General features: G+C 43.5%; 3 protein-coding genes across 5 annotated transcripts; all 3 read right to left on the bottom strand.

The window, feature by feature from the left end:
* Positions 1–8,505: 8,505 nt before the first annotated feature.
* Positions 8,506–42,748, bottom strand: tor3a (torsin family 3, member A). Its single transcript, XM_038794655.1, has 6 exons — positions 42,478–42,748; positions 32,662–32,784; positions 31,081–31,346; positions 28,059–28,234; positions 9,712–9,836; positions 8,506–8,989 (listed from the first exon to the last, which is right to left on the bottom strand). Exons 1-6 carry the CDS (start codon positions 42,644–42,646, stop codon positions 8,742–8,744), a joined length of 1,107 nt encoding a protein of 368 aa, XP_038650583.1. The 5' UTR covers positions 42,647–42,748; the 3' UTR covers positions 8,506–8,741.
* A 14,036-nt stretch (positions 42,749–56,784) lies between these two features.
* edem3 (ER degradation enhancer, mannosidase alpha-like 3) lies at positions 56,785–142,345 on the bottom strand. Of its 3 annotated transcripts, XM_038794651.1 has the most exons (21): positions 142,033–142,345; positions 120,110–120,155; positions 112,854–112,954; positions 108,762–108,801; positions 108,559–108,671; positions 108,212–108,365; positions 106,508–106,642; positions 100,572–100,677; positions 92,935–93,032; positions 90,113–90,238; positions 84,638–84,721; positions 81,475–81,558; positions 81,162–81,286; positions 79,123–79,285; positions 75,388–75,542; positions 74,560–74,716; positions 73,731–73,922; positions 68,077–68,242; positions 66,304–66,489; positions 64,279–64,293; positions 56,785–62,064 (listed from the first exon to the last, which is right to left on the bottom strand). In XM_038794651.1, exons 1-21 carry the CDS (start codon positions 142,164–142,166, stop codon positions 61,562–61,564), a joined length of 2,883 nt encoding a protein of 960 aa, XP_038650579.1. In that variant the 5' UTR covers positions 142,167–142,345; the 3' UTR covers positions 56,785–61,561. The 3 variants fall into 3 exon arrangements, with proteins under 3 accessions (XP_038650579.1, XP_038650580.1, XP_038650581.1); XM_038794652.1 differs by lacking the exon at positions 64,279–64,293; XM_038794653.1 differs by lacking the exon at positions 64,279–64,293 and having other exon boundaries at positions 61,943–62,072.
* Positions 103,614–104,506, bottom strand: LOC119964732 (DNA replication complex GINS protein SLD5-like). Its single transcript, XM_038794654.1, has one exon. The coding sequence runs from the start codon at positions 104,426–104,428 to the stop codon at positions 103,751–103,753; it is 678 nt and encodes a 225-aa protein (XP_038650582.1). The 5' UTR covers positions 104,429–104,506; the 3' UTR covers positions 103,614–103,750.
* Positions 142,346–144,179: the final 1,834 nt, after the last annotated feature.

The following is a 144,179-nucleotide window of genomic DNA, read 5'->3' as shown; positions in this document are numbered from 1 at the left end:
CCTGGGAGAGTTCATTTATTAAACTTCAAATGCTGTATAAACTTAGCATGAATGTTGTCCAGTGAGGGCAGCACTGCGGCACAGTGATTAGCACTGCTGCCTCACAGCGCCGAGGTCCCAGGTTCGATCCCGGCTCTGGGTCACTGTCTGTGTGGAGTTTGCACTTTCTCCCTGTGTTTGCGTGGGTTTTGCCCCCACAACCCCAATGATGTGCCGGCTAGGTGGATTGGTCATGCTAAATTGGCCCTTAATTGGGAAAAAATGAATTGGGTACACTCAGTTTTTTTTAATGAATGTGGTCCAGTGATAGAAAGATGTGTTTGTTCACCTTTTGGCTTTGTAAGCTGCTGTTACCAAGATATTGAGCCTTCAGGATTCTACTTAAGGCGCAAGATACACTTAAGCAGCCTTTACGAATATTAATGCAATGTATGTGCAATATTTCTCCATGAAGGGGCGGCACAATGGTTAGCACTGCTGTCTCACGGCGCCAAGGTCCCACGTTTGATCCCTGCCCTGGGTTACTGTCCGTGTGGAGTTTGCACAGTCTCCTCGTGTTTGCGTGGGTCTCACCCCCACAACCCAAAGATGTGCAGGTTAGGTGGCTTGGCCATGCTAAATTGCCCCTTAATTGGGGGGAAAAAAATTGGATACACTAAATATATATTTTAAAATATATTTTTCCATGATTTGGAAGAGCCAACCAATGTAAATAATATAGAAAATTTATGGTTTGAACAGTATCTCCATAGAGGTTTAATGATTTATTTTTTGTATGACAGGGTAGTGGTTCTGAAAAACAGTTAATTTCTGTAGCTATCGTATTTAGGAAATGATTAGGTTTGCAACACTCTGAAACGAGTCTGTCACTGGGCAGTATATAAATATATATCTATGTATATCGAAATATATATATATATATTTAAATAGAAAATAAGCAGGCACCGGCCATTCGGCCCTTCAAGCCTGCCCTGCCATTTTTATGATCATGGCTGACCTATAGATATCTGTTTAATACATGCGTTTGCACGTGTGCATTTCTTGAACTATATACGCTGTTGTGTAGATGCGCACATAAAGTCTAGTTACACTATCCTGTCATTTCATTAAGTCATGTTTTTCTGTCATAATTAAACCAATCTTTTGGGAGTTGAAAAGTTGTTGATTTGAGCCCCACCTCAGCACATAGTCTAAACTTGTGCTGTAGTGTTGTCATGCTGGAGGTGTCGACGTCTGGATAAGACATTAAACCAAGATCACATTTACCTGTTTAGGTGAATGGCTAAAATTCCACGGTATTATTTTGGTGTCCTACATATCCATCAAACATATTGTTTTGTCATGTATTGGAGGACTAGATTGGGTTCTTTGGGGTTTGTCTATTTTCCTTTGTAAGCCACTAAATGCTGCACCTTGTTAAACCCATTCTTTTTTTATTTTTATTAAATGTAAATTTAGAGTGCCCAAATCTTTTTTACCCAATTAAGAGGCAATTTAGTGTGGCCAGTCCACCTACCCTGCACTTCTTTGGGTTGTGGGGGTGAAACCCACACAGACACGGGGGGAATGTGAAAACTCCACACGGACAATGACCTGGGGCCGAGATCGCACCAGGGTCCTCGGCGCAGTGAGGCAGCAGTGCTAACCACTGAGCCACTGTGCTATCCCTTTGTTAAAGCGATTATTAACTTACAGCTCTACGTTTATCTTAGGACCTCTGCAAGAAGTGGAACTTCTCTCTCCAGACCTAGTATTTAGTCATGTGACATTACATCATACTTCAGCACAGATCACAAACACAGATAAGCTGCTCATTTATCTCATTTTCTGGGTGTGGGATCTTGCTACATTGCCTACACAATAGTGACTATATTAAAGGGCAGCACGGTAGCATTGTGGTTAGCACAATTGCTTCACAGCTCCAGGGTCCCAGGTTCGATTCCCGGCTTGGGTCATTGTCTGTGCGGAGTCTGCACGTTCTCCCCGTGTGTGCATGGGTTTCCTCCGGGTGCTCCGGTTTCCTCCCACAGTCCAAAGATGTGCAGGTTAGGTGGATTGGCCATGCTAAATTACCCTTAGTGTCCAAAATTGCCCTGAGTGTTGGGTGGGGTACTGGGTTATGGGGATAGGGTGGAGGTGTGGGCTTGGGTCGGGTGCTGTTTCCAAGAGCCGGTGCAGACTCGATGGACCGAATGGCCTCCTGCACTGAAAATTCTATGAAATGTTGGTTATGAAGCATTTTAGAATAGATTACGAATATGGGAAAGACTATAAATGTGCCTTATGCTACAAAACACTAGTGGGCTGTGTGGTGAATGTATAAGCATTAGTAATTCACCAGTATACTGTGTTGCATTGTGCCATGCCATTAACCCTGTGGGCTCCATCAATGGGCCACTGTGTGGCTTCACCCACAGGGGGAGATGTGGAACATGTACGGGCTCCACCCATGGCTCCGCCCCTTATAGGAAGTATAAGAGCAGCTGACCTGCGGGACTGTACCGGCCGCAGGCGGGCATAGTTGTAAGCTGATTAAAACCACTGTTTACTTCGACTCGAGTCTCCGAGTGAATCGATGGTCACATCAGGCTGTAAATTCTGATTGCCACCCCGCTTCTATTTACTTACAGTATGCCATTCTCACCTGATCTTCCAACTTGGGCTGGGTGAGAAAGGTGCAGTGTAGTGAGTTCCCAAAGCCTTGTGTGTTGTGGGGACCCCACCCCCACAAGCCCTGCCTGTGATGGCAAACCCCAAATCACTGCTTAATTGCTGTAGTGCTCTTTAACTTATGACAACAACAAACCTGTACTGTAATTGATAAAGTGAAACCCAAGCCTGCCTGTTGTCAGCATGATGGTCGTGATGATAAATATTATGATCTGTGTGTCCTGATGCAAGCAAACATGAACTGGCTGATGAGCAATGTGATGGAGAAATCAGCCAATGACATGACTGCAGCACAGGCCAGGACACAAGCCAGAAAAAGTCCAGTGTCGAACAGGTACTCAAATGAAGTGGAGTGTCCAGTCCAAGTCTAATATCAGTGGCTTTGCTGGCAACTGCCTGGCAGGATTCTGTTCTTTGTCCTGAAGAGACTTTCTGGACAAAAGGCCAGTACTAAGAGTGATGGGAGGTTGAACCATCCAAAAGGCAGTAAATTCAACATGCAAAAACAATTGAAGATGCTGATGGTTTCGCACCAACGTTGCGAACAAATCGGTAAAGGTGTGCTAGGTACAGATTTCAAGAGACAGCCCAACATAAATCAGAAAACTATACCTGTCCATGACTCCAACAGAGCTGCAGAAGAACTGGCCTCCATAAGCAGAGCAAAAGCATTGACAAATTCAGTAAGGTTTCAAAAATATATTTTTACTATGTCATCATGCAAAGAATTGCCGTTTTCTTCCAGGAGAGGTACGAACTCCCCGTCGGGGAATTGAACCGCGGTCTCCCGCGTGACAGGCGGGGATACTAACCACTATACTAACGAGGAAGTTCCTCGTTAGTATAGTGATCATGCAAAGAGACTGTGCATTTAAACCCAAATTATTCCCAAGAATTCAAATCTTGTGAAACAAACTTTCACGTTGAAATGTCCGAATGGACTGAGCCGCCTATTCTTGGCGGGTCCACACCAGTTAAACACCATTTGGTGTGTGCTGATGTAATGGAGTACCCAGCAGAAACAAAATCATGGGAATCCCTATCCAACTGCAAACTTGAGGAATGCCAAATGGAATTGCAGATCAAATCCCAAGAGGATGAATTGTTTGTTGGGGAAGAAACAGGGACGGAAACGATAATGGAATTTCCTGTCAACTGCCTGATAGTAGAATCTGGCTTTGACTCTAAGCGGCAGAATTCTCGGACAAGCCCTAAAAAGTGAAAATTTCCCTTGCTTTTCAAACAGTGGACTTTCTGGGTGAAAGCCAGCAGGCTAAATCCCCCATTTAACTGCGAGGAACAAAGAACAAAGAAAAGTACAGCACAGGAACAGGCCCTTCAGGCCTCCAAGCCAGTGCCGACCATGCTGCCCGTCTAAACTAAAATCTTCTACACTTCGGGTTCCATATTGCTCTATTCCCATCCTATTCATATATTTGTCAAGACACCCCTAAAACGTCATTATCGTCCCTGCTTCCACCACCTCCTCCTGCAGCGAGTTCCAGGCATCCACTACCATCTGTGTAAAAAAAAACTTGCACATTTCCTCTAAACCTTGCCCTTCGCACCTTAAACCTATGCCCCTAGTAATTGACCGCTCGACCCTGGGGAAAAGTCTCTGACTATCCATTCTGTCTATGCCCCTCATAATTTTGTAGACCTCTATCAGGTCGCCCCTCAACCTCCTTCGTTCTTGTGAGAATAAACCAAGTTTATTCAACCTCTCCTCATAGTTAATATCCTCCATACCAGGCAACATCCTGGTAAATCAGTGCAAACCACTGCGCCACCATGCTGCCCCATGTTGGGGCAGAATTAAGTGATGCCAATGGTTTTTTTGCTTTGACAACAAAGGATTGTAATTGCGCAATCGTTAAGGTCAGTGATTCTTTAAAAAATTCATGAAGGGCACTTGGGAATAGAAACGTGCAAGTGAAGAGCCAGGGAAACAGTGTATCAGCCAGGTATCAGCCATGATATTCAAGTAATGGTTGATAACTGCAAAACCTGCCAAAAGTTTCAACGTAAACAGAGTAAAGAACCAATGCAAATGGACAAAATTAATACAACTCCATGGCAGAAGGTGGGAATGGATGTTTTATCTGTTGGGAAAGGTGTACCTGCTAGTAATTGATACTTTGATAATTTTCCAGAAATCATACAGCTAGCACGTTCTTCTGCTAGGTGCGTTATCAAGCATATGAAGATATTTTTGCATGCCATGGAATATTTCAAATTGTCATGAGTGACAATGGTCCATGTTTTAGTAGTCATGAATGGACAGAGTTTGCTTGTAATTACAAATTAAAACGTATCACTTCTCGTTCTATGTATCCTCAATCTAACGGAAAGGCTGAAAAAGATGTTCACATTGTGAAGCATCTGCGCAGGAAAACTTTGGATAGCCGAGATGATACGGTAGCACAGTGGTTAGCATGATTGCTTCACAGCGCCATAGTCCCAGGATCGATTCCCGGCTTGGGTCGCTGTCTGTGCGGAGTCTGCACGTTCTCCCCGTGTCTGCATGGGATTCCTCCGGGTGCTCCGGTTTCCTCCCACAGTCCAAAGATGTACAGGTTAGGTGGATTGGCCATATTAAATTGCCTTTAGTGTCCAAAAAGGTTAGGTGGGGTTACTGGGTTATGGGGATAGAGTGGAGGTGTGGGTGCTCTTTCCAAGGGCCGGTGCAGACTCGATGGGCCGAATGGGCCTCTTCCTGCACTGTAAATTCTATGTTCTATATTATCTCACGCTACTGAGTTATTGAGCAGCACCATTAATCAATGGGCTTTCACCAGCTCAGTTTCTGAAACGGAAACTTGGGGACAAGCTTACCTGTATTCTGAAGGAACCAGTTAATCGAAGACAAGAGAGGAAACGAGGCAGAAGAGGTATTATGACAAATCTACAAGAAGGCTCCAGCCATTGCAAAAAGATGACACAGTCAGGCTGGAAGATCCTGATGGGAACAGATGGGTGAAGTATGCTGAGATACTGCAACAGGCAAGTCCTCATTCGTGTCTAATCATCACTGATGATGGAACAGTCTTACGGAGAAACAGGAGAGCTTTGCTGAAGGTTCAGCAACTTTTTGTTATGGAATCACGAGGACATTGTAAGCAATCCAAAGACAGTTGAAAGAGAAACATCTCGGCATACAGAGCCAGAACAAAGTAACAATGTACAAATTCAAGAAGAACAAGAAACATCTGTAACAACAAATGAAAATGAAACACAGTCACAGTTCAAACAATTCTCAAAAGGTCAATAAGACGAAGACGAAAACCTAAGAGACTGAATTTGTGATGTACTGTAAATAGTTGAATGTTCTAAAGAATTACACATAACCTATTGCGTTGTAAAACAAAGTTATGTATGTAAATAGTTACATTTCCAAAGGAAAGGGGATGTGATGATATGCATAAGAAATCATGTATATAGTGAGGTAAGTGACCTCCAACCAGCAGGTGGCAGTGTAAATCTACCACATGACTCTGTACCCCAGAGTCTGGAGATAGTCACGTTAGCAGATAGTCATACTTGCAGTGGCTCTCGGATAATTTATCATAATTAGTAGTTTGTAATATATTTCTCATTAGTAATCCGAACCATGCTTTTATTTTATAATAAAACACTAACTAGTCAAGAACTCAACGTTCTATTGTGCATCATTCCGACTGGCCAAGCACCAGAATGTAATAGTAAGGTTTCGATTGACGATGGTTGGTGATGGAGAAGACATCGTTGGAGGAGTTAAATAGAAAGTGAGAAGGTGAGCTGGATTTGGTCTAAGAGGGGAGTATGGAGTGAGGCTCTTCACAGATTGAGCTTCACATCCTCATGTGCAATGTTGAGCCTGATCCAGTTCAAGATGGTTCACAGGGTGCGCCTGGCGAGGGCACGTATAAGTGGGTGGAGGATAGGTGTGAGCAGTGCTCTAGGAGGCCGGCAAATCTCATATTTTGGTCTTGCCCCAAGCTTATTAGTTTTCTGATATAATGTCAGGGATTTTAGGTGTTTAGTTGGAGCCGTGCCAGTTGGTGCCCATTTTTGGAGTATTGGACTCGTCTATGCTGCAGACGGGGTCGAGGGCAGATGTCCTCTCCTTCACATTGCTACTAGTCTGGAAACAAAATCTGCTTGGGTGGTGGTCTCTGGTGCTGCCTAAGGCATCCGCTTGGCTGGGGAACCTGATGGAATTTTTGCACCTGGAGAAGGCCAAGTATACCATGAGCATGTCAATGGAAGGGTTTTACTCTAGGTGGCAGCCCTTCACCTGCTTTTTCAGGGACCTGGCTACCGTCCCTTGTTGGGGTGGGTGGGTGGGGTTGTCTTTTTGTTTTGATCAAGGTTTTGTTTTCTTAATGGGGGGAGGAAGGGAGAGGGGGTTTGGGCAATTGGGTGGGTGCACTTCGGGTATAATACAGTTTTGGGATTTGCTACATTGTAGTTTTTGTTATAATGGAAATCTTGTTTGAATAAAGTATTTGTTTGAAAATACTGCAGAGGCTGACCAAGAAAGAATGAACCTGGTTACAGTCATGGAGGATATCAGTAATTTTAAGATGCAGAATATGTAACATGTATTTATCTTAAAATTCATATATTTTTGTATGATTTTAATTTTAGAAATTTCTATATGTACCATCCAACAAAGCCTTTTTATAAATAAATTTAGAGTGCCCAATTATTCTTTTTTCCAATTAAGGGGCAATTTAGCATGGCCAATCCACCTACCCTGCAAATCTTTGGGTTGTGGGGATGAAACCCACGCAAACACGGGGAGAATGTGCAAACTCCACACAGACAGTGACCCAGGGCCGGGATTCGAACTCAGCGCTGCAGGCCCAGTGCTAACAATTGCGCCACGTGCCGTCCCGTTCCCCCATACAACAAAGCTAAACATGTTACAATGCAAAAGCATTTCTAATTTTTTGAATGCGGACACATGCCTGGAACACCAACAATATAGTGCAGCACGGTAGCATTGTGGATAGCACAATCGCTTCACAGCTCCAGGGTCCCAGGTTCGATTCCGCCTTGGGTCACTGTCTGTGCGGAGTCTGCACATCCTCCCCGTGTGTGCGTGGGTTTCCTCCGGGTGCTCCGGTTTCCTCCCACAGTCCAAAGATGTGCAGGTTAGGTGGATTGGCCATGATAAATTACCCTTCGTGTCCAAAATTGCCGTTAGTGTTGGGTGGGGTTACTGAGTTATGTGGATAGGGTGGAGGTGTTGACCTTGGGTAGGGGGTAGGGTGCTCTTTCCAAGAGCCGGTGCAGACCCGATGGGCCAAATGGCCTCCTTCTGCACTGTAAATTCTATATTATAATATCCCAGGAATATTGCAGAACTTGCGTGACAAAATATTTTCCACTCCAGCACAACTAAAAGATATAGTTGCAAACTATTAGGGTTTCCCTCCCCCCCCCCCCCCGTTTCACTGCAACATCTTCCCAATGCTGCTTCCATTCACTGCCAGGTCACATATTTGTGGCCACTCTTAATTCTTATTTCAGGATTCCAGTGGGTCTGGTAGATAACTCTAGAAAAGGAGAGTTATGCTAGGATCATTTTGAAGTTCACCTTCATTTGGAGGATCTGAGTGATCTGGGTCTGGCTGATGGGAAAGCATGTGGACTCATGCTTAGAAGCTTCTAAATCAAGGAAAAGTTCCATTAACAATAAAGGTGTGAATGGAATTCTGCTTCACCTGGATTTTACTCACTAAACAAATCCAGGCTTGCACACTAGTCAATCCACAGCATAAACATAACCGATTAACACTGAAAAAATTGGAAAGAACAGAATGTAACATTAATACACGTATACAATGGTCAAGACTGTCAGAATGTTTTACTTGAGACTTGGGTAACCAGATTACATTTCTCCTTGTCCTTGAATTAAGTGAAAGGGCATCTTTATTTCTGTTCATTAAGCCAGGTTTCTATTCTGGCCCTCGAGAGGAATAAGGCCATGGTTCTTCTGCTGAGTGCCAGGCATATTATTTTTGGGGCGTCATGCTATTCTTTCACCCTATTCTTGTGGGTTGTTTCTTGAACTCCTTCAAGCTTCAGGGCAGAAAAAAGTTAACCCGTTGTGAGACTGATTTGCAGCCCTTTGCGGCGAAGAGCTTTTCCTCCTTTGGCACGTACAGCAATCCCTTAGCTACTTCATCCAGGATGTCTAAATCATACTTAATTCCTCTGGAGCGGAGAGCATCACGTACACACAACTTAACATGTTTGTACTCCAGAGGTAAGAAAGGGATGTAGAAGTCAATGAGGTTCTCAGTCACAAGGCCACTACGGGAAAATCCCCCTAGAAACAGTATACAGGAAAGGTTATGAATACTTGCTTTTTTACAATTGTTTCTTACTTTAGTACCTTTTTAAACCTTCAATAGAACTGGTGGTGTCCCAGAATCACTCCACTGTTTTGGGTGGTGGATTGGAGTGGTGTCAGAACACTGGACACATACATCAGGGGCTGGTTTAGCTCACTCAGCTAAATCGCTGGCTTTTAAAGCAGGCCAGCAGCACGGTTCGATTCCCTTACCAGCCTCCCCGGACAGGCGCCGTAATGTGGCTTTTCACAGTAACTTCATTGAAGTTTACTCGTGACAATAAGCAATTTTCATTTCATTTCATTTCAAAAGTAACATTCAAGACTTTACAGTTCTGATTCAGACCTTCCATACAGACCAGAAAAGTTGATGTTGTTACAGTATATGGTCTTGACAAGAAATAAGTGACGGTGCTATTGTTGTTTGCCATTTGGTAATGTTATTAAATTGACTCTAGATTCAGGAAGTAAACCATTTTGATTTTCAGTTCACTGCTCAACTTACACTCACATCCCTCCCTTAAAGAGCTTCCTTGCCTAGTTATTTATTCTCATTCCAATTGTCCGATTCCCTTATCATCCTCCAATATCGTTCCATTGTCCTCCTAGCTCCAGTAATGCCACCATATCTAGTTCTCCAGAATTTCTCGACTTGCTCTTCCATCCTATGCTCTCTCATTTACTGCTATAGAGTTTACCTCTTGAGTTTGCAACTTCTCTTTGAATCTGGTGTTCCAAATCATCCATAGTGATGTCCTCTCTATTTTGTCCGGCCCGCCAAAATTCCAGTGTCACACTGTTTATGGAATTTCCTCCTACGTTACTAGAAAGCAGAGAATGTTTGAACATTATTTGTATGTGATAACATTGGAGAGAACAAAGCTGGTGGAAGGATTTTACATTGTTTGTACATGAAATTAGTATAGGGATACCAGTTAGGTAGCTCAGTTATTAAATCTAACTGTAAATATCACAGTTAATGTTTCTCAACACAAAGATTTTATAGCTGGCTTTAAACCAAATACAGAGTACCTGAGGCAAAATACTGCAAAGAATAGTAGTAAGCCTGAGGATTGTGAGAGTTTTCAAAACTAGCCAAGGGTAACCAAAAAGTTGATGATAAGAGGAGAAAATAGAATGAGAAAATTTACCAGGAATATAAAAGCAGATTTTGAGTTTTACAACTGTTTGAAAAGGAGGAGAATAGTTAACGTGAGCATTGGTCACTTAGAGATAGTAATAATTATGGGGAATGAGGAAATGGCAGTGAATTTGAACACCTTGTTCCCTTGGCCGCAGAAAAATACTTTTCACTGTACTTCGGTACGTGACAATAAATCAATCAGTCAATCAATCATAGTAGAATACACAAATTACATAACAGAAAAATAATGTAAGTAATCAAGGAGCTAATGAGAAAAACTTGGGGCGGCATGTGGCACAGTGGGTAGCACTGGGACTGCGGCGCTGAGGACCCGGGTTCGAATCCTGGCCCTGGGTCACTGTCCGTGTGGAGTTTGCATATTCTCCCCATGTCTGCGTGGGTTTCACCCCCACAACACAAAGATATGCAGGTTAGGTGGATTGGCCCCGCTAAATTGCCCCTTAATTGGAAGAAGAAAATAATTGGGTACTCTAAATTTCTTAAAAAAGAGAGAATGAAAAACTTAAATAATTAATATCAGCAGAGAAAACATGAGAAAACTAATGGACTAAAACCCACTAAATTATCAGAAGCTCATAGAATCATAGAATCATAGAATCATAGAATTTACAGTGCAGAAGGAGGCCATTCGGCCCATCGAGTCTGCACCAGCCCTTGGAAAGAGAAAGCTGATGGACTGCATCCAAGGACTCACAAAGAGATAGGTATAGAGATAGTGGATGTAGCTGTAAAGATAGTGGACGTACTGTTGCAATTGTCCAAAATTCCCTCGATTCTAGAATGGTCCCAGCAGATTGGAAGTTAGCAAATATAACACCACAATGCCAGACAAGAGGGAGAGAAAAAACAGGCAACTACAGACCCGATAGCCTGACATCAACCATCAGGAAAATGCTAGAAACTATGAAGTAATTCTGAACAAAGGACTGAGAAAATCATAGTATGACAGTCAACATGGTTTTACGAAAAGGAAATTGTGTTTGACAAATTTACTCGGTTTTTTGAGGATGTAACTGGTGGTGTAGATAAAAGGGAGCCATTAGGTTTGATTTCCAAAATACATTTAATAAGGTGCCACATGAAAGGTTAACATGCAAGATAAGGGCACATTGAGTTGAGGGTAATATATTAGCATTAATAAAGGATTGGTTAATGGATAGGATCAAATAATGGGTACAAACAATGCATTTGCAAGTTGGCTGACGGTAACTAATGGGATGTCGCAAAGATCACTGCTGGTGCCTTAGCAATTCATAATCTTTATTAATGATTATGAAGAGACCAAGAGTAATGCATTCAGATTTGTTGTTGATACTGAGCTAGATAGCAATGTAAACATCCAGGAATACACACATGCGCTGCAGATATATAGGTTAAGTGAGTTGAAACACTTTCAGCTGGGGTTTAATATGGGGAAGTGTGAAGTCATTTACTTCTGTAGTAAAGATAGAAAAGCAGAATATGTTTAAAAGATGTGAAATTTATAAATGTTGTGTTCAGAAGCTGTAAGATACGAAGTTTACGTGCAGGTACAACAGGAAATTATGAAGACAAAATGCATTTGGCCTTTATTGCAAGGGGATCAGTGTACAAGAATAAGGAAGCTTTGCTGTTATTTCATGAGGCTTTGGTGAGATCGCACCTTGAGTGCTGTGCAAAGGGTTGATCTTCATACCTAAGGAAGCATTTACTCACATTCGAGATGATACAGCAAAAATTCACCAGATTGGTATCTGGGGCGAGGAGGTTGCCCTGTGATGATTGGCTGAATACATTGGGCATTTACTAGCATTTAGAAAAATGAGAGGTGATGGGCTGGATTCTCTATTTGGGAAACTATTGCACCAGTTTTACAATCTCGTAAAGCGAGATGCAATTCCGTATTCCTTGCCATGAAATATATGCATGGTGTGGAATAAGAGCGATTCCCAGGCAATCCCATTATCAAGCCTCTATCTTGAGAAGGTGGCCGATAGCGAGGAGGTCCCGTGGCTGCTTCCCCCACCCGGCTGCACCGCAAATCAGCCCTGAACCTCCCACCCTCTGATAGCCTGGGCCCCTCTCCCACCCCCAGAGAGAGGCAAGTGCAATGAAATCACACACTTGAGTGATTGCAATACACTTACATATATTTCATGTAGTCAATGTTTACCAACGCTGGGGTTTCACCACTTTAGGCACCTGAACCGTGAAGGGTGATGAATGAATCAAAGCTGCAGATGGCTTGTAGAAGTTGTCAATCACAGACCACTACTAGAAAGCTATGAATGGCCTGCAGTAAATAGACCTGTGGAAACCAGATGCAGGCCACAGCTGCTCTCCTTCAAGGAATGAACACATGGAGCTGCAAGATAAGTGTTACTGTTGTAGCACCTCGCACTGCCCATAGGGCAGAGCCCTTGGGCGGCACGGTAGCATAGTGGTTAGCACTATTGCTTCACAGCTCCAGGGTCCCAGGTACAATTCCCGGCTTGGGTCACTGTCTGTGCGGAGACTGCACGTTCTCCCCGTGTGTGCGTGAGTTTCCTCCGGGTGCTCCAGTTTCCTCCCACAGTCCAAAGATGTGCAGGTGAGGTGGATTGGCCATGCTAAATTGCCCTTAGTGTCCAAAATTGCCCTTCGTGTTGGGTGTGGTTACTGGGTTATGAGGTTATGGAGATAGGGTGGAGGTGTGGGCTTGGGTAGGGTGCTCTTTCCAAGAGCCGGTTCAGACTTGATGGGCCAAATGGCCTCCTTCTGCACTGTAACGTCTATGATTCTATGATATCTGGACTGCTCTCTAGCTTCCAGACAGGGGTCTATTTCCTGGGGGGGTGATATGTGTGGGGCATCTCTTTAGGCAGGGGGGGGGCCCTTGTTTGGGGTCCCCTTATTACAGGAGTCCCCTGTGCGGGTTCCCCCAATCACAAATATTTCTGTGGGGGGTGGGTGATGTCTGGTAGAGGAGGCGTGGGAAGACAGTGCATTGTTTGGGGGGCTCTTGGATGGTCTCTCCCAGCATAGCCCTAGTGTGGAGGACCTCTGAGTGGGCCAATGGTTGCCTGATATCTTTGAAATGTGCAAGAATAAGTTTGGTAGGGTTGACAGTGAGGTGTTGTTTACCTTGGCTGGGGAATCTAGAACACAACAGCACAGTCTCAGAATAAGGAGTTGATTATTTACGACTGAGAAATTTTCTCATTAAGAGGATGGTGAATTTTCTATATCAGAGGGCTGTGGATGCTCCATTCTTGAGTAGATTCAAATCTGAGGTAGACAAATCTTTGATCTGCAGGGTACTCAATGGATATGAGATTGGGTGAGAAAGTGGAATTGGGACCAAAGATCTGTCATAATCATTGACTGGTGGGACATGCTCAATGGTATAATCTTATTTAATTCCAAATTAATTTGAGTTCAAGGATCATCACATTCTTCAAGAAAGGAGGCCATTTGAACATTCATCTGAGCCCTAATTTAGATCCTTGTCTTTTAATCATTCCATAATGTCAATTATTATTCATAAGCAATTAAATTTCACTTTTGACTAATTGTTAATGATGGTCCTTGGCGCTAATGTCCAAAAACACACGTTAAAGGATTACTGATTGAGAATTAACTTTCCTAATAATTTGTAGTCAATCTGGATTGTACTCATGACAGTCAGTTTGTCTATGTGACCTCAGATTGAGGCTATGCAATGTAATAAAGACACTGCGCTCAGAGTCCAGCTTGGATCAACAAGATAAAAACTTCAAAAGTCTCCACCTGTGTATGACTATTGCATTGTTGGAACTCTATACAGACTTACATTTCAATGCAAAACCATCATTTCAGGTCATGAATTCAAAAGGTTTATGTCAATGTTTGGATTTTATACTGAGGTCCAATACTTGGGCAATAACTGGGTTTGAGTTTGCCAGGAGCTGTATTTGTCCAAAGGTAGGGAAATTTATTTTCAGCTGATGAGACGAAAAATTCAATCATCTGGCCAGCTGCCCTTGGGACACCAATACAATTAATTGCGCAATTCTGAGATTTGAAAGTTCGAGACGGTAATTTTCCCCCCATCTGCCATCATTAAATGGCACAATAATGGAGTGCAGCATGCAAGAAATAATTGTGAGGAAAATAAATGTCTTGTATCATTGTCCCTTGTGGTTGCTGGATAAACTAAGACTTGGAGAAATTGTCATGAGTAAATGCGGACAGCTGATTCTCCCATGCAGGCCCCAGAACCCTGCTTCCAGCAGACTGCAGAACGAGAGCTGAATTTTGACTCCATGTCATCGGGAACTCTTTGAGAGTTCTTATGGCACATGGTTACCAACCTTGTTGGAGGACATTTCTGGAGGGTTGATGACATGATGGTCTGATCATTTCCCCTGAATTCCCAACCCACAGACTCCAAGGCTCTCTCTGCCTCTGCCAAGCCCCAGTTTCCCTCGTTAATGCTTTCAAAGTAGTTTCCAAACTACTGACAGCATCAAAACAGCCCTGGTCAAAGAAATCAATGAATTCCAATGAGACTATGATTATGGTACACTACTTTCCTCCGTATCCCTGGACAATAGATAAGGCCGAAGACGCTGTCCTCTGTTTTGTATGCTCTGTGGGGCACTGATCTCCAATAATTCCATACAGCTGTTGCAGAGGGTTGAGTCCATCACCTTCAAAAGCTTCTTCCATATTCTCTCAATAACCCCTGGTGGATTCTAAGGCTTCCTTCTCCTCATTCTCATTTATATAGAACAAAGAACATTACAGCACAGATTCCTTATTTAGACTTTCTGCTTATTGCCCAAACAATCTGTATCCCTCCATTCCCCGCCCATTCATGTGTCTATCAAGATGCATCTTAAACTTTGCTATTGTGCCTGCCTCCACCACCTCCACTGGCTATGTGTCCCAGCCACCCACCACCCTCCGCGGAAAAACTTCCCCTGCACATCTCCCCTAAACTTTCCCCTTCTTACCTTGAACCTGTGCCCCCTTGGAATTAATAATAATAATAATCGTTTATTGTCACAAGTAGGCTTCAATGAAGTTACTGTGAAAAGCCCCTAGTCTTGAGTCTTCCATCCTGGGAAAAAGTTTCTGACTATTCACTCTGTCTATACCTCTCATAATTTTGTAGACCTCCATCAGGTCTTCCCTCAGCCTCCGTCTTTCCAACGAAAACAATCCACGTTTATTCAACCTCTCCTCATAGCTAACACCAGGCAACATCCTGGTAAACCTTCTTGCACTCTCTCCAAAGCATCCACATCCTTCTGGTAGTGTGGCGACCAAAACTGCATGCAATATTCCAAATGTGGCTTAACTAAAGTTTCATACAACTGTAACATGACCTGCTAACGCTTGTACTCAATACTCCGGCCGATGAAGGCAAGCATGTCATATGCCAACTCTCCAATCTATCTATATTCTGCTGTATTCTCTGTCAGTCCCCTCCACTATCTGCACCTCCACTGATCTTAGTGTCTCTGCAAACTTGTTAATCAGGTAATCTACATTTTCCCCCATTACATTTATTTACTTATAATATATATTACAAACTACAGTGGTCCAGGCACTGATTCCTGTCGAACTCTTGTTACAGATCTCCATTCTAGAAAAACTCCCTTCCACTGCTACTCTTCTGACTTTTTGCCACACCAGTTCTTTATCCATCTAGCCAGCACACCCCAAATCTGATGCAACTTTATCTTTTGTACCAGTCTGCCATGAGAGACCTTTTCAAACACTTTGCTAAAGTCCATGTAAACCACATCCACAGCCTGTCCCTCATCAATTAATTTTGTCATGTCCTCTCAAAACTCTCAAGTTGGTAAGACTGACCTTCCCCGCACAAAACCATGTTGCCTATCACTAACAAGTCTACTCGCTTCCAAATTTTTGTGAATAAATCCTGTCCCTCCATATTTTCTCCAACTGCTTCCCCACCACTGACATCAGGCGCACAGGCCTATAATTACCTGAATTATCCCTGCTTTCCTTTTTTTTTTCAATTAAGGGACAATTTAGCATGGCCAATCCACCGAACCTGCACATCTTTGTGTTGTGGGGGTGAAACACATGCAGACACGGAGAATGTGCAAACTCCACACGAGCAGTGACCCAGAGCCAGGATTCGAACCTGGGTCCTCAGCGCCATAGTCCCAGTGCTAACCATTATGCAATGTGCCACCCTTCTGCTTTCTTTTTTTAAATAAATTTAGAGTACCCAATTTTTTTCCAATTAAGGGGCAATTGGCTTTGGGATTTTCTTTGACCCTGTTTGCCAATGACATTTCCTGGTCCCTTTTAGCCCTTCTAACTCCCAGTTTGAGTTTGTTCCTACTTTCCCTATATTCTTCAAAAGCTTTGTCTGTTTTAGTTACCTAGACCTTATGGAGGGACAGGATTTATTCACAAAAATTTGGAAGCGAGTTTGACTAGTCTCTCAATTTCCCCTGTCATCCAAGGTTCCCTCATCCTGCCATTTCAGGCCTTCATTTTCACAGAGACATGCCCGTCTTGCACTCTAATAAACTGGTCTTCAAAAGACTCCCACATATCAAATTTACCCTCAAACAGCTGCTCCCAAACCACATTCTCCAGCTCTTGCCAAATTCTGTGTAGTTGGCTTTTCCCTCAATTTAGCACCCTCACTCAAGAACCACTCTTGTCCATAATCATGAGATTCACAAACTTACGGAATTATGATCACGATCCCCAAAATGTTCCTGTACTGAGACTTTGGCCGGGTTCATTCCCTAATACCAGGTCCAGTAAGATCCCCTCCATGGGTGGACTATCAACATATTGTTTCAAAACACCTTCCTTGACACACCTTCTCATCTGCTAAAAACCTCACATCCAGCCTCCCACCCCAGTCCACTCGCAATTCACCCAGTGTGGGGCGTGGTCTGAAACCAGAATCGGCAAGTACCCAGAGTTGACTACCCTCAACAGACTCAAATACAGCTTCTTCCCTGCTGTTGCCAAACTCCTAAACAACCCTCTTATGGACTGGCCTGATTTACCTGCTTTACTATGGAGTTACATTGTGTACCTTGAGTTGCCCTATTATGTATTTTCTTTTCTTTTCATATACTTCATGATCTGTTCATGCTCGCAGAAAAATACTTTTCTCTGTACCTTGGTACACCTGACAAGAAACAAATCCAAATAATTTGCCACATTAATCCAGGCTCTAAATGGTCTTACCCATTATACTACTTGCATTGAAGCAACCGCATTCCAGACCTCCAGACCCACTGAGTTCAGCGATCTTCCCTGCCTGCTCTCCCTCTGACTATTTTTGTCTTAGTCTCAAACTCTTCCCCAGACTCTACACTTACTGGCCTGCGGCTCCGGTTTCCACCTCCCTGCTATACTAGTTTAAACTCTCTCTTCAGTAGTAAATGGGGTGAATTTCCACCAGGATTCATCTGACTGCCCACTGAAACTTTAGCAGAACAGAGGAGACATCCCAGGAAAAGAGAGAAAAATATTTTTTACTGTTTTTTTCTGCAGTTTGGCCCTTGGCTGTAAGAATCTCCAAAGAAATCCATCCTACAGTGTGCTAACATTGTGTATGCTGCCATCTGAGTGCTATGACATAGTGCGATGTGGTGCACTTGGACAGCACAAACATAGCAAGGGAATGTTGGGACCATCTGAAACATCAAGGATCAGAGGGACCTTGGTGTGCATGTACATGGTCTCAAGTTGAGGGGCAGGTTGATACAATGGTTAAGAAGGCAAATGGTGTACTTGCCTTTATTAGCCGAAGCATAGATTTTAAGAGCAGGGAGGTTATGCAGGAACGGGATAAAACGTTGGTTAGGCCACAACTGGAGTATTGTGTGCAGTTCTGGAATCCACATTGTATGAAGGATGTGATAGCACTGGAAATGGTACAGAGGAGATTTACCAGGATGTTGGCTGGCTGAAGAGTTTTAGATATGAAGAGAGATCGGATAGACTGGGGTTGCTTTCCTTGGAGCAATGGAGCATGAGGGGGTGGGGGGCATGATTGAGATGTATAAAATTATGAGGAGCAGAGATAGAATAGATTGGTAGTAACCTTTCTCCGAGGTGAAGAGATCAATGACCTGAGGGCATAGATTTAAGGTAAGGGGCAGGAGGTTTAGAGGAGATGTGAGGGGGAACCTTTTTTACCCAGAGGGTGGTGGGAGTCTGGATCTTGCTGCCTGAAAGGGTGGCGGAGGCAGAGACCCATAACATTTAAGAAGTATTTAGATAGGGTGATGCAGTAGTTAGCATTGCTGCCTCACCAGCACTGAGGATTCGGGCTCGATCCAGGACCCGGGTAACTGTCCATGTGGAGTTTGCACATTCTCCCCGTGTCTGCGTGGGTCTCACCCCCACAACCCAAAGATATGCAGGGTAGGTAAATTGGCCACGTTAAATTGCCCCTTAATTGGAAAAATTCTTTTGAAAAGTATTTAGATGTGCACTTGCGATGCCAAGGCATACAAGGTTATGGGCCAGGTGCTAGAAAATGGGATTAAAATACCTTGGATGTTTTGACTGGCGCAAACGTGATGGACTGAAGGGTCTTTTCTGTGCTGTTGACCTCTACGACATCCAATATTATCTCTCCACCACAACTCTTATCTCCATGATGGTCATTGTACTATTTAATTACTCTGCAACACTGTCAGCGATAGACCAAGTCAAACCCATGCACATGTTAACTGCTTACATGTTATCCTATATCCTCATCTCCCGTGCTCTCATTGGCTTCCTTGTGTCCAGTGAAATCTTTCTATAATGCTGGCCCTTTTTACTTCCATTAACTTTTCATTCTTCACCAATATTATGTACTGGCAGGACGCCTCCACTTGTTTAACTCAACTGTACTTTGTGTTGCCATCCAGCATAACGTGCTGGAATGTGGCGACGAGAGGCTTTTCACAGTAATTTCATTTGAAGCCTACTTGTGACAATAAGCGATTTTCATTTCATTTCAACACACCCTCTGGACCCTTTACTGATTGTGACCAAGCAATCATCCACCATGTCTCTGAACTCTTCTTGAACCGAGCTGCTTTGTTACCAGCCTCAGAAGCTTCTCAAAATCTACCCTTTTTACTATGTTTTCAGACACCTCCACTAATTCTCTCACTTTCAATCTCGTGCTCATTTTATTCCTTCGATTCTCCCTCCTCTCCACTGCCCCAAGCTCCCAAAATTGTCACACCAGTAAAATGTTTGTGAGATGTTTTGTTACAAGAAAGGTGGCAAGTTTTATTTGTGAATGCAAACCAGCTGGTGGCATCATTGTTCAGCGTGCTTCTGCCTTCAGTTCAATTCTATACATGCGCACTTTCCAGTGGAAATCATTGGACAGCAGTTAGGAGCGAGTAACCCTGTCTATATTTTTGTGAGGCAATTATAGCATCTCTTCATATTGCACCAAGTGAGGAGTATTTTTTTTTCTTGCACATGAATAGGTTGGGAAGAGTAGGTGAGAAGGAAGATAAATTGATGAGAAACGGCAGAAGGTCTTTTTTTTTAAAAAGCGATAAAGAAGAGTGTGGAATTTCCCCAGGCTGAAAAATCCTATTGCACTGAGAGCTCACGAAAGGGAATGTGGTGTTAAGGCAGGTTATCTAGAGTTGCATGCAATCAGCTGCAATAACATTGATCTGGATAGTTCCACATCTACAATTTTTTAAATGGGGTTGTGACATTGCAACTACAGTATTTGATCTTTGCGCAACATTTAGCAATAGTAAATTTGATTTGAGCTGGCAATTTTCAGAAGTAGGGCTATGAGCTGTACAGAGACAGTGGTGTTGGACCTTTGTACTATTTTTGGGTTCATTTGGTTTGATTTTATTTACTGTAATCACTATGAAATAGCGAATTGGCTGAAGTCACTGAATAACACTGCAACTCCTAGACAAAGCTTCCCTTCCCCCATGTCTAACAGACTATTGCAATCATCCATTTATGGCACATCCATCCACCAGCCAAGTGGCTGAATGCCAGAGCGAACCTCCATCTACCTTGGAGCTATCCCATTAAACACTTTCCATAATTATGTATGTAATTGCACAATATAGGTTGAACAAAAACACTTTTCTCTTCCAAAACCTCAAATGTAAGGAAAGTTGACAGTCAAAATATGCAAACTTGTCCAGTAAAGCACAGCTATTAACTGACTTTGTGGTCCTGCAGAATTAATATTGTTCCTCTGAGTGGAATTTTGAGGTCATCTTCATGTGGATACATTAACAACTATCCATTCCTGACTTCCGGTTGTGACCATGGGACTTCCGGTTGTGGAGTGAATGGTCACGTACATGGCTGCTCCTGCTTAAAGTCACAGAAAACAGCTCTTTTTACCCAAAACTGGGTGGAATTTTGATGAAAAGGCGTAGATGTATGTTAGAGTAGTAGTTTCCCCTGGGAGTGGTATGTCTTCTGATTACCAGACCCGGCAGAAAACAGAGAGATTTGGCTGAAACATTGGAACAGTCTTGTGCTGCAGCACAGCCTGTTCCAACGTGCAGGCGGGGGAAGGGCCGATGCAAGCTAGAAAGTCCCAGATACAGGAACTGATGGCTTTTATCAAGGAGGAATTCCATAAACAGAGGAAAGAGATGTGTGAGGATAATGCAAAGGCCATCAAAGAAGCTGTGGTACCCCTGAAGGGTTCCTTGGAACAGGTGGAGAGGTGTTTGGAGTGCAGGGAGATTCGGGAGATCGAAGGAGTGATCTCGGACCACAGTGATCATGTGGTGGCTCTGGAGGTGGAGGTAGGGCTCCGAGGGGACCTGTGTAAAATGTTGAGGGCAAAGGTGGAGGAGCAGGAGAATACCTCGAGAAGGTAGAACCTGCAGATAGTGGGCTTGCCTGAAGGAGTGAAAGGTGAGTGCCATGAGGTACACCTCGAAGATGCTGGCGGGGCTGGTGGCAGAAGGGGTGCTAGATAAGGTGCCTAAAGTGGACCAAGTAGCCTAGAGCTGGGGAGCCACCGCGGGCGGTGATCGTGAGACTCCACAAATCTGTGGCAAAAGAGAAAATTCTAAGGTGGGCCAGGGAGAAGTGTAGCTGCGACTGGGAGGGAAATAACGTCTGGATTTATCAGGACATCGAAGTGGAGTTGGTAAAGTAACGGGCAGGTTTCAAGAACGCCAAGGTGGTGCTGTACTGACAGCAGATCAGATTTGGGTTGCTCTACCCGGTGAAATTATGGGTGACGTTCGGAGGCCGGGAGTGTTATTTCGAGAACCCAGAAGTGGCCAAAGACTTAATTAAGGAGCATAAACTGTGGGAGAACTGAGTAGACAATGCTTGGGAAACAGGGTGCTCGCACTTTGTAATGGTCAGGAGCATGTTTGAAGTGGGTGTAGGGTATGGGGGATTTTCGCCTTTTTCGGGGGGGGGGGGGTGGGGGATGGTTTGCTGTTCAATGTTGAGATTAATAATAATAATTGCTTATTGTCACAGGTAGGCTTCAATTAAGTTACTGTGAAAAGCCCCTAGTCGCCACATTTCACCCCTGTTCGGGGAGGCTGGCATGGGAATTGAACCCGCGCTAGTGCCTTGTTCTGCATTACAAGTCAGCTGTTTAACCTAAGTGCTAAACCAGCCCCTTTGTAAGGAGTTGTAGGGGTGAAAAGTTTGTGGGGATGGATGTTCCCATCCCCCCTCCTGTTTTATGGGACTGTTTGTGTTTAACATCTGTTTGTTGGCTTTTGGAGAAGGCTACCTGGCGTTCAGAAGTCCTTGTTTGGGTGGGGGAGGGCAAAGCCAGCAGGAGGCCTTCTTCTTTGAGCTGAGGAGTGGGGGCAGGGGCAGCCGCGCTAGCAGGTTATGCTGGTGAACGGATGTGAGGTGGTGGGGGAGAAGGCCTGGAGGGTGGGGGGGGGGGGGGGGGGGGGGAGACGGGGGGGAGGTTTCTACAATGTGGGAGGAGGTGAGCGATGACATGGTCAAGACGGAGAAAGGGGCCATTTGGGATGGCTAGGTATAGGGTGGAATTAAGGGGGCAGGAGTTAAGTAGGGAAGATGACGGACGGTAGAGGGGATTGGAGGCGCAAGCCTCCGGTAAGGTTGGTAACGTGGAACGTCCGGGGACTGAACGGGCCGGTTAAAAGGTCACAGGTGTTCACGCACCTCAAGATCTTGAAAGCGGAGGTTGTCTTTTTGCAGGAGACACACCTCCGTGTGAAGGACAAGGTTAGGTTAAGGAAGGGGTGGGTTGGGCAGGTTTTTCACTCAGGGTCTGATTTGAAATCGAGGAGTGTGGTGATTTTAATGAGCAAAAAAATTAGATTTGTGAATGCAATAAACAGGGGCTGTTTAGAACAGGGCTAAATCACTGGCTTTGAAAGCAGGCCAGCAGCATGGTTCGATTCCCTGGTTTTGCAACGGGGCTGGTTTAGCACACTGGGCTAAATTGCTGGCTTTTAAAGCAGACCAAGGCAGGCCAGCAGCAGGTTCAATTCCCATACCAGCCTCCCTGAACAGGTGCTGGAATGTGGCGACTAGGGGCTTTTCACAGTAACTTCATTGAAGCCTACTTGTGACAATAAGCGATTTTCATTTCATTTTCAAAGGAGGTGAGGGATCCGGTGGGAGATATGTGATTGTGAGTGGGCTATTGGAAGGGGCACCGGTAGTGTTGGTCAATGTGTATGCCCCAAATTGGGATGATGTGGGTTTATGACGGAGTTGCTGGCAGCAATCCCAGATTTGGCCACGCACCAGTTGATCATGGGAGGAGATTTTAACTGTGTTCTGGGCCGAGGGTGGATAGGTTGAGCCCCAGGTCGATGGGTAGGGTGTGAATGGTGAGGGAGCTGGGGGGGTTTATGGAGAGGATGGGTATGGTGGATCTATGGCGTTTTCCGAACCCAGGGGGGAGGGAGTATTCCTTCTTTTCACACGTCCATAAAGTGTATTCGAGGATTGACCAATTTGTAGTGAGTTGAGAGATTTTGGTTGAGATGGAGGGGGCAGAGTATGTGGGGATAGTTATCTCGGACCATTGTAGCCATCTGAGATGGCCACCTGCAAAGGACCATGGGAATTATGGCCAACCCAGGACTCGGGCAGATACAGAGCTTCTGTGTATTTGAAACGTAGGTAGCTAGACCTGATCGAAACCCCCACTCGTTTGCATTTTAATGACCCGTTCCCCAGGACAATAGAACTCCAATCAAGAAACCGGTACAGCCACAGACTGATCGGCGCCACTCCCTTTACTCAGCAAGCCCAATTGCCAACGTCAATGACCGCTTGGGACCCACCCAGCTACCAAGGCACCAGCCCCTTTATTGGCCGAAATCGAGATTGAAGCCCTGTCGAACTATTGAGTCCAAGGTTAAGGACTACCCCAAAGAGCGCGAAATCCCAGAGGAATAAAAGGGGACACAGCCATGTGTTCTGCCTCTTTTGGACCTGGCCTGTGCCAGCTAACTGTAGCAGGAACAGCCAGCCAAGTTCAAGACCAACGATCGCTACCTGACAGAGACAGAGCCACTTCTTTGAACCAGCCACGTGAAATCAAGATAAAGGCCTTATCCATTAGCACAGTGCCGGTCGCCCTGATGTTAAGTATAGGTTATTGTAGCTGATAGGTTAGTTTAACTCGTAGTAGATATTGTGTTTGCATGTCAAAGTAATCCTTGTGTGTGTAAATAAACCATCTTTTGAACTGACTAACTGGTTGTGTGGTCATTTGACCGATATAAGGGAAATGGTTCACCGAGATAAATAGAAATACCCACAGTATTGGCAACGTTGTTGGGACATAGCATCATATCATAAAGAGTAACACCATACACCGCACTGGCTGGAGGTTCGGTTCAGTACGGGACGAGAGCAGAGGCCGTGGTGGAGGTTTGACTCGGGGTTGTTGGTGGATGGCGGTTTTAGCGATAAAGTGCGGTCGGCGATTAGGGATTATGTGGAGTTGAATAAGAATGGGGACGTGTCGCCGGGCATTTTCTGAGAAGCACTGAAGGCAGTGGTCTGGTGAGAAATTATTTTGTTTACGGGTCTTGCGGATAAGGAAAGGAGTTGGGATAAATGGGTGTTTCTCTGCTTGGCAATCAGTAGCTAGTGGTGTCCCTCAGGGATCCGTGTTGGGCCCACAATTGTTCACAATTTACATAGATGATTTGGAGTTGGGGACCAAGGGCAATGTGTCCAAGTTTGCAGATGACACTAAGATGAGTGGTAAAGTGAAAAGTGCAGAGGATACTGGAAGTCTGCAGAGGGATTTGGATAGGTTAAGTGAATGGGCCAGGGTCTGGCAGATGGAATACAATGTTGACAAATGTGAGGTTATCCATTTTGGTAGGAATAACAGCAAACGGGATTATTATTTAAACGATAAAATATTAAAGCATGCCGCTGTTCAGAGAGACTTGGGTGTGCTAGTGCATGAGTCACAGAAGGTTGGTTTACAAGTGCAACAGGTGATTAAGAAGGCAAATGGAATTTTGTCCTTCATTGCTAGAGGGATGGAGTTTAAGACTAGGAAGGTTATGTTGCAATTGTATAAGGTGTTAGTGCGGCCACACCTGGAGCATTGTGTTCAGTTTTGGTCTCCTTACTTGAGAAAGGACGTACTGGCGCTGGAGGGTGTGCAGAGGAGATTCACTAGGTTAATCCCAGAGCTGAAGGGGTTGGATTATGAGGAGAGGTTGAGTAGACTGGGACTGTACTCGTTGGAATTTAGAAGGATGAGGGGGGATCTTATAGAAACATTTAAAATTATGAAAGGAATAGATAGGATAGATGCGGGCAGGTTGTTTCCATTGGCGGGTGACAGCAGAACTAGGGGACATAGCCTCAAAATAAGGGGAAGTAGATTTAGGACTGAGTTTAGGAGGAACTTCTTCACCCAAAGGGTTGTGAATCTATGGAATTCCTTGCCCAGTGAAGCAGTTGAGGCTCCTTCATTACATGTTTTTAAGGTAAAGATAGATAGTTTTTTGAAGAATAAAGGGATTAAGGGTTATGGTGTTCGGGCCGGAAAGTGGAGCTGAGTCCACAAAAGATCAGCCATGATCTAATTGAATGGCGGAGCAGGCTCGAGGGGCCAGATGGCCTACTCCTGCTCCTAGTTCTTATGTTGTTATCTAATGAGCGAGATAGTGGTGGACAGGGAATATTCGAGGGTGCCCACCGTGGAGGGATTGGCGAGGAAGAAAAAGTTGCTGGGGCAGTTTGACAGGCTGACAACAGGGAGGGCGATAGGGCAACTGCGTAGGGCAAGAGGGGTGCAATACGAGTATGGGGAGAAGGTGAGCTGCATGCTGACCCATATCACTATTGAACACAGATGTGAAAGTATTGGCTATGTTGTTGGCGGGGAGGATGGAGGATTGTGTCCCGGGGGTGGTTGCAGACGATCAGGTTTTGTGAAGGGCAGGCAGCTCGCGAGTAATATAAGACGGCTGTTGAATGTGGTGATGAATCCGTCGGGGGCTCTGGTACTGGAGGTGGTGGTGTCCATGAATGCGGAGAAGGCATTTGATCGGTTGGAGTGCCGGTTCATATTCAAAGTTTTGGCAAGATTTGGGTTTGAGCTGAGATTTGTGGCATGGGTGCGGTTGTTGTATGTGGCGCCAAGAGCGAGGGTGAGGACAAATGATATGAGTTCACGGAGCTTTGACTTACACAGAGGTACGAGGCAAGGGTGCCTGCTGTCACCGCTGCTGTTTGCACTGGCCATCGAGCCATTGGCCATGGCTCTCAGGGGGGTGGCAGGGGATAATGAGGGGACAGAGGGTGCATTGGGTGTCGCTCTATGTCGATGACCTCTTGATGTATGTTTCGGATCCGTTGGAGAGTATGGGAAGGATTACAGGCCTGTTGAGGAGGTTTGGAGGGTTCTCCGGGTACAAGCTGAATGTAGGGAAAAGCGAGGTATTCCCGGTGAATGATCTGGCACAGCGGGCTAATTTAGGGGGGATGCCATTTACGGTAGCGAGGGATAGGTTTAGGTATTTGGTGATTCAGGTGGCGAGGGAATGGATGGGGCTCCATAAGTGGAACTTAACAAAGCTGGTGGAGGAGGCCAGGGAGGATCTTTGGAGGTAGGATGCACTGCACTTAGCAGGGAGGGTTCAAGTGGTGAAAATGAATATTCTGCCGAGGTTCTTGTTTATTTTTCAGGCTCTTCCAAAAGGCCTCTTTTCGGAAAGTGGAGACAATCATCTCTGACTTTGTATGGGCGGGGAAGGTGCTGAGGGTGGGGAGGACCCTGCTACAGAGGCAGCAGGGGGGTGTTGGCGTTGCCAAACTTGCTTCATTAGTATTGGGTGGTGAATGTGGACAAGGTGCGCTGGTGGTGGGAAGGAGAAGGGGTAGAGTGGGTTAGGATGGAGGAGGAATCTTGTAAGGGGTCTAGTTTGAGGGCTATGGTGACGGCAGCATTGCCAATGGCTCCGAGTAGGTATTCAGGGAGACCTGTGGTGCAGTCCACGGTGAAGATATGGAATCGGCTCAGAAGGCATTTTAGGATGGAAGGGATGTCGGTGCTAATGCCGCTGTGCGAAAATCATGGGTTTGAGCTGGGGGTGATGGATAGTGTATACAGGAGGTGGAGGGAAGTGGGGCTGGTCAAGGTGAGGGATTTGTATTTGGAGGAAATGTTCGCCAGTCTGGAGCAGCTAAGGGAGAGGGTAGAGCTGCCGAGGGGTAGTGTGTTCAGGTATCTACAGGTTAGGGACTTTGTACGAAGGGTCTGGAAGGGGATTCCTAGATTGCCAGGATACACTCTGCTGGAGTGACTGCTGCTTCCGGATGTGGAAGGGGAGGGAAGAATTGGGGATATATATAAGTGGCTGGGGTAGCAGGGAGGTGAGCAGGTGGTGAAGATCAAGGAGAAATGGGAAGCGGAGTTGGGAACCAAGATCAATTGGGGAGTATGGAGTGAGGCACTGCGACGGGTAAACGGGACCTCATGCAAGGATGAGCCTGATACAGTTCAAGGTGGTGCACACGGTGCATATGACTAGGGCGAGAATGAGTGGGTTTTTTCAGGGGATAGTAGATGAATGTGAGAGGTATGGGCGGGGGCCAGCAAATCACGCGTGCGCATGTTTTGTGGTTGCAAAAAATTGGGATGATTCTGGGCAGGCGTGTTCGTGGTCTTAGCCAGGATAGCGGAGGAGGAAGTGGACCAAGACCCTTTGGTGGCGATATTTGGGGTTTCGGAGAAGCCGGAGCTCATGGAGAGGAGGAAGGCCGATGTCGTGGCGTTTGCTTCTCTGATTGCACGGCGGTGAATTTTGCTGGAGTGGCGGTCGGCATCGCTACCGGGGGTAGCAGCATGGTTGGGTGACCTGTACGACTTCCTGTGGTTAGAGAAGATAAAGTGTGAGTTAAGGGGCTCTGCAGGGGGGTTTGAGAAAAGGTGGGGGATGTTTGTGACCGTGTTTGAGCAGCTGTTTGTCGCAGGGGGGTGGGTAATGGGGAGAGGGGGGTGAAAATGGGGAAAAATCTGTACAGACTGTATAGTTGATTGTTAGGAAGTATGTTTCCCGGGGAGTTTACTTGCTGTAACCTACTTTGATACATATTTGTCATTATATACTATTTTTTTAAAAACAACTATCCATTTCTATCTTGATTTTCCTGTGGACCCAAGTCCTTCATGCTACCAGACACATTTCAAGAAAGAAGCCCAACATATATGACTTTGAATCTGAAAGAGACTCCCATGGGCCCATTTGTATTACAACAGGGCGAGTCCTGATTTTAGTAAAGGTGCTCTTACTGCCAAATGAGGCAACAATCAATCTCCAAAGTGTTTCAAAGACTTCTGCACCAGTGGCAGCTGTGACTGGTCGTACTGGGACCCGCCATTTTTTTTCAGGGTGTTGACTGATTAAGCCACCAGCTTTATCTTTGGATTACCTTAAGAAAATAAACATAGACTTTCTAAAGTCCACCCCATCCACATGGTCATAGTGGTCAATGTAAGGCTTGATGGCATCAATGAGGCCTGGATGCAGCTTTTCTGCCTCATAAAATATGAACAAGGATTGTTTGCATTGTTGTACAGCTGTCAGGATGAACTGCTGGAGTTGACCCTGAAAGAGAAAATGAATGACAGTGGGGTTTCCAGCTTTTCATATTCCAGGTTTTTAATCTCTACTTCCACCCCCCTCCCCCGGCCCACACGCACACAATCCCCTCCCTGTCCTCTTTCTCCGTATCACAGTCTGTTCACACATTTTGCTCTGGGAGAAACAGGATGAATTATTCAATTTATCACAACTGCCATCGGTAGCATTTACATATAGCATGTCAGATTAGTGGAGATAGTGTTCAATACAGTATATTGTTCTGAATCACAGACTGTGATTTGAATTCTCGCCCTTCATCTCAGGAACTGGTTGCCTTCGCCAGCTAATTATCAGTTAAATTAAACTTCCCTCGCATTGAATAATACTTTTGAAAATATTGCTAGCATTATTCCATTTCAATTAATTTTAAATTACCTTAAAGCTGGAAGATTTTTAAGGGCAGATCTAATTGAAATAGTTCAAAGGTGACAATTGGGTTCAAATTTTCCTTTATTCCTCACAGCCCCTGGGACCAGGAGTCAATTCTGACCTTGGGTGACTGTGTGGAGTTTGAAGTTCACTGAGTAGAACTATAGAATTCCTATAGTGCAGGAGGCCATTTGACCCATCACGTCTGCACTGACCCTCTTAAAGAGCACCCTACCTAAGCCCAGACCCCAACTACCTACTTCACCAGCGCATCCCAGGACACTTGGGGGTTAGGAGGATTGGCCATGCTAAATTGCTCCTTAGTGTCCAAAGGTTAGGTGAGGTTATGGGGATATGGAAGGGGTGTGGGTTGAGGTTGAGTGCTCTTTCAGTGGGGTGGTGCTGACTCGATGGGCCAAATGGCGGCCTCCTGTACTGTAGGGATGTAATCCCAAAACAAAGGCAGATTTCACCAGGTGCAGTTTGACCACATGTTTGGTAAGATTGGTGGGCCAAAGCTGACATTTAGTGAACACATTAGCACAGGGCTAAATCGCTGGCTTTGAAAGCACACCAAGGCAGGCTAGCAGCACAGTTCAATTCCTATACCAGCCTCCCCGAACAGACGCCGGAATGTGGCGACTAGGGGCTTTCCATTTGAAGCCTACTTGTGACAATAAGCGATTTTAATTTAATTTCACATTGGTGAAGCGAAATGTATACAGTAAATTCCCGGCATTTGCGTGGGTTCCTTGCCCACCGATTCTGCGAACGGTGAACCTGCGCGTGCGCAGAGTTGGCACATGCACAGCGCACATTTTCTATGTGGGGAAAGTGAAAATTCAACATTCTAAATCAGGAAGAATGAAGTTTTGCAGGTCGCAAACCATGGTTATGCAAACAACTCTTTTTGCACGGGTAAACTCATTTACAATAGAAGGGGTCGTAAACAACAAGAGTTGACTGTAATTCGAATAGATGACATCTTAATATAGGCATTCCCCACTGCTCAATACTTTTGAACAGAAAAATGGTTTTAAATTCCATTTCTTTTACAAGGTTTTCCAAAAGTGACCCTGCTCTTTATTTCCCTCAATGTTAATACCTTCACTTCCTCCAGTTGCAGTTGTGTCCCATCAATGATCTAGAACTAACGGATTTGAGTATGGGTGGTGGAATCTTGCTGAGGTGTCGAGTGCCTGGCCTGCTGGCTCCAAAGGGATGAGAGACAAATGGTGTCTCTTTTCAGGATGGCCCGCCAAACCACATGCAAACCAAGACCCAGAATGAAGACGTTGGGGGCTGAAGTCCGAACATGCGAGAGCTGTCAGCCAATCGGAAAACGACAGCTCTTGTGCTCAGCAGCGCCACTGCGGAGGCCGTGGCTGCTGCCGGGAGGACAGCCCCTGCAGCCCCAGGATTGCAGTGGCGCTTGGTTCCTGATAAGTGATGTTTGGGGGCGAGGGCCGCAGAGGGATTGGACGCAAGGGCAGGCAGCTGGCTCTCAGTGGGCTCCCCCTCTTCCTGATCTCCAATCACTTGATCTGGCACTTAGTGCCATTGATCAAGGGACTCACCTCCCCCCCCCCCCCCCCTTGAAGTGATACGCTGCCCGCACAGTTTCACCTGCCAAGTTTAACCAAGCTGCACGATGACAGATGTCCTTGCAGCTGGGTTAATCCCTTCAATTGTCATTCACTTGGACTGGGGGGCCCGTATCGCCCGCCACAGTCAGTGTGGTGGAGCATTCGGGGCCTCGAGGGCAACTGTCCGCAGGCTGTCAGCCGCCCAGTGTCGGGAGGTCAGACTGCACATGAGGCGCTCTGTAGCGGGGTGAGGGGCTCACTTGTGCCTGACACTGTGTCGCCCCTCACCTCCTCTGGGGGACTCCTGTAATCTGGCACATCATAATTGAAGGTTCTTTTATTTTTCTGCCTCTGTAGATAGTTCAGGCAGTGTCCTATTGGGCCCCCCTCCACCAACACCAAGACTCCCTCCCTCCCTCCCCACCACCCTCCTGTCCCCTCTCTCCCCACCACCCCTCTTCCTTTCCCTTCTGTTGGTACAGAGGCGAGGGTATCTGGTCTCTCCAGTGCAAAGTTCAGTGCTTGTACCATTTGATTTGTGTACAACTGTGTTGGGAACTGTTTTAATAATCAGAGTATCCTAACCCCCCCCCCCCCCCCCCCCTCCCCGTACATTGGTGCTGAGGGGAGGGTACCCTGTTTCTCCAACATAAAATTAGTGCTTGTACCGTTTGGCCTTGTATATATTTTTTTACTGTTTTATAAAAAGATATGAATTGGCAGCAGGGTTGGAGTACACATCACCCAGCCTAATTACCTGTCCTTCCCACCTCTAAGCTCATCGCCAGTGAGAACAGAAGATTCCGCACGTTGGGTCAATAATTGGTACCCAATCATTCCATCAGCTCTGCTTACCTTGTAAATGTCAACCATATTGGCATGTGGAAAGTGGAAGGGAGCGATGTAGAAATGCACACACTCGCTTCTCAGCCCATCTCGGTACAGATTATCTGCTATAATTTTGGCCACAAAGTTCTTGCCAGTACCGGACCAACCATGGAAGGAAAGCACCAGTGCTTTCTCGGGGCTTTTGGTTGCTAAGAAACCTTTCACCGCTTTTACCACAACCTCCTTGGCCAGGTGCTGCCCGTGTAACTTTTTGCTCAGGTCATGCTGAAGTCCTGGTGAGAAAATGCACAAATCCAAATCTTATTGTACTTTTCCATTCCTACCTTCGATAAAATTCTGTTCATAACCTAACTTCATTGCAGTGTTAATGTAAGCCTACATGTGACAATAAATATTATTATTATTATCAAAATGAAAAATTCTGGGCTGGAATTGGGTGTAACCTCTTGTGTGCTGTGTGACCTCTTTAGCTTCAAAATTGTTATCCACAGCATGCACCATCAATACCGTTTGATGCACATACACCAGAATTAGGAGCAGGTAAATCAGTGTGAAGTGAAGGCTATGTGCCTGTAACTTTTTTTTTCTTTATTCATTCACAGGATGTGGGCGTCAACCCCCTCTCGGGGCATTTAAGAGTCAACCACATTGCTGTGGATCTGGAGTTGCATATAGCCAGACCAGGTCAGGATGACAGATTTCCTTCCCTAAAGGAACCAGATGTTTTTTTCGGCAATGGTTTCTTGGTTACCTTTAGGCTTTCACCATCTGCCATGGCGGGATTTGAACCCAGGTCCCCAAAGCATGACTCTGTGTCTCTGGATTACTAGCCCAGCGGGAATAACACCACGCCACTGCCTCCCTCTGCCTCTACAACAAACTCCTGCTTTCAGTCTTGCTCTTTTGGGCAGTTGCAAAGTGGTTCATAGAAAGATGGGAAGAACACTCTAGGCTTCATACTTCTTTTCAGTGATTTGAAGTTGACAAAGGTAGATTTCGTGGAAAAGAAAGGAACACACTTGCTGAGTCTTGAGACTTTTTGCTGTTCCTAAAATTTCTAAAAAGCACTTTGTTGGTATCAAAGATGGGATGACCGTACCTCCTAATAGCATTCGTTGGTCACCTTTTGCTGGGACCAAGAAAATGGGGCGGGGGAATCACAGGACCCCAATCATCCGTATCTCCACCCGTCACACCCTGCGAAGGCACATGCTGCTTCAAGTCTAATGGGACCCACAATTGAAGAAGACGATACATAATTGTATATCATGAGTACTACTGCTGGGCACCAATGTATTTGGACATCATCCCAGTCGAGGTGAATATAGTAGCATTAGCTGGTGCAGTCTGGAATCTGTACCATTGGGCGCAGTGCCCGTTAATTGGAAGAAACTACTGTGAGTCGACCTTGGGACCAAACATGTTCCCAAAAGCAAAACAAAGGCACTTAATCTCATAAAACATAACAAACGCAAGAGTCTGTGCTCCTTAGCTGTTGGGCACCAAATATTCATTGACGTTAACAGGGTAATACTCAGGTACATTGGGCTGTCTCCTAACACTGTAGGTCAACTCTTATTCCCAAACCTGTAATGTTGTTAGTTAGCCGGCAGTCTCCTGATTCACAACACTCATGTACACTGCAGTACCAGCTTAGTATCTCCTGATAACGATCCTGGATTAAAAAGGACCAGGCCTCCAAAGTGTTTGCTAAAATCAAAGAAGAAAAAAATGCTTTATACCAGTAAAGAAACATATTGGATTTAATCTTTCTGATCTTCTTTATTTAAAAAAAACTTATTAAATTCACTAAAATCTCACATTTCCCTGCCTGTTATGTAGTATTATTTGAGGTGGCTATTATTAGTGAATATCCTGAATATAATTTTTGTTTTTTTCTGGTAGTATGAGGCCTATTTTGAGCACACAAGGTAAGTGAAAAGTGCTGGGTGATTTTAGACAGTATATAATGCCTAAGGGTGCTCCTCAGTGGATACTTGGGGTCATTCTGGCCTGCTCTGAATACCAGACTCGCCAGACAAATCATCACCTTCACAACGAACAGATCTACTCTCATGCTTCACAGTCATTCATGCTGAAAAATGTCCCTCCATGCTTTAGTCATGTTTGTTGAAGGAGTGGGTGCAATCATCTGAACATATGAATCAAGAGTATGAGTCGACCATTCGGGCCCTCGATCCAACTCCTCCATTTGGTAATATCATGGCTGATGTGATCCAATCCACTTTTGTGTATATCCTCCTATACCGTTTGACTCCCACACCAAAATAATCTATGTAACTTCAGCCTTAAAAATCTTCAATGACCTGTGTGACGACTAGGAGATGTTAGGAAAATGGATCGAAGATGCAGTGGGCATGCAAGGGGTTAACAGTCTGAGGGTAAAACTGCTAGCACTGAGTCAAAGGTACACCCGCACCTGGCCTGAATTACATTGTCCCAGAGACAGACTTTCGGACAGGGCCTGAAGGAGCTGCACTAACAACAGAAATGTGTTCTGTAATGCAAGTATCATTTTTGACTGGCTGTGTAAGTGGAGTTGAGAGCTGTATGTTTATTTTATGTGCTGTTTAATGGGAAATGTTGTGTTGGGGTTAAGATATACCTGTAAGCTGTTGGTTTGATGTTTAAATATTGTTTTCCTTTTGTTATAATAAGCTTTTGTTTGTAAAAAAATAACTAAAATCACTACTGGAGTTAATCGGCCTTTCCGTGCAGTCTTAAAAATAAAAAAAGTTACGGTTCTGGTTCATTACCTTAGCCGCTGTTGAGATCTGGGGCTGGATTCTCCATCGGCGGGATCCTCCGTTTCACCGGCAGTGCACTCACTCCCATGGATTTCTCAATGGCATGGGGGTGCCCACAATGGAAACCCCATTGGCCAGCTGCTGAGACGGACAATCCCACTGCTGGTGGGAGAGCGCAGCACCCAAAAACGCAACTCCTGACCTCTTATACCCTTTCACTCAACACCTGGGGTGTCAGGAGAACTTAGTCATGCAAAGGAAACAATGCTAAACATCCAACTACCATTTACACTTGTCCATGCCACTCTTAGATCACTAAAATGGTCCTCTCGTCCTTTCAAGGAAAACTGACCTTCAAAGCAATACCAAAGGTAAGGGCCATCAGAGTGAAAGATCTTGCATTCAAATTCTGGGCAGACACATAGGAGAGTCTATAGGAGTGGGCAAGGTTGGAGGCACGCTAACCGCTGAAGGTTGGTGAAGCCAGAACAAGGCTCATGAAAACTCCTCTTAGCTCATCTTGCAGGAGGAGTTTGGCCACTCAGATGAACACACAGGCACTCCTCCTCTTCCCATGACAAGAAAGTGGAAATCCATGTCTACTTTGATGGATAGTACTTTGCGCAGAACTGAGTACAGGTAACAGCAAAAGTTATAACTCCACTCCAAGTGCTTTAGAGAAGATAAGACAGACAAAGAAGAACCACCTGTTTACATTGCTACCTCTAAAGTTGTATCTACCTGAGGGATATCTGCTTCAAACTCCTCAGCGAATGGATCTTTGGAATTAGCCATGTATCCTTGACTCAAATGGGTCATAAAAAGGATGGAAATGTTTTGGGATGAGAATGCAAAGCAGTGATTTGGGAATAGATCTGAAGCAGTAATCTTAGTAAACCTATTCTACTCATTTTCATCCACGTCCATAAAAAGCAGTAACACAGGAGAAATCCTATGGATTTCCATACAGAGCCAAGACCATAGATTCTCCTTTTCTGAGACTATGTCCCCACGCCGTCGGGAATTTGGCCAGTCGGGGATAGAGGATAGTGGGGCGGGCCTCATCCAATAGCTTGATGCGGAGGATAATCAGTGTGGTGTACTCCCCGAGTACGGCACATTTCGGCGGGTGGAGAATCATGGAACCAGCGCTGGTTCCGATTTCGTGCGGGAAACTGGATTCTGCGCCCTCTTGTCGAAGCGATTTTGGTGTCCGGGTGTGGAGAATCCAGCCCCATATCTCTGGATTTGGTAGGCTAAACAGGTTTCAGGTTACGCAACAATTTGTTCGAGATTTTAAAGAGTATAAATTTCAGGTTTGCATCATGCAAATTTTGGAAATAGCTGCCAACTATATTCATAACCGAACTGTTTCAAGTTGATGGGTTGCCACAATTGAAGATAAATGTCTACTAAATTGATGTGCTGTCATTTGACAATATCTTTTTGCAGTGTGTGTGTTACCTTCTGAGCTGACAAATGCCAGATATTTGGAGTTTTGAAATGCAGAACATGTCCTATCTGTGCTGTAATAAGACCGTAAGACAAAGGAGCAGAATTAGGACGCTCGGCCCATCGAGTCTGCTCCGCCATTCAATCATGGCTGATATTTTACTCATCCCCATTCTCCTGCCTTCTCCCCATAACCCCTGATCCCCTTATTTTTTTAATTTATTTATAAATTTAGAGTATCCAATCATTTTTTTTCCAATGAAGTGGCAATTTAGTGTGACCAATCCACCTAACCTGCACGTCTTTGGGTTGTGGGGGTGAAACCCACACAGACACGGGGAGAATATGCAAACTCCACATAGACAGTGACCCGGGGCCGGAATCGAACCCGGGTCCTCAGCGCCATAGGCAGCAGTGCTAACCACTGCACCACTCTGCCGCCACTGATCCCCTTATTAATCAAGAACCTATCTATCTCTGTCTTAAAGACACTGTGATTTGGCCTCCACAGCCTTCTGTGGCAAAGAGTTCCACAGATTCACCACCCTGTGGATGAAGAAGTTCCTCTTTATCTCAGTTTTAAAGGATCGTCCCTTTGGAATGAAATTGTGTCCTCTGCTTCTAGTTTTTCCTATGAGTGGAAACACCCTCTCCATGTCCACTCTATCCAGGCCTCGCAGTATCTTGTAAGTTTCAATAAGATCCTCACTCATCCTTCTGAACTCCAACGAGTACAGACCCAGAGTCCTCAACAATTCCTCATACGACACTCACTGTAAGCAGACATTTTACAAAGACTCATTGAGAAAGAACTGCAATTTTTGAACACGGGGCTGGATTCTCCCAAAATGAGACTATGTCCCCACACCGACGTAAAAACGGTGGAGTTTTACTCCCGAGATTCCTTGAAAAATGTTCAACGAATTCTGAGCCCTGCAGGGAGCCAGCAATGACCCAGAGTGAATCTCTCCGCTTTTGATGCAGATACGGGCCCCCGCATGTCCTGGTCATGCGCATAGTGGCGACCTCCAGCGGCAGCGCCGTGCTCCATGGTGGATTCAGAACGCGGAGCCAGACAAAAAAAACCCCGATCGGCCGCACGCCCGTGCCTCAAACCCCGCGCCTTTAATTGCAGGCCGTCTATAAGGCCTCCCTGGTCTCCGATGCGCCTGCCCCAGACCAGGGTGGCCGCGTACCGAGTTCCACGCCATCGGGAACCCAGCCGGTCGTGAGCGGAGGTTAATGAGCGGGCATCTGGCAATAGGCCCCCGGCGATGTGGCGTACTCCCTGGTGACGCAGATTTTCGGTGCCCAGAGAATCGCTGGACCCGATTACGGTGTAACGATGGATTCTCTGCCCTGGCGCCGGCCGCGATTACGGCTTCGGGCTGCGGAGAATCCAGCCCAGGGTGTTCATAGTGGAGATCAGAATAGAATTTTGAAACCCTGGAAATATGGAAAGACGTGAATAATGTTCAAATCTGCTAAAAGTTGCTGAAAAAGGATGTGAAGAGTGAACACGAAGTAAGGCTGCAAGTACAATAGTGGGTGGGTGAGTGAAGGGGGTTGCAAATTTTGTACTTACTGCTCCAGTAGAAATGAAAGGTAATATGTGACAGAACGAGCATTTTTTCCTCAAAGGCAAAACTATGAGGCAACAGTGTTAAAAAACAAGCCAGGACCATAGGTGCAGTGGTTAGCACAACCCAAATATATGCATGGTAGGTGATTGGCCTTACTAAATTGCTCCTTAATTGGGAAATATAAGAATTGGGCACTTTAAATTAAAAAAAAAACACAAAAAACATTGGAACTGATGTGAGTAGCTATACTTACAACACTGTTGATGAGGCACTGTTACAAATTATATACCACCTTAAAGCTAATTAACAAACAAAGAAAACAGATGACAGATTTTGAACACCTTGATTGCATGATTTGAACCATAGTAAACGTAACTTATGAATGTCATGTATTTAATATTATGGCTGAGGTGGCATGGTGGCAAAGCGGTTAGCTGCCTACGGCGCTGAGGGCCCGGGTTCAATCCTGGCCCCAGGTCACTGTCCGTGTGGGGTTTGCACATTCTCCCCATGTCTGCATAGGTTTCACCCGCACAACCCAAAGATGTGCAGGGTAGGTGGATTGGCCACGCTAAAATGCCCCTTAATTGGAAAAAAATATTTGGGTACGCTAAATTTAGTTTTTTTTTAATATTATGCCTCAAAGTGAAAACGTGCCCAATGAACAGTATGTGGCTGCAGAATCATGTGAATTCGGACAGCTAAAAGATGATCTAATTAAAGATAGAATAATCTTAGGCATATGAGATCCCTCACTGAGAGCAAGTCTACTGAGAGAGGAGAAAGTTATATTCAAAAAAGCAATGGACCTGTGTAGAAATGCAGAGGTTGTACCGCGTCAGTTACAACATGTATGGCAGAACACACCAGGAGGTACATTATGCTGAGAAGCCAAAAGAGCAGAGCAATCACAGATAATCGGCATACAAGGGAAAGGAAGGATTGTCCAGCATGTGGAAAGCATGTTTTAATTGCAAGAAGCTGAATCATTTCACGCACAAGTGTTTGATTAGAAACATGCTAAACAAGCCTATAGAGATATCCACTGGAGGGATATCAGCACTATATGAAGCACTATATATGATACAACATGTTAGTTCTGCCAAGTGTATAGGTGAGAAATGGTTTGTGACTGTTAGAATGATGATGGCAGAAGGAGAACACGAGAGAACAAGAAATGCCAGACACTGGCGCATCAAGCAACACAGAACTGTGCGAAGTGGATTAACATGCTGGTCCAAAATGAAGCCCTCAAAAGTAAGGGTGAGGATATATGGAACATAGGACATAGAACAGTACAGCACAGAACAGGCCCTTCGGCCCTCGATGTTGTGCCGAGCAATGATCACCCTACTCAAACCCACGTATCCACCCTATACCCGTAACCCAACAACCCCCCCTTAACCTTACTTTTTTAGGACACTACGGGCAATTTAGCATGGCCAATCCACCTAACCTGCACATCTTTGGACTGTGGGAGGAAACCGGATTACCCGGAGGAAACCCATGCACACACGGGGAGGACGTGCAGACTCCGCACAGACAGTGACCCAGCCGGGAACCGAACCTGGGACCCTGGAGCTGTGAAGCATTTATGCTAACCACCATGCTACCGTGCTGCCCCCAATGCAATATGATGGCACAAAACTCATACAGAGAAGACAAGTTAGTCCGAGAGCCCAAGGCAATGGCAAGAAGGAAGATCTAGAGTTCCAGATCGTAGTCGATATGTAACAACCACTCATCTCAGCTGGAGCAAGCTTGGACTGGGAACCCTAAGCATGCCAACAGAGATTTACAATGTGTCGCAGCACACAAAGCCATTGGCTGCCGAACAGTTCCCAGGGGAGGACAAAGATATGTTTACAGAGTTTGGATGTCTATCTGCAAAATATAATTTCAAAGGAAATGAGAGTCTAAGACCAATTCAGCATCTGCAAAGAAGAATTCCAGCCACCCTCAAGTCCAGATAGATGAGCTGGAAAAGAAGGGAGTAGTTAAGAAAGTGACAACTCCCAACAGACTGGATTAGCTGCATAGTAATATTGAAACAATCTGGATAGCTGAGAGTATGCTTCGACCCAAAGAATCTAAATAAAGTGCTAAAGAGATCTCGCTATCCCATGCCAACCATTGAAGGCATTTTGCCACAACTTGCCAAGGTAAATATCTTCACGGTCCTAGATGTGAAGAATGGTTACTGGCAAGTGAAGCTGGATGAAAGCAGCAGCTTTCTAACTACATTCTGAATGCCGTTTGGGAGATATTGATTGGTTGCACATGCCGGGTAGCATTTCCACGGCTCTCGAAGAGTATCAACGCAGACAGCATGAGATAGAGATCTTCCTGGGTTAGAAGCCATAGTGGATAATCTACCAGTCTATGGCTGTGGAGATACAATGGTAGAAGTCATAGCCAATCATGATTTGAATTCAATAGGATTTCTGGAGAGAACTTGTCAGATGAAATTTGTCTTCTGTTCATTAGGAAAAGTGAGATGTTTGTATCTTTTGCTCATTACGAAAAGGCAGATATTTGGGGTTTTGAAATGCAACAATGTCCTTTCGGCTTGCTGTAGTCACATGACCTCTGCCATAAGGCATTTTACATAGAAACATACATAGAAAATAGGAGCAGGAGGAGGCCAATTGGCTCTTCGAGCCTGCTCTACCATTCATTATGATCTTGGCTAATCATCAAGTTCAATCCCTTTCATTCACTTTGTAAGTAGACATTTTACATATGTTCAATAAAGACTCAGACTGAGAAAGCACTGCAGTCTTTAAACACAAAACACCAGGTTTGCATTCTGTTCTGGAACTCTCTAAAAGCTGCACTGCGGAGCAGGCCAGCTAATTTTCTGTGGTTATGGGAGTGCACCGAAGGTTCTGCAGAAAGATTCCTGGGATGGCAGGATTTCCTTCAGGAGAGATTGAGGAAACCGGACCAACATTCTTAGACTTTAGAAGAACGAGAGGTGATTGTATTCAGAGATTTAAAATTCTTACATGGCTCAATTGGGTCGATGCAGGAAGGATAATTCCCCTGGCTGTAGGGTCTAGAACCGGGGACACCATTTTAGAATAAAGGAGGCGATTGAGGACTGAGATGAGGAGGAAGTTCTTCAGTCAGTGGTGGTGAATTTTTGGAATTCTCTCTTTCAGATGGCTTTAAAGGCTCAGTCATTGAGAATATACACAAGACAGAAACTGGCAGCTTTTTAGATATTAAACGCATCAAGGGATATGGGGATAGTGCAGGAAAATGGCATTGAGGCGGAAAATAAGCCATGGTCTAGTTGAACGATGGAGCAAGGGTCGAGATGCTGAATGGCCTAATACTGCTCACATTTCCCATATTACTATGACTTGCCCTTAAGTGTTCATTTATGCAAACTTGACTGACAATAAAAATAGTTTTAACAAATAAAAAGAGTGAAATGCTGGGGTAGGGACAGGGTTAACCCCATTATATATTAAACATAATTTTGGGCACTTCAACATTGAAACTCCCTTTCAATTTTATTAAGATAACTGAAAGAAGAAAGGCAGATTGACAATAAATGAAGCCAAGAAATGATGAGAGCTGCCACACGTTATGGCAGAGGTATCGTTTGTTTTATTTTCAGGTTGTAGGAAACATTGACATGGCCGGTGCTTATCACCCATTTCAGACTGCCCTGACACGGTAGTGGTGGTGCTGCTGATGTTGATGCTGGTGATGACAGTGATGGTAATGACGGTGGTGGTGGTGATGATAGTGCTGATGATAATGGTGCTGCTGGTGATGATGGTACGCGAGGTGGTGACGGTGCTAGCGATGGTGATGCTGCTGCTAGTGGTGACACTGCTAATGGTGATGGTTCTAGTGGTGGTGATGGTGCTGGTGTTGGTTATGGTGATGCTGCTAGCAGTGGTGATGCTGCTGCTGGTGGTGGTGATGTTGCTGGTGGCAATGATGGTGCTAGCAGTGGTGATGGTGATGCTGCTGCTGGTGGTGACACTGCTAATGGTGATGGTTCTAGTGGTGGTGATGGTGCTGGTGTTGGTTATGGTGATGCTGCTAGCAGTGGTGAAGCTGCTGCTGGTGGTGGTGATGTTGCTGGTGGCAATGATGGTGCTAGCAGTGGTGATGGTGATGCTGCTGCTGGTGGTGACACTGCTAATGGTGATGGTTCTAGTGGTGGTGATGGTGCTGGTGTTAGAGATGGTGCTGATGGTGATAGTGCTGGTGGTGATGATGTTGGTGGTGTTGGTTTTGGTGATGGTGTTGCTGCTAGCGGTGATGAAGCTGCTGCTGGTGGTGATGCTGCTGCTGGTGTTGACAGTGCACCTCTTTCTTGAACCATTGTACTGTCCGGTGTTCGGGAGAATATTACAGAAATTGAACAATTCAGCGGAGTAGGCAGTCCATTAGTTCTGTAGATAATTTTCACCATGATGAATGGACAACACCACGAACGGATGCCTACATATGTGTGTAAATAACTTTGCCAAGTGTACATAGCTGCTGTTGTTGAGCGGGGGCATAATACCGTCCGTTGACTTCTCGGGAAAAATTAAAACGTCAGCAGCAGCAGTGATCCATGGGGGGGGGGGGGGGGGGTGCTCTATTGGGAGGGTGTGGGAAGACTGAGGCGCGTGGGGTAACGTCTAGTTAATTGCTATTGTATATTCTCTTTCTGCACTAAGTTAATGTTCACTCTAATTTGCTGTGTTAGGATTATTACTATTTATTATGAAAAATGTTGCAAAACTTTAATAAAAAATATTTTTTAAAAAAAAATGAATGGAGTATAATGACATTTTTCCGTTGTGTTGTGGAGGATCTCATTGCGAAGTTTGTTAAAATGGCAAGAAGAAACATTTTGGCTGACAAATTGATGGGATCAATGTAATTCCGTACATGCCCCAGAAAGGGCAGCCATTCAGCACCATCAATGCCTCTCAAACAGCCATGAGGGGTAAGAGTGGTTCTCCTCTTTTCTGCCACTGTTAATTGATAAATTGTTGGCCTGAGGCTTTAATATAACTTCTTTCGCTTCTGTAAACAGTGCCTGAAAAGGTGGACTGAACTCTGGTTTAAAATCTTACCTGAAGGATGACACCTTTGACAATTCACCGCACCCAATATTGTGCCGAGTTGCCAGACTGGTCAACGGTTTCAGGTTCAGACACTTCTGGCAATCACAGTAAATTGTATCTGGATAAACTTACATCATGACGATGGTATCTATCAATTATTCAGTGGTAGGTAGCATAAATGTCAGGAGTAAATAAGTGGGCTAAGTGACCATGATCTTTATACTTTCCCTTCTATTATAAACAGGCTCTGCAGTCATTCCCATACAAAATGCTGCAGCTTCCCTCCTGTTGTTTTACTGCATTGGGACTCTGTAATTTTACTTGCTTTCAGACATTCATTGTCCTGTACTTAAATAATTTGAATCCCTCAATCAGTTTGCAGTTTAAGATAACTCCTTGGAATTGTGTGCTTTGCCTGTAATTCCCTTCCAAATACCCATTATTTTATACTCCGATCTTGACAGAGTCATCGTCTGTAACTCATTTTATTCTTGACACATATTTTTACTCACTCACCATTCTGCTTCGAGATGTCTGTCAGCTCTTTATTCTCACAGTCCGAGTTCCAGAACTGGCCAGGAAGAGAGTGAAAAATCTCTGAAAATGTCCCGAGCTGCTCCTGAAATAGATTTCCTTTCACTGCCTGTAACCACCAGCACAACAGTAGGAGCCATTGGAAATTCATCGAAGGACAGGACGCCCTTAGACCTGAAATGTAGAGCTTGCGGGGATTCGGGAAGAAGAGTGAAAAGGCGACAGCTCCCTCTGTGCCAGTAGCTGCATTAAACACTCTTCATTCTTTGTCAATATTTATCTGTAACATTACTTGCTGTTAACCACGTGAACTGCCAGCAGACCCAGGTTAGTGAACCCGATCAAGCCAGGCACTTTTCCAATGTGACAGGGCAATAAACGACATGTGTACTGTAGATGTGGGGGAGCTATTGTGTTGTACATTATATAGTACGTGTCAAAAGTTAATTAAAACAGGGCAGCACAGTGGCGCAGTGGGTTAGCCCTGCTGCCTCAAGGCGCTGAGTTACCAGGTTCGATCCCGGCTCTGGGTCACTGTCCATGTGGAGTTTGCACATTCTCTCCGTGTTTGCGTGGGTTTTGCCTCCACAACCCAAAGATGTGCAGGGTGGGTGGATTGGCCACGCTAAATTGCCCCTTAATTGGAAAAAAATGAATTGGGTACTCTAAATTTGAAAAAAAAGTTGATTAAAATAAGCTGAGATATAAGAATACATATAAGCAGCATGATAGCACAGTGGTTAAGACTGTGGCCTCTCAGCGCCAGGGTCCCAGGTTCGATTCCTGGCTGGGTCACTGCACGTTCTCCCCATCTCTGCGTGGGTTTCCTCCTGGTGCTCCGGTTTCCTCCCACTAGTCCCGAAAGATGTGCTGTTAGGTGAATTGGATATTCTGAACTCTCCCTCTGTGTACCCGAACAGGCGCTGGAGTGTGGTGACTAGGGGATTTTCACAGTAACTTCATTGCAGTGTTAATGTAAGCCTACTTGTGACAATAAAGATTATTATTATTAAACTAAGAGGTGTAAGAAAATAAGCTGAGGTATAAGAGATTTATAGGAGTTCTTCTCAAATGTTTCTTCCACTTCTTATTCAACCATGGATTCCTCGCGCAATATATATTTTTTAAATTTAGAGTACCCAATTCATTTTCTTCCAATTAAGGGGTAATTTAAAGTGGCCAATCCACCTACCCTGCACCTTTTTGGGTTGGGGGGGGGGCGAAACCCATGCAAACAGGGGGAGAATGTGCAAACTCCATATGGACAGTGACTCAGAGCCGATATCGAACCTGGGACCTTGGCGGCGTGAGGCATCAGGGCTAACTCATTGCGCCACCGTGAATTTAAATTTCAGAATTGCAATGTTGGCATTTGAACTTGTCTCCAGATCATTAGTAAAGCAAATAACTAATTTACTGGATAACCAGTCCACAAACATAACCACTATGATCTTCCTCTTCTTAAGAGGGCATTGGCAACCATGGACTTCCATTGGATTGGTTCATGATTATGCTTGGCTGAGTCATGCAGTGGTTTGCCATTGCCTGGTCAGGAAACCCTCCCGCTATTACCACCTGTATCACGTCAGGCATATGGAAAGCAGTTACAAGCTGATAATCAACTGGTTTGGCCACATTATGATAACACCTTCCAATGCCATCAAATCCGGAAGTGACATTTGAACCCAGGGTTTCTGGCTCAGGTGGACACTACCACTGTGCCACAGGACATCCATAACAACAATGCGAACATTACCTTATAACGGTGCATTCTTTCCGAAAGACCTATTGACTCTTCCTGGAGTACAACTCCATCAGTGCTGACTGTCCTCCAAAGCTTTACCCCGGAGAGTAAATGTTCTCATCTATAAATAACCTGATATCTGAGTCTGATCCAATGTTCATACTGTGTTTTTAAGCATGGGTCATTAAGCAACCATTCTAAATGGGTTCCCATCTCATTTTGCCCTTTCCTAAGCCCTGGAGTGGCACATTTACTCTGTCAACAGGGACCTTTTTACATGCATTTTAACGCTTAATTCTTGTGACAACAACAAGGGTTTAAAAGATGTAGGTTAAAGTTATCTTAATACATCAAGTATGTCCAAGATCGTAGAATCCCTACAGCGCAGAAGGAGGCCAGTTGGCCCATTGAGTCTGCGCTGATCCTCTGAAAGAGTACTTCACCCAAGCTCACTCCCCTGTTCAATCCCATTAACCCCTTAATCTATCCTACACATCTTTTTTTGTACACTACGGGGCAATTTAGCATAGCCAATCAACCCAACCTGCACGTCTTTGGACTGTGGGAGGAAACCGGAGCACCCGGAGGAAACCCACGCAGACACGGGGAGAATGTGCAAACTCCACACAGTCACCCAAGGCTGGAATTGAACCTGGAGCCCTGGTGCTGTGATGCACCAGTGCTAACCACTGTGTAATTGAAAGGCTCAGGTGTATTATATACAGTGTAACACAAAGCCTGGGGTGAACCATTAAAAATGGCTCTTTGGCTGTAGTGCACTATACATAGGATAATGATCAGATGGTGTGTCACAGGAGATAATGAACAGAGTGAAGTGCACTACTGTTTTATATTGCTTTCATTCGTACAAATGTTTATACAAATGAAATATTAACAATTCACTATGGCTGTACGTATTTAGCAATACTGTCAAGGACAATTGCGGCATCACAGCTGTCTTGTTTGCTTTACATGTACTTACACCCAATGTGAATTTTTTTTTTAAAAAAGGTCATGGTTATGTCTGTATGTCCGATCCTTTCCTCGGGTCTCCGTAAATAATAAACTTTCTAGAATGTTTTTTCTTGGTTCTATTCAATTCCATTGCACATTTAGCAGTTTGCATGAGATAAACAAATGCTTGGAGCCATTCCAGGTACTGGTCACATTACAATCAAGAAAATGAGTTGGGTGTACACATTTTACAGCGCAGGCAGGTTATAAAACATGCTCCATGCTAAAATATTCATTTACAGCTTTTGTCCTACTCACACAAAATAGAGATTGGCCTCCTGGCTTCTCTTCACACTATCGCCCATGACCTGAACATCTGCCTAATGTCTTGGAGCAAAACTGGACAAAATATGATAGGCCTTGCTGATTCTGTGGTTTGGCCATTCTTCCATGATGATTGATGTAGTTTGCTCTCTCTCACAGGCACATAGGGGTTGACACTAAAGACCCATCTGTGGAGGTTGGCCAAGCAGGGACCATGGTCGGTCCTGAACCTCTTAAGGATGGACCAGTCTTTCCTTGGAAGGTTAAAACCAGGCAGTTGCTGGGTTGAGTTTGAAACCAGGTATTGTTTGTCATGTCTAATGATTCCCATGCATTTGTCCAGGTAGAATTTGCATTGAAGTCCTGTGTGGGAGGGGGTTTCCAGATCGACCTTCTTGAACCTTCGATTGCCCAGCAATGTTCTGATGCTTTTAGTCCCCCGGGGGAGGGAGCGTGACAGCTTAAAGAGGGGCCCAGTGTGCCAAATGGTGTCATAGGTGCCTGTGCGGTCAGGAAACACAGCCATTTTCAATATAGATGGTAAGGGCCAATACCTGCTCCCCTGTGCTATGGTCCTTGCAGAAACCAGCTTAGTCGACGCTCAGGATGTTTTGTGCGATTGTGGATATTCGCTGAAGGATGAGGCATTCAAGGATTTTATATGGGACTGATAGAAGAGACATTGCAAGGGAGCTAGATGCAAGTATGGGGTCTTTTCTGGGATTTGGAATGGCAATGACTTTTGTTGTTCACCATTTCTTTGCTCATGCTATTGGGAGGAGTTTAAACTAATTTGGCAGGCGGAGGGAATGCAGACTATTAGCAGAATTGGGACACAGCATGACACAGAAAAACGGAATACAGTGGTACTAAGTGTCAAGAGAGTAAGACGAGGCTGGGTGGCCTCTATTTTAATGCCAGGAGTATTACAGGCAAAATGGATGAGTTAAGGGCAAGGGTTGACATGTGTAATCGTGATATAGTAACCATCACGGAGACATGGTTAAGGGAGGGGCAGGATTGGCAGCTCAACATCCCAGGATATAGAATCTTCAGGTGAGACAGAGGAGGGGGTAAAAGTGGAGGACTTAGTTATTGCGGTATTAGTTAAGGATTCAGTTATTGCGGTAAGGAGAGATGATATCGTGGAGGGAACATCAAATGAAGATTTGTGGGTAGAGTTTAGGACCAAAATAGGGATAACCAAATTGCTAGGTGTTTATTATAGACCCTCAGATCGTCAGTGGGAAATTGTGGGGCAAATAAACGCGCAATTCGCAGAGGTATGTAAAAATAATAATTGGGTAATTATATTTGGTGACTTCATCTTTCCCAACATTAATTGGGATAGTCATTGTGTCAAGGGGTTAGATGGAGTGGAGTTCTTAAAATGTACACGGAGGCGACTTCCGGTTGTGGCTATGCCGAGGTAGGTCGCACATTCGGCAGCTCCCGCCAGGAACAGACTTTTGGGCTCTTCTGAGGGGCCCCAACGGCAATTGTTCAACGGTTCCCAGTGTGGGAAGGTGACAGTTCCCCCGGCACTGGATGGAGACACAAGTTCAAGGTGAGGGACAGGAGGTTTAGGGGTGATTTGAGGACAAACCTTTTTGCCTAGAGGGTGGTGTCAGTCTCGAATGCACTGTCTGGGAGGGTGGTAGAGGCAGATTGCCTCATATCCTTTAAAAAGTACCTTGGCACATCTTAACATTCGAAGTTGTGGGCCAGGTGCTGGTAAATGGGATTAGGTAGGCAGGTTAGGCATTGTTCATGCACAGTGCAGACCCATTCGGCAGAAGACCTCTTCTGCACTGTATTATTGAGGGACTCGATCAGATGGTCTACTTCCTCGGAGTCTCCTGATGCTTCATATGCTTTCAGGAGGGCAGCACACTCGTCATCTAAGCATAGAATATAGATGGGTTGATAGCCTCGGGAATTGCCATGCAGACTGCTTTGTAGATGGCACCACAGAGCTGGTTACATGCTTTAACAGTGATGTTTCGGAGTGGGATTGTCGAGATGCTGCGTTCCAAGATTTCACTGTATCGTGTCTAGTTGGCTTTCTGGAAGTTCCATTGCAGATTCTTGGGGCTGTTAACTATTGGTACCTGTAGGCCTATGTGAACGAGGAAAGGGCAGGGTTGGCTCTGTGGGAAGTCATCTAAGACCAGGCTATGTGCAGGGTGCAACGTCCCATCAAGACAACTGGCCCAGCACAGGTCAGGAGAGTAATCCCTACACCATCTGACTGACTGGAATGTTCCTCGCAGTTTGGGGCCATGTATGAAAATGAAATGAAAATCGCTTATTGTCACAAGTAGACTTCAAAAAAATTAAGTTACTGTGAAAAGCCCCTAGTCACCACATTCTGGCGCCTGTTCGGCGAGGCTGGTATGGAAATTGAACCTGCGCTGCTAGCCTGCCATGGTCTGCTTTAAACGCCAGCTATTTAGCCCTGTGCTAAACCAGCCCCTGTCAGATCGTTTCTGGATGCCCACTCTGCAAGCGCTTCACCGTCACTGTCCAGTACTGGTTATCCCCCGTCTTAATAAAGTCCCCCACATTGATGGCTGGATGGGGGAGAATGAACAAGACTTGCTGCTCCCAGCTAGTGTATGGAGGCTTGTAGACATTTGGGGCGAAATTCTCTGCAGACCGTCGTAACGCCGATTTCCGGCGAGAAAAATCGGTGTAGATGACTCCGGCGTCGGGGCCTTCTTTAAGGCCGCTATTCTCCGTTCCCGGAGGGGCCAGCAGCTGACTGACGCAATACGTGTCAGTTTCACCAGCTGCGGAAGTGGTGAGACCCGGCGTTTTTTGGAGGAGGAGGAGGAGAGAGACTGACCCGGCGTTTGGGGGGGGGGGGGGGTTCCGGCATTTGGGGGGGGGTTCCGGCATTTGGGGGGGGGGGGGGTTCCGGCATTTGGGGGGGGGGGGGGGGTTCCGGCATTTGGGGGGGGGGGGGGGGTTTCCGGCATTTGGGGGGGGGGGGGGGGGGGTTGCGGCATGGGGGGGGGGGTTGCGGCATGGGGGGGGGGGTTGCGGCATGGGGGGGGGGGGGTTGCGGCATGGGGGGGGGGGTTTGCGGACATGGGGGGGGTTGCGGCATGGGGGGGGGGGGGGTTGCGGCATGGGGGGGGTTGCGGCCATGGGGGGGGTTGCGGCATGGGGGGGGGGTTTTGGGGGGCAGCGGCGTGCAGAGAGGGGGGGCAGCGGCGTGCAGAGAGGGGGGGCGACGGATGCCCGGGGCCAACGCACCGTCGCCCCCCCCTCTGTACGCCGCTGCCCCCTACCCAACCACCCCCCCTCACCACCCCTACCCCCCTCCCCAACCACCCCCCTCCCCACCACCCCTCCCCCCTCCCCACCCACCCCTCCCCCTACCTCTCCCCCCTCCCCACCACACCACCCCTACCCCCCTCCCCACCACCCCTACCCCCCTCCCCACCACCCCTACCCCCCTCCAACGCCGCCCCCCCATCTCTCGCAACGCCGCAACCCCCCCCCAACGCCGGTACCCACACCCCGTCCCCCTCCCTCTGAAGGCCGGTACCCACACACACCCCCTCTCTCCTCCTTCCCCCCTTCTTCCTCCTCCCCCCCTTCCTTCCTCCGTTTCCCCCCCCCCTTCCTTCCTCCCCCCCTTCCTTCCTCCGTTAGTGGGGGGGGGTGCGGCGTTGGAGGGGGGGTAGGGGTGGTGAAGGGGGTAGGGGTGGTGAGGGGGGGGTTGGGGTAGGGGCAGCTGCGTGCAGAGGAGGGGGTCGACGGATGCCCGGGGCCAACGCACCGCCACCCCCCCTCTGCACGCAGCTGCCCCTACCCCAACCCCCTCCCCACCCCTACCCCAACCCCTCCCCACCCCTACCCCTACCCCCTTCACCACCCCCACCCCCTTCACCACCCCTACCCCCCTCCAACGCCGCACCCCCCCACCCCCCACTAACGCCGCACCCCCCCCCCCACTAACGGAGGAAGGAAGGGGGGGAGGAGGAAGGAGGGGGGACGGAGGAAGGAAGGGGGGGGAGAGGAGGGGGAGAGGAGGAAGAAGGGGGGAAGGAGGAAGAAGGGGGGGCAGGAGGAAGGAGGGGGGAGGAGGAAGGAAGGGGGGGAGGAGGAGAGGGGGGGGGGGGTGTGTGGGTACCGGCGTTGAGGGGTGGGTACCGGCGTTGAGGGGTGGGTACCGGCGTTGAGGGGGGACCCGGCGTTGAGAGGGGGGGGGTTGCGGCGATGAGGGGGGGGTGGTTGCGGCGTTGAGGGGGGGGTGGTTGCGGCGTTGAGGGTGGGGGGTTGCGGCGTTGAGGGTGGGGGGTTGCGGCGTTGCGAGAGATGGGGGGGCGGCGTTGGAGGGGGGTAGGGGTGGTGGGGAGGGGGGTAGGGGTGGTGGGGAGGGGGGTGGGGTGGTGGGGAGGGGGGTGGGGTGGTGGGGAGGGGGGTAGGGGTGGTGGGGCGGGGGGTAGGGGTGGTGGGGAGGGGGGTAGGGGTGGTGGGGAGGGGGGTAGGGGTGGGGGGGAGGGGGGTAGGGGTGGTGGGGAGGGGGGTAGGGGTGGTGGGGAGGGGGGTAGGGGTGGTGAGGGGGGTTGGTTGGGGTAGGGGGTAGGGGTGGTGAGGGGGGGTGGTGAGGGGGGGTGGTTGGGGTAGGGGGCAGCGGCGTACAGAGGGGGGTAGGGGTGGTGAGGGGGGGTGGTTGGGGTAGGGGGCAGCGGCGTACAGAGGGGGGGGCGACGGTGCGCTGGCCCAGGGCATCCGTAGCCCCCCCTCTCTGCACGCCGCTGCCCCCAAACCCCCCGATGCCGCAACCCACCCCCCGATGCTGCAACCCACCCCCCGATGCCGCAACCCACCCCCCCCCCCCACCGATGCCGCAACCCACCCCCCGACACTGAACGGCGTCAACCATCATCAATGGTTGACGCCGTTTTAAAGCAACTGTGATTTTCGCCGACGTGACCCGTGGCCAAGTCGGCGGGACTTCGGCCCATCCGGGCCGGAGATTTGTGGAATCTTAAAAAAAAAAATGAAATCCCGCCGGCGCCAGCTGTTTTCAGAGGCTGCCGGCGGGATTTGCACAGCGCCGGTTTTTGGCCGGTCAGAGATTTAAAAACCCTGCGGGAGCGGGAATAACGCCGCTGCCGGCCGATTCTCCGACCCTGCGTGGGGTCGGAGAATCCCGCCCTTGGTTTGTGGAATCCACCAAAGGCTAAGATGTCAGAGAAAACGGTCATTGCCAGGTGATGTGCTTGAGCAATGTCGGTTTGGACATTGGTCGAACAACTATGCTTGGCATGAGGCGGTAGCACAGGAGGTCGTAACTGTGGTGTTCTTTGTGATTCTAGTTCGCAGGGTGGATGTTGCAGTATTCCCAAAACCATAGAAGCTAAGTTCGTTAACAAGGTTAACATTTTATTGCACTACTTATTAAAGCTTGACCACTTACTCCTACGCAAACAATAATCTAGTAATCTACAATCTACACTCAACTAACACTAGTCTACACTCTATAAATGTACTCTCTCACTACTCTTCTCTCCTGGAGTGTTGATGAGGCTTCACTTGACCGCCAATCTGACCAGGGTACTGTACGGTCTCATCACTGCTTTCTCAGATTTGTATTTGACTGTTCTGGTTGCCTAGATGAACATTAAAAAAATTTTTTTTTTTTTAAAAAAGAGCGGCAATTTAGCATGGCCAATCCACCTATCCGGCACATCTTTCGGTTGTGGGGCGAGGCCCACACAGTCATGGGGAGAACGTGCAAACTCCACAAGGACAGTAACCCAGGGCCGGGATTGACCACTGCGGCACCGGCCGCCCCCTCCTAGTTGAACATTCTTATGGTTTTATTGATTGCAGCATTTGAGTATTTCAGCATCAAGCTTACTAAGCCTCCCAGATCACTTTCAAATTAATCCTTTGCTAATTCAACATCGGTCATGGAGTATATATGGCACCACCTCCCCATCCCTGCCCCGCAGCCACCATATCCTTCCTCCCTAAATGGTGCACTTCCCATTTGCCTACATTAAATTTCATTTTCCATTGTCCTGCCCACATACATCATTTATGAGCTTCAATCTTCTGACTCTAATGCTCCACCTGGTTCGATAACATCTGCAAATTTGACCAATTTACATTAAGTTTTTAAAATCAGTGACCCAGGCAGCACGATGGCGCAGCGGTTAGCACCGCTGTCTCACGGCACTGGGGACCCGAGTTCAATCCCGGCCCCGGGTCACTGCCCGTGTGGAGTTTGCACATTCTTCCCGTGTCTGTGTGGGTCTCCCCCCCACACAACTCGAAACGATGTGCAAGGTAGGTGGATTGGCCACGCTGAATTGCCCCTTAATTGGGAAAAAAATTGGGTACTCTAAATTAAAAACACCATTGGCCCAACATAAATCACTGAAGCCAACAAAACTCTTCAAAGTATCCTTTGCTTTCCACCCATCACTAAACATCCCCTTTTTGGAGGTCTAAGGGGCTGGTTTAGCACTGGGCTAAATTGCTGGTTTTGAAAGCAGACCAGGCAGGCCAGCAGCATGGTTCAATTCTCGTACCAGCCTCCCCGAATAGGCGCCGGAATGTGGTGACTAGGGGCTTTTCACAGTAACTTCGTTTGAAGCCTACTTGTGACAATAAGCAATTTTCATTTCATTTAATTTCTTGTGGTATTACCATTTTGCTGTTATAGAACTTTGCTGTGCTGCTGCGTGCTATGCTTAAGAAGTACTTGGGGATTGGGGGGAAGTGTATTGATGTGTATTGAGGTGGATAGAGAGGTTAGCAGAGAGGAAACAAAGAGTAGGAATTAATAGGTTCTTTTCAAATTGGCAGGCAGTAACTAGTGGGGTGCCACAGGCATCGGTGCTGGGACTCCAGCTATTCACGATATATATTAATGATTTGGATGAGGGAATAAAATGCAACATCTCAAAGTTTACAGATTATACCAAGCTGGGTGGGAGGGTGAACTGTGACGAGGATGTAGGAATCCTACAGCATGATCTGGACAGCTTGGGCGAGTGGGCAAATCAATGGCAGATGCAGTATAATTTGGATAAATGTGAGGTTATTCACTTTTGAAGCAAAAAGGCAGATTACAACCTGAATGGTTGTAATTGGGAGAGGGGAGTGTGCAGCAGGACCTGGGTGTCCTTGTGCACCAGTTGCTGAAGGTAAGCATACAATTGCAGCAGGTGGTAAGGAAGGCTAATGGTATGTTGGCCTTCATTGCGAGAGCTTTCGAGTACAGAAGCAGGGATGTGTTGCTGCAATTATACAGGGCCTTGGTGAGGCCACACCTAGAATATTGTGTGCAGTTTTGGTCTCCTTTTCTGAGGAAGGATGTTCTTGCTCTCGAGGGAGCGCAGCGAAGGTTTACCAGACTGATTCAAGGGATGGCGGGATGTCATGTGAGGAGAGATTGACTAGGTTAAGATTGTTCTCGCTGGATTTCAGAAGAATAAGGGGGGATCTCATAGACACTTAAAAAATTCTAACAGGACTAGGCAGGGAAGATGTTACCAATGATGGGTGTGTCCAGAACCAGGGTCAGTCTGAGGATCCAGGGTAAACCATTTCAGACAGAGATGAGGAGACATTTCTTCACCCAAAGAGTGGTGAACCTGTGGAATTCATTACCACAGGAAGTAGTTGATGTTAAAACATTGAATATATTCAAGAGACGTTTAGATATAGCACTTGAGGAGAATGGGATCAAAGACTACGGGGGGAAAGCAGGATTAGGCAATTGAGTTGGATGATCAGCCATGATCGTGATAAATGGAGGAGCAGGCTCAAAGGGCCAAAGGCCTCCTCCTGCTACTTTCTTCTCTATCTATGTATGGATCTATGTACCTTGTTAGCTGGCAAACACTTTGGAGATCCTGAGATCATGGAAAGTCTCTGTATAAATGCACACCCTTTCTAATGAATTTATTACAAAACGGACAAGGTTTGGATTGATCCTTGACAATGAGCCACTTTGACCAAAGTGACTCAACTTAGCCATGAAATATATGATTAATTATCCCGCAATCAGATTATTTTAATTTTTCATTATAAATTTAAAGCAAACCTAGAAGGTTCTCTTGATTTTATAACTTCGTTTTTGGATTTCACTGCAGAACAAATATATCTGAAATTGTTTTCCATATTGTACATTATCCAGTCAGCTATGCTGATTGATTGGAAACATATTGAAAAATATTTGATTTAATAGAGCTGCCTTTATCAGCAATTGTGAACTGGAAATTGTTGTACTCCTGGAAGACTCAAACCTCAGAATGGTCAAGAGAAAAGAAGAGCTCAAAACTAACTCAGGCAGCAACAGACCAAATTGGCCTCCTTCAGTTCTATCAGAAGTGAACAAATCAAACAGCAGAAGTAAACTTATGAATTTATAAAATGCAATAATAACTGAGTTAGCAGCAGTCAAAATGTGTTCAGAAAGGAAAATCTTGCCTGAACAATCTCCTTCACTTCTTCAAGCTGGTCACAACCCAAGTGGCTGTCAAAGTGTCATGATTAGACCTCCAAAAGGGTATGTCCTTTAAATATTGGCCACTGTTTTTCAATCTATGAATATTTTTTTCCAGTTTACATCCTTTTGCTCAAATTTAATTCCTTCATACCTGCCTCTATTTTGATCTATAATTTTGATATTTGTACTATCTATAAGCCTCTTTCAATCATTATCCTAAATCTTAACATGATGTGATCACTATTTCTTAGCTATTCCCCGAAGCTTTACTGTTTCAGTTCATTTCCCATTATTAGGTCTACTATTATTTCTTCCCCTATTGGGCTTCTTCCCCCTTTCACTTTCCCCCAGCCAGTTTACTTGGGGATAGTTAAAATCCTCCATGATTCTCATTCCTTTCTTTTTACTCCTTTCATATGTTTTGCCGTGCATTTCTTTGTCATTTTCTTTGTTGATGTTTAGTATGCCCCTGGTTGTGGGACCAATCCCTATTTATTCTTTATCACGATCAATATGGGATCTTTTTCTAGCTCTTTATGCCCTTTCTTACTACTGTTATTGAATACAGGTAACCCACTGCCCTTCTTCACTATTACAGTCTGCCATTATCAGAATTACATCTATTTCTTCACTCCTACCTCTGATTCTCATGCTTTATTGCTGATGCTCTGTACATTGTTATGAAGGAAATTTTATATGCCTTTATTTTTCATTAGTGCTGCATTATTTTTCTTTAGTATTTCATCACTACTTATAATCATATGGCTCCCTGAAAATGTTTTATTTAATCTTTTTATAATTTGGCCTTTAATATCCTCTCCTCTTATCTTCTATACCTATTCATTCCCACTTCCCCTTACTATTTTATACATTGTAAAAATTGGAGTAGCACAGTGGTTAATACTGCATGCCTCCAAGACATCTTCGCTAAAGATCAAATATACTGTGGGAGATTGAATCCCACAAAACTGAGACTTGGGGAGGGGTAAGAGTAGGGATTGGATAAAAGCTAGAATTGTAAAAAAGGAGTTACAGAATTATAGTGTAAATAATTAACAGTTTCATATTGTCATCGAGAATCAGATAGTATATTTGGAGGAGATGCAGTACAAAGGGTTAACAGATGGGATAAATTTCGGCACCAAGATCAGTCAGTCCTGTATTAGACTCTCAAGTGTTTAGCATATACCAGAGTATGACTACAGTCTCTCCAGTACCGCACCTGGAGTCCACAGAAAAGGAGGACCATCCGAGAACACCCATATGATCAGCAGAGCCTACAAATTATGTTGGGGTTAACATCTGATGTGGTACATCTGCCTCAGAAGTTGGCTTATTTTCCATACTGTATTCCTGCTCCATTAGAGTGAGCAAAGGGTTGTTTATTGGGAATCAGAACATGGAGTATGGACATTTCCCAGTGGTATGACCAGTGAATCCATGTTTGAAAGGGTTCAGTGAAATTGCTTCAAAGATCACTTAAAACTCTAGAATTTAAAAAAATTTCTATTGCCTACAAACTAGTTTTACCTTATCTTGGATGCACTGAGATTATAACTTCAGACAGTTCCATGTACCTCTGCCGTTCACCATCGTTTTAATTTGGGTGATGGCAGAGTCAGTGAGGCCTTGAACTGGGAGAACGCTGCCGTCAGAGGGCACAAGTACAGTACATAAAGGTTCTGCTCTAATTTGACCAGCACGGTAGCACAAGTGGCTAGCACTGTGGCTTCACAGCGCCAGGGTCCCACGTTCGATTCCCCGCTGGGTCACTGTCTGTGCAGAGTCTGCACGTTTTCCCCGTGTCTGCGTGGGTTTCCTCCGGGTGCTCCGGTTTCCTCCCATAGTCCAAAGACGTGCAGGTTAGGGGATTGGCCATGCTAAATTGCCCTTAGTGTCCAAAAAAGGTTAGGACGGGTTATTGGGTTACGGGGATAGGGTGAAAATGAGGACTTAAATGGGTCGGTGCACTCGATGGGCCGAATCGCCTCCTTGTGCACTGTATGTTCTATATCTATGTTTAATAATTCCTTCACAAAGGTTATACAAGAAACAATAAGTAAATCCAGGGCTGTCTCTCTCTAAGATTGTGATAATTTCTGCAGATTTCTCTCCACCATGCGAGTCCAAGTTCCCTCACCTTAAATTCTCACTTTTCTGCTTCTCCCTCATTGCTCTCTCTGCATTCATGTCTTGCATGAGGCATACCCGCTGCTGCTTTGGATCCTGTCTCCAACTCCATTGGCTTTTCCTTCCAGGCCATCATCCAAGATATAAATAAATAAATAAATAATCTTTATTGTCACGAGTAGACTTACATTGCAATGAAGTTACTGTGAAAAGACCCTCATCGCCACATTCAGGTGCCTGTTTGGGTACACAGAGGGAGAATTCAGAATACCCACTGATACGGGAATTGAACTTGTGCTGCTGGACTTGTTCTGCATCACAAACCAGCTGTCTAGGCCACTGAGCTAAACTAGCCCCCATTACAGGCTTTTTGCTTTTAATGCATTCGTGACTTGTACATTTGGAACAGTTTGGTAATAGTGCATATTATAGATACTGCACAAACCACTAAACAAAATATTTAAACAGTTTTGTGCACAGTATTCAGTAGATGCAGTAAAGACAAACATTCACTAATATTCAATCTATTCACATGGGTATACCAAATTGTAAAACCTAAAATTGTGAAATTTTCAAGGTGGTGAGAATGCACTCATTTGGGGATCCTAAATTAAATTACTTTGAATTATCAGATCAAAATACAGACAGAGACTTATTATATTTACATTGGTTTATTTTAAATCTTTACAATCAGAAGTAATCACAGTAATCAAATGCACAAATATGTACAGTGATCATATCTACAAAATTGACCAGACTGTTTTACATCACAGCTTACATTTTACAGCTGTCCATCTTATTTACAGGGTTTCTGAGGTGCAGACACCATTTGTTTTAAAAAGAAAGACACCGCACTGTACCTGCTGTTTAAATTCTACAGACACTCCCTATCTGTCCAATTAATGCAGAAATGCCACAATCACGCAAAAGGAACAGATCCCAATATGAAATCTAATTTCAGTTCAAATTAAAACCATTGAAAAGACAAATGCATACCCCATCACTTTTCTTTGCATATTACTAAATTTTCATTTTAAAAATATTAAACAGTTTCACATTTGAATGCCTTGTTTGCATATTTCCAGCTTCAAGTTGGAATTGTCATTTCCCTTCACATGATGTTAACCCAATTCACAAGTATTGATTACCCACACTGCAGCATTATCATGAATGGGGAAGAGTGCAAGGCAGCGCCACCTCCTGGACTTAAAAATCATTCAAACTGTATGCCTATTTGCCTTTTCCAATTTAAAATAAAATGATTTTAGTCCCTAATTTTGTACATTTAGCAGTTAAGCAACAACTTAATTACCACAGATGGATTTGTCCTTAATGAATCTGGACTATTCAGAAATGGATAGAATTTTAAACATTCCTTCCCAACGCATTTTCTAGGACAATAATTATATTATTTGGGTCAGTAAAATTAACAACTAGGTCTATACCTTGTGTTCAGCAACAACTAAGCAAAGCTCTCTGTATTTTTGCCAGATTACTTCTCCAAATTATAGTGGAATCATAGAACAAAACAGATTTAACATCCATCAATAATTATGTGATCTAATTATGAACGGTAATATACAACATGAAGCTAACATGGGCAGACACTTTGAAAAAGTGCACGATTGATGGTTTACTGAGATAATAACTATCAGATACTGAATAATAGTGACATACAGATTGTCAACTCAACAGTACTGTGAACAGGAACCTAGCCTTCAAGAAAGTCCTTTGCAATTTAAACCGTTGAAAATTGCAGAAGGATTTCTGCATGGTAAGGGAAATATAACAAGCTTTCAATATTCAAAGGATACAAACAGTAAAGAAAATGCCTCTATGAATATTGTGCAAATTAGTTTTCATAATGGTTATATTTAGAGAACAAGGATGTGCACATTTTTCAGTGGGCAATGGTAGATCATTCCTTCAAGGGTGCACACTGTCCTCCCCAGTTGATTTTAATATAAAGCATATGACTGAACCAAGCCTGATAATACAAACTGGGAAACACAAGATACCAAGGTCTGACATATTAATTGCATTCAATTGTTAAACAAAACTCCAAAATCAAACATTATATGATAGTTTAAGAAATGAGTGGTAGCTTCCAGCTCAAACAAACTGCAGGAAATTAAATTTGTAGGAATTTTCTACAATATGAATTGGCATGCTTTTACTGCTAGTGCAATAAAGTCCAGACCATAAACTGTGTGTGCAAGTAAAACACTTACAAAGAATACAGGGATATAAAGATATTATAAATGTAAACTAATTTGTTGGAAAACAATCAGACCCATGAGACATTTGTGCATTTTAGAACATATAAATACCTCTCTCCCACCCCTTATTTTCACTCTTAATACCTTGGTGGGATAGAGTACTACAAAGCCGTGGAAGCTTCCCTGTAATGTATCTAAGTGATTTGCTCTTACGTGTCCAGATATTAAAAGCCAAAAGGTCATACGGCCTTTGAACATCCATTTGTCTGACTGTCCCTGATCAACCTGCTGAACTAAGCCACAAACTCTCCTCTCACACATTCACTGTGCATAGTTTTCCCTTTCATACGAGTGATGAGGAGGCCAGTTGCAGTCCTTCAACTGAGATCAGCCAATTCAACACAGGTGGAATTTGGTACACATGAATCAGTTGCACACTGGGCAGCATATTTGTCAACTAAATTCCTGTGTTACTGAAGAGTGAGGCAACAAGCAACAGCAACTTGCATTTATATAGTGCCTTTAACATAGTAAAATGCTCTAAGGCACATAACTGGAGCATAAAGACGTTTATCAGGCAGTTGTTTCTAATGGTGGGGTATGGTGGTGAATTACTTTGAAGGGGTAAAAAGTTAGTGTCAATGAACTATCTAACTCAATGCAGAGTGTTCCACAGCTGTTCACTATTATGGCACACTACCGTACTAACAGTTACGGGGCTCCATTATGTCTGGTAGAAAGAAAAAACAAGTTGTTTAAAATCTTATGGTTGAGCAAGTGCGATTTCAAAAATGAAACACTCCCATGTAACACAACTTGAATATTCCAGGTCATCACTAGTGAGGGAGAAAAGAAGTCGGTTACAGAAATACTCCTGAAAACTGCCCGAAGTCAACCAGTTTGATCACCTATTCAGAAGCATTTCAAATGAAACATTTTTTACAAGCCACAAGATTAAATTCCTCCAAAGTACATTTTGCTCTGTGGCTTTATACAATTCAAATAGATCATTTTCTGAAATGCTGTCAAAATAATCATCATTTTTAATATAAATTTAAAGTACCCAATTCTTTTTTTTCCAATTAAGGGGCAATTTAGTGTAGCCAATCCACCTACCCTGCACATCTTTGGGTTGTGGGGGTGAGACCCACGCAGGCAGGGGGAGAATTGCGCAAACTCCACATGGACAGTGACCCAGGGCAGGATCGAACCTGGGTCCTTGGTACCATGAAGCAGCAAAGTTAACTATTGTGCCACCGTGCTGCCCATCCAAAATAATCTTACAGCCTAGTTCTCTCTCTGCAGTAAATCGTGAGCATTTAACTCATGTGGAGAAGCTGGCACCTGGAAACTAAGATGTACTCCTACCTAAGATTGGAACCGTTACGCGAACCAACACCAGTTGAATAATTCAGTTAACATCGATGAAACAGAGGAATCTGACAAAGAGAACATGCAATGTAGGGCTCAACTTTCAAGAGGGGTTTGGAACTGTGCATGTGTTTGGATGGTGGTAGAAGAGGAGGGTAGGAAAATAGGAGAAAGATGCTTTTCGATGATTGAGCGCATGGATCAAAGTAGCACACTCCATTGAGACATGCAGCCAATTAGTTTAATTCAGGTATTAAGGTTGCACTTACAGGTTATTTTCTGAAGGCCAAAGCAGATTCCTGCCATTAGAGCAGTTCCCTTCTAAGTGCAGAGCTTGCCAATTGAGGAAGGGGGGGGGGGGGGGGGGGGGGGGGGGGGAGGCTTCTCAACCGTAGGGTTGTGGGCCAATGCAAGTGCATTGAATGGTTGTTTCAGGGGGCTGTGGGGCGCACAGGGACCACAATCGGCCCATGGTATTGCTCCGGAGAGGCTTATCCCTCCACCAGAAGCCCCTCACAATGCCACCTTTTGTTCAATTTCGAAGCACCCTTTAGGTCTCCCTCTTCTGCAGCAGTATTCACTTCGCTTGGTGGAACTGCAGCTGGACATTGCTGTGGCTGCTCTATTGGGCCTTCTGCTCCCTGATGCGCACACCGTTCTTCATTGAACAGGGTTTCCGGACGCGGCTTCTTAATTGGCTGCCTCCGGGAAGGTTGCAACCAATATTCAACCGCAGCCACTTTTGGGTTCCCGACCCAGAACGAAGGCCAACGACGGGATCTAAACACAACTGAAAAAAATCCAGCTCGCAATGTCTATTGGCGACATGTCAGTCTTTGTTTTTTTAAATATAAATTTAGGTTTTTTTTCAAATTAAGGGTAATTTAGCATAACCAATCCGCCTTTCTGCACATCTTTAGATTGTGGGGGTGAGACCCACGCAAACACGGGGAGAATGTGCAAACTCCAGATGGACAGTGACCTGGGGCCAGGATCGAACTCGGGTCCTCAGCACTGGTCAGTCTTTGTTGTAAGAATGAATGTATTGTCCCTGTAGCCTATTATAAAGAAGATAAAAGGATTAAGAATGGAATGGGGGAATAAAACTTTAAAAAGTTAAGACAGAATGAGTTGAAAATAGAAGCCAATGATAAAAATGTTACAAATCCCAAATAGTAGTTGTACAACATTGAGTTAATGTAACTTACCTTTTTATCAATTTAGTTGGAATTGTGTTGCAATATCTTAACAAATTTTGTTGCTCCAAAAGGAGTTTTATCAAATATTATTGGAAATACCTTTCAAACAAAAGGAAAACAAATGAGTTCAGATCATATTTCAGTAATTGTGGGATTAAAAACCATAAATGAAGCAATTTGATATTCCAATCAGGAGAGTTGTAATCCTGTAACCTTACAGTGGGAAAATGCCACAGCATGACGTGGTTTTGAAAGGAAATTTGCAATGATACAGCAACAAAACCATGTTGCTGCTCTACAACAAAGAAAAAAAGTGTGCATGTGAGTCGGGAGGGAAGGAAAAGTAGAGAACAATGTAATGGGAGTTCCCTTGATTTCTGCACATTTCTCAGTCAGTTGAATCTGAGACGTGCTGCATCAGGAAGAAGCATTAATGTGACTGGCATCTTCAAGTGAATCAAGTAATGACCTGGCAGAAACGACAACCAGTAAATCCTGACCTCTTTTTCACACACATAAGTTGATACAAATCAGAAATTGATCATCAGATTCTTCTAGTTGGTCAGCGAATGCCACTGCACACAATTGTATCCAGATCTTCTGTGGAAAACAAAAACTCATCATACAAATGTATGATTTACGGTCATAGTTCATCCTTATCCATCATTTCAAAGGCGTCTATTTCTTCCTTCCAGTCTGATAACAAGGAGTCTATTGTCCGAGACTCTGTTTCTTGGCTGATATTTGGATTAGACTCTTGCTCTGTTTCTACCTCACCATCAGTCCCCTTCTTTCCCTGACCTGAAGTCTGAGCACAAGATCCCTGTTCATCTTCAGTGGTCCCATGACTATCTGTCCTTTGTACGCCCTGATCGTTCACATCACCAGTATCCGAAGACACATCACTGGCAGCTGTAATTGGGTTCTGATCAGATCCGCACAAAACATCACATTGTGGTGTCTTTGTATCAGGTATGATTGACTGACCACTGGTATCGCACTGACTTGCTGATTCATCCAGTTTCTCGCTGCACGGAGTTTTAATGTAAGATGTTGCTTCACTCTGACATTCGAAACTGGCTGGGTTTGACCCTGTGGAATGCAAGTCATCTTCTGCATTCTGTTCCGAGTCTCCCATGTCCAGATCTAAAAATCAAATATTGAAATATAAAAAAAAATAAAGTTGCAAAGTACAGCTGCATAAGTAACTTTGGCTATTTCTTTACAATTATATACTAGATTGTACTTAACAGTTGTACAAGACTCTTCCTACAATAAAAAACAAAGGTATTCCGGACACCGTACAACAACCAGAAGATACAACGTAATCTTATTTCAGAATACTGATAATCATAAACATGATGATATTTCTTCACAATATCATAATTCTACCAGCAGTTCTTAAATTAACTAATTTCTCCACATCAACAGCTGATCTTTGCAACAACTTAGTTCAGATTGGGAACTCTCAGCATAGCTTACAACAAGTTTAAATGAAAATAAGACAAACGCACAGTGTGTTTTTGTGATATAAATAAGGTAGAATTTTTCTTAAAAGTTTCGGAGGTGAACACTTCCTACTCCTAAATAACAGTTTAGTCACTCGATTGGAAGTAGATATAGAAACCATTGTTTTAGATAATTCAGGAAGACACTCCAAACTGACACCTGAAGAATAAGAACATAAGAACTCGGAGCAGACCCCTCGAGCCTGCTCCACCATTGAATAAGGTCATGGTTCATCTTTTTGTGATGATGTGGAGATGCCGGCGTTGGACTGGAGTGGGCACAGTAAGAAGTCTTATAACACCAGGTTAAAGTCCAACAGGTTTATTTGGAATCACTAGCTTTCGGAGCGTAGCTCCTTCATCAGGTGAGTCACTCCATAGGCCAATCCTCTCAACTCCGGAATCAACCTAGTGAATCTCTTCTGCACCCCCACCAGTGCCAGTACATCCTTTCTCAAGTAAGGAGACCATAAATGTACACAGTACTCCAGGTGTGGCCTCACCAGCACCCTATACAGCTGCAACATAACCTCCGTGTTTTTAAACTCCATTCCTCCATCAATGAAGGACGAAATTCCATTTGCCTTCTTAATTACATGCTGCACCTGCAAACTACCTTTTTGCGATTCATGCACAAGGACACCCAGGTCCCTCTGCACAGCCACATGCTGCAATTTGTTACCATTTAAATAGCAGTCCATTTTGCTGTTATTTCGATCAAAATGGATGACCTCACATTTACCAACATTGTACTCCATCTGCCAGACCCTTGCCCACTCACTTGAACTATCTACATCCCTCTGCAGACTTTGTGTCCTCTGCACACTTTGCTCTATCACTCATCTTAGTATCATCTGCAAACTGTTTACTATCTCTGCCACCTCATTCCCTTTCCCTAGCCCCATCATACAAAACCTCCCCAAACGTTCCCCCTTTGTCCTGACCTGAACTTATGGCCCTTGTACCCTCTCTGAGCTCACCTTATTCATGACACTTACCTCCTACTCCCTCAACCTTATTCCCAGCAAACCACTAACCATTCAACTTCCCTTCCTGGCTCCCACGTTAGCTGATGTTAACAGTTCTTTCTCTTCTAGTACTATCCTGCTCTGCCTCAAATCTGAAAACATCTCCTCAAAAAACCCACCTTCATGCCCCTGATCCTTGAAAACTACTGCGTCTCCAACTTCACTTAACCACTACAAAATCTTTGAACATGTCCCCTTCCAAATCTGCCCATCCTTTCTGGAAACTTCATATTTGAATCCCTCCAGTCAGACGTTTGCCCCTGTCATTGCACTGAAATAGCCCTAATCAAATTTACAAATGACATCCTACGTGACTGTGACAAAACTATGCCCCATCATTCTTCTCAACGTGTCTGCAGCCTTTGACATGCTTTTCACACCATCCATCTCTCCAGCAGCTGGGTGGGACTGCACTCACTTGCTTTCATGCTTATCTACTCTGTTGTAGCCGGAGAATTTCCTGCAAGTGGTATCTCTACTCATTCCTGCACCATTACCTCCGGATGTCCCAAAAATAAAATTTTTAGTCAAATTACTAACACCATGAATTTGAATTTGAAGATTAATTGTTCATGCAACTGGGTTCCTAATCTCAACTGTGTTGCGGTGGGAAATTCAACAAAGTCAGAATATATCTCCCTAGGGAAAAGCTGATGCTGGATCAAGGTGACGTCAGTAAAAGTCCAAACAATCAGCCACTTTACTGCAGGACAGGTAGGGGAAGGGTCCTGGAAATGACTTACAGTTGCTGCATTTGGTGAACATAAATAATGATGAACTACAAGAAAACTACTTACTGCTAATGTATTTTGGAATTATTTTACCTTTAATAATTGTGGCTGTTATTTTTGTCCACATGTTGCAAAAAAAGAAAAAAGAGCAATGCAAACTGGTTACAAATAAAAAATACATTAATCATTATGCTACATCTGGTCTATTTAATGATACACAAACACACATCATGCAACTATATATATTTATCCAAGCCATGGATTAAATTTGACCCACGAATGTGCATCTAGTAGCAGGATTAGAAAATCCACTAAATGAACAGTATCTGCACATAGAGAGTTTATTCATACTACCCAGCTCAGGTTCCTACACATACATAACATGATTTTAAAAAAAAATTAGAACCAGCAGGACTGGACAACATCTCACAACCTCAGGTTTAGTACAGTTTGGTCAGTATAATTAGCTTATCTGGCAAAATGCATCTGGTTGTCCTGAAAGTAGTGATCCTGGCAGCGCCACTGTGCATCCCAATATACTGGCACTGAAACATATAATATTCTTATACAAGGATATACTGGGCGGCACGGCGGCGCAGTGGTTAGCACTATTGCCTTTTAGGGGCGAGGACCGGGTTCGACCCCGGGTCACTGACCACGCGGACTTTGCACATTCTCCCCGTGTCTGTATGGGTTTCGCCCCCACAACCCAAAGATGTGCAAGGTAGGTGGATTGGCCCTTAATTGGAATCTTTGCTTAAAAAAGGATATGTTAACCCTCTTCATCAACACTCTTATCTGCTTCAATTTTGAAAAATGGTCCCTCTATTTTATTTCTACTGTACAAGTTAAATAAATTAAGTTTCAGTAAAGTGCACATTTGAGTGTCACAAAATGAAAAAACTCTTTTATTCACGTATGTGAGGCTAACTTTTTGCAAAAGGCCACGATCCAGAGTAGTGAGTTGCTCAAAGGTTACCTTACAGAGGTACCATCAAAAAATGGAGCTCTGGAATGTTGGGGCTCCTCCACATAATTTACCAATGTCTTCTAAAATCAATGTCAAACATTAGGAAATTCCAAATTTCATGACTACATGCATTCTCCTCAAGCTGTGAAGCTTACAAAAAATGGACATTCTTACATGGCTGCGATTAAACTGCAAAAGAAATATCTCAATCTTTCAGATAATGAGCCACAAATGATGGAAAAGCTTCTTCTTTTAAACAAATCCAATACCCAATCTTTCTGACCTAGCTTCCAAACCCAAAATTGACGATGAGACCCATAAGCCACACAAGAACCAAAAAAGGTTTTGAGATTAGGCTAAAAAGAAAATAAGTTTAAATTGGGAATCAAAAGGTAGAACTGGAAGAGTAATGAAGACAGTGCTAACTAGGAACAGTGGAATAATTGTTATGTTACTGAATTTGTAATCAACAGGCCTGGACTAATGGCACAGAGGCATTGGTTTAAATGTCCCCATGCCAACTGAGAAATTAAACTTCAGTCAATAAATAAATTTGTAATAAAAAGCTAATATCAGTAATGGTGACAAGGTAACTACTAGATTATTAAGAAACCTATCTGATTTACAAATATCCTTTGGGAATGAAATTTGCTGTTCTTAACTGCCCTCTGAAATGGCCTTGCTAAGGGTAGCTCAGGGTGGGAAATAAATGCTGCCCAATGATGCCCACACTCCATGGGAATGAGCACACAAAAAAAAGCACTTTTTTTTAAACCCCTTTATATGCTCTAGTGGTTATTATTTACATATTCACCAATCCAATAATAAATCCAGTGCTGACATTTGAGTAGTTTTATCTCAATAAGAGGAGTTTATTTTAGCACCAATATGTGTGATTGTGAAAACATTTTCAGAAACAGGCTGACCCGGGGAGTTTAGAATGCCCCAAAACCTGTCAACAGTCTAAAGTTTCCTCCCCAAAAAATTGGTTGCCTCTTAAATAGAGTGAAAAGTAGTTACATTTTCAAAAATGGACACACTCAAAATATTCAGATTACTACATATATTTAAAGAATGCTAAACATTATGACAATTCATTTTGGTAATTTAGAAATGAAAGATTATTTATTGTTGCTTCAAAAACTTACTTCTATCCTTTGCTTTATCCGACAGCAGCACTTCCACTTCCTGGTACTCCTGCATGGCATTGAGTATAATATGTCCTTCTTTATTGAAGAGGAAAAGCATTGGGATTGTGACATCATCAGTGTTCCTTCCATCACCAGCCATCTGGAAGAGGGGAGCTGTGTCACTGCTGCTTCCTTCATTGTCATCTGCCCAATAGTAAATTCAGTTAAACAGCTGCAGTGTGTACCACTGGACATGCTAAATTATCTGGGCCTATTGAAGACTTTATTCTACATAATATAGCTAACAAGTGAATTTTGTAGGGTAAACTGAACCTCAAGCTGTGGAGATAACACCTTCACATTCTAGGTTATTTCTTCAGTCAAATTTGAGGCATTTAAAGTGAGGGATGTTAGTTCTGTAGGAATGAAACATTTTACATTTCAGGCACCTGAAACACACCCAGGACAGATGAAACTTCCCTGTACTTAGCCCCCAGTAATGTATTTCAGGCCCAAATTTTAATAGGGAACATAATATTTTCTCAACCAGGTCAGCGCTCAAGGCACATTTTGCATAGGATAATTGTCAAGATCTTCTAAAGGGATTTAAATAAAAGAATTAAAATTTTAAATACAGCATGCTTTGAGACTGAGAAGGTTAACAAGGTTGACTGAGTGGAAATTGCTACAGAGTAGGATTTGAGAAGCAACGTATTAGAGGAGTTGAGGTTTACTGAGGGTAGAAGATATTGGCCAATAAATCATTAGAATCGTCAAATTGAAGTTGTCAAACACATACATGAGGGTTTGAGCAGCAGATGGGCTGCAAGTGTTGTGATGGAGGTAGAAATCAATAGTCTCTATGATGAAGAGGAAGCTTTGCTCGAGGTTGATTAGGGGATGTAAGTTGTAAACATTCTGGTTCAGCCCAAGATGGAAGGGAAGGCAGGGAGCGGGATGGAATCATTGTCAAGGATGCAGAAGATGGTGGTGGGGTTTGATGCCTTTGGCATTCCCATTGTCTAACCAAGGAAGCTTATGCAAGATTGGAGTTAGGAAAAGCAGGCTGGCAGGGTCAAGAGAAATTGGGAGAGCTGGATGTCATCACCTGACCTTAAATCCAAAGATTATGTCACCAGGACTAAGCATGTAAATGCAAATTATAAGGGCAACTAAAGATAGATCCTTGGGAGATTCTAAAAGGAACAATGCAGAGGTGGGACATACAGACATTGGTAGAGATGCTCAGCACAACTGTAAAAGCAAGAGTGAAAGCAAGTGAGCAGAGATACTGGGAAAGAGAGCGTTGGATGACTGTATGGGAAGCCTGTAGCTTACAACTGTATCTTTAGTTAGGGCATTCTGTAAAAACCTGTGTATAAATGATATTGCGATTGAAGATTAAAATAAAACAAGAATTAAGATCTAGCTTATAAACTGAGTATGTCATGTTCATATCAAGTTAAATCAAGGTATTCACTAGGGGATTGCTATCTAAAAATAATGAATTTGGAAGGTTGCAGGGTTAAGGCAGGGAAGTGGGATGAGGTAGAATTCTCTTTCAGAGAGTCAACGCAGGCACGATGGGCCAAATGGTCTCCTTTGCCCTATAAAGATTCTGTGATTAAATCTTCATTTAGAAATATTAAAATGTAATAACTCAGAACTTATTTCATTTTCTGCAACAATCTGGTGGGGTGTGTTTTTCCCTGAATTTCTCCCTGAAACTGTATATAAATAAACAATGCATTATATCGTTATTAAGGTGAAAATAAGAATTGCATCCCTTACCAATAACAATTCCACCCAACGCCCCAGCTTTCTGTGCATTCCGTGCCTTCTCAGCAAACATGCAATGGCCTCGTTGCATCAGAGCAATTTTTCCCTTTATCAATTCAGGATTTGTTATCTCTAAACAGCCATTATAGGGTTCACATTTTGCAACAAAACCCCGTACCTATAATGAATTTAGAAATCCAAACAAGAAAGGCACAATCAATTTTCTCCACAGTAAACGTTTTCTTTATAGGTAGTCTATATTGTCATATTAAAGTACAATTAAAGGAAAGACTGTTTTGAAGAGGTTGAGCAATAATCTGGCGGCAGATTTCTAACTCTAATAAGGTGTAAATCTGATTCTTAAAAGGTCCAATTGACAACAGTTTTCAGTTCTCAACTCGAGAGATCTGTGACAGGAAGGAGAGAGGACAAACTTAAGAATCCTGTTAGACAGTCTCCTGCAACCAGATGTCCCATTTATCGATCTTTAAGTAATGATTAACGATGGGTGTGCAATATCCATCAGACCGTAACAACTGAGATAGGTTTACTGACAGTGGATCAAGAGCTGGAGATACAACTGAAGTGGACACTGGGATGTACAATTCCCACCTGAGCTCTCCTGATCCACTGTGTGATGAATGTAGGAATTTCAGATTTATTGTATTATATGTATTTGGCGCAGTAATGGTTAAACACTTGGGTTAGTGTGTGAATGACTGCTGCAGTATTTTTTTTAAATCCTGATTTGCAAGACAGGTTAGAGGTGCAATTAAGGCACCGTAAAAGCTTGGGCTAACAGATTTTTGCTTGGATTAAGGGGGTTCCCTAGGGAGTAAATAGTTGGAGGCATTGGGCAGGATTTTCCGGTCTCACGGTGACGCCAACATCAGGGGCGGCGCCGCTTTTGCGATGCGCCGTCCCTTCCAAAATGGCGTACTCTAGGAATTAGCTGCACGCCGGATGGACAGCCTCAGGGCGTTACCTGAGGCCCTCCCCCCGATACTCCTCCCCCGATGATGTGGGGTCTCATGCTATTTTTGGTCAGGAACTCGGCGTGGCAGCGTCCAGCGCCGTCACGGTCGGGGGAGAGCCGATCCGTGGGCAGGAGGGGCTTTAGAGGGACTGAGGGCACTGGTGGGGAGTGGTCCGGGGCTGACGAACCTGGCCAGTGGGAGGAATTATTTGGCGGGCCGGGTCCTTGCACGGCGCAGCCACTGCAGGCCGCCGCCATGCGCATCCGCGGCCACGGACCTGGCAATTCTCCGGCCGGCGGCACGGTAGCACAGTGGAGGGCGGCACAGTAGCGCAGTGGTTACAGTTGCTTCACAGCTCCATCATTCCAGGTTCGATTCCCGGTTTGGGTCACTGTCTGTGCGGAGTCTGCACGTTCTCCCTATGTCTGTGTGGGTTTCCTCCGGGTGCTCCGGTTTCCTCCCACAGTCCAAAGATGTGTAGGTTAGGCGGATTGGCTATGCTAAATTGCCCTTAAGTGTCCAAAAATGGTTAGGTGAGGTTACTGGGCTACGGGGATAGGGTGGAGGTGTGGGCTTAGGAAGGGTGGTCTTTGCAAGTGCTGGTGCAGACTCGATGGGCCGAACGTCCTCCTTCTGCACTGTAAATTCTACGATAACTATGTATCGGCAGCTAGAGCCGGGTGCCCTACGCTGCGTGCCTGCTAGCCCCCCACCAGACGGGCGATCGGTTGCCGTTTTGCACCATTGTTTCGGTTGTAAAAGGCCACCGTCCCCATGCCGGTCAGCACTCAGTCCCTGAATCGGAGAATCCAGCCCATTGTGTTTCAGCTTGGTAAGATGATGTAACTAATGGGAGGAGTCACAGACTGAAGCAGTCACGTGTTAAGGCTCAGAATTTTAGATTGGGATGTGCACAGAAGTCAGGCATCTGTTCTTAATACAGTTAAGTTAAAGATGTTTCTGTTAACAGACTAGCAGTTTCTTTCCAAGCAGTTCAGTTAATTGGGAGCTGGAAATCACGTGAAGAAGGCAGTTTCTGAAGGCTTCAGCTCGAGATCCTGCATTGTTCTGACAGGGTCAGGTTTCTTTCTTTATAGATCTGTCTTTTTCAAAGTGGAGTTTCAAGACATCTCTGTACAACAAGTATTCCTGAGTGTTAACTGTATTAAAAAGTGGATTGGGATTGGAGTTGGTTCTGTTGTTTGAGTGGAAGTAAAGAGTGAAGTTAAGGGTTACTGTGTCACTGCATTGATTAGCATTAAGGGGTAATTGTAAACTATTTTCTTGTGTAAGGTTAAAGATATTTTAATACTTTGTTGATAATAAAGTTTGTTTTAATGTACCATATCCCTATTTTGTGTGAAATTATTCTTGGGAGCGAGGTATCCTTTCTTCACGGTCTTACAAAATCAGAATTAAATATTGGGGTTATGTCCAGTATCCCAGCCGATTGGAGCCTGGTCTGGGATCGTAATAACTGCTGTAACTTCGTCAAAAATCTCATGTTGTTTTGCATCACAGTGGTGATTGGGAAATCCTTGGCAGAGTTTACCTTGCTTATACAAGTGTTAACACATTTAAACCTAAAGGTAAAAAACCTATGAACATTCTGTTTACTTAAAGTGCCACTTACAATTCTTCTTTTTGTACAGATTTAATCTTATACACCAACAGCAACCTCCCACTGCGGGTGGCGTAATTAAAGACCCCTCCCACCCAGGTTATTCTCTCTTCCACTGGGCAGAAGATACAAAAGTCTGAGAGTATGCATGAACAGATTCAAAAACAGCTTCTTTCCCACTGTTACCAAACTCCTGAATGACCTTCTTATGGACTGAATTGATCTCTCTACCCATCTTCTTCACTGTTGTAGCACTATACTCTGTATGCTTCACCCAATGTCTATGTCCATGTATTTACACTGTGTATTTATTGTAGGTCCTATGTTTTTCAATCTGCCTGGACAGTATGCAGATCAATACTTTTCACTGTACCTTGGTACATGTGACAATAAATTTAAATCAGTTAGCCAATAGTATAGTTAAGTATTTAACCATGAGTTATTTGCGACAATACTGCTTAAAAAGCTGTATTTTGTTGGTTCTGTACTAATCCAATGACAGTATGGTACCACTTTGAACTTAAGTTTTTGTAATACAAGCCCAATGGTTACTGCGGAATTTTATGCTGGTGCGACTTTACAAGTTCTGAAGTCTTTTGAACGGCTCGCTATCTATTACAGTCCCACCCCCACCACAATGAGGCCCTAAAATTCCACCCTTAGTTTCACATGAATATCGCACTATTAGAGATCAGTTAGAATCCAAATAAACATTCTCTTTCCAGCTACCTTCAAACCCATGTGACCATGGGGATTTGGAAAGAGTTTGTTTTCTATTATTGCTTAGTGGTGGATAAATCCTAAACCAAAACATTGTGATTTATTGAAAGCAACAACCTGAAGTATATGAAAATTAATGGAAACGTGGACTTAAGACTTCCACAAGGCCTCTAAAATTCCAAGGAATGCACCTATTCAGTCCCTAAAGGCAAAATGCTGGGATACAGTACCATTTAAATGTAGAGTAAAGCACATTATGCTCCGTCCCAGTGATACACTTCAGCTTCAATTCCAGGAGAGAATCTTTAACTACAACATTTCTCCAAAACCAGTTGATGGAATTTATAATTAAGATAACTAATTTAGTTTCAAATATGGGTCACTTTGTGCCAGAGGTCAGTGTGCATTAAAACGTTGTTTAAGATTGCACAGGTAAGCCCCTTACAGCTAACCGATAAATTCAGCTGGATTTGAACCAGCGTAATAAAGGTGAAATTATGCACCACCTTTGCAACGTTCTACAAACCAAATGACAGTTGGTACAATTCTGCCTGAATTGTGGCATGCTTCTATCAAAAATATTATTGAGTACCAATATTTTGGCAAAATTCAAATGCAGCAAAACCTCTGGTATATATACTAGATTGGTGGAAACAAATGCATTTAGTCAGTTTTGTACAAATCCAGGACTGGCTGTACTGGTCATGACAATAGTAGAAAGAAAAATCATTTGTCTTTCAGTATAGAAGATTTAGGAATGTCCTTGGCAACGAGAAGGTTTTTATATCAAGAGTTCATGGAAGAAGTCTAAAGGACAATTATAAGTTACAAACGATGATTACTAAGTTACACTATTGTGAGAGTCCGCATTTAACGTACCGTGTGTACGAACAGAAAAATAAGTATATCTGCAAATATTACCATAGAATGATTCATGATTGGCAGTATAACAAAAAGACCACATTAGCAAATAAAAATAGTATCCAAAAACAACTGCAAGTTTTCAGAGAAAAACTGGTAGCATTTAAAACTGGGGTGGCTATGTTGGGGGGCAAGGGGAGTGGGGCGAGGTGGGTACCTTTATAATAGAAGTAGTGCACTGGAATGTTACCACCATCAGGAGAAGTTTAGCTCAAGTAAATTGTGATGGAACAATAGTGTTTGAAGAGGGTGCTACTGGAGTCATTTACAGGGGCAGTATTTCTGTCCCAACAAGATGTCCATTTGCTTGTACAAACATTTACTGTCTGTACATAAAAGAGTTACAATTGGAATAACAGATATCCAAAGTGTGCAATTTAAGTAGAGGGTTTTAAAGTCAAAACTATGGCAGAAGGCTGAAGAACTTTATTTTTCACCCTCCTCTTTTAGCATTCTGTACATAAAGCTAAGTGCTAAAGTGGAAAATAAAGCTTCGGAGCCATGCTGCTCTTTACAACTTCATACATTGTGGGCGCATCATGATTCCCTACAGTCACAATTCTAGTTGCAGTCATAACTCCAGGGCAATTTCTGAGTGCAGATCACAAGATTCCCCAGCAAGAGGGAGGGAAATATTGGACAACACATAATATGTATTCTCTACAGCAGTACTGAGAGAGACCTGCGAGAACATCAACAGATGCACCGTGTTCGACATGGATTAGCTGGTGGAAAGAAAATACAAACTGATGTTCCTCAAAACTAGCTAACATGCTTGTGTCACAGAATGCTAGTGAATAGGCCCATGGCCACATTCCACAATGATAAATACTGCATTTTATATCTTCCGTGATTTCTTCAGATCTACGTGTAAAATAAGCCAACAAAATATGTGCTAATACACATGGGTTGCTTTTAAAAAACAATTCAGACTTTTGCCAGTGATGGAGAAATAAATACTTCTTCAATTTCTCAACACCGCACATCAACTTCAAGAATGGACACTAAAGCTTCATTGTCACTGGCCCAGCCATGTGTCTTAACACTCTCAACACCTCAGAAAAGCAACTTGGAGAGTCCAACAGTCTGAATTATTTTTACTTCACTTGTGTTAGGACTGCAGAACAGCCCATAATAAAGTATAATTAAATTTTTTTACCTAATATTTAAAAGCGAACTAGCTATTAAAAAAAACTATCTTTGCCACAACACATTGAAATGGAATGTCACATGCATATTTTAAGATGGTTGTTAAACAAATTTAAAGATATTAAATATGGAAAAGATAAAATATTTAATACATTGATTTCAGACAAATCAAATTATTCTAACACATTTTAACTGTATGATAATCTAAGTGAATTTTTTATAAATGGGTAAATAATATATTAATATTTAAATATTGGTCAATTTTAGAAGATCCATACCCCACTGGTAATTTTAGAAAGCTCCGTTCCAAACTGTGCTGGTCCAGCAGTAAGTACCATCCGACCAAGGAATGGGTGGGAAATAATTTGGACCGCTCGGGGTGGCAGCTGTTCCTTCTGCTGCTGACTGGACAATTCAATCATCTCCTGCATAAAGCGCAGGCCATCTTCAGCATCATGTGCACTGGCTGCCTGGGGGAGGAAAAAAGCAATATACAGTTCGTTCATTACAGGATTCATTCTTCCCTTGACAGAAAACATAGTACTGTAGCAACTTGACATTCTCGCTTTCACTTTCATCGCTTGAAGGTGCAGTGTCCAATTGCTAGCTTAAAAACAAAATTGTTTTCCTCTATATCTGGTTGCAAATAGGTTTGCACATATTTCCTCTTTTTCATTCTGATTCCCTGAGTTGGCCCCCTTATTGTAAGAGAATACTCCTGAAGCACCGGCAGAGATGAGCCTGTGAATTTGTTCTACGTACTTCATATTTCCTTTGCAGAATGCACAGCACAAGAGATCCTAATTTTCTATTATTAAAACCTATCCAATACAGCTTTGCACATATTTTACAATTAGTAATGAAAACAAATTTGTTGATCAGTTTTAATTTCCACTTCATTCTTTAAATCACATGAAGCAATATTTACCCAAATATAATTCAATTGTCATTATTTATAATTCTTCCCACAGAGTTTTATGTATTCTCTTTTTCCGATTTCCATTTTACAAATTATTTTCCAGCTATTTTGATTCATTCTAACATTTCCCTTTGGATTAATATTTTAGTTGACCTCTTTATGGGTACATCATACTGCAAGAACTTCACCTGGTTTGCATGTTGAACCAACTGGACTCTGCCATCCTTCAGGTGAATTAAACTGACTCCCATTTTCTTCAGTAACTCTAGGTGTTCAGGATTGTTGGCCATAAAATCCCTGGCCCTCAAATGTGACCTGGTCCCAGGTTCATCACCACCTCCCTCCCTGCAACAAACAAAACACAAACACACAATGAATTTAATTCTCATCAGCTAAATAATGTAAAAATAATAAAGTAATGAACCATTCTGTACAGTATGCCCCTTTAGAAAACTACCTCAGCAAAGGCAATGAACTAACTCTTATATAGGAATACTCATTAGCTTTGACTTGAATTAGATTTGTACAAATATTAACAAATTAATCCCAAGTCTGATTTTAAAGAAAATTTAAAAAATGTATTTATCAACTCATCAATAAAATCATAATCATTTGCTGAATAAAAAATTATTAAAAATAAGTTCACTCTATACTGAAACACAGGTCCCTAGTGTAACTTACTATACTAAGCCATTTTGTTTCCATTATTATTGAAAATGCTTTTGTTCTAATAGTCTGCTCAAAATAAATAATTTGGCAAGCAGTACATTTGCAAAAACAAGATATAACACATTAAATGATTGCTAATGTAGAAATGTCCTTAGTCTTTACAATAGGCTACTTGTAAACACGTACAATTCAGTATAATAGTAATGATACACATTGGTGAAGTGCTTAATGTTCATTTAAGTTAGAGTAATGTTTTTATTCAAAAATAGAGCCAATTGGAAAAGATCAAACTTTAATCAAATTTTGCACAAACAATCTGAGAGTTTAGTAACAGAAGTAATTCTTACTGTCGGATGTTGGCCTTTGGGCAAGTTTTGGCCACCACGTTTTTAAATGGTTCACGAATGCTGTTAGCGTAGGAGGGATCATTTGGAAATAGAACCTGTGTATTAGGGCAAGACCAGTCAAAGTTGCTGTCATCCAAATCTATGTAACCTGCCGTCTAGGAGGAAACAGAAAAGAATTAATGAACGGTGGAGTTTGGGACTTGTTTGTTCAGTAGTCTGCCTTTGGCTGTATGAAGCTGGAGGAAAGGGACCCATTATTGTTCCTGCTTTCCTAGCTTCAGGCATGACACATGCTTCACTTTCTCAGTTTGGTGAATGCCCATATTTGAAACGGTGCGAGTGTGTGTGCACGTGAGTGTGTGTTATGGGTCTTTCTCCCCAGAAGGCTGAGGTGAAACAGTTTGCTGTAAGGGAAATAGAGAAACTTAATGGCTTTGATTGCTCCAAGATCTCCATTTGGAAGAGCATGGCCAAGGTGTGCACTGGACAAAGCCTATTTTTACCAGTATCTAAATAGTCACAGAAAGAGAAGTTTTCCAAAGTCCGAATTGGATAACGTTTAATGAAAGCTGTGACATTCAACTTCTGTGCTACACTCCATTTCCTAAGAATGGGTTGTCCATGTTATAACCCAAGGTTTAATGCAAGTTAATGAATCTGATGGCATGAAGGACACTTCTGGGTGCAGACTAGAACTCATCAGTGGAGATCCAGAAGGATCTCGAATGGAGATCTTGAATGCATGGCATCTCTGAAGTAAACAAGCTTCTCGGCAAAAAGATTTTCTTTTTGCCGAGAAGCTTGTTTACTTCAGAGATGCCATGCATTCAAGAGACTTGTAATGAGAATCTGTGGAAGGAAGCAGCCACTCTACAGCAGAGATAGTGATAACAGGCTGAGGAAACCTGCCGTACATACTCGGTCAGTCATACATACTTGTGATTCAAAATCATCTGGATTTTTCTGTTAAGTTTTGTAGAAGGACAGCACGCCACAGCACTTGGATCTCCTGTAGTTGCATTGTCCAATGGCAATGTTTGATGTGTAGTATCCCCAGCCTGGTTTAATGATTCCAAACCTGTTGCAGGAGTGCCCTTTGCTCTGGTCTGCTCAGTGCTATTTCAAAATCAGTGCACCAGAGTTCTTCCAAAATCACACATCTGGCTTCCTTTCTGTATATAAATGCTTACTGCACATATGCAGCCAGTGAAAAGGCAGTCCATGTTTTTGTGCATCTGGCGAGTCCTTCCCCATTGTCTTGAAAGAATAATATCGACAAACAAATGCTATATAAACCCAATGGTAGGGTGAGCGCTGAATTTGTTCACCGCCTGACAAAATGTAATTGCAGCAGGGTCTGTTTCATTTTGCTGCCTGTAATAACTTTGACAAGACGCAGGGATTGCAACTTTTGCTCCAAAAGGATTGCAAGAGCTCTGGATCTTGTTACTGGTGGTAGCTTTTAAAGTGGCATTAATTTGTAGAATCTTGTAGAATCAAATCCAACAGCAATGGTTTGATCTTTGCAATGTAGGTATCCCTCCTTGTGTATTTCTACTACCACTAACACATTAAAAATATACACAAGTTCCTATCCTAACACATTAAGCAGCAGTTGCACAATTTGGTGACATGGAATAATGTAAATATACATTAACTGATGTCATGTAACTTCTTTCCACTAAAACAGCAAGTTTTGAATTGTCTAGCTGATCATAGCCATTAGTTAAAGGATTTTTTTCAATGTACAGAATTTACTGGACATGCAGGTCAGAGAGCATTCAAACAAGATACATTAAGATTTTTTGGACAGGATTCTCTTCCTTATAAATCCTGGGGCAGTCTTAGCAGAAAATTGCAGCAAGTTTCGTCTTGGATGCCACCAGGGGACTTTTAACTCCAAACTACATATGGAAAGCTCGTGTTTGAAACAAACCTGTTGTACTTTAACCTGGCATAGAAGACAGAGGGTTGTGTTGGATGGAAAATTTTCAGACTGGAGACCAGTTACCAGCGGCGTACCACAGGGATCAGTGCTGGGTCCTCTGCTATTTGTGATTTTTATCAATGACTTGGAGGAGGGGGCTGAAGGGTGGGTCAGTAAATTTGCTGATGACACCAAGATTGGTGGAGTAGTGGATGAGGTGGAGGGCTGTTGTAGGCTGCAAAGAGACATTGATAGGATTCAGAGCTGGGCCAAAAAAATGACAGATGGAGTTTAACCCTGATAAGTGCGAGGTAATTCATTTTGGTAGAAAAAATTTGAATGCGGATTACAGGGTCAATGGCAGGGTTCTGAGGAATGTGGAGGAACAGAGAGATCTTGGGGTTCATGTCCACAGATCTCTGAAGGTTGCCACTCAAGTGGATAGAGCCGTGAAGACAGCTTATAGTGTGTTAGCGTTTATTAACAGGGGGCTTGAGTTTAAGAGCCACGGGGTTATGCTGCAACTATACATGACCCTGCTGAGACCACATTTGGAGTATTGTGTGTAGTTCTGGTCACCTCATTATAGGAAGGATGTGGAAGCATTGGAAAGGGTGCAAAGGGGATTTACCAGGATGCTGCCTGGTTTGCAGGATAGGTCTTATGAGGAAAGGTTGAGGGAGCTAGGGCTTTACTCTTTGGAGCGGAGGAGGATGAGAGGTGACTTAATAGAGGTTTATAAGATGATGAGGGGAATAGACAGAGTGGACGTTCAGAGACTATTTCCTCAGGTGGATGTAGCTGTTACAAGGAGGCATAACTATAAGATTCAGAGTGGGAGATATAGGAGGGATGTCCGAGGCAGGTTCTTTACTCAGAGAGTGGTTAGGGTGTGGAATGGACTGCCTGCTTTGATAGTGGAGTCGGACACTTTAGGAACTTTCAAGCGGTTATTGGATAGGCACATGGAGCACACCAGAATGACAGGGAGTGGGATAGCTTGATCTTGGTTTCGGACAATGCTCTGCACAGCATCGAGGGCTGAAGGGCCTGTTCTATGTTCTAAACCCAGTCGAGGTCTGTCAGATCCAGGAGGGAAGTGATTTCCTACTTAGTTGCTGGATCCAGCGTTCCAGTAGGGACAGCAAACCCTCTCAGTCCTGCCTCCACTCTTCCAATCTCCTCGACCTTCCTCCAAGGTCTCAGATGCTCCTCGACCATCTCCTGCCACGAGGCCTCAGACACTTTCAATCCACTGGAGCCTCCAATTTCCCAACTCCTTCCTCCAAGCCCTCTCGCTGCTCCCTGCAGACATCTCTTGTCGTGCAGCCTCTTCTAGACTGTTTCTCATCCGACAAGAAGCCAAGCCTGTCGGTGAAACTGTTTTTGGGGTTGGGAACCTGTCAATGGCATCATATGCAGCTGTGGTGGGTTGTACAGTGCAGGAATCCAAAATTTGCCGATCTCTCCCACACTCTACAGCTCCCCAAAATATCAAATCAAAAGTATTGTGGCCTTGCTTTTTATAACCACATGCAGCCCAAGAGGTAAAAATATCATCCACCAAGCAGGAGAGAAAATTGTAACTGTACATTTCAATGATAATCAGAGTAAAATTAAGCTGTGCTGAAAAAGAAAAACAATTTGAAAAGTGTATTTTAACCACTAAATGAATTTTCTCAGATGGAGTATACTGTATCCAGGTTACAAAAGAGGTCCAGTAAATCTTTCCATATTATCACACCCACCATTATCTTTAAAACACAGGCACCTCTGAACTTCTCCTCAGCACTCGTGTTTTCACCTACCTGATTATTGCTATTCTTGGTAAAGTTTGTAGAGAGCCAAAGTGGTAATAGATGGGCTTCAGTGGTGAAGATATAATCCTCAACATCAAAGAGGATATCATCTTTCTCCGCAAAGAGCAGGTACAGATATTTAAACATTTCAGCCAGGAAAAAGGAATCCATTCTGTGTAAAACGGAAGAGGAACCATTAGAAATTAATTCTAAATCGATTACTCGAGTGATGAACAAAGAACAAAGAAAAGTACAGCACAGGAACAGGCCCTTTGGCCCTCCAAGTCTGCGCCGACCATGCTGCCCATCTAAACTAAAATCTTCTACACTTCCGGGGACCGTATCCTTCTATTCCCATCCTATTCATGTATTAATCAAGATGCCCCTTTAACATCACTATCGTCCCTGCTTCCACCACCTCCTCCGGCAGTGAGTTCCAGACACCCACTACCCTCTGTGTAAAAAACGTGCCTTGTACATCTCCTCTAAACCTTGCCCCTCGCACCTTAAACCTATGCCCCCTAGTAAAGTGATGGATTTTTCTATGTTGTTGTTTTGGTAGCTGTCACTCTTGGTCATTGGGCAAAAACAGTTTAGCAGCCACACGGCACCCTATTGAGTGATGGCATTTGATAAAGTTCTGCACAAGATATTATTCGCAAAAATGAGAGCACAGTGAATTAGAAATAACCTTATGACATGGTGGTTGGTAACTGATTAAAAAGGAGGTCGAGAGCAAGGATAAAAATAACATACTCTGATTGGCAGAATGTGACAAGCACTGTTCTCTAGGAATCTGTACTGGGCCCTCAGCTTTTCACCATATGTATTAAAGACTCAAATGAAAGACTCGAAAGCTGTATATATAAATTTCCAGATGACATTAAGTTAGGAGGCACAGCAAGTTGTGTAAATAGGAAGGAAAAAAATGAATGGACATATACTAAGAAAGTGGGTAAAACTACAGCTGGTGGGAGTTCAATGCAGATAATTGCGTGATCACGCACAAAGGACCCGAGAAAGATAACATTGGAATGTTTTCTTGATGTTGAGAACCAGGAAATGTGGAGGAACAGTGAGATTTAGATGCCCATGTACACAAATCACTAAAAGCTAATGAGCATTAACAAAGGCTTTAATCTCAAAGAGATCGGAATTCAAAAGTGAGAAATAATGCTTCAGCTTAACAGAGCCTTGGTTATGTCCAGTAAGAAGTCTTACAACACCAGGTGAAAGTCCAACATGTTTGTTTCAAACACTAGCTTTCGGAGCACTGCTCCTTCCTCAGGTGAATGCAGAGGTATGTTTCTGGAACACTTATGGGAACAATTTTTAACGTAAAAACATTTGATCAAAATTCTGAATTTTGTGGCTTCCTTGCTTAAATTGAATTTTCCAAGCAACTATCTTATTGGTGGTCAGACTTAGAAATAACGATCACTGCCATTAACCAAAGAACTGCACACTGACAGAGCCCACAACTGAAGTCAGAACAGAGTTGTTGGATGTCCCTTGAGAATCAGAATGGTTGCTGTCCAGACCATAGAATTGCTACAGTATAGATGGAGGCCATTCGGCTCATCGAGTCTGCACTGACCGTCTGAAAGGGCACCTTACCTAGGTCAATTCTCCCACCATAGCCCTATTACCCCACCTAACATGCACATCTCTGAACACTAAGGGGCAATTTAGCATGGCAAATTCATCTCACCTGCACATCATTGGACTGTGGGTGGAAACCGGTGCACCCGGAAGAAATCCAAGCTGGCAAGGGGAGAATGTGCAAACTCCACACAGTCACCCAAGACCGGAATTGAACCGGGGTCCCTGGCACTGTGAGGCAGCAGTGCTAGCCACTGTGCCGACAAAATAGAAACATTCTTCAAAAATATGATCGTAGTGAAAGAAAAACTACTGGAGACTGAAATTATTCTACGGTTTCAACTATCTTCATTCATATATTTTTGTGGATTACACTAGTTTCCCTTTCTCTGGCAAAATAACTGCTTTATGGTCAGAAACATTTAGTAGGTGGTAAAAGATCTGACCTGTCTTCGTGACTTCCTGTACGAACATCTTTCATTGCTGCAAAGCCACATGGTACACGAGCATACTTATTCAGGTTCTCAATGATGCTCTTTCCCACTTCCAAGTAATATTTGTCACCTGTAGCCTGTTTGTAATGATAACAGACACTTAAACTTGAATCAGATCAATATTAAACATTTCATGTCAGCTACTTGCTCATTGACACCATATGTTTCAATAAGTTTGCTGGAAATCTTCCATCTTTTGGATATCAAAAAAATAGAAATGCACTTTAAAAAAAAGATACAAAATTCCATCAAATAATTACTGTACCTTGTATAGGAAGTAGGTACTTTCAGCAAATTCAGGTCTGAGAGGATGCTGAGCCCAGTGAACCCTAAAATCAGTGGTAAAAGCCTAGAAAACAAGATCAAACATTTTCAACTAAGAAATTCTGATTTTACAGAACAATGTGGAGATTCTTTTTTTTAAAAAACAGAATTCAACACTTATGCAATTTTAGACATCAAATAATAGTCGCATCACTTGATACATTAGTTATTTACAGTTTGTTTATTAATTTAGTCTCTTAATTGCAAGGGCTCTTCCTGTTGATTCCCTTTACTATTTCTTTCATTTTTGTTATCATTTTTGATCCAGGGATGGAGACATACCTTTAAGTTAAGCAGGGAAATTGAGGAACTCAAAAGTTGCAAAATAGTACACTGTGCTACAAAGATTTTGATTTTGAACAGAAGAACTCTGACTTTATGGCACCCGAAAGTTGGAGGGATTTGTTTCGATTGGCTGGTGGCCAAAGCATTGGCCAAGGACCATATTCTGCCTGGCAACAGACAGTGATTGGGTGTTTTCAGAGAACACAGAGAAAGCTCCTGGATGTTGAGAAGAGGTTATGCTTTGCTCTCTTTCTCCCAAATGTTTCCTGTCTGCTGCTTATAATAATAACCTTTATTGTCACAAGTAGGCTTACATTAACATTGCAATGAAGTTACTGTGAAAAGCCCCTAGTTGCCACATTCCGGCGCCTGTTCAGGTACACAGAGGGAGAATTCAGAATGTCTAATTCACCTAATAGCACGTCTTTTGGGACTTGTGGGAAGAAACCGGAGCACCCGGACACGGGGAGAACGTGCAGACTCCGCTCAGATAGTGATCCAACTGGGAATCGAACCTGGGACCCTGCCATAATGCTAACCACTATGCTACCATGCTGCCCGTGCTTCTGAGTCGGCAGAGAAGTCTCGAGACCCTGATGAATCTACAGTGAATCATAGATCATAGAAGATGGGGCAGCACGGTAGCATTGTGGATAGCATTATGGCAGGGTCCCAGGTTCGATTCCCAGTTGGATCACTGTCTGTGCGGAGTCTGCACATCCTCCCTGTGTGTGCGTGGGTTTCCTCCGGGTGCTCCGGTTTCCTCCCACAGTCTAAAGATGTGCAGGTTAGGTAGATGGGCCATGATAAATTGCCCTTGGTGTTGGGTGGGGTTACTGGGTTATGGGGATAGGGTGAGGTGTTGACCTTGGGTAGGGCACTCTTTCCAAGAGCCGGTGCAGACTGGATGGGCCGAATGGCCTCCTTCTGCACTGTAAATTCTATGAATACATCATAGAATTTACAGTGCAGAAGGAGGCCATTCGACCCATTGAGTCTGCACTGGCCCCTGGAAAGCCATCACAGACTGAAAGCAAAGACATATCCAGCTGGAGGCCTCGACTGAAGAAAAATCTAACTGGAAGACGTCCATCTGAAACAGAGACTTTTATCCTTTTACTTTTAATATTATTTCTTACACCTCTGTATTTGTCTGTCTTGTGTGTATGTAGCAAGTGGAGCGAGTTAAAATGAGAAATTAGATAGTAGTTAACCAGTTGTATTTGCTGCCTATTTAATCATGGTTATTATTATTAATAAAAGTTAATTGTGTTTAAATCTACAAACCTGGTGACTGTAGTTATTGCGCAGCCAAAGTCCAAAGACTTTGGGTATTATTAAAATGAAGAGTTAAGTGGGGCTGGAACTGACTGCACAGTAGTCCAGGGTCGTAACATAATTTACTTGGCACAGTTAAACTTGAATTTATAAAACTCCTTTGCTGCAACATTAGCCCTTAAGAGGTATTCCTATGAGTTTCCACTCCAACAACTTTCTTCACAAACATGAAAATATTTCTCGTAAATTAAGATGTTTTGTGAAGAACTAAAACTCAGTGCAAGGCAGCAGCGAGAATGAAAAGAGTAAATGTGACCACACACCAGAATCAGGTAGTAATGTAAGGTGACCACAAACTTGGTTTTTAAAAGGCTGCAGTTGTAGGAAGAAGGAAAGACTGAAGGATTAAAATGTTAGTTACGAAAGGAGATTTGGGGATCTAAGGTGAACCGTTGTGTAGTGGTTATGTTACTGGACGAGCAATCAAGAAGCCTGGATGAATATTCCAGAGAAAGCCAGTTCAAATTTTACCACGGTTGTTTGAGAATTTGAATTTAGAAATCAAAAATAAAACGCTGCTATCAGTGCCATGAAGCTGTCAGATTGTTTTAAAAACCCACTGACTCACTAATATTCTTTAAGGAAGACAACTGGACGTCCTTACCGTAGCTATAATGGGGCTCGTGTGCAAAGTATAAATATGGCAGCAGTGCAAGATAATGCACCTGAACAATAAATACTGGCCTTGTCTGCAATACCCATTTCCATAGGATAAATATTTTTAAAATGGAGCTTAGTAGAACAATAGACTAAGTTCAGAAAACCATTAATGGTGTGGCATAAATGAACTACTGAAAGAGAAAAAAAGGTAGTGAAGATAGAGATTAGAGGGAAGGGATGAGGCAGAAATCACTTGGCAATGAAGACTTCATGGTTTCCTTCCCAAGAGAGAAAAATAAAATAAACATCTTTCAGAAGTGTCCCCAGGTACTTCATCTAAAATAAATTACTTTGCAATGTACTCACTGTTATATCGGCAAATGCGGTAGCCATATTTCATACAGTTAAATTGCCTATACTAGCATCTCACTGTTTGTTTCCGATGGCATGGTTCAATGAATTAACATGGGAATGAGAAGTCCCTTGCCCAAATCATAGAATGCTATAGTACAGAAGGAGACCTGGTCATGTATTTGAAAGAGCTACCAGATTTCACCAACACCCTTTAACATCTACATTCAATAAAGTGAAAGAAAGAAAGACCAGCTAAAGATTTAGATACCAAACTGACAAAAGAAACACCCATTGAAGGGAACAAAATATGTCAGTTGAAGCGGGCTGGGACTTATCAAAATGCAGTTGCAGATGTGGCAGATGAGATTTGTAAACCACTAATGCAAAACTGACATCACATAAAAAGTCAAAGAAAGAACAATCAAATATTCCAGACTTTATCTATTAATCAGCAATTCCACTGACATTAAAAGTCTTAAAGAAACAAAACAAAGTCAAAAAATGAAAGTACTGGAAAGTTCTGCTACCTCTGGCAAGAAGTTGTGTTTTTTTGTAACTTGGTACAACATCTCATGTGTCTCTATGGCAGGGCGAATATCTCCCTTCAGCACCTAAACAATAATAAACCGTACAGCATGTTATAAAGACTGAGCTGCACATGCTAGAAACTTATTCATAACTCATAGGCACATATCAAATATCAATGGAAAATGCTAGAAATACAAACCATCAGACACCACCAATAAGAAATCAGTTAATGTTGAGTGTAACCCAAAACACTAGCTTTTCTGTTTGTCTTTACTGAAGTTCTTGAACAGTTTGACATAGGAGTGAGGAGGAATCGGAGGTTTTGGAGGGCTTAAAAGTGGACATATCCCCAGGTCCGGCTCAGTCGAGTCCCAGGCTGCTGTGGGAAGCAAGGGAGGAAATCACAGGGGCTCTGACCAAAATTTGTAATTCCTTTCTGCCCTCAGGGGAGATGCGGGAGGAATGGAGGACAGCTAATGTGGTTCCACGTTTCAAGAAGGGAGAGATAAACCAGGAAATTACAGACCGAGAGTATCAGTCATAGGGAAACTATTGGAGTAAATTCTGAAGGAGAAAATGAATCTCCACTTGGAAAGGCAATATTTGATCAGGGATAGTCAGCATGGCTTTGTCAGAGGGAGGTCATGCCCAACAAATTAGGTTGAATTTTTCAGGGAGATGATCGGATATATAGATGAGGGTGGCGCAGTTGAAGTAGTTCATATGGATTCAGCAAAGCATTTGACAGGTCCCACATGAGAGACTGATAAAGAAGGTAAAAACACCATGGGATCCAGGGTAACTTGGCAAGTTGGATCCAAAACTGGTTTAGTGGCAGGAGAGTGGTGGTAGAAGGCTCTTTGCATGACTGGAGACCAGTGTTCAGTGGCATACCGTATGGATAAGTGCTAGTTCCCTTATCATTCATGATGTAACGATATAGGCGGAGAATGTGAGTGGGATGATAAGTTAGTTTGCAGATGACATGAAGGTTGGCAGGGCGGGTAATAGTGAGGACGAAGGTCTTAGGTTGCAGGAAGATATAAACAGGTTGGTCAGATGGGCAGAACAATAACAGATGGAATTTAGCCCTGTAAACTGCAAGGTGATTCACTTTAGACAGAGTAACAAGACAAGGGCGTACTCAATGCATGGCAGGACACTAGGAAACTCAGAGAAACAGAGGGATCTTGGGGTGCTGGTCCACAGATCCCTGAAGGCGGCAGGACAGGTTAATATAGTTAAGGCGGCATATGGGACACTTGCTGTTATCAGTCATGGCATAGATTATAGGAGGTTATCTTGGAGCTGTAAGTCCCTTGAGCAGCACGGTGGTGCAGTGGTTAGCATTGCTGCCTCACAGCGCCAAGGTCCCAGGTTCGATCGCTGTCTGTGTGGAGTTTGCACATTCTCCCCGTGTTTGAGTGGGTTTCACCCCCACAACCCAAAGATGTGCAGGGTAGGTGGATTGGTCATGCTAAACTGCCCCTTAATTGGAAAAAATGAATTGGGTATTCTAAATTTATTTTTTTAAATGTTGGAGCTGTAAAAAAACTTTGCTTGGGCCACAGCTGGAGTGCTGTGTGGAGTTCTGGTCACCTCACTATAGGAAGGTTGTGATTGCACTGAAGAAGGTGCAGAGGAAATTCTCCAGGATATTGCCTGGAATGGAGCATTTGAGCTATGAAGAGAGGCTGGATTGGCTTGAGTTGTTTTCTTTAGGCAGAGAAGGCTAAGAGGGAACCGGATTGAGGTATACAAGATATTTAAAAAATATAAATTTAGAGTACCCAATTAATTTTTTACAATGAAGGGGCAATTTAGCATGGCCAATCCCACCGAGTCTGCACATGTTTGGGTTGTGGGAGTGAAACCCACACAAACACGGGGAGAATCTGCAAACTCCACACAGTGACCCAGAACCCGGCGCCGTGAGACAGCAGTGCTAACCACTGCACCACCATGCTGCCCAGCTGTATAAGATTTTGAGGGGTATGGTAGGAAGCAGCTGTTCCCCTTAGTTGAAAGGTCAATAACGAAGGACATCATTTTAAGGTGAAGGGCAGAAGGTTGTAGAGGGGATTTGAGGAAAAACCTTTTCACCCAGAGGGTGGCAGGAGTCTGGAACTCACTGCCTGGGAGGTTAGTAGAGGGAGGGAACCTCAGAATGTTTAAAAAGTACAGGATGAGCAACTGAAATGTCATAACATTCAGGCCATGGGCCAAGTGCTGGGAAGTGGGATTACTATAAATTTATTAGTTTTATTGGTGCAGACTTGAATGTACTGTATCAGAAGTACTGCCTCTTCTGTACTGTACCATTCTATGATGCTGTATGAATTGCTGTGTATTCCTAGCATTTTCTGTTTCACATTTCCAGTGTGTTCAGTCTTTCTTTCCATGCATTAAATAAAATTAAATTCGCACTCAGATTATATCAACTTCATTTTATAAATTTCAGCTGATCTAATTGTAAAAAAAATGTTCTATCATCCTTCAGCTAAACAGTGATAAATACAATTGCTTACAAGCAGCTGTTAATAGCTAGCCAGCTGAGATAAGACCATAAGACATAGGAGCAGTATTAGGCCACTCGGCCCATTGAGTCTGCTCCGCCATTCAATCATGGCTGATATTTTTCTCATCCCCATAACTCCTGATCACCTTATTAATCAAGAACCTATCTATCTCTGCCTTAAAGACACTCAGTGATTTGGGCCTCCACAGCCTTCTGTGGCAGAGTTCCACAGATTCGCCACCCTCTGGCTGAAGAAATTCCTCCTCATCTCTGTTGTGAAGGATCGTCCCTTTAGTCTGAGATTGTGTCCTCTGGTTCTAGTTTTTCCTACAAGTGGAAACATCCTCTCCACGTCCACTCTATCCAGGCCTCGCAGTATCCTGTAAGTTTCAATAAGACCCCCCATCATCCTTCTAAAGTCCAACACATACATACCCATAGTCCTCAACCGTTCCTCATATGACAAGCTCTTCATTCCAGGGATCATTCTTGTGAACCTCCTCTGGACCCTTTCCAAGACCAGCACATCCTTCCTTCGATACGGGGCCCAAAACCACTCTCAATATTCCAAATGGGGTCTGACCAAAGCCTCATACAGTCTCAGACGTACATCCCTGATCTTGTATTCTAGTCCTCTCAACATGAATGCTAACATTGCATGTGCCTTCCCAACTGCCAACTGAACCTGCACATTAACCTCAAGAGAATCTTGAACAAGGACTCCCAGATCCCTATGTGCTTCTGTTTTCCTAAGCATTTCCCCATTTAGCTGCAAGTCATGTATCAATAAAGTATGTTTCACCCACTTCATGAAAAACCACAAGACAAAGCTGCGAAGGTTGAAGAAGTGTAATTATTTCCTCTGATTCAAGATATCAATAAGTAAGACACTGTCATCATTCAGCCTCTGACGGTATATGATACATTTAAGATGATACTGCCAAGGAAAGTAATCATATATAAACTACTTACTACACAAAAAAAACTTAAGGGTTGCCAATACAAGTTCTACTCAGATATAAATTAAGCTGGGAGGGCAGTATCTGAATCTCAGAGGTCATATGGTGTCATAAACCAAAATGATGAAACATGTAATAACAGAAAATGCTGGAAGCACTCAGCAGGTTGTAAGCATTGGTGGCTAGAGAAACAGAAGTTCTGACAAAAGATCATCAACCTGAAATGCTATCTCTCTTCTCTCTCTGCAGATACTGCCTGACCTGCTGCGTATTCCCAACATTTTCTGCTTTTATTACAGGCTTCCTGGATCTGCAGTATGATGGTAAAGTTTACGTTGTTTATAGATGTCACTTGGACCAAAGATTATATCGCAACCTACAAATGCCTGTCCAGTTATGTGTCACTTTTGTATTTGATAATATTATAAATGAAGTGCTGTCTTCAATTGCCCAAACACCACATTGAAATGCAATTGATGGCACTTTCAGAACACAAGCGTCAATAATAGGACAAAAATGTTCATAAATCTAACAAGAAACTTACTGAAAATATAATGAGTTTCTCAACATTGCCACAAAGATTAGATTGGCCAGATAAAACATACAGGCAAGTCGACCACAAGAGTTCACCTGAATTCTTGCGTGCGATAGTAGTTGTTTCTCCAACTTTTCTACCACTTTAGACACATGACCTAACCAAAAGCCTGATAAAATCAGTTTATTCTGAGCAACAATGTTTTCCCATAATTTCTCAGGATATCTGTAAACCTCTCTTACTCCAATTCCATGTAACAGCCGCTGGGGCTCATATACTGCATTGGTCAAAGATCACCTAATAGAATTTCACCTACCATTGCTGTTCATCTGATAGATTTTATTTTGAGATTAATTTAATCAGTATTATATGAATCAAGCAAGAAACTATCCCTTATCAATTAATGCCTCGAATTTTGTGTTATCAAAGGTTTGTGCTTGATATTAGCCCTTAATTTAACAGATCAGACCTATCCCAGGGGCTGGTTTAGCTCACAGGGCTAAATCGCCAGCTTTTAAAGCAGACCAAGCAGGCCAGCAGCACGGTTCGATTCCCGTACCAGCCTCCCCGGACAGGCGCCGGAATGTGGTGACTAGGGCCTTTTCACAGTAACTTAATTGAAGCCTACTCGTGACAATAAGCGATTTTCATTTTATTTCATTCCCCAATCAACAAACAATTAGCAAGTTTATTGACAAATTTATTTTGAAAGCCTTTAGCTGCAATATTTGTTTCAGACCTGATCAGGCTTTCTTCTTGGGAAGGTATTTCTCAGTGCTTTGCTTTTTGACTTTTTCCACAGCATTCACAAGATACGAATAGGCACTCTGCTTCCAAGCTCGACAAATGTCAATCTAACATTACTTAATAGTTAACTTTTGCTTTAATATTATTTAAAGCAACTTATCTACCCTCATCAGACCCTATTATGCACAACATCAATTGCAGTGGGCAGACTATTATTTGACAATAGACAATCTTTAATAACAATATCAGTTTTCAAAAAGTATGTTATAAAAAAGATCTTGTGAGTCAGCACCACACCTACTAGTGATTTCATAGAATGATTACAGCCCAGGAGGTGACCATTCAGCCTGTAATGTCGGTGCCAGCACTCCAAGAGCAATGCACCTCCTGCCTTCCCCCCGTAAACTTCTCGTCATCCTTTTCACATAATAATCCAATTCCTTTGAATGTCTCAATTGAACTTGCCTCCACCACACACTCAGACAATGTATTCCGGATCTTAACCACGGGCTTTGTGAAAACGTTTCTCTTTATGTCTCTATTGCTTCTTTGTTTATACACGATTATGATCCTCATTAAGGAGCACTAGGCATGAAGCTAATTTTCCCTTTGCAAAAAATGTCAGCATTTAAAACTAATTAATAACTTTAATTATGTAATCAGCAGTTTGCATAAGACTCAAAACCTCTTCACCAAAGGAAGGAATATAGTTCACCTGCAGGCCTGGGAAAAATGCTAGCAAGGCATCCATCCACGTTCGTGCATTCAGCATTGGCTTGTGTATATGAACATCCAGCAAGAGAGGGGGCTGACTTATATACTTCATGATGGCAGCATAGTGCTAAAAGGGAAAATAAAAGATTACTGCAATTCTCCCTCTAGTATATATCTAGAATTAGACTATTCAGCTGGAATATTTTACCTGTGCATCCCTTTTCTATTTCAGCAAACTAAAGCAGGCATTTAAGAACTATTTTAAATATGCATAACAGTCCTTTAGGCTTCAGTGTTACAGAAGACACCAGAATATTGCTTTTTGTTTCTAAAATATTGAACAAACACGTTGCAGCATAAAATTAACAAACGTCTCTTCAGGATTATATATAAACAGTTAAGTCATCCCAACAAATATCAACAAATTCAGTATTAAAGGCCTAATTTTCAAGAGATGCCCTAATTAAGGACAAATGCTAAAAAATTAATTTATTGCACAGGTAGAACAATGGTTTTAAACTAATGAAAATACGAAATGTACCAATGCTAATACACATTTATCAATAAATGAACTTTTAGTTTTGACCAGGTTTTACACAGATTTAACACTCAAGTATTCTATCTGTAGGAATTGGTTATGCTGTCTCAATGCCCCAGAAAGTCAGGGAGAAGGTGCGTGGTTGAGAGGTGGGAGAGGGGAGAAGAGAGAGAAAAAGTGAGAGTAAGAGTGAGAGTGTGTGTGTGGTCGAGAGAGATGTCAGGGTCAGTACTATAGTTAATCAGGAGTTAGAAGTAAGTGATCTTGGAGGTCAGGTCAGCCGGATCGCCATTCAAGAGAAGTTATCCCAGGAAGCAGGACACGGGAAGGGGACAGGGAGAAGGTCTCAAACCAAGAAAAAGGTCCAAAACCAGGGAGTGGGATAGAAAGAGGTCCCAGAAGAAAGTCCCAGGCAGGGACAAAAACAGGAATCAGAGAAAGATCCCACCGAGTCAAGATAAGGACAGGAACAGAGCAGAAGGCTCTGAGTTAAAGAGAAAGCTGTAAGGAGCAGACCTAAAGAGAAACAGGCTTGAGAGAAGCCCAGAAAATTCGAGAGGGTAGCCAAAGGTTGGTGCCGCTTTTGGAGCAATGATGTTCTGCTTGGCACAATCAAATTTCAGAAAATATGCTTGGAAGGTGAAGTGTGAGTTACTCGGAGATTCAGGGGAAAGGAAACTCAGAAGACGGGACTGAAACCCTGGAGGTGGATCGTAGCACAGACGTTATCACTGTTGCTTCACAGCTCCAGGGTCCCGGTTCAATACCCGCTTGGGTCACTGTCTGTGCGGAGTCTGCACGTTCTCCCTGTGTCTGCGTGGGTTTCTTCCGGGTGCTCTGGTTTCCTCCCACATACCCCGAAAGACGTGCTGTTAGGTGAATTAGAAATTCTGAATTCTCCCTCTGCGTACCCGAACAGGCGCCGGAGTGTGGCGACTAGGGGATTTTCACAGTAACTCCATTCCAGTGTTAATGTAAGCCTACTTGTGACAACAAGAAAGATTATTATTGAATCCATCCGAATGCGAGTGATCTTTGGAGAGAATTCAAAGTGAGATCTTCAAAAATGGAGATTGGACACCCTCATCAGAAAGACAGTTTCAGTAATGTCGGAGTAGTTTGTTGAGGAATCCACAGAATCTGCTTTGGTCACATTTGTCATTTACTTTGTAACATGGTGTGTCTGACCATTGTTCGCCAGTTGGTTCACATGTACCGCAGTAAATAGTGAATATTAGAATAATTGTCTTGGGTTTGTACCGAGATGTTTCCAACCTTTCAATATAGTTCATTTTTCTAGTCTAATAAATGTTTTATTCTTTGTGTTAAAAGTTCACCAGCAGATTCTCGTGATTTTGTTCAGCAACTTACCTCCACGTTTTTCAAAAATAAAAAGGTAGCATTTATCAAGCTAGGGATCTTACTTGTCCAGTATTAACATCAGCTGTTATCATAACAACAGCATAAATATTGAGGTTCTGCACTGACAGATCCCAGCGGAACCAACAACAGGGACTTCCCTGGAGCCCTTTCAGGTGAACTGCAACTTACAAATTCAAGCCCAATTCAGTTCTTGGGAAGTTGCGATTGTGTTGTCGAGTTCAACAGCAGTGAGCTGGTCAACATTCACCACTATTAGGGCTTCAAGATAGGGGCTATTATGCTTGCATTATCCTAACAATATAAAACTAAGTAAGATAACAGTAATCATATGGATCCTTCATAAATATCATAATTTGTTAAATATTAAGCCGAATATACCCTCTTGGTCCTGTGAAGGAAGTCAAGATGCTTTTCTATGTCAAAGAGTCTATGCAAATGAAATCTGTTGGTGGCGGTGGTTAAACCATTGGCATTTTTTGTGCACACAGCCAGTCTCCGAGATGCATTTGCTGCAGGTCGTCCAAAAATACATTTATAGTGACAATGAAAGTTCCTCAAGCTACAGTGGTCATTACTTTCCAGGAATGGCCATTTAAATAAATTTCTGAAAATTCAGATTGGTTTAATTTATATTTTAAGAATTACAAAAGTAACAAATTCTCAGGGTTTATTCAGGAGCTAAACAATTAAACCTGTCTTGATTTTACACAAAATTGTATCTTCAACAGTACATTACAGAGCATTGCCAAGACATTAATCTCCTACTGCTTTCAAAACCATTGCACACGAAAAATTAACATATCACATTATGAGTTTGCATGTTGCATGTCACAAAGATAAGAATGCATTTTGGATAAGAAGCAATACAATACAATAAGATCAACAAAGAATGCAGAACTTACAGTGTTGAATCTCTGTAAATAACCATCATCCCCAAGTAGAATGTATGCTTTGAAGAGATACTCATAATATGAATCAATCCCAGCTCCAACTCCACTATCTGCAAAGAGAAAAAAAAGTCAGGAAAGAACAAAATTTTCCACAATACATTACGTTAAATAGAAGAGAATGCTTCAACCTAAACAAATCAGCTTGTTCATTCCAGCAAGATGTTTGAAATTGGCACAGCCTGCCAGAAATTACTGAGCTGGAAAGTATTAGGGAGCCAAAATAATGGTGGTGAGATATGGTCATTAATTAAGACTGCATTAGTGATCCTATCATTAATTAGATTCCCTTGCCATCGGGGTAAGTAACACATCACAACAATTTCTCCAGACGATATAACATTGAAACAAGAATACTATTTTCCCCAGACAAGAATTAAGTCAATGGAAATATTCTGCTTGAATTACAAAAACACTAATTATCTCTTTAAAAAAAAAAACAGTAAATGTATTATTCTATCGTTTCCCAGTTACAATTAAGAGAAATATTTTAGTTTCCCTCAGATATCAGGATGAAGGAATAATTATTAAGGCTTTACAAGAGCATACTTGAGTAAACTAGGTCCTGTAAAACAATGTTTCCCAAATCTTTCACCAGTGTGACTTCATTTTAATAGCTCAGACTTTAGTTCTTGTCTGGGGGAATAGGAGTTCAGCAGGTGGGGAGCTGATGAAAAGGCATGTTGTAGTATCCAGAATTATAAAGTAAGAGGGCTCTACAATGACCATAAGGCTGTAAGAAATAGGAGCCGTGTAGGCTATTCTGCCATTTGAGCCTGCTCCGCTATTGAATAAGATCAGGGCTGATCTAACACTCACTAAGTCCATTTTCCTGCCTTCCCTCCGTAACCCTCAATTCCCAACCGGATTTAAAACCTACTGATCTCAGCCTGGAAGATGTTCGAGGACTCGGCTTCCACGGCTTCCTGGGGTAAAGAATTCCAAAAATTCACCAGTCTTTTGGAGAAGACATTTTTCCTCAAATCCGTCTTAAATGAGCACGTCCTTATTCTGTGACAATGCTCTCTGGCCCTACACCCTCCCATGAGTGGAAACATCCTTTCAACATTTACTCTATCTAACCCTCTAAGAATCTTAAGTGCTTCAACCAAATCACCTCTCGTTCTTCTGAACTTCAAGGAGTACAGCTCCAAGCTGTTTAATCTTTCTTCATTTGGCAATCCCTCTATACCTGGAATCATCCTAGTAAACCTCCTCTGCACTACCACCAATGAAAATATATCTTTCATTAAATAAGGGGACCAAAACTGTACACAGCCTCATTAGTACCTTGTACAGTGGCACTAATGTACAATGGCCTACAGTTGCACTAATGAATAGGTTTACTAATCTAATCTTTATTAGTGCCATAAGTAGGCTTACATTAACACTGCAATGAAGCTACTGTGCAAATCCCCTAGTCACCACACTATGGTGCCTGTTCGGGTACACAGAGAGAGAATTCAGAATTTCCAATTCACCTAACAACACGTCTTTCGAGAGTTTAGGAGGAAACCTGAGCCCCCGGAGAAAACCCATGCCGACACGGGGTGAACGTGCAGACTCCGCACAGACAGCGATTCAAGCAGGAATCGAACCTGGGACGCTGGAGCTATGAAGCAGACAGTGCTAACCACTGTGCTACCATGCCACCCTAATGAACAGATTGACTGATGTCCTTAAGGGAAGCAAATCTGCCATCCTTACCAGGTCTGGCCTACATGTAACTCCAGATCCTCAGCAATGTGGCTGACTCAGTTCAAAAGCAATTAGGGATGGGCAATAAATGCTGGCCTAGCCAACGATGTCCACATCTCATGAATGAATAAAAGAATTATCAGGATTCTGATTATTGATGCATTATGATCCTTATTATTGATGCATTATGATGCTACTTACTGAAGAAATAGGCTTTCTAGAAAAGATAATCTTCCTTTTTACAAGTTTTTTTGGAAGCGGCAATTGGGCCAATAGGACCAGTTCATTAGGCCATACCCACCCACATAATGAAACAAGTGAAAGGAGACTCGCGACTGTCAGAAATCGGCCCGAACTCCATGGCAACTATTGCTACCTTGGGAGCACGCAACACCAAAATCTTGTCTCTGGTCGCAATCCACAGATTGAGAAGCTGTGCTGTAAAGCCTTCAGAATCACATTCCACACTGGTTACCACATCCTATAAATATACAGGTAAAAGAAATATCTGAGAAAACCAACAGATCTAATTCTAAATGGAAACACAATGTATTATGAGGAATGATGCAAGCAATTGTGACTTCATAACAAACCAGCTCTGTATTTAAAATTAGATTAAATATGTAATGAAGTTACCGTGATAGTACTATACACCAGGCATTTTCAAAATGGCGGTCTCGACTCGCGGGTGTCAGGAGGGTCGCGGAGCCATCCATCGGGGCGTTCCCGATCACAGGAATTCACATGCAACATCCGCAGCAGCCTGCCTTTAACAAGGCCGGCTGCGAGCGTCTTTACAAATGGCAGCCGTGACCAACTAAAAAAAATGTGACAGCACTGCACAAGTGTGCCCATTCATCAGTGCGCATGCAGCCCAGGAGTGTTGGGATATGAACCCGGGGTCAAAGGGATTGCGGCATGCTGGCGGGTGACTGCGGGTGATCACCGATGATGAACAAGGCTACGACCTCGATCTGTTTTGCATCCTTAAACATTTCTCAAATGATCTGGAAAGAGTATATGTTCCTCATGGTTTAACAATGGACAGAACTGAACATTTGGCAAGGAATATATTGAAAGCCATGGGAAATCATCACATCGTCGCCCTCTGTGTACTGAAAGGTGGCTGTAAGTTTTTTGCTGACCTTTTAGACTATATTAAAGCATTGAATCGAAACAGTGACCAGTCAATCCCAATGACAGTGGACCTCATCCACTTGAAGAGTTACTGTAATGATCAGTCAACAGGGAGGGTTTCCGAACTGAGGTAAGAAATCCACGCTTACCTCCTCGAGGAATTGTCCTTTCTGGCTGATTCGTTTGTTGATGAAACTTAACTATGTCTTACTAACTATGCAGACATATTTTCAATTGTAAATGAACCGAACCTCAAACCGCAAGGGAAGGATGATGATTGCTTTCGGCACTGTGAAGAAATCGGAACTTTCCAAAACTCATTGAAAGTTTGGCAATTGCGACTGCAAAGCCAAAATTACTACATTTCCCCACACTGCTACGACACATCAAAGAAAACAGCATTAGTAAGGAAACTTCAAATGGACTGGCAAGTCTGACTCCAAATGAAGTTGACTAAGCTTCTGCGCCTCAGCTTTGACAGCACATTAAAAACACGGCACAAGTCAATGTAACTGTCAGCATTCTGGAGTAGTGTCTCCGAGGAGTATCCGGAGCAGAGTAAAACAAACATTTTGTTGCTTTTGTCCTTCACAACGACCAACATGTGCGAGATTGGATTTTTCGTCCTCACAAAGATGAAGATGGCATAAAGGAACCGGCTGAATCCTACACCCGATATGTGCATAGCCTCTCCTCCTGTGAACCTGATTGGAGTGAGATCGTGAGGACCAAGCAGGCTCACCTCTCGCATTAAAGGCGAGTGTAAACGGTGGGTCGCAAAGGACGGTCAGCCGGCGTAGATCGCAACGGTCGGCCGGCGTAGGTCGCAAAGGTCGGCCGGGGTGGGTCAGGAAGGTTGGCCGGTTGGTAAAAATAGATCCCTGGAAAAAAAAGTTTGGAAAACACTACCATACACCACTCAATTTTCATTAATTGAGAATTTACATTCCTTGAACACATTATACTTGTGCAATAATAATTTTGTACCTGCAAGAAGGGGGAGTCCATACCAAGTTGAGTGAAATAATTCCGATTTATTTCAGGAGCTTTAGGTACATGGCACTCAGTGATACCCCACCAAATGAGTGCCTATACAGGAAGTGTTCAAGTCTGCATGCTCCCTTAGCAGGGAAGCATGTATTCCCCAAGGATTCTGGGAATAAGAGATCCCTGACATCCCTCCCCCTCCCCCAAAGTCTGAAGGACCTTCACTGCCTTGACAAGGAGGAGGAGAAACAGACGTAGAGGGGTGATGGCCACTCTTTGGCTCCGGTGGAACCTCATGTGCCCAAGGCACTGGGTCCAATGGGGAACGCCTTTTCTCCTGGGACACCGCAGTAGGATAGTGGCAGGAGGAAGTTGTGCAGCGAATTCCACCTCAGAGGCTGTTGAAGGTGGGTGTTCATTTCAGAGTTTTAAGAGGCCATATCTCGCGGATGCAAATCGAGGCCTTCACGTGGCGCCACTGTGTGCCTGTTGGACTGCGGAACCGGATCGTCCTGGATGTGGCGCATGTCAGGAATTAGACAAAGAGGAGGTCTGATGATTGTCGTCACCATCCGGTGGTTTTCCAACCACTTCGAATGGGCGTTCACCAACAGGAGAAACATGGTGCACATGAATGGACCAACGAAGTCAGCATGAACCCGGACCTAAAGACAGCCCAGCCATTCGCAGGGAAGAAGAGGCGTGGTGGCAGGGAGCTTCTGATGTTCCTGGCCGACGGGGCACTGCTGAGCTACCTTCTCGATGTCGGAATCGAGCCCCAGCTCCCTACTAACATCTTCATTTTAGACATCCCAGGGTGCCCATTGTGTAGGTTCTTCAATACGAGCTCATGGCCCTTTGGTGGGATCACAACCTGTGTGCCCCACAGTATTAAATCATAGTCCACACCGAGTTTGGACATCCTGGAGAAAGCCCGCAGATCTCCAGGTAACTGTCAATGCTGGCAACCAACCAAGAAGAGATGCTGCACCTTGGTGAGGATGGGGTTCGTCTGGGTTCAATTGCGGATGCTCGATGCGGTGATCTGCAGGGAGTTCAATATGGCTACTACTTCGCCCGCAGGAGGGAGGAGGCTAGGCCTCGGTTGGCAGAGGCAAGCAAGAAAAGGCTCAGACGAGACTTATGGTCTGTAATGATGCTGAAGTGGTGTCCGTATAAGTACTGGTGGAATTTCCTTTCACCAAATATCACCTCCAGACCCTCTTACTCGAGCATACTTGCGCTCGGCCGCAGTCAGCACCCAGTGCATGAAAGCAATTGGTTGTTCTCTACCACCGGCATCCAATGGGCCGAATAAGGGGAGGCACTGCAGGTCACTTCTGAGTCCTAGGGCAGGATTCTCCCAACGGGAGTCTAAGTGCCAACGCCGGAGTAAAAACCAGAGTGTTTAACAACAACCAGGTGTTGCCAGCCACTTGGCCCATCCGGGCCGGAGAATCGGCGGCGCAAATGGCGCCGATTCTCCGCACCTCAGAGAATCGCACGCCGGCGTCAGGGCGTCGTGCCGCGGTTGCTCTGATTCTCCGGCCCGGCGCAGGGCTCAGAGAATCGCCACCTAGTGTGTCAACACACCAGAGAATGACAGGCGTCTGTTGATGAGACGGAAAGCTGCCTCCTGGTCACACCCCAGACCCAATCCTGGTACTTCTTTAGGAGCATTATCGCCGCATGGTTCAAGAAAAACTTCATGTAATAGTTAACCAACTGAATGGTACATACCTTCACCGCCACTGGATGCAACCTGTCGAGGTCCACGTTAAAGCAGACCATCTCTCTGGCATGAAAGACACACTTCACCCAACGCAGGCGGAAGCCAAACTCCAAACATCGTTGCAGCACTACCTCCAGTTTCCTCAAATGCTCCTGATTTGTAGCTCCAGTGATCTGGGCAATGTGGAAGGATATTGCGACACGCACAAGCCTCACAGGACATTTTCCACGCTGAAAAATTGCACATACTGACGAGACCCGAAAGGCAACCGGGTATATTCGTAGAGACCCCTCTGTTTATTAATCGTGACATATTGGTGAGATGACCGGTATATTCTAGCTCTAAATATGCATTTCTCATGTCCAGCTTGGTGAAGGAGCACCCACCAGCCAGCTTGGCATACAGATCCTCTATGCTAGGCATGGGGTAATGGTCGAGCTGCAAGGCGGTATTGACCGTCAGCTTGTAGTCGCCACAGAGATGGACCGCCCCATCTGTTTTTGGGACAGGGACCATTGGCATTTACCTCCATACCCTGTATTTTCTGAACCCCACACTCTACTGAGACAAGGAAATCTCAACGCCTGGAGACTCAGGGAAGGCTTGGTCAAGAACCTCCATTGTGTCTCCACATCGCTGATGTCGCAGATGAGGAGATTGTGCAACATCTCGAATAGTGAATTTCGGTACTCGCAAAATTCAGCAAGTTGCCTCCCCGAACAGGCGCCGGAATGTGGCGACTAGGGGCTTTTCACAGTGACTTAATTGAAGCCTACTTGTGACAATAAACGATTTTCATTTCATTTCATTTCATGCAGGTCATGAATTGAGTAATGGACTCAATGCCGCTGGACGATTATGGATGGTGGTGGGCTATGTTGACCGATGAGTTCAACGAGCTGGTCAGAAGTGCTTGTGTCTAGAGCTGCCAGGTACATGAGGCTCCGGATAACCCCACAAGTAAGGGGCCCTGCAAGTGGTTAACCAGATCACCGTTTGACGCTCATCCTCCACGATATTGTTGGCGCAAAGAAAATAATGCTTGCGCTTCATGTACTGAACCCATTCCTCAGCCCCGGCATCAAAGGAGTCCAGCTGGCCAAACAGCGGCATGACGAAGTAACGCAGGCTTTATCCTGCAATAAGAGTACCAGGAGGTGGCTGAGCTGTCGATAGTTGACCAGGTTTACTCCTTGTAGGCAATTTTGTACTTGAAAGATGGGGCAGTCCACACCGAGTTGAGTGAAATAGCGGATATCTTTAGGTACATGGCACTCGCCGATACTCAATCATCGCTTATACCAGAAGTGTTCAAGTCTGCACACCCACTTGGCGGGGAAGCGCGTTTCCCCCAAGGATTCTGGGAAAATGCGATCCCCAAAGTCGTAGGTTTCGTAAGGAGAGATTATGCCAGATAATATCTTCTATATCTTGGCTTCCTGTATCAGTGCCAAGATAGTTCCTCCGATTACACCGTTAATATGACATCTGTTCTTCTTGGGTGGTGATGCCTCCTCCTCAAAAAATAATGTAATGTTTAAAGCTATGTTGTCTCCTCCTTCTACATCAGTAGTATGGTGTCTCCCCCTCCTGCACCAATACTGTGACACTCCTTTCTCCTACACAAATCACATAGAATCGGTACGAGAGAAGATACTAAGACATCACTCTCCACCTCTGCCCTTGGTCCGTTACACAGCCAAAGTAAACATACATGTAAAATGCAACACATTAATTCATCAGTACTCTGAATTAAAACGTGTTATTTGGCTATCATGAACTATAAAATATTGATTGAAATGTAGAGAAAATATATTTTTCTCATGTTATTGGGAAGTACTGATGACCTATTTCAAAGCTTTAAAGTGCAGCTGAACCCATAGGGCCAAGAATAACACAATAAAGATACAATGGAGAGGAGCAATACAATTAACCACAGTGATTAAGAAATCTACCAGAGCAATGTATCTCCAGAGCTGTACAGTAGTTGAATTTGAATAGATGGGGATCAGACAGCAGAAGAAAAGAATCAACTCACCCCTGCGAACCCAATCTCCAGTGTGGATATTGATGGTTGTTCCCACCAGGTTGCTGTTGCGCTGTCTCTTTTCCCACAAAAAGTCCAGGGCTTTCCGTGCATGTTGCTGTACAAGAAGAAAGAGCAGCTCGTTAAATAATAAAGTAAAATAGGTTGTACAAGACAGTTAGATTCTATCTATCCTATCCGTCCCTGATTTGAGGTAACAGTAGTTTATTTCTTGTTTCTCAACTCAATCTACAAATAACAAGCGAATCCCATTTTAATTTTTGAATGAATGGAAAATCCACAAGTTGATCGTCAGACTTGCTGGATTCAGACATGACTTGGAGGTTCCAATATATGTCAAAAATGGAGCATATATGTATCCTGATCCACGCATTCCCATATTATACACTTCACCATCAATTCTGTAAAATAGTTTATAAAGTAAATGTATCGGTGTACCATTCCCATTGCAAGAATAATACGAGCATTAATAATAATAAAACTGTGGGTGCGATTCTCCCCTAAAATGACTAAGTGTCATTTGGGTGGCTTTCACGCAGTGATTCCCGTCAGGTGTTTGGGATCCAGACCAGTATTCTACTACTAATAATGATAAAAATCTTTATTATCACAAGTAGGCTTACATTAACACTGCCATGAAGTTACTGTGAAAAGCCCCTAGTCACCACATTCCGCTGCCAGTTCGGGTAGACTTGCAAGTGGATAGACTGGGTAGACTTGCAAGTGGATGACCGGGGACACACACACACACGGCACCTGCAATGGAGACTGAACGTAGGGCTGTTAGTGGATGAGGTGTGCGAGCGAGTGAGGGTCCTCATCCAGGTGGTGTGTGGAACTGAATGCTACGTACAAGGTTTCAGCCACCACGCTATGGGAAGTGCTCAAGGCAGTGGTCAGGGGGAGTTCATATCGATCGAGGCGTATGAAGAAATGGATGGAACAAGCAGAGGTGGCAAGACTGGTGGACGAGATCCTGCGGGTGGGTAGGAGGTACTCAGATGCCCAGGAGGCGGGACTGTTGAAGGAAAGGCAGAAGCTCCAGATGGAGTTTGGGTTGGTGTCCTCGGGGAAGACAGTAGGGCAGTTGCTGAGGGCTAGAGGAGCAGTGTACGAGTACGGGGAGAAGATGAGCAGGATGCTGGCCCACCGACTTGGGAAGCAGGAGGCGGCGAGGGAGATCGTAAGGGTGAAAGACAGTAGGGGAACAGTGGTACTGGACCCGGTGTGAGTGAATGGGGTTTTGAGGAATTTTATAGGCGGCTCTATGAATCGGAGTCCCCTGCCGGGGGCTGAGGGAGGGAATGCGCCAATTCCTGGACGGGTTTGAATTCCCTAAGGTGGAGGAGGACCTGGGGCCCCACTAGACTGGTGGAGGTGGTGGAGGGCATGGGGGTGCAGGCAATGAGGGTGCCAGGCCCTGATGGGTTCCCTGTAGAATTTTATAAGAAGTTTGCTGGGGATATGGGGCCTCTGCTGGTGAGGGCATATAATGAGGCGAGGGATAAGGGGGAGCTCCCCCCTACATTATCACAGGCGTCCATATTCCTAATATTAAAGAGGGATAAAGATCCGGAGCAGTGTGCGTCCTACCGCCCGATATCATTGCTAAATATGGACGCCAAATTGTTGGCAAAGATCCTGTCCTCACAAATTTAGGATTATTTGCTGGGGGAAGACAAGACAGGGTTCGTAATGGGGAGACACTGTTGGTGAACATCAGATTACTGTACGTGATATTGATGTTCCCGGAGGGACAGGATGTGGAGGTGGCAGTTGCTATGGACGCGGTGAAGGCATTTGATCGGGTGGAGTGGGACTATCTGTGGAAGTGTTATGATGGTTCAGGTTCAGGCAAGGGTTTGTAGGCTAGGCCAATTGTTGTACAGCCGGTAGCTAGCGTATGGATGAATCGATGAGCTCAGGGTACTTCGGGCTACACCGTGGGACAAGTCAAGGCACACCCCTCTGCAGTTCTCCCCTTTGCCATGGCAATAGAGCCATTGGCAATCACACTTCGAGCGTCAAGGAGCTGGAGAGGGATTATGTGGGGGGGGGGGGGGGGTTTGAGAACAGGGTCTCGCTACATGCGGACGACCTGTTACTTTATATCTCGGACCCACTGGGAGGCATCGGGGGAATTATGGTTATTTTAGAGGAGTTGGCTGGTTTTCCGGATAGAAGGTAACATAAGGTCTGCCTGATTGAGGCCCATGGGCAGGAGAGGAGGTTGGGTGAGCTGCCGTTTAAGGTGGTGGGGATGAGCTTCAGGTACCTGGACATCCAGATGGCGCGGGTTTGGGAATAATTGCACAAATTGAATCTGGCGCGGTTGGTGGAACAGATCAGGGGGATTTCAAGTGGTGGAACGTGCTGCTGCTATCACTTGCAGGGAGGGTACAGGCAGTGAAAATGGCAGTGGTGCCGAGGCTTTTATTTGTTTTTGAGAACTCCCCGATATTCGTCCCCAAATCATTCTTTAGGAAAGTTAATTTATTGATCTCGGGGTTTGTGTGGGTGGGGAAAACTCCACAGTTAAGAAGGTGTTGTTGGAGCGTTGGGAGGGGAAGAGAGAGACGAGGGACTCCACAGTTAAGAAGGTGTTGTTGGAGCGTGTGTGTGTGTGTGTGTGGGGGGGGGGGGGGGGGGGGGGGGGGGGCTTGCCAAATGTAATGAATTATTATTGGGCAGTGAATACTGCTACGGTAAGGAAGTGGGTAGTGGGGGAGGAGTCGGCGTGGGGGCAGATGGAGGCGGACTCTTGCAGGGGCACGTGTTTAGGGGCATTGTTGATGGCCCCTCTGCCATTCTCCCTAGCCAAGTACTCCACGAGCCCTGTGGTGGTGGCAGCCCTGCGGGTATGGGGACAGTCGCGGCAGCATTTGAGGTTGGAAGGTGCCTCGGTGTGGGCACTGATTTGCGGTAATCATAGATTTTCATGAGGGGGTTGGGATTGGATGCGGGGTTTTGGGGTTGGTAACGGGCAGGGATCGAGCGCTTTGGGGATCTGTTTGAGGCCCAATCCTCCACCCCTTTTTTTTTTTTTTTTTTTAAGTGACAAATAATTTTATTAGTTCTTGCACACTCACAAAGAGGACTATTTTCCACCTGAGAACGTGGGCCCAAATTCTTCAGGTTCATGCACGTGACAACTCTCTCCGGCTCTCCGTTCATATCAGCTGCACTGCCCCACTCGCCACAAGAGGGGCAATCGTCTTGTATTTCATCAAGTGTTGGGAGCCTTCCTCCAAATCCACGGTGTACTCCCTCTGGTCCTCGGTCTCCGGCTCCACCAGAATGTTCTCCTGCCTCTCCTTCACTGTCAGGAAGACAAAGGAATCCAGGTTGGGCTTGGGAACGGCTTTTAAGAGGTCCAGCGGTTGCAGGTTTGGAGGCATGTGTTTCAGAGCAAGGCCCCTCAGGAACGCCTCACAATTGGCCGAGTACTCTTTTGCAAAGGTGAATTCTTGTGGGGATAAACAGGATGGTGCTGCCTCGTGAAGGGACTTCTCTTTCTCCAAGATATGAGGGAAGAACTTCTCTATCTTTTGCAACCGTGATCTCAAGTAGCTGCTGAGGACGTAGCGAATCCGCTCCATCTCCATTCGGTGAATGGTGACTTTCAGATCTCCCTTCCTCGCTCGCTGCAAATTCTGCTCCATGTGGTCCAGTTGTTCCATCACACACTCCACAATCTCAGATTTATTTTCAAGGAGGTCAGGCGAATACTTCTCATTCAGCCAGGCCTCCTCCAGTTTGGCGATGAGCTGAGCCGGGGTCAGAATCTCCTCCTCCTGCTCGGAGTCCCGGGACAGCTCGGTGTCTTCCCCTTCCCCCTCCCCAGCCATTCTCCCCAAACAGAGGGCGAGGAGGCGCCGCCAAGTTCCCGCCCGAAGGCCGGCCGGCCTGCGGCAGGCCCGACGTCTGACGTCCCCAATCCTCCACCCCTATCCCCATAATCTCATCTAGGAGCAACTGTGGGAGGAAACTGGAGCACCCAGAAGAAACCCACGCAGACACGAGGAGAACGTGCAGACTCTGCACAGACAGTGAACAAGTCGGGAATCAAACCCAGGTCCCTAGCGCTGTGAAGCAACAGTGCTAACCAATGGGGGGGGGGGGGGCAGCTTTTCAAGTTTGAGGAATTGGAGGAGGAATATGAGCTGCCTAGTGGGAACGGGTTCTGTTACTTACAGTTACTGGATTATGTGAGGAAGCAGGTGCCATCTTTTGCCGATCTGCCGCCGCTAGAACTACAGGATAAGGTGGTATGGAAGGAGAGAGTGGGGGAGGGCAAGATGTCCAAGATTTACAAGGAGCAAATGGATTGGGAGGGAGCCCCGATAGGAGAAATCAAGAGGAAATGGGAGGAGGAGCTTGGGGGAGGGGTGAGGGAAGAGGAGGAATGGAGACTTGGTTGTGGGAGGAGGCTCTGTGAATGCGACTTCATCATGTGCTAGGCTTAGCCTGATCCAGTTTATGTTAGTTCATAGGGCGCACATGACGGTGGCCAAGGTGAGTATGTTCTTTGAGGGAGTGGAGGGCAGGTGTGGGCGGTGCGCAGGGAGGCCCGCGAACCATGTCCACATGCTTTGGGCATGTCCGAAACTGAAGAGGTTCTGGCAGGGGTTCACGGACATAATGTCCAAGGTACTGAAGCTGAAGGAGGCTCGAGTCCAGAGGTGGTGATATTTGGTGTGCCGGAAGACACAGGAGTCTAGAGGGCAGGAGAGGCCGACATTTTGGCCTTTGCCTCCCTGGCAGTCCAGAGTCGGATTTTGCTGGAGTGGAGAGACTCGTGCCACCGAAGCCGCGGGTGTGGGTGAGCGGCCTGGCGGAGTTTCTGAGGTTGGAGAAAATCAAGTTTGCCTTAAGAGTGGTCAGTTAATGGGTTTGCCCAGAGATGGAAGCCGTTCATCAACTTTTTCAAGGAAAATGAGGCATCAGCTTAAGGGGGAGGTATTTTTTTTTTTTTAAAAAAGCATTAGAAATCCAATGCCTGAAAGGGACATAGGTATAAGGCTGGCGGTTCCAGACTCTAAAGCAGGCATCAAAGTCAGGGCAGCACAATTGCACATTGGTTAGCACTGTTGCTTCACCGCGCTAGGGACCTGGGTTTGATTCCCGACTTGTTCACTGTCAGTGCAGAGTCTGCACGTTCTCCTCGTGTCTGCGTGGGTTTCCTCCGCGTGCTCCAGTTTCCTCCCACAGTTGCTCCTAGATGAGATTATAGGGATGGGGTGGAGGATTGGGCCTCGGTAGGATGCCCTTTCAGAGGGTCAGTGCAGACTCGATAGGCCGAATGGCTTCCTTCTGCACTGTAGGGATTCTATGAAAAACAATTATAGATCTTCGTAAAAATGCAGGAGAATGAGATTGCGGATAGTCCATTCACAGAGTTGGCACAGACATCATGAGCTGAAGATCATCTCTGTTTTGGGGTAGTGAAAAATTAGTAATGAGACAGAGTTTATTTGCATTAGATGCATCCAACTCCAGATTTATTCCATACAGATTCTGAACAATAGAATAGAATCACAGAATCAGCAGTGTAGAAAGAGAGCATTTGGTCTGTCGAGTCTGCACCGATTCTCCAAAAGAGCACTCCACCCAAGCCCACTCACCCACCCAACCTTGTAACCCCACGCATTGATCATGGCCAATCCACCTAACCTCATATCTTTGGACAAAAAGGGGAAATTTAGCACGGCTATCCCACCCAACCTACTCATCTTTAGATTGAGAGGGGAAACTGGAGCACTCGGAGGAAACCCACACAGATACTGAGAAAGTGCAAACTCCACAGTCACCAAAGGCTGGAATTGAACCTGGTTCTCTGGCGCAGTGAGGCAGCAGTGCTAACCACTGTGCCACCGGGCTGCCCATTACTAATTTATTGACCTAAAAAATGACAAAATACCACCCACCTCAAAAACTGGATTTCCAGAAAGTCTGCTAAGAGCAGCAAACTCCAGAATAAGGGTCCCTGCGCAGGCTGTACAGGTGTCCGTCTCTGTACCTGTTTTGGCTTCAGGTCGCCTCAACCCATATTTCAGATTGACCTGTATTTCAAAATTAAAAAAAAGAAGCTATAATGGAAAATAAAAATAATAATGTACACAGAGAACTTTTCTAATTCATTAATATTTATACCAATGAGCCAGTTCCATGTGATTCAACACTGATGATACTTAAATTGCTTTTACAGTTCACTATAAAACAATGTGTTTTAGTCAAAAACATGATAAAGGTTATTCCATTATATATTAAAAATGAGACTGTAATACTCCATTTCAAAATGTATGGAAAGATCTATGTTAAATGATGTCTATGAGGAAATTTATTTCAAGTGACAATGTTTGGATGCAGCACCAAATTATGCCTGCAGGTAGCACTGTGATTGATCCTTACAATGTTACAACAGTCATGTAATGTTAGTTCACAGAACAGTGGCTATGTACACTCTGGGTGCAATCCCACACCAACAGCATTGGGTATCTTTGCAATAACCTTAACAAACATGTACCAGAGTGATTCAAAATAGTTTTTGTGTGTTCTAAAAACAGAGAATTTAAGTACATTTTAATATGTGGTGAGTTTTTTCCAACGCCACCTCAAGCATTAGCTGAATATTTAAGCTCCCTGCAATAATGTAGTGATCTGGCCTAACGTCTTTTGCTCGTGTCCTTCTTGACTGGCATCACTGCTATTTTGTGACAAACTGCAGCTCTATTTCCCCAGGACTGATGGTAAATGGAAAGTCAAGCAGCAGACCCATGCTCAGTGATTCAGTTTTCCAGCCAGTGAAAATATTTTTGGTAGCTAAAATATAACCTGTCATCCCTGACCACACCAACCCTCCTCCACTCGAAGGATTTGGCGATAATGGTCTACCACCATTCTCTTTTTCAATCCCTCTCCTCCAATTTAGACTACTTTCTGGACTTCTGTAGTACAGCTTGGAAATCTACGCTAATGGTGGATCTGACCTGCATTATACACAGTCCAAAACCACCCTGTTAAGATATTTAGTAGCTCTTAATTTAACTGCAAAAGCCAGTACCTCAGCCAGATGTGCAACATGCCTAAGCTGCAGTCAACTCCAAAGCTTTGAATATTTGAATATCTTTAAGGCAGAGCAAGATACTCTTGAGTAACAGGGTTATATGTGGTAGACAGGAATGTGGGGTTGAGGTTATAATAACTCAGCCATGATCTTAATGAATGGCAGAGTGGCACGAGGGGCCAAGTGGTCTACAACTGCTCCCAATTCATATGTTCGTAAGCCTTTTCTTTTCATTTCAGCTTCCTTATTGCAGGAAACAATTTTTTTTTCTGTTGCAACTATTTTGTTCTCCCTTTCCTGCATCGCTTCTACATTGTTGCAATCATCCCATTACAACCTTCACCCCTTCCTGTCCTGTCTCCATTTCACTGTCCTCCCTTCCCATAATCCTACCCGCCATAAATATTCTACCCTCTCCTTGTCGCTATCGTTGGAGTCACGCCTTAGCCTTGATCCAATAATCCCCCACCCTCTGTTCCTGTTTGTCTTGAAGGCGGTGTACCATGAGGAGACCACCTACTATTGATACATTGTTAAATTATATTAAAAGAAGTGCATTACTCACCCTGGGGTAGGGAAGTCCACTGGTAGTGTTGAATGCTGGCAGTAACCTGTATCCAAGTTCCTTTGCCATGTCAAGAAGCTCATCATTATACCATTGCATCTGCTCACCTTGATCTCTCAGTGTAAGAGCCATAGTGTGGCCTCCCAGCAAACCCCTAATGGAAATAATAATTACTTGGCTTTTTTCGTGCAATTCAATTCTTGTATTTACATTATGAGCTAAAGTCTGTTTTTACTATTACTTTTGACACAATTTACTTTTATGGTGCTTTCAAAATATTCAGAGTCCGGCAGAAGAAATATAGTGTAAATAAAGTAAATTTCAATTATACCTTTTTTAAAACTTACCCAAGCACCCGAATATTGGTCTCAAAGACTGAGACCACAATATCATTGTCCAAGTGAACATCACTTATAACTCTTTTCACAGCAACTTCAAATTCTTCTATTTGATTCAGCAGCTACAACACAAAAGCATATGATTTAATAACAAATTGTAACTGTTTGTCCTTCAGTCCATTTGAAATATGAGCAAAGTAGCTTTCACTTACTGCAAGGGTGTCCAGCGTATCAACTAAAGTCAAAGAAAACCTGAAAGAAAAAGTAGTTACAGTTGATCCAAGATGGAATAAGTCGGTTTTCGATACACACATGCAGAACCCATTTTTGTACATTTTTAAAATTCTGTTGGCTGATTTCCAGTTATATAAAAATCACCTAAGAAAATAGTCATACACTATACCTTTTAATACAGCGGTGGAACAGACTTACATGACAGGTTTATACTTTTCATGGTAAATGCACAGAATTGTGGAATGTGATTTCCAAATTTTCTAGCGAAATTCAGGTACAAATGGACAGAGCTCCACCTGATTGTACCAGGCATAGAGCAGCCTCACTTGCGATCCTAACATGGCCCTACAACCAAAACTCCAGCCTGCTGCAAGGCCATTTAAAGCCGCCTGCCCTCATCCCTACTCTGCCAATCCCAGAGAACCACACATTTCTAGATAGTGACACAATCTCCCCTCGGTATTTGGTAAATTAATAAATTTGAGGTCATCAATAATATACATTAATTACAGCTTCTGTTCTATATCTGGTTTAGCTCACTGGGCTAAATCGCTGGCTTTTAAAGCAGACCAAGCAGGCCAGCAGCACGGTTCAATTCCCGTACCAACCTCCCCGGACAGGTGCCGGGATGTGGCGACTAGGGGCTTTTCACAGTAACTTAATTGAAGCCTACTCGTGACAATAAGCGATTTTCATTTCATTTTCATTTCATTTCATATCTCAACTGGAACTGCTTAGAATATTGAGACAATTGTTGCTGGGATGATAACTGTTTTCAGATTCTACCTGCACAGTCAAACGTGTTAAGATCCTGGTAATTTAGTGTAACATGAGCTCTCTAGTTGTTATAGTTGTTGTACATTAAAGTGCATCCTAAAGAAACAGGCAGTAGGCTTGACTCCCACCAATAGCCGTGTAACTTTTACTGTAGTATAAACCACAGCGAGATTCAGGAGTACTCTTTGCATCACTTGAGTCTTGCAGGTCAGTTGGCAAAAAGAAGAATATGAATTACATAGAACATACAGTGCAGAAGGAGGCCATTTGGCCCATCAAGTCTGCACTGACCCACTTAAGCCCTCACTTCCACACTAACCCCGGAATCCAATAGCCTCTTCTAACCTTTTTGGTCACTAAGGGCAATTTAGCATGGCCAATCCACCTAACCTGCACATCTTTGGACTGTGGGAGGAAATGGAGAACCCGGAGGAAACCCACGCAGACACGGGGAGAACGTGCTGACTCCGCACAGACAGTGACCAAGCGGGGAATAAATTGTGCACCAAGAAACTTCAAAACTGAAGTCTTCATGTGGGAAGGTGGTGGTGTAGTGGCATTGTCACTGGACTGGGAACCAGAGACCCAGGGTAAATGATACAGTACAGAAACAGACCTTTCAACCCACCATGGCTATGCTGACCATCAAATACCAATCTATATTAATCCCATTTACCAGCACGTGATCCATAGCCCACTGTGTCGTGCCAATTTGAGTGCTCATCCAAATGCTCCTTAAATGATGCGAGAGTACCTGCCTCCTCCACCCTCTCAGGCAGCCATGTTCCACATTACCACCACTCTCCAGGTGAAAAAATGTTTCCTCAGGTCCCCTCTAAACCACTTACTCCTCATCTTAAATCTATGTCCTCTGGTCTTAGACACCTCTGCCATTGGGAAAGGATTCTTATGATCTACCCTATCTATGCCTCTCATAATTTTGGATACCTCTATCAGATCCCCTCTCAGCCTCCTCTGCTCCAAGGAAAACAAACCCAACCTATCCTTTCTCTCCTCATAGCTGAAATCTTCCATCCCAACATCTTGGTGAATCTCCTCTGCACACCCTCCAGTACAATCACATCCTTCCGATGATGTGGTGACCAGAAATGTACACATTGTTCCATCGGTGGCTTAACCAATTTTTTTAATAAAGTTGTACCAAGACCTCTCTATTAGATAGAGCACTTAGGACAAAGGGTATCAAAGGCTATGGTAGGAAAGCAGGAATAGGCTATTGAGTTGGATGATCAGTCATGATCATAACAGCACGGTAGCATTGTGGATAGCACAATTGCTTCACAGCTCCAGGGTCCCAGGTTCGATTCCTGCCTGGGTCACTGTCTGTGCGGAGTCTGCACATCCTCCCAGTGTGTGCGTGGGTTTCCTCCGGGTGCTCCGGTTTCCTCCCACAGTCAAAAGATGCGCAGGTTAGGTGGATTGGCCATGATAAATTGCCCTTAGTGTCCAAAAAAATTAAGTGGGGTTACTGGGTTATGGGGATAGGGTGGGGGTGTTGACCTTGGGTAGGGTGCTCTTTCCAAGAGCGGGTGCAGACTCAATGGGCTGAATGGCCTCCTTCTGCACTGTAAATTCTATCATTCTATGATAACGAATGACGGAGCGGGCTTGAGGCCCAATGGCCACCTCCTGTTCCTATATTTTATGCCCTGGCCAATAAAAGCAAGCATTCAATATGCCTTCTTCACCATCCTATTTACCAGTCCTGTCACCTTCAGGGATCTAAGGACTTGTACACCAAGGCCCCTTTGCTCCTCACTACTCCCAAGGGACCTACTAAGTAGTTCATTGTGTATATCCTACCCTTATTAGACCTCCCAAAATGCATCTCCTCACACTTATCAGGATTGAATTCCATCTGCCATTGCTCTTACTAGCTGATCAATATCAGTCTGTAGCCTAACACTATCAACAACACCACCAGTTTTTGTGTTTCTGCAAACTTACTAATTATACTTTCTACATTCACATCAAAGTCGTTAATGTATAAACAAACAGCAAGGGTCCCAGCACTGATCCCGGTGGTACACTGCTGGTCACAGATTTCCGATCACAAAAGCAAACCTCCACAATCACCCTTTACCTTCTATTAACAGGCCACTTTTGGATCCAATTTGCCAATTTGCAATGGATCGCATGGGCTCTAATCGTTTCGATCTTGTCAAAGACCTTACACGTAAACCACATCAACTGCGCTACCGACATCAATAAATCTAGTTACCTTTTCAAAAAACGCAACTAAATTAGTTTGACAGGATCTCCCACCAACAAATCCATGCTGACTATCCCTGGGCCTTTCCAAGTGTTGATTTAGCCTGTCCCTCAGAATTTCTTCCAATAATTTCCAGACCACTGACATTAGACAACTGGTCTGTAATTATTTGGCTTAACCCTGCTGCCCTTCCTGAATAAAGGTACCACATTAGCTATCCTCCAGTCATCTGTGGCCAACGAAGGTTGAAATATCTGTGTCAGGGCCCCAGCAATCTCCTTTCTTGTCTCCCATAGCAGTCTGGGATACACCTCTTCAGGCCCTGGGGATTTATGCATCTTTATGCCTGCTGAAACATCTAATAACTCATCCTTATAAATCTTACTGTGGTTGAAAATTTCACCGTCCCAACTGAAATCAGCAGTTGCCATGGCTTTTTCCTTAGTGAATACAGATGGAAATATTGATTTATGACCTCGCCCATGTACCTCTAATTCCATGCACAGATTGCCCTGTTGTTCCCCAATGGGCCCCACTCTGTCCTTGGTCATCCTCTTGCTCTTAATACACTTATAAAATGCTCTGGGGAACCGGATGTTGAAATTTTAATTCAATATAAATCCGGAATTAGAAGTCTAATGATGATCATGAAACCATTGTCGATTGTCATAAAAACCCATCTGATTTACTAATGTCATTTGGGGAAGGAAATCTGCTGCCCTTACCTGATCTGGCCTACATGCGATTCCAGATTCACAGCAATGTGATGGACTTTTAAATGCCCTCTGAAATGCCACTCAATTCATGGGCAATTAGGGCTGGACAATAAATACAGGCCCAGCCAGCAGCACCCACAACCCATGAATACATTTTTTTAAAAAGCTGTCAGCAGCTTGACCTCCAGTATTCCAAAATAACACTAAATAATTACAGCAGTCAAAATATATCAACTGTAAAATTCTGCCTTAGCCTAAACTTTGGACTTGCATTCCACATTCCTTCAGTTTATGCAAGATCAGTTGTGATTAGTAGTGAAAATTACTTTTAAACAAACACTAACTTGCCAAGCGCATCGTCCACGTCACCACGACTAGGTTCCAGACCACGCACACGACCACGACATGTCAACGGCATTAGTTCGTCAGCTGGATAAGCATGTTCCTGTACAAATCCAAAAAAACTGAAGTCAATCTTTTTCACGCCAAAAATTGAACTCAATAGGAAGTAAAAGGTATTCAAGTTAAGACCAACAATAGTTTCATCAATAAAGTATAAGATATGCTATTCTACTTCTGTTCAAACCATGTAATTTGAGCTTGCAACCCAGGGCAGCACGGTAGCATAGTCGTTAGCACAATTGCTTCACAGCTCCAGGGTCCCAGGTTCGATTCCCGGCTTGGGTCACTGTCTGTGCGGAGTCTGCACGTTCTCCCCGTGTGTGCGTGGGTTTCCTCCAGATGCTCCGATTTCCTCCCAAAGTCCAAAGATGTGCAGGTTAGGTGGATTGGCCATGCTAAATTGCCCTTAGTGTCCAAAATTGCCCTTAGTGTTGGGTGGGGTTACTGGGTTATGGGAATAGGGTGGAGGTGTGGGCTTGGGCAGGGTGCTCTTTCAAAAGAGCCGGTGCAGACTCGATGGGCCGAATGGCCTCCCTCTGCACTGTAAATTCTATAATTCCAAACTTTACAAAGACTGAATAAATTCCCCATTCTGTCACAAGTTGAACCTGTACACAAATAGGTCACACAATGAATCCCTCAAAGCATCCATCAATCCTTCCACCCAGTCGGCGTGATGTCACACCGGCTCGAATCACCACTGGCTTCCAAAAACAAGAACCAGTCGCGATGACCACGCTCGGGGGCACAGAGGTGGTATAGCTCCTGTGTGGTGAGACACATGGCCAGTTGACACTGCCAGGGTACCGGGCAGTGCCAAGTTGGGGAAATCGATTTTAAATGCAGATAGAGGTGCCCTTTAAAGTTGTCGCCCTCATCTCGGAGTAGTCGGCCTTGCCAGCTCTATCAGGCCCTGCCCTGTAAGAGTGATAGCACAAATCAGGCCTTCAGATTGTGCACAAACTGCCAGAAAATGTAGTCTGAAAACTTGGGTTGTTTCTGGAGAGAAACATACTGTTTTTCAGTCAGAAGAGTTTGCTATTTTTCGGAAATATTCTGTCCTTAATGTCTAAATTCACAAATGAAGAACAGCCATTTGATGAGGTACTGGAGAGCTACTGACACTTTGCAGATACAACCCAACAAGTAGCCCGAACATTGAGAAGGAAGAACATTAAAATAAAATAGAAGTTCTGCTTAAATAGGAAGACATGTTACTCAATAGCCCATTGTCACGAATATCTAATTTTATGATGCATGTTTTAGGAGTATAACTTCTAGTATGAAGATTGCATTTTTAATAATTAAGATCAATGAAAAAAACAAGTTTGAGAAGCTGGTAAATAGATTTAAAATAATTGCAAATGAAATGTGAAAAATGTTCATTTAATAAGATCAGAGGTGGAAGTGTGTTAACACTAATCAGTGCTCCTTCTCTGGGTATCTTGATGGGGCAAATGAGTCTGCAAATGTTTCAGTCAGGGCTTTACATGAAGGAGTGGTTTGAAGTTGCGGTTAATTAGTTGAAATTTCTATTTGGGACATCCCAGATGTGCAGTGGTGATAAGATTACAGGGAGGGTTTTCTTGGTGTTGGGTATTATCTGTGTGCAGTAATGCAAGTTTCAGTTTGAATATTGGACCGCTTTCAAAATCACAAAAGGCCAAAGAATTGATAAAATTAGAATGAGAGAGAGCTAGTCAAAAATATAAAAACAAATCGCAAGAACCATTACAAGGATAAAAAGGAGTGGCTAAAATAAATATAATATAATTCATTTAGAAAAGCATAGTATGATCAAAGTTAACATGGTTTCATGGAAGTGAAATTAAGTTTGAAAAATGTATTAGAACTTTTTGAGGATGTAATTAGTAGGCCAGATTAAAGGGAACTAATTGATGTGGTATTCTTGGAATTGCAAAAGACATTCAATATGGTGTCGCACAAAAGATTAATATGCAAGATAAGGGCTCAGTGAGTTACGTGTAATGTATCATCATGGCGAAAGGGTTGGTTAATGGGCAGGAAGCACAAAGTATGGATAAATGGGACATTTGCAAGTTGGCAAGCTGTAACTAGTGCAATGTTTCACGATCACTTTTCGTGTCTCAGCTATTTCCAATCTCGATTAATAACTTAGACGAAGAGACAGAGTAACATGTCAAAGTTGACTGACTATAGAAAGCTCAATGAGAATACAAGCTTTGAAGAGGACAAAAAAAAAGGCCCCCAAAAGATGCAGAGGTTACGTGACTAGGCAACAAGGTATCAGCTAATGTGGGAAGTGTGAGGTTATTCACTTTGGTAATCAGAATAGAAAAGCAAAATATTTTTTTTAAAAAAAGGTGTGTAACTCATTAATATTGATGCCAGAGGGACTTAGTTGTACTCGTACAAGGAATGCAAAGTTAGCATGAAGGTACAGCAGGCAATTAGAAAGCCAACTGCCATATTGGCCTTTACAATAAAGGGATTGGAGTACAAGAATAAAGAAGACTTGCTACAATTGTACAGGGCTTTGGTGAGACCACACTTGGAGGCTCTTATTTGTTTTTCAGAGCCTCCTGATCTTTCCTGAAAAATGATTTTGGGGGGGAAGTTAATACTTTGATCTCGGAGTTTGTGTGGGCGGGGCAATAACCACGGGTAAAGAAGGTGCTGTTGGAACCGGGGCGAAGGAGGTGGGGCCGGGCCTTGCCAAATATAATGAACTATTACTTGGCAGCGAATGTAGCCATAGGTAGGAAGTGGGTAGTGGGGGTGCGGGTGAGCGACCTGACAGAGTTCCTAGACTGGAGAAAATCAAGTTCGCCTTAAGAGGGTCGGTTGATGGGTTTTACAGAGATGGAAGCCGTTCATCAACTTCTTCAAGGAAAATTGAGGTGTCAGCAGGGGGTGGGTTAAAGGGGTTAAAATGGGGAAGGCAGGTTGGGTGGAGGGGGAACGACAGGGAGTTTGGGTAGTTATTTATTTGTTATGAGGTTTCGGTTTGTTCTTACTCTTGTGTTGGTTTGTGTTTAATGTACACACAAATGCCTTAATAAAAATATTTTTTTTTAAATGCAACAAGACCTGGACAATATCCAAGCTTAGGCTGACATGTGGTAAGTGACATTTACGCCCCCAGGTGCCAGGAAATGGCCATCTCCAACACGAGAGAATCTAACTATTACCACTTGAAGGAGTAAAGTGGAAGGAGAATTGGGAGAGGGATAAATGGAAGGGGGTAATTGGGAGGAGGTAAAGTGGAAGGTTGAATGGGATGGGGAAATTGGGAAGGGGTAATGGGGAAGAGGAATGGGGAAAGAGAATTGGAAGGGTAACTGGGGAGGGGAATAGGGAATGGTAATTGAGAAGAAGAATGCAGAGGGGGATTGGGAAAGGGAATGGGGAAGGTGTTATGGTGAAAAGTAATTGGGAAGAAGAACGGGGAGAGGGAATTGGAAGAAGGAGTGGGGAAAGGGAGTACAGCAGGGTAACTGGGAGGGATTATGGGGAGGAGTAAATCGGACAGGAGTCTATGCATTGGGAAAGGAGGGGAAATTGGGATAGAAATTTTTGGAGGAGGCAATGGGGAGGGATAACTGAGTGAGAGAAATGGGAAGGGTAATTTGCAGGGAAATAGGAAGGGGATAATCCAGACGGAATGGGGAGCGGTAATTGGAAGCTGATTGGGGAATGAGCAGTTCTAATTATGAGGTGAGAGGGAACGGTAATGGAGAGGAGAATGGGGAAGGATGAAAAGGGAGGGGTAATGGGGAAAGGTTATGGGGATGAGGGGGAGACTTGGGAGGGGTTAATGAGAGAAAGTGGAAACAGAGAGGGGTGTGAGGGAATGATAGGTGAAATAAAGTAGCAGGGAGTTAATCAAGAGAGATAGTGTGATGGTGTGCAGAGGGGAAATACGGCCTGGAAGGGAAATAGAACATTGGAGAAAAGAAAAGAGAGCTGTATATATTCAAAAGTGCTGAATTTAGAAGGATATGGAGATAGGGCTTGGGAATGGGACTAGTTAGGTTGCTCTTTTGGGAGCCGGTGCAGGCCCGATGGGCTGAATGGTCTCCTTCTGTGCTGCAGATAACAAACAAATACATCAGTGAATCCTTGATGTTAGCGTTGGCCAGAAATTGAACTGGGCTAACCATACAAAAGCCGGTCAGAGGCTAGGAATCCTGAGCCGATCAACTCATCTTCTGACTCTCCAAAGTCAGTCCATAGTCTACATGACACAAGTGAGAAGTGTGACGGAATACTCTCCCCTGGACTGAATGAGTGCAGCTCCAACAACGCTCAAGAAGCTTGACACCATCCAGAACAAAGCAGCCTGCTTAATTAGCATCTCTTCGACAAATATCCACTCCCTCCTACACTGTTGCACAGTAGCAGCAGTGTGTACCATTAACAATATGCACTGCAGCAACTCACCAAGGCTCCTTAGCACTTAACCAACCCATTACCATCACCATCTAGAAAGGCAAAGGTAGCATAGAAACACCACCACCTGGAAGTTCCCCTACAAGCCACTTGCCATTCGCCTTTGAAATATATCACCGATCCTTCTGTTGCTGGATCAAAATCCTGGAACTCCCTCCCTAATACCACTGTGGGTATAGCTACATCACACGGACTGTAGCAGTCTCAAGGGAAATTAGGGATGGGCAATGAATGCTGGCTTAGCCAACGACATCCACATCCCTGAAATGAATTTTTTTAAGTTTTGGTTTCCAAAAAGGAAGGAAGGATAATAATTTATTCCCACAAATTCTAATGTGACAACTGCCTCGTCAAATAACAATGCAACAAAATGTTGATTCAACTCCAATCTTCTAACACAGGTATACTATTTTGCAACTGATAGTCTCAAAAGAGATCTCACTCACTCACCTAGAAGTGTACGACAGACTGTCACACAGGTTCCAATGACATATCTACATTGCCAGCCATTATCATTTCTGTTCATGAGTAGTTAATCCCACTCATTTTGTGAAAGGTGCATTTTGATTAGTTGCAATGTTCACATGCTTTCCTATCTGTTATGACACACTGAGTAAAGGGGTCAATAACCAGGGGGCATAGATTTAAGGTAAGGAGCAGAAGATTTAGAGGGGATTTGAGGAAGAAAACTTTTCATCCAAAAGGTGAAGGGAATCTGGAGCTCAACTGCCTGAAAGGGTAGTAGAAGCAGGACCCCTCAACATTTAAGCAGCATTTAGATGAGTAATTTAAATGCCAGCGCATACAAGGCTACGGACCAAGTGCTAGAAAATGGGATTAGAATAGTGCTTGATAGCCAGCACAGACATGATGGGCTGAAGGGCCTCTTTCAGTGTTGTAAAACTCGATGACTCTATGCACTAAATATACCTCGTGCTTTGTTTCAAAAGGAATTACATTTTTCAAATACTCTATTAGCCAGCTTTGTGCAATGCTACCCAAAACTCACATTTAACCAAGTTTAACCTGAAGCAAAATATTTTAAATTGTACTGTACCAACAGAGGATGTGAGCATTACAAGTGTGCTAAAAGAGCTAGTGGCATCCTACATCTGTTTGCTTATTAAAATTCAACTTTCTTGGTGCAAGTCAAGTGCCAAATCCATTTTTATTTTTGCTTGACAAATATTTAAAAGTGATGTTTGCATTTGTACGACTCGCATCTTTAGAAATACAGTAAAAGCAAAAATATATTAACAAATTCCTTCTTTTGAATAAGCAATTTGGGCACTTTTGGAGTTGTTTTTTAAAAATTGATTCAGAACATGATGCCTTTTACAATAGTTTAACATTCCTATTGTGGAACTGTGATCTGTTCACCCAGTTGCTCATATCCTGCTTTACCAAGGTGTGACCCATGTGAGCTCAGTAACAAAGCCAAACATTGGAACTGAAGATTGAAATGACCACTCTGCTGCCTATTCATCACAGAACAAGCAGAGCTAATGGTGGAGTTCTGGCTGTTTGTTAACAGGGCAAGTACATGTTTGTCTTGTTCAAGTTTTATGATCATCCCAAAAACATAATAAAAGCTACAGCAATAAAAAAATAACATGGCTGAGAACTATAATGTCAATGATGTAGCAAATGTGCTATCTGAACTTTCATATGTGGCATGATTTCAGGAGAATCAAACTGGATAAAGCAATGGCTTTCTACTCTATGGCTAGGGGTGGGATGTCTTTTCCATATTACATTTTCATCTCGGAAAAAGTAACATTAATTCTTATTTTCAGGTCAAATGACATCTCTACCACTGAAAAGTCCTAATAACATCAACATTGCACCAAAATATAATCATTTTCACAATGATCCAAATTCACGTCAATCTATTCAATCAACAGCACGCCCCCCCCCCCCCCCACACTACTTTGCAAGATAGCAGAAACAGCTAATTTTCATAGTACAGTACTTTATAACTCAAAGGATTTACTACCCGAACAGAAATCAAGTAGCCATTTCCATTTGCTTATAACAGATTAAAAACAGCAAATGATTGCAACGTTACACATGCATTGCACCTGTGGGTGACACTGACGGTCACATTGGGTAACAGTAAGTATAATAGGGCTCAACTAATGTTACATAACAACTTCACTGCACAGAATCATTTGCTGATAGGCTGATGCAATAAATTATAAAGTAAAGGTTTATGCAGGCAGCATGATGGTGCAGTGGTTACTGTTCGTGTGGAGTTTGCACATTTGCCCCCTGTTTGTGTGGGTTTTGCCCCCACAACCTAAATATGTGCAGGATGGGTGGATTGGTCACGCTAAATTTCCCCTTAATTGGAAAAAATGAATTGGATACTCCGGTTTCCTCCCACAAGTCCCAAAACACGTGTTGGACATTTTGAATAGCATTTGAAATGTTAATGTAAGCCTACTTGTGATACGCATAAAAATTATTACTACATTATCATAATATGCAATTGACCACAATGGCAAATTATAACATTATGGCCTTCCATACAGACAGTGGGGACACATTTACTCATCAGTCTCTGATTCTACTTCCACACAAATTTGCTGAACCAGTTCAGTGCATCAGTATGCTGACCTGGGCTTGGATTGAAAATGCACAATCAATCCTGAATTTAGCCTGCACATCTTTGGGTTGTGGGGGAGAAATCGCTCCTTAATTGGAAAATATTGGTTATCTAAATTTTATTTTTTTTAAATAAGTAAGGTTTGGTGCAACTTACCATGTAATTTTGATAAGCATGATCAAACATCTCTAGTACTTGATCCCTGTAAGTTAAAAAAAAGTATCATGGTCAAGTTCAATTGTAAGGACACAATTACACTATACATTTTACCCTATATTACAAGGTTCCACACTTTAAAAGTACTTCACTGTAAAGTGTTTTGACACATCTCATGGTTTGAAAAGCGCTATATAAATGCAAGTCCTTCTTGTTACAATTACATCTGGCTGGGGCCACAACAGCTTTACAGTAAAGCAGGCAGGCAGACCCCTTGTAGAAAATTCCTGAGAACAATTCAGTGGTTAAATACACATTTCCTAGGGCCCAAGCTTATGCAATTTTAGAAGCATGTACACAAAGAGCATTGTGAATAGATCAGTCTGCAACATTGGAGAAGAATTTCAGTAAGGATCTGTCATTTGTGCCAAATTGCAACACAAAGCAAAAGCAGTGTCATTCAAAATGTTTTGGAACAGTTGAAGCGGTTATAAATAGATGGTTGCTCATTGAGCCAACTAAACATTTAAGCCATGCCAAATCATTTCCACGTACCAACTTGCAACATGGAGAGAAATTACCACCGATTTTTATTCGGTTACCAGATAGGATTTTGTCCTTTTGTAGGCAGCAGGAGAAAAAGACGAGAACTTCGGCTCACTTCAAATTTGGTGCTAAGTGCAATCCTGCTTTTCCCCAAGAACCGAAGAGAATTTAATTTCAATCAAAGAAAATTTGTGCTAGATACTTGTGTGAACTACTAAACATGCAATGACACATATGCTTCAATTATATGCAAAAAAGGAAAAGACGGCAAAATAATGTGCCACTTTTGAGTCATCAGAAAAGTCATCACTTTAGAATCCTTTCTCCTACTCCCACACAAACCAAAGATTTCTTGATATTTTTACTCTAATCTGCCAGAGGGCAAATCCCCCTGTTGGTTTCAGCTATGCTTTTCAAACCTTGTGCGAGTTTAAAACTAACACCTACTTGAATCATAGTGGACAAGATTTACCACACTCCCTGCGCAGCGCGTTTCACAGCAGCAGAGGCAGCCTGCCACTGGCCGGCGTGGGATCTTCTGAATTCCCTGATGTCAATTGGGCTTCCTGTTCTATGCACCCCCCCGCTACCAGGAAATCCACAGCAGAGGTCCGTCGCCAACGGGATCAAAGATCTTGCCATCGAAACTGGCTGGAAAACTCAGGCCGTAAATCTGTCACTGCTCAACATTGAAAGATTGAACTATTACAAGCCAAAAACTTGCACGTTTTTAGAGGAAAAAGTGACTTTTTGGCCAGACGTGAATAGCTGTAAATTACTACAGTACTATTGTGCCTAGACTTACTAGGTAGAAACAGAGATGTAACTTGCAATCACTTAAATGTGTAAGTAGGACAGATAGTGGTGTAATGGTAATGTCACTGGATTAATAATCTAGAGGCCTAGGCTAATGCTCTGGATATGGGTTTAAATCCCACAATGACAGCCGGTGGAATTTAAAATTCAATTAATGTTTACAAGGTAAGTGTTCGATGAACAGCACAAACACGATGGGATGCTGTAAAACTCTGACTCTAAACTGAGCTTTAACTGTGGAACAGGATGTGGGTGATGGCAAAATGTTTATCTGAAGATTCAAAATAAAACAATTTGTATCTGAAATTGTATGAAGCAGTTGGATGGGAGCATATATTACGGTAAATACCTCTGCCCAACTATTGTAGATTTTATTTTAAATGTATTCACAAACTAATCTGGCACATTCTCAAGCCTCTGAAAATTTGTGGTCACCCAAAACTGTTTCCCGAGTCCTAACTTGCACCAACTCCTGTTTGACCATCACCTCTGGGTTCACTGATCAACATTGCACCAAGTTAAACATGCCTTAATTTAAACATTATTATCCTGGTTTTCAAATCCCTTTAAAACATTCACTACTTATCTCTCTAATCTTTACAATCCTCTAAGATTCCTGTTCTCCTTCAATTTTGGCCTCTTAAGTAGGCCAAATTTCAATCCCAGGTTCGATCCCGGCCCCAGGCCATTGTCTGTGTGGAGTTTGCACCTTCTCCCAGTGTTGTGTGGGTCTCACCCCCACAACCCAAAGATGTGCAGGGTAGGTGGATTGGCCATGCTAAATTGCCCTTTAATTGGAAAAAAAAGTAATTGGGTACTCTAAATTTATTTTCAAAAATGATGCTCCTGTGAAACATCTTGGGATGTTTATTATGTTAAAGCCATTATATAAATACACATTGTTGCTTTTGTATTCAGTACAGGGTTTTCACTCAGTTTCACGAATAAAGAATGCCAAAATCTATGTTTCAGAACCCTTCAACTATGAAAGTAAACATTTCAGGAACTGCATGATAAACATATTCTAAACTCATTCTTCATGTCGCCTTGCCACAATGTAATTGAATCCAAAATCTTTCAATTAAACATTACAATTAAACATTACAATCTTCTGTCATTCAAATTAACTTCAATTGAGATGTAAAAGAATGAATTACTTCAATGTATAATGTCAGCTTTGATTTAGTTGGTAGCACTCTTGCTTCTGAATGATAAGGTCCTGCGCTCAACACCAAGCCTTGAGCACAATATATCAAGCCTGACACTCCAGTGCAGCATTGAAGGAGTGTTGCACTGTTGAAGGTTTTTTTTTTAAAAAAAGAGGTTCCATCTGCCCTCTCAGGTGTATGTGAAAGATTCCAGGGCACTATTCTGAAAAGAAGCTATCCTTCAACATCACAAAAAACAGATTATCTGATCATTATCACATAGCTGTTTGGGAACATGCTGTTTTCAAAATGGCTGCCAGGTTTCCCACATTTACAACAGTGACTACACTTCAAAAATTACTTTATTGGCTTTAAGGGTGCTTTTAGATTTCCAGTGGTCTTAAAACATGCCATATTAATGCAAGCTTTTCTTTATTTTTAAATAGCATTTTGCCATGTTAAAATACCGGATATCAATTCATATAATAAATTACATTTGGAATACAATGATTATTTCATAAACAAACACAGTAAATGTTCTAGGCCAGTAAACATCCCAAAAATACCAATGGCAGAACAACCAATCTTATGTTTCCAGCCCAAAGAGGGAAGCATTGCTGGATCTCGTCCTGGATCAAAATGCCAATTTCAGTGGATTGAGAACAGATGTCTCAGGGAAAATGGAATCAATGATTAGCAGGCAAAACTGTAATGGAACAATAGGCTGTCTTTAAAGAGGTAGAGGTACATTCCCACAAGCAAGAAAGATTGTGCAACCAAAGCTGGAGCTCCTTGGAGGAAGAAAAAAAGAGAATAAAACGAAGCTGATAAAAGGGGGTACATGACAGATGTCAGGTCGGTAGTACAAGAGAAAACCATGCTGAATAAAAAGCTCAGAGAGAAAGTGAAAAAGAAAATGAGGGGGACAAAAAAAAAGAGAATATGAGAAGAGATTAGCAGCTAATGTAGAAGAGAATCCACAACCTCTTTTGGGAATATAAATAGTAAAAAGATAGTTGGAGGAGGGGTGGGACCTATTAGAGAACAAAGTGGTATATATGGCATTGAGATAGAAGATCAACCATGGTCGCACAGAATTGTGGAGCAGGCTCGATGGACCGAATGGCTTACACCGGCTCCTGTTTTCTATGTTTCGATATTTCTGAAAAAAAGGAAGGCACAGGACATGGCTAAGGTACTAAATGAATATTTTGTATTATTTATCAAGATGATGATGTTGCCAAAGCCATAGTGAAAGAGGACTAAGTTGAGAAACTGGATATGCTGGGAATTAATAAAGTGGAGATACTAGAACGACTGGATGGACTTAAAATTAAGTTCCCATGACTAGATAGGATACATTCAAGGATGTTGAAGGAAGGGTGGAAATTCTGGAAATACTGGCTCCTTAGATACGGGTGATGCCAGACATTCAAGAAGTGGTGCAAGGATAAACTCAGCAATGACAAGCCAGTCAGTTTAACATTGGCGGTGAGAAAGCTTTTGGAATTGATAATCCGGCACAGAGTTAACAATCGCTTAGACAAGTGTGGATTGATCAAGGAAAGCCAGCATGAATTTGTTAAAGGCAAATCGTATTTAAGTAACTTGATTGAGTGTTTTTGATGAGGTATTAGAGGATTGCTGAGGGTAATGGACTTTGTGTGATATATGTGGAGTTCCAATAGGTATTTGATACAGGTCTGCATAATAGACTTTTCAGCAAGATTGAAGCTCATGCAATGAAAGAGAAGTCACAACATGGATATGAAGTTAGCTGAACTACATCTAAAAGAGAATAGTCAAAATTGCTATATTTTGGTTTGCAGAAAGGTATATAGTGAGGTTTTCCAAGGGTCAACACTAGGACCACTGCTTTTCTTGATCTTAGGTGTACAGGGCATAATTCCAAAATTTGCAGATGACATAAAAACTGGAAGTAGAGCAAATGTGATGAGGGTAGGCCTCCTCCTGTGCTCTAACCATTCTATTACTCTAGGATAATGAGAGACTTCATGGGGAAATTAACTGGGGAATGGCCCAAGCTGTGGAAAACTAAATTTAATACACAGTGATAGATTGCGATAGGAAAAGCGAGATGAGTCAATATAATCAAAAGGGTACAATTCTAAAGGAGGTGGAGGAACAGAGAGCTCGGAGTATATGTACCCACATTGTTGAAGTTGGCAAGTTGAGAGAGTGGGTTATATTAACAGGAATGTAGAAATGATGATGAAGCTGTATTAAAGACAGGCTGAACCTCAACTGGAGTATTGTGCACAATTCTGGGCACCACACTTTAGGAAGGCTTTAGAGAGAGTTCAGAAAAGAGTCAGAGTCACAGTGCACAGAAAGAGACTCATCGGACATCATGTCTGTGCTGGCCATTAAGAACCTGTCTATTCTAATCCCATTTTCCAGCACTTGGTCCATAGTCGTGTATGTGATGGCTTATCCAAGTGCCTCTTAAATGTTGAAGGTTCCTGCCTCTACCACCCTTTGTGAGTTCTAGATTCCCACCCTCTGGGTGAAAAGGTTTTTCCTCATATCCCCTCTAAATCTCCTGCCCATCACCTTAAATCTACACCCCCTGGCTATTGACTCCTCCACTAAGGGGACAAGGTTCCTCCTATCTATTCTATGTCCCTCATAATTTTGTACATCTCAACCAGGTTCTCCCACCCCCCCCCAAAACCCCCTCAGCCTTCTCTGTTCGAAGGAGAACAACTCCAGCCTAACCAGCCTCTCTTCATAGCTGAAACACTCCAGCCCAGGCAACATGCTAGTGAATCTCCTTTGCACCCTTTCTAGTGCAATCACATCTTTCCTATAGTGTGGTGAGAATGGTTGAGGGATGAGAGACTTCAGTTACATCGATAGATTTGAGAAATTTGGTTTTTCTCCTTAGAGAAGAGATTAAGAGCAGATTTGGTAGATATGTTCAAAATCATGAGGAGGTCTAGATAGAGTAGATAGAGAGAAACAATTTCCATTGGCAGAGGGTCAAGAACCAGAGGACACGAATTCAAGGTAACTGGCAAAAGAAGCAACGGTAGCATGAGGAACTTCTTTTGTGCAGCAAGAATTTTTGATCTAGAATGCCCTGCCCAAGAGTGTGGTGGAGACAGATTTAAACACAGCTGTCAAACGGGAACTGGATAAGCACCTTAATGGAAACGAATTGCAGGGCCATGGAAAAAAGACATGGGAGTAGGAGTCACTGGGTTGCGCTTGTAGAAAGCTGGCAGGGCTACATTGGGCCAAATGGGATGCAAATGAAGTTTACAGTGGCCTCTGGCAGGTTTTCAGACCCGCCATGGCGGGCACCAGAAGTTCCCACTGTAAATTTATGCTGGTTTGAAACCAATTTCTGGGCATCCTGCCATATCCTACCCCATGCCTACCATCTCACCAGCAGGGGCTTGGGGGAAATTCCGTCCCTCATGTCCTCTCCACAATTTACTCCCCTACCTACAAATGTATCTCAACGAATTTAGCAATAGTACAATTGGTCCTTTTATCCAAGTCATTAACATAGATTGAAAATACTTGAGACCTCAGCACTGATCCCCGTGGCACTCTATGGCCTACATCTTAACAACCTGAAAATTACCCATTTATTCTTACTACGTTTCCTGTTAGTTAATCAATCCTCTATCCATGCTACTTCTTATACTGTGAGCTCTTATTTTATGTAGTACCCTTTGATGTCACACTTTGTCTATGTCTCTTGAAAATCTTAGTACACCAAATACACATGTTCCCCTTTATCCATATTTCTTGGTTATTTTCCAAAGAGCTCTCAAAAGTTAGTCAAACACGAGTTCCCTTTCACACCATGTTGACTCTGCCTATTCCACTGAGATTTTCTGAGTGCCCTGCTATAATAATTCCTCTTTAATAATGGATTCTAGCAGTTTCCATAAGGCAGATGTTAAGCTAATTGGCCTGTAGGTTCCTGTTTTCGGTCTCCCTTGTTTCTTGAATAGAGGAGTTAGTTACATTCACTAGTTTCCAATCTGATGGCATCTTTGTAGAATCTAGGGAATTTTGGAAAATTAAAACGAATGCATCTACCACCTCAGCAGCTACTTCTTTTAAGGCCCTAGGGTGAAGTCCATCAACACCTGGGGACTTATTGGCCTTTAGCTCTAATAATTTTCTCAGCACCCTTTCTCTGGTGACTAATTGCCTCCCTCCCTTTTTACTTTTGCCTCCCAGTTATATCTAGGAAATTACTTCTAGGATATGTCCTCAACAGTGAAGAAGGAAAGACACTTGGCATGTAGAAAAGGGATGGAGTAGTCACGGCACAGAAGTATGAGATCCACCAGCCTTCCACCAGCCTTCAGCCAGGTCTAATATGTGCCTCAAGAAGGTTGAAAAATAAATTATTGATGGGAGAGGAACAGGCAGTTTTTGAACCAACCTTTTTGTTCAATGCGGTTTCCCAAAAGTTACTATTTTAAATGGTTCTTTAAAAAAACAAACGGAAACTAATTAACACAACAACAGTCGCATATTATTTGCATTAAAACAATGATCTGGTCACTAATAAAAGAAAACACTGGCATCTCACCAGCTTGCACAATAAAACAGAGAACAAGTCTTTTTTGGGGTTAAATAATTTACATCTTGTCAAAGCAGCAAACTTTTACATAAAAGTAGGATTTCTTAATCAAATGTTCCGAGAGGAATGATGAAAAAGTGTTTCACAGTTCTGTGTGCACATTTAAATATAAATATAACCACTTTTTTAAGGATATGTTCTTCAATAATATCTAGCATGTCTTCAGGCCTCAAACTACATGAATCAAGCCTTGTCTCAAGCTTATACTCAGGCCACTAAGATAAACGAGGAATGTAGCTAACACCATTCACATGCCCCCCCCCCCCCCCCCCCCCTTCAATGGCTACATCCCGTAGTAGAATGAACCAAAATTCAGAAAATTAACAGCATCAGTGATCTACGAAAATACAGGCTATAAATCTGCTACAAGTTCATTAAAGTGAGGGCAGCACGGTGGTGCAGTGGTTAGCACTGCTGCCTCACGGTGCCATAGTCCCAGGTTCAATCCCGGCCCCAGGTCACTGTCCGTGTGGAGTTTACACATTCTCCCAGTGTCTGCATGGGTTTCGCATCCACAACCCAAAGATGTGCAGGGTAGGTGGATTGGCCACGCTAAATTGCCCCTTAATTGGAAAAAACATGAATTGGGTACTCTAAATTTATATTTAAAAAAAGTTCGATAAAGTGTCTGCAGTCAGTGCCACAATTTGCATTCTAGTTCTCTGTGTCACGCAACAGAGAAAAGCACATCTGCAAAAGGACAGATGTTGACACTCATGCAAAACAGGAGGATGTGAAAGGAGCTAGAAATACTCCAAACGGATAAGTCTTCAATTTCTCCTCCCGAGAAAAGTCCAACTCTTTGTGCTTCACGTTCTATTGAAATATCCATTCAACCATTCAACTGCTGGGATTCAAAGGTGCATGTAGCATCATCCAGGAAACACTTCACTCCCCTCCCAAAAACGGTAAATAAAATAAAACCCCAGAATATTCATTCAACTATACAACTTTAGGCCAGACATCCCCAACTGGTTACAGTTTCTAGCTATGCAGCTGAAAAGAACACCATGTCTCATACAGTTATCCCCATATTCAAGGGTCCTATTCTAAATCAATTATTCATCTAGCTTTATAAACCGAAGAGGTAATCTCGAATTGCATGACCAGAAAACTACACTCAGCTTGGGATACAGAGCAGTGAGGTTTTGTGGTTCCAGTTTGACACTTAGTTTGTCTCAATTCACAATCCCCGTTATTTCCACAGTGCATCTGCTAAAACGCATCTCTGCAATCCCTATCTATGAAGCTGTCAAGGATTCAAACAGAGAGGAAGATCCAAGCTCACAAGGTCTCTTAACATACAAATGATCTGTTTGAGCTCCACGCAGAAAAATACTTTTCACTGTACCTCGGTACATGTGACAATAAACAAATCCAAATTAATGTTGCTTTAAAAAAGTAGTTTGACTGTACTCCAAACTATGCCCTGAACTTTTCCTATTTTAATAAGTAGGCAAAAATAATAAATGAAGTCCATCCAGACATGTTAGTCTTCAAGGAGGGTTATTCAGACCATTTTAATCTCAAACCAATTTTTAAGTCAAAGTTTCCACCCATTTCCCTATTGAATCAAGATTTAATCCACTTGTTCTATGGTTCTGTCAAAGAAATTAACATTTCACAAATCACGATTGCGTCTGACTCAGATTCCGTTAAAATGTCTTCAGTTCATAATTTATGTCCACATCTAATTCACTGTGCCATCAGGCATCTTTTTCTTCAGTTCTGATGAAAGGTCAACGACCCAAAAGATTAATTCTGCTTCTCACTCTCCACAGATGCCGACAGACCTGCTGAGTATTTCCAGCATTTTCTGTAGTTAAAGTATTTTATTCCTACACATAAAATTTAAATACACGTCCTCAAAATGCAATATACATAAAAAGGCAGTTCATTATCATTTATGATGTGGAGATGCCGGCGTTGGATTGGGGTGAGCACAGTAATAAGTCTTACAATACCAGGTTAAAGTCCAACAGGTTTGTTTCAAACACGAACTTTCAGAGCACTGCTTCTTCCTCAGGTCATTCACCCGAGGAAGGAGCAGTGCTCCGAAAGCTCGTGTTTGAAACAAACCTGTTGGACTTTAACCTGGTTTTGTAAGACTTATTACCATTATCATTTAGACAGCTAGGGTGGGAATGCTCTCTTTGAGTATGTACAGGATCCCATGGCACTATTCAAGCAGTGGAGGGGAGTTCTCCCAATTTGCTGGTCAACATAATAATAATAATAATAATAATCTTTATTAGTGTCACAAAGTAGGCTTACATTAACACTGCAATGAAGTTACTGCGGAAATCTCCTAGTTGCCATACTACTTCACCTGTTCAGGTACACCGAGTGAGAATTCAGAATGTTCAATTCACCTAACAAGCAGGTCTTTCGGACTTGTGGGAGGAAACTGGAGCACCCGGAGGAAACCCACGCAGACACGGAGAGACCGTGCAGACTCCGCACAGACAGTGACCCACACCGGGAATTGAACCCGGGTCCCTGGCGCTGTGAAGCGACAGTGCTAACCACTGTACTACCGTGCCACCCATACATAACCCTCAATCACCAATTTATGAAAGGTTCAGATTTACTGTACATTACTGGATTGCTCTTTGTAGGATCATAATGCACACTAATTGACTGAATTTTGCCTGTAATTCAAAATTAATGAAATGAAAATGAAATGAAAATCACTTATTGTCACGAGTAGGCTTCAATGAAGTTACTGTGAAAAGCCCCTAGTCGCCACATTCCGGCGCCTGTTCGGGGAGGCTGTTACGGGAATCGAACCGTGCTACTGGCCTGTTTGGTCTGCTTTCAAAGCCAGCGATTTAGCCCTGTGCTAAGGCATGTCCTGAGGCATAATAAAGATAGTTCATCATTTGCTTCCTTTATTATTTTACTGTACTTGTTCCTTTAGGTATCATCAATATACATTTGAAAACACTAAGTTGGTAGACAGATGTGTCATTTACAAAAATATTTACTTCATATGATTGGCAGAGCAGCAGTTTGACACTTTTGGAACATATAGCACAAAAGTAACCCATTTATTTTGTAAATTACAGTTACTTCTTAAACGGGCTATACGAAGCTTTAAAAATTTTATAACCAATTCATTCAGCACATATCCGTAATACATTCCACCACTTTTTATTTGTAATTCTGACCAAGCTAAACAAACACACGCATAAAGATTGAGGTAGTCTAATAAAAACGTTGCGAATCACATCTGTTGTAGCAATAGAAAAAACATCCGGAACTAAGCATTTACAGCCACTAAAATCAGTCATAGTTGACATAATTAATTTGTATTTTGTGGTCATTCTCTCTTGGAGGTTTATTTGCCACACCAATTTGAATGCTTATTTCTTCTGAATTCTGAGAAAGCCAAGACTAAAACTGATTAGCCTCCACCATTGTAACAAATATTTTTGGTAACAGCACTGGAAACAAGTTTTAGTTTCCCTTACACTATTAAGAACACTGGTAAAACATTTAGCCAACAGTAATTTCAGAACACGTCCCTTTGTCCATTGGCATGAAACAAGGCCAACTAAAATGGCATTTCATCATCTAAGGTACACTAATTTTCCAAGTATTCTCCATCTTTTCTTAATGGGAGAGAAAGTAACATTATTTATTAAACTACAAACGAAACCATTCTAGTTTTACATGGTGTAGACTCACTTCATATAGAAATGAGTGGACTCCATATTGGGAAGAAATTAGCACAGAATGGTGGTATATTTTCAATTCATTTTGGAAGGATTTTGTTTACTCAGTATGTAACTGGGATTGTGTTCTCAGTTTCAAAACAATGCAGCAACCTATTAGGCTGAACAATTCAGCACAATGTAACAGGAACTAGGATGGGGAAATTGCTTGTGTCAAACTCTTTCTCCACCTTGTTCACATTCATTTACTAAAAGGTCTAGATCTCTGCATTCATACCAATTTCTTATGTAAAAAGATTCAGAAATGTTTTAATCTCCATGTAAAAATGTGATATATACGCAGGTAATTTCATTTTTTTGTCACCTAACTTGACCAGTAAACTTGTACTATAATGCCAACAAATACATTATCACTTTCCAAACAACTTGAGTTCCTGATGATTACGGAGTCAGAAATCAACTACAAACCATTTATGACACAGACAATGACCATTCAGCACATTGAGTACAAGTCAGCTCCCTGCAGGGCAATCCAGTCAGTCGAAATCTCCCATTCAATCCCTCCAGCACTGCAAGCTTATTTCCTTCAAGTGCCTATTCAATTTCCTTTTGAAATCATTAATTGTTTCCACTTCCATCACTCTCTTGGACAGTGACTTCCAACCTAACCTTGTAACTAAATTCCCCATCGCTGGAACCAATTTGGTAAGCCTCCTCTTCACATTTTTCCTAACGTGCGGTGACCAGAGCTGGACACAAAACTCTACATGAGGCCTAAACAGAGCTTTATAAAGCTCCAGCATAACTTTCCTGCTTTTGCACTCAATGCCTCTATTTGTGAAGCCCAGGATCCCATATTATATGCTAACCACCCTCTCAATATGCTTTGCTATCTTCAGAGATCAGTGTATATGCACCCTCGGATCACCAGGTTCCTGGACACTGTTTAGAATTGTGCCCTTAAGTCTATCTTGCCTTTCCCTATGGTTTCGGTCAAAATGCCTCACATTTGCAATATTGAATTTCATCTGTCACTTGTCTGTCCATATCTAGCCTATCTATGCTCAGTTGTAGGCAATTCTTATTGTTCTCACTGTTTGCTACTCTTCCAAGTTTGGTATCATCAGAAACTTTGAAATGTTATTCCATATTCCAAGATCCAAGTCATTTGTATATAGCAACAACAAAAACAAAGCCGTGCTCCTCACACTGACTGTTGGGGAACACACTGGCTACAAAATTCCAGCCCAAATAAAAACATCGCTGTTTTCCATCTTAAGCCATTTTTTTTTATACAATTGCAAACCAACCTTCCTATTCCAGAAGCCTCAAGTTTGTTAACCAGCCTTTTATGTGGTACTTTGTCAAACAGGTGCTTACGATCCATATAAACAACATCCACTGCATCCCCGTCATCAATTTTCTCCGCTATTTCATCAAAACAAACAGTCAAACGCAATTTGTCTTTACAAATGCGGGTTAACTCAAACCTCTCCAAGTGCCTATTGATTTTTCCCTGATTAAGGATTCCAAAACCTTACCGACCGCTAATGATGGTCTGTAGTTGCTATGACTGCTCCTATCCTCTTTGTTGAATAAGGGTGTCACATCTGCCACTCTTCAATCCTCTGGCACATCCCAATATTTAGGGAAGGTTGAAAGATTAAGGCAAGCCCTTTTGCCATCTCCACCCTCACTTCCTTCAGCAACTTCGGATGTATGCCATCTGGACCAGGTGAATTATCTGTCCCAAGCAGAACCAGCCTTTCCAGTGTCACCTCCTTTTCCATTTTCACATTAACCATTGCCTCTCTTATATCTGCTTCTACTGATATTTTTGAATTCCCTTTTATGTTAGCTGCCATTTAATTCTCATGGGGAGGCATGATAGCACGGTGGTTAGCACTGTTGCTTCACAGCGCCAGGGATCCGGGTTTGATTCTTGGCTTGGGTCACTGTCTGTGCAGAATCTGCATGTTCTCCCTGTATCTGCATGGGTTTCCTCCGGGTGCTCCGGTTTCCTCCCACAAGTCCCAAAAGATGTGCTTGTTAGGTGAATTGGACAATCCGAATTCTCCCTCAGGGTACCTGAACAGGGACATAGTGTGGCGACGAGGGGATTTTCACGGTAATTTCATTGCAGCGTTAATGTAAGCCTACTTGTGACACTAATAAAGATTATTATACTCTTTCTTTGCCAGTTTTATTTTCCTCTTCACACCCCTCCCCACCTATTGTATTTGATTTGGTTCTCACTTGAAGAATTCATTGGACACACATCAGACATATTCTTTTTTTCCCAAACATAATTTCTATCGCATCCAAGGAATCTGTTTTTGTCTCCCTTACCTGTCACCTTTGGTGGAATGTACCTAGCCTGTACCCGAAGCAGATCTTCCTTAGATCACCCATTATTCTGTTACAGATTTTCCTGTCAGTCTCTCATTTCATTTCAATCCCCCAGTATCGCCACTCTACAGTTCTTGCACATATCTGTGAATCATCTGCAGGCTTATTCCTCAACACCCAAAATAGCATGATCTTACCATTTTTGCTTCACCATTCGAATCAAATAGGCTTTGTCCATCCCTCCTCAAGGATACTGCCTTCTCCCAACACTGTCATGTCTTCTCCAATCAGTACAGCAACCCCATCTCCCTTTTACTTCTCCATCTTCTCTGACAATTTCACATCCATGTATATTAAGTACCTACTTCTAGGGCAGCACGGTGGTGCAGTGGTTAGCACTGCTGCCTCACAGCACCGAGGTCCCAGGTTCAATCCTGGCTCTGGGTCACTGTCCGTGTGGAGTTTGCACATTCTCCATGTGTTTGCGTGGGTTTCGCCCCCACAACCCAAAAGATGTGCAGGGTAGGTGGATTGGCCCGCTAAATTGCCCCTTAATTGGCATAAATTAATTGGGTACTCTAAATTTATTTTTCAAAAAATTAAGTACCTAGGGCAGGATTCCCTAATCCCGCGGCAGAGTGTCTACGCCGTTGTAAACGCCGTCGCGTTTTACGACGGTGTGAACGTGCCGCTGCCAGGACTAATTCTGGCCCCTACAGGAGTAACCAATGTTACTCGCCAACTTTGTGTGTTTACGGAAATGCATTGTACAATACCCACTGCATTCATAGTCTTTTTTAGTCTCTCCTATCTAATCCAGTACTTGTTCATTCTCCAGTACTGCCCAACACTCACTTTATGCACTGTATTTTTATTTTCTACTTCTATATGAAGGTGTGCCAATCCCTCCACCAATTTAGGTTAAGCCTCTATAAACACACTTGTGAACATCCTCACAAGGATGTTGCTCCTACAGCTGTTGCAGTGCAATCCGCCCCTTCTGAATAGGTGCTTTCTGTCCCAGAACTGATCCCAATACGCAAGAATGTGAAGCCTATGTACCATGTTTCAACTTCGCACTATTCCCATTTCTACTCTAGCTAGTATGCAGTACTGGGAGTAATCTAAACATTATTACCCTAGAGTTACTAATTTTTAACTTCCTCCCTAGATCCTGAAAATCTGGCCTTCGGAACCTATATCTGTCCAGTCTATGTTGTAAGTACTAAGATGTACCAAATATCTGGCTCGCTGCCTTCCCCCTGAAGAATATTCTGTAACATCTCCATGATGTCCTTTACTACGGCACTCGGAAGGCTACACACCACGCAAGACTCACAGTGACGGTTACAGAAATGCATGTCTGTCCCTTAGCTATGTAATATCACACACCAACATTTCTATGCTATGCTGTTTCCCACCTCCACAGTCCCTTGCCTATTGGTGCCATGGTTTGGGCAGAACTCCTCCAGGGTATTGTCACTCTCAGTCTCTAGTATCTGTTTGAAATCGGCACACCCCTGAAGACCCCTGACCTTCTTACACTTCCGGCTGGCCACCTGAACACTCACTGCCTATCGGGTGACCACATCTTGGAATATGCTATCTAGTAAAACTCCCATTCGTCCTGATGCTCCAATGATTCCAGCAGCCTCATAAGCGTGGAAATGCTGAGCTCAAGCTGTAGGAGCTGGAGGCGCTTCCTAAATATGTGCTCATCCAAGACACGTGCAACATCCTAAAATTTCCATATGGTGCAGGTATTGCAAGCAACAGGTCTCAAATGTCCATTCATGAAGTTAAAAAATCTCTATTCCCAGTTAACCTATTTATGCTATTCATTTTAACAAATCTCTCCAGACCACCTCAGTATTTATACATTAATTGAGTCACTTATTGTAATACTAACCCCGATAGACTATTTCTAATTTTCACCTAGCTTGAACAAATACTCCAGTTTAGAAAGAGAAAAATATGCACCAAGTAATCACTTATCTATTCCTCTCTGACGTCATACTAAGTCACAGGCTCTGAACCTGCTCACCACCCAGCTGGACTTGCTATGTTCTTGCACGCGATGCTGCCACTGCTCTTTTAGCTCTGCTGCCAGTCTCGCACTCATTGCTGCTGCTTTTTCACTCCCTCACTGGTCTCACACTCACTGCTGTTACCACCGCTCTTTTACTCCCCATTGATCTCACTCTGTTCTATTCTCACTGCTACTGCTGCCATTTTGCTTCCTTGCGACCTCGCTGCTGCTATCACTTTTACCACTCCACTGTCTCACATTGTTCTCGCTCTTGCTGCTACCACCACTCTTCTATTTTTCAGCTGGTGTTCCTCTCACTGCAGCTTCCACCAGTCTTATCTCCCCACTGGTCTCGCTATTATGAATTACAGTAAGTATGCATTTCTTGATCCCCTGCATGAAAAATATCTTTACAATTATCCTTGCGTAAAATGTGATTTTTAGGAAGGCAAATTCTTACACTGAAAGCTTTAGACATCACGCTTAAATCATCAAATCCTCTACCCCTGAAAATGTGGAAATGAAAAAAATGAAATGAAATGAAAAGCGCTTATTGTCACAAGTAGGCTTCAAATGAAGTTAGTGTGAAAAGCCCCCAGTCGCCACATTCCGTCATCTGTTCGGGGAGGCAGGTACCGGAATTGAACCGTGCTGCTGGCCTGCCTTGGTCTGCTTTAAAAGCCAGCTATTTAGCCCTGTGCTAAACCAGCCCCATAATTTCCGATTTACTGAGTATGGAGTCTTTATCAACAGCCCCAGTACTGAATTCATACGATAACTGGTTAAACCGGTAAATTTGGTTTCACAACTAATAATCCTGCAGCAACGTTATCAAACTTCGATGAAAGATTTAAATCTTTGTTTGAATCTAGGCAAAGGAGAGGGTAGATGCAAAATATCAGAAAACATCTATAAATTCTTTCATGGGAAAAACAAGAGTAACAAAACCTGGTCTGAACTGGGGTTAAGCATTATTAATGAAGTACAGCTCTCCAGTATCATAGGATTGCAGTTACAAAACAGTTTGGCACGAAACATTAAAATTTGTATTAGCAGTAGTAAATATCAGTTAATAGTGATGTTTCAGAGACACTGAACTTAAGACTTACAAGTTTGTGACTTATCTTCATTAGGTGTGTGTGTTGAAGGAATGATATGCAAATTTGTGGGTGAAACTAAGCTACATGGGGACTACTGCACGTTGGCCTTAATATGTTGAGGCAACGTGTCATTGTTTGCAATTAACGTTTAACTTGTAAAATGTAGTGCTATACATGTAGGCAGGTCTAATACTGAATATGTATAAATATGACAAACAGGGTTTAAGCAAAGGAAAAAGATACAGGTGTTATAGTGTATCACTTGTGAAAGGTTCATAACCAATGAATTGCAGCCAAAACAAAAGCACTTTGAATTCCATGTTCTAATTATAGGAGGGTTTCAGATTTTTGGGACATTAGAACCAGTTCTGGGAGAGGTGGGACCATTACAAATCGGACAGTTTACACCTGGGCAGGACTGGTAAGTGGGAGTCTTTCAAAAGTATGTTAACTAGGGTTCAGGGTGAGCACATTCGTCTTAAGAGTGAAGGGTAAGGCTGGTAGAAGGAGGGAACCCTGGATGACTCGGGACATTGAGACCATGGTCAAAAGGAAGAAGGAGGCTTATGACATGCTTAGGCAGCTGAGATCAAGAAGATCCCTTGAAGAGTATAGGGCTTGTCGGAGTAGAGTTAAGAGAGAAATCAGGAGGGCAAAAAGGGGACATGAGATTGTCATGGCAGATAAGGCAAAGGAAAATCCAAACAGCTTTTACAGATACATAAAGGGCAAAAGAGTGACTAGGGAGAGGGTAGGGCCTCTTCAGAATAAACAGGCCATCTATGTGCGGATCCTAATGGGAGATGGGAGCGGTCCTCAATGAATATTTCTCGTCAGTATTTACTGTTGAGAAAGGCACGAATGTTAGGGAAATTGGGGAAATAAAAAGTGATGTCTTGAGGAGTGTACATATTACAGAGAAGGAGGTGCTGGAGGTATTAAAGCGCATCGAGATAGACAAATCCCCAGGACCTGATGAAATGTATCCCAGGACGTTGTGGGAGGCTAGGGAGGAAATTGCCGGGCCCCTAGCTGAGATATTTAAATCATCAACAGCCATAGGAGAGATGCCTGAAGATTAGAGGGTAGCAAATGCTGTGCCCTTGTTTAAGAAGGGCTGTAGGAATAAGCTCGGGAACTACTGACCGGTGAGTCTTACATCTGTAGTGGGAAGTTGTTAGAAGGAATTCTGAGGGACAGGATCTACAGGCATTTAGACAGGCAAGGGCTAATTAGGAAAAGTCAGCATGGCTTTGTAAGGGGAAAGTCATGTCTCACGGGTTTGAATGAGTTTTTTGAAGGGGTAACCAAGAAGGTAGATGAGGGCAGTGGGGTCGACATTGTCTACATGGACTTTAGCAAGGCCTTTGACAAGGTACCGCATGGTAGGTTGTTGCAAAAGGTCAAATCTCATGGACTCCAGGGCGAGATAGCCAATTGGATACAAAATTGGCCTGGCGACCGAAGCCAAGGGTGGTTGTGGAGGGTTATTTTTCAAACTGGAGGCCTGTAACCAGCAGTGTGCCTCAGGGATCGGTGCTGGGTCCACTGTTAGTTGTGATATATATTAATGATTTGGGTAAGAATGTAGGAGGCATGGTTAGTAAGTTTGCAGACGACACCAAGACTGGTGGCACAGTGGATAGTGAAGAAGGATATATACGATGGCAACAGGATATTGACCAATTGCCAGTGGGCCGATGAATGGCAGATGGAGTTTACTTTGGATAAATGTGAGGTGATGCATTTTGGCAGATCAAATCAGGGCAGGACCTATTCAGTTAATGGTAGGGAGTTGGGGACAGTTACAGAACAAAGAGATCTAGGGGTACAGGTTCATAGCTCCTTGAAGGTGGAGTCGCAGGTGGACAGGGTGGTGAAGAAGGCATTCAGCATGCTAGGTTTTATTGGTCGGAATATTGAATACAGGACATCTTGTTGAAGTTGTACAAGACTTTGGTAAGACCTCACATGGAATACTGTGTTCAGTTCTGGTCACCAATTATAGGAAGAATATTGTTAAATTAGAAAGAGTGCTTCAAATCACTAGCTTTGAGAGCACTGCTCCTTCCTCAGGTGACTCACCTCAGGAAGGAGCAATGCTCCGAAAGCTAGTGATTTGAAACAAACCTGTTGGACTTTAACCTGGTGTTGTAAGACTTCTTACTGTGCTCATCCCAGTCCACCCCAAGCATATCCACATCATAGAAAGAGTGAAGAGATTTACAAGGATACTACCAGGACTTGATTGTCTGAGTTATAAGGAGAGGCTGGATAGGCTGGGACTTTTTTCCCTGGAGCGTAGGAGGCTTAGGGGTGATCGTATAGAGGTCTATAAAATAATGAGGAGCATCGATAAGGTAGATAGTCGACATCTTTTCCCAAAGGTAGAGTCTAGAACTAGAGGGCAAATGTTTAAGGTGAGAGGAGTGAGACACAAAAGAGATCAGAGAGGAAATTTCTTCACACAAGAGGGTTGTGAGTATCTGGAAAGGGCTGCCAGTGCCAGTGGCAGAGGCGGGTACAATTTTGTCCTTTAAAAAGCAGTCAGATAGTTACATGGGCAGGGTGGTTATAGAGGGATATGGGCCAAATGCAGGCAGGTGGGACTAGCTTAGAGATAGAAACTGGGTGGCATGGACCAGCTGGGCTGATGGGCCTGTTTCCAAAAACTTATGGCTCAATGACAATTCATTATAAAATAAAAATAACCATTTTGTTCTCATACAAGTCCTTGGGTCGGATATGGTGTCCAGTTTTGGCCCCCTCACACTGTGGCTTTGGAAAGGACTAAAGAGGGTCTCACAGTTTAAAACTCTTATCTAATAGGGCCAAATAAATATTTTTTTTTAATTTTGAAGAAATGCAGACAAGGACGGGGAAGGTCACTTTTGCAGTTTATCGAAGGACAGAAGTAGATTGGGTGTTGGGCAGTTATTTCCAAAAGAATTGTAAACCTGTGAATCAGGTTGCCAGTTCATGTAATGAATGTAGATTCACTGCATTCTTCAAGGGGTAAATTTGTTTCTGGCTGGGACAGAATTCACCCTGCATGACTGATAGGGATGGTGTACCATTAATCAAGGTTAATGTGAACTTATGGACTAGTTTCGATAGCCTCAAGGGGTCAGAGGGGAATTTTCCAGGTTTTGCCTCCTAATTAGCCTGAGATTTTATCAGGCTTCCCACCTCTCCCAAAAAATTATCTTTCTCCAGGTGGGTGGGGAGCAAGTACTGTGATGGATAAGGCATCACAAATATATCTGACAGACTGGATTGGCTAATTGGTCTTTTACTGCCCAAATAAAAATAAAATATCTGCAGTACTCCACCAGTTAACAAAAGAACATTTAAATCAGCATTGCTGTTGCAGTGACACCATTCCATCAACAAAAAACCATTTTACTGAGAAAAGTTATGAGTATTCTGATATATAACTATTGTCAAATAATTTTAAATGTCACCCGCTGTTATTCAATTTTAAATTTTATAGTCTGATATTTATTATACAAATATTATTCGACTAGGCGTTTATATTCCAACTGCTCCTTAAGTCATACTTGCAAAGTTTAAACACAATTTAATGGAGAATTATGCTTTCAGTTTGATCATTTTACATCAGCCAACAGCATAATAATGATAATGGGTATTCATTAATACTGTGGTGAAATTATGATATCTGCATGCTTGTAAAACAAAATTGATTTGAAATTTCCTATTTTTATAATTTTAGATGTTCAAGTAGTATTGTAGCATAATGTGAACAGCCTTTTAAATACTAAATTAATACAATTTTCTTACGTTGTTTCATTCTTCGTAACTTTCTCATCTATATTCTCACAATTTAAATCTACCCAAACTGTTGGTATAACTTTTATTGTATTTTTATTATTCTTTTTCTCAAAACAACACTGGGTGGCACAGTGGTTTGCACTGCGCCAGGAACCGGGTTCAATTCTGGCACGGCAGCAATGTGGTTAGCACTGCTGCCTCACAGCGCCAGGGACCCAGGTTCAATTCAAGCCTTGGGTGGAGTCTGTGTGGAGTTTGCACTTTTTCACCGTGGCTGCGTGGGTTTCCTCCAGGTTTTCTGGTTTCCTCCAAAGATGTGCAGGTTAGGTGGATTGGACATGCTAAATTGCCCCTTAGCATCTAAAGAGATTACTGGGGTTACTGGGTTATCGGATTAGGATGGGGGCATGGACCATGGTCAGGTGCACTTTCAGAGGCTCGATGCAGACTCAAAGGGCCGAATGGCCTCTTTCTGCACTGTAAGGATTTTATGACCGTCTGTGTGGAGTTTGCACACGCTCCTCCTCCCTGCGTGGGTTTCCACTCATAGCACAAAGATGTGTAGGTTAGGTGGATTTGCCAGGCTAAAATTGCCCCTTCGGTGAAGTTAACAGATTAGGGTGCTCTTCCAGAGGTTCAGCGTAGACTTGATGGGCCGAATGGCCTCCTTCTGCACTTTAGGGGCTCTATGAAGATTTTCACCATCTTACTATCAACCTCTAAACTATTTACCAAATAACACAGAAATGTTGATATCAGTGAGGAGCTGGCTTAAATGATTCCAGAGTCTAATCACAAAAGGGCCAAATGAACAAGAGAACCTCTCGTAACTAGGGTGCTTCATCTTACTTTGTGCATGTTAACTCAGTTTCCCTCATAGGCTTGCAATCAATCAATCCACCACTTATTTTTAAAATAACAAAAATAGGAAATCTTATTTTTTTTAAAGCAGACAGATACCACACAGATCCACCAAAGTATTACCCAATACCAGCTATTTTTATTAGCGAATAGTACCAGATTCTTTCAAGAGAATTTGCTCTACATAACTTAAGACTTGGCACACAATTTCTTTTTTTTTGTGTACAATCCCAAATGACCTACTGTAATGATGATATTTCCTAATTTCCAGGTCAATGCTGCATTGTCCTACAGCTATGATTGAACAGTGACAGCACTATAACCATCAATAAAATATGTGTAAACTATATTTGGACAGCAAGGTAGCACAAGTGGCTAGCACTGTGGCTTCAAAGCACCAGGGTCCCAGGTTTGAATCCCCGCTGGGTCGCTGTCTGTGCGGAGTCTGCACGTTCTCCCGTGTCTGCGTGGGTTTCCACCGGTTGCTCCGGTTTCCTCCCACAAGTCCTGAAAGACGTGCAGGTTAGGTGGATTAGCCATGATAAATTGCTGTTAGTGACCAAAAAGGTTAGGAAGGGTTACTGGGTTCTGGAAGTGAGGGCTTGTGGTTGGAGCAAACTCGATGGGCCGAATGGCCTCCTTCTGCACTGTTTGTTCTATATCAATCATGGTCTCTGCCCTAGCTCTTAAAACATTTTAGACGACCCTCAAGACAGAGCCATACTCAATTAAATTAATTTACAAAAAGTGATACAATCCTTTGGCACAGGAGATAACCCGTAAGGTACAATAACAAGAAAATAATTCATCTCGGAAAACTGATTATTCGATCGGAACAGATCTCAAGAATTGAAGCACTTTTGTCCTCGCATAACTCAAACTCTTAGCTGTAAACTAACCCCCATATGGAAGGCATACACTTCTGTACATGTAAGTGCCGCGTCATGAGGAGGTGACAGGACCTCAAGGACTCACCTGAGTTGGCGTTTCTCCTCTTTCCCCATTGCCCTCACCAGCCCCAGCCCAAGGCAGGACACAGTGAGCAACAGCATCCAGCTCAGCAGGGCAGAGGATAGGAGCCTCTCTCTACCACCTTCGACACCACTCATCAGGCCGATTCTCTCGCCAGCACACACAAGCGCGCGCACACACACACTGAGCAGAACCACTACAGGAGCATCCCATTCACTCACACAAACAATCACACACACACAACCAGCTCCCAATCCCACCTCTTCCTGGTAGCCGCCATCTTTTGGTGACGCTGGACAACTGACGTTGACAACTTCGCAGTCCCCGCCTCCCCAGGGCGCAAACGGCCGTCGCTGATTGGCTTCGCGCAGCCGGATTACGTCACGTCGGCCGCTCTCCTGTGTGGCCTGCTCCTTCTGTCAATCGTATCATTGGACGGCGTCGATTGGTTACTGGGTGCGCGCACGGATCGTGTAGCTTTGTCTTCCTCCGGCCGCTGATTGGCTATGGCTCTGAGCAGTGGGCAGCAGCTGTCAACTATGGTCACGTGACAGCTGGATGGCATGGCTGATTGACAAGAGTAACACCGACTATAGACCAACATAAACTCAATGAATCAAAACACAAAATGGTGAAAATGCTCAGTAGGTCTGGTAGCAACTGTGGAGAGATATACAGAGTTAACGTTTCAGGTTGATTTATCAAACCTGGGAATACTTCAAGCTGTAACAGTTTTTAAGTAGGGCAGGGAAAGAGACGGATTCTAATGCCCCATTGGATCTTTCTTTCTCTTCACTTTCTTCCGCCCCAATATCTTCTTCCATTGTCACCCTCTGCTGTATTTTCACCATACCCTCACACCTTCCCCTCTCTTGACCTTGAATAATCCGTCCTCAACAAAGTTTTCAGTTTCATTTTCTTAGTGTAATGAATTTTGAGCTCAACATGAAACTGTGCTCTTCTTCCAGCACCTTGGCCTCCATCTTCACTTCTTTGAGTAGGAGTTTTCACCCCACACAATAGATTCTCCCATCTTCAGAATCCTTCTACCTAGACCCTTTCATCTGTTCCCTTACCCTTTGTATATCTTTTCATTGAGAACTCCCACATAACATCAGTCATCACAATTTCTCTACTCCCCTCAATCACTTATCTCCCTCTGAATTTTCAGCAGTCTGTTCTCTCAAGTCCAACCTTTTTTTTTTTTTTTCTTTTTTTTTTAAAATTTAGAGTATCCAATTATTTTTTCCAATTAAGGGGCAATTTAGCGTGGCCAATTCACCTAACCTGCACATCTTTGGGTTGTGGGGGCGAAACCCACGCAGACACGGGGAGAATGTGCAAACTCCACACGGACAGTGACCCAGGGCCGGGATTCGAACCCGGGTCCTCAGCGCCGTAGGCAGCAATGCTAACCACTGTGCCACCGTGCTGCCCTCAAGTCCAACCTTAACATGTTTTTAAAGCTTACTGACAAGTATGGCTTGTGGTTTAGTGAACCAAACACTATCGAGCAAAGGCTGAGCAACTCCTACTTCCTGCACACATACCCACCACTGAGCGTTGAGTCATTCTTTCAAAACTGTCATTGACCTCATCTCCTTTGGAGACCTTCCCTCCATGGCCTTCAACCTTAAATTCATCCAAACCCAAACAGTTCACGTCTGTCTCCTTGCTAAGATCTACAAACAGGACTGGCAGATCCGTCATTCAGCCTGTTCTGCCCCAATGATCTGATTTTGTCCCTTTACTCTCTTTGTGAAATCTCTTCTCACCTTAATCAGTAGTACTTTTGCCATTCTCCTCCACTTTAGAAGATTCCAGTTTCCCGGCTATAAACATCTCTTTTTCACCATGGATATCCAATCTTTCTATACCTCCACCTTCCACCATAAATGAATATCAGTTCATGTGATTTCTAGATTCCAGAAAATCAAAATCAAATTCCTGCATGGAGAAGTTCCAGTTCAGGTGCATTCCCAGCAGAAGACAGCAGTGTAGAATTCCATTAAAGTGGATGGCAATATCGCAAGATGAGATCGCTGCACATATAACTGGTCTGCTTGGCAGGTGGTAGTTGAGGTTTCCAGATAAACAGGCTTCGAAGGGTTGAGATTTGTTGCAGGTTACATTGTCAACCTGGAGTCCTG

The sequence above is a fragment of the Scyliorhinus canicula genome, chromosome 4 (assembly GCF_902713615.1).
Source record: "Scyliorhinus canicula chromosome 4, sScyCan1.1, whole genome shotgun sequence".
NCBI classification, from domain to species: Eukaryota; Metazoa; Chordata; class Chondrichthyes; order Carcharhiniformes; family Scyliorhinidae; genus Scyliorhinus; species Scyliorhinus canicula.
Note: the sequence above shows the minus strand (reverse complement) of the source record. Positions and strands in the feature narration are given on the sequence as shown.

Coding starts and splice junctions, on each gene's coding strand:
- edem3 (XM_038794651.1), bottom strand. CDS start 142,166: ATGAGTGGTGTCGAAGGTGGTAGAGAGAGGCTCCTATCCTCTGCCCTG. Junction 112,955..120,109: donor ATGCTTATCAAAATTACATG/GTAAGTTGCACC, acceptor GGATTTGTACAG/GAACATGCTTATCCAGCTGA. Junction 106,643..108,211: donor GTGGACTTCCCTACCCCAGG/GTGAGTAATGCA, acceptor TTTGAAATACAG/GTCAATCTGAAATATGGGTT.
- LOC119964732 (XM_038794654.1), bottom strand. CDS start 104,428: ATGGCTGGGGAGGGGGAAGGGGAAGACACCGAGCTGTCCCGGGACTCC.
- tor3a (XM_038794655.1), bottom strand. CDS start 42,646: ATGAATTTCCAATGGCTCCTACTGTTGTGCTGGTGGTTACAGGCAGTG. Junction 32,785..42,477: donor AGACATCTCGAAGCAGAATG/GTGAGTGAGTAA, acceptor CTTTGATTTTAG/CAAACACTTTGGAGGCCTGG. Junction 31,347..32,661: donor GCTAACTAACAACATTACAG/GTTTGGGAATAA, acceptor TTTTCTCACCAG/GACTTCAGCATGACCTGAGC.